This window comes from Hypanus sabinus, chromosome X1, assembly GCF_030144855.1.
Source record: "Hypanus sabinus isolate sHypSab1 chromosome X1, sHypSab1.hap1, whole genome shotgun sequence".
NCBI lineage: Eukaryota > Metazoa > Chordata > Chondrichthyes > Myliobatiformes > Dasyatidae > Hypanus > Hypanus sabinus.
This window is the reverse complement of record NC_082738.1, coordinates 12330229-12474407: the sequence shown is the minus strand read 5'-3', so window position 1 is coordinate 12474407 and position 144179 is coordinate 12330229. Positions and strand designations below refer to the sequence as shown.

At 43.1% G+C, this 144179-nt stretch overlaps 2 protein-coding genes across 6 annotated transcripts in view; one reads left to right on the top strand and one right to left on the bottom strand.

Annotated features, from left to right (window-relative positions):
• The window catches only part of LOC132384586 (KAT8 regulatory NSL complex subunit 1-like), a 171933-nt gene extending 123527 nt beyond the window's left edge, over positions 1-48406 (top strand). For 4 of the 5 annotated variants that reach the window (XM_059955800.1, XM_059955801.1, XM_059955802.1 and 1 more), the window contains 8 exons: positions 6278-6460; positions 23945-24094; positions 34207-34355; positions 34980-35101; positions 37114-37180; positions 37275-37393; positions 41956-42178; positions 44215-48406. In XM_059955800.1, coding sequence (XP_059811783.1) covers positions 6278-6460; positions 23945-24094; positions 34207-34355; positions 34980-35101; positions 37114-37180; positions 37275-37393; positions 41956-42178; positions 44215-44436 — 1235 coding nt within the window. In that variant the 3' untranslated portion in view covers positions 44437-48406. The remainder of the gene's footprint in view (positions 1-6277; positions 6461-23944; positions 24095-34206; positions 34356-34979; positions 35102-37113; positions 37181-37274; positions 37394-41955; positions 42179-44214) is intronic. The other variant, XM_059955803.1, reaches the window with a different exon arrangement.
• A 40845-nt stretch (positions 48407-89251) lies between these two features.
• On the bottom strand, positions 89252-127969 carry LOC132384993 (microtubule-associated protein tau-like). Its single transcript, XM_059956718.1, has 11 exons — positions 127903-127969; positions 125454-125520; positions 118465-118523; positions 106279-106346; positions 105919-106101; positions 104938-105064; positions 101587-101861; positions 95195-95287; positions 94605-94686; positions 92810-92922; positions 89252-89464 (listed from the first exon to the last, which is right to left on the bottom strand). Exons 1-11 carry the CDS (start codon positions 127967-127969, stop codon positions 89252-89254), a joined length of 1347 nt encoding a protein of 448 aa, XP_059812701.1.
• Positions 127970-144179: the final 16210 nt, after the last annotated feature.

The window sequence follows — 144179 nt, the reverse complement described above, 5'->3', positions numbered from 1 at the left end:
ATTAAACCTATGCTCTCTAGAGCTTGATTCTTCAATCCTGGGCAAAAGACTAAATCTCTCTATACTCCTTATGATTTTGTACAGATCTATAATATCAGCACTCATTCTCCTACATTCCAGTGAAATAAGGTCCAACTTGCTCGACCACCCTCCACAACAGTCCTTCCAAGTCCTGGCAACGTCCTCATAAATTTCCTCTGCACTCTCTCCAACTTTATGGTATCTTTCTTACAGCAGGGAGACCAATACCTAATGCACTATTCCAAATGCAGCCTCCACAATGTACAACTGCAACGTAACATACCAGTTACTATACTCAGTCCCTTGACTACTAAAGACTGGAATGCCAAAAGCTACGTTCATCACCCTATCTACCTGCTGCATCACTTTCAGAAAACCATGTGCTTGTATACCTAGGTTCTTCTGTTCAGAATATTCCCCAGGACACTGAAGTTCATTGTGAAAGTCCGACCCTCATTTGTTCCTCTTCGGCACACTTACCCACTTGATCAAAATCCCTTTGTATATCCTGATAAACATCTTCACTCTCAACAGCACCACTTATTTTAGTGTCGTCTGCAAACTTATTAACCATGCCTTGTGCATTCAAATCATAGATATAGATGACAAATACCAATGGGTTTAGCACTGACTCTAGGAACACCCCTAGTCTGGGGCCTCCAGCAACATTCTGCCATCACACTCTTCTTCCTACTGTCACACCAGTTGCTTATCCAAATAGCTAGTTCTCTCTGGACTCCATGCAATCTAACTTTCCATGGCTGCTTACTATGCGGAACATTACATCAAAACCACATTTACTGCACTGCCCTCACCGACCTTGGTTACTACAAAAACACTCAATCCAATTGTGAGAAATGATTTCCCATACACAAAGCCATACTGTCTATTCCTAATCAACTCCTGTCTTTCCAAATTTTATATATCTTATCCTTCAGAATTCCCTCAAGTAACTTACCTGCCACAGATGTTAGGTTTAATAATCCATTTAGTTAATAGTTCCCAGGGATCTATATATAGCAGTCCAAACTTTTCAGTTTTAAGACATCAAATCTATCCTTAGCTGCAATGCAGATTACCCCCACAACATCCCCATCAACTATCTCAAGTTCTGAAATCTTTGTCCTTTTTCATGTTAAAAACATTCATTTAAGCACTTTGCCCATCTCCTGCAGCTCCACACATATAGTAGATGTTCACCTTGGTCTGGAGTGGCCCTAGTTTCTCTCTCTTACTACTCTTTCTCCTTAATATATTCGTAAATATCTTTGGATTCTCCTTAATCTTCTCTGACAAAGCCTCTTTTTTGTCCTTATTTCCTCTTTTTGATTAGGGAAAACATCACACAGTACTTGGAGAGGATATTCCTGGTGGATTGTCCAGTGAGACTCTATGGATGGAGCTGAGAAATAAAGTGGATGATCACCTTGTTTGGATTGTGTTATAGTCCCCGAATAGTTTGTGAAAGCTAGAGCAAAAATATAGGTAGATGGCAGATATCTGTAAGAATAATGGCATTGTCATAGCAGGTGATTTTAACTTCTCAAATATTTTGGCACTGCCAAAGCACAAAGAGCTTGGATGAGGTTGAATTTGTTAAGTGTGTCCAGGGTAGTTTTCTCAGATAGTATCTACATGGCCTGACTAGATGGGGCAACCATGTGACTATTACTGTGGTCCAGGGATCCGTACTGGCTCCACTGTTATCCATATCAGCAATGTGGATGAGAATGTACACTAGATGGCATGGTTACTAAATAGTGGACAGTGAAGAAGGATGTTTAAGTTTACTACAGGATCTAGATCATTGTGAGGAAGTGAGCAAAGGAATGACAGATGGAATTTTAACTCAGACAAGTGTGAAATAGTGCTTTTTGGGAATTTAAGCTAGTGCAGGAATTACAGAGTGAGTGGAAAGGCCCTGGAGAGTTCTGTAAAAGAGATACCTGGGGCCCAGGTATATTGTGTCCAGAAAGTGGTGACACAAGTAGAGAGTTAGTCCTGACGAAGGGTCTCGGCCCGAAACATCGACTGTACTTCCTATAGATGCTGTTTGGCCTGCTGCGTTCCACCGGCATTGTGTGTGTGTGTACACAAGCAGAGACTATAGTTAAGTTGTTTGGTATGCTCTCCTTAATTGTACAAAAGTTGAGTACATTAAGTACAAAAACTGGGACATAATGTTAAAACTGAAGATGTTGGTGAGGCTGCACTTAAAGACCCTAAAAAGCAGACTCCTCTGTTGTAAAGTGAGATAATGTCAGGCAGTTTGCCCACATGTACCTGTCTTTCTCTCTTACTCTCTCACTCTCACTCGCCTCACTGGATTTGCTTGTAGTTCATTCATAGGTTATTCTGGAATTTTCAAGTTTGGAAGGTTTCAATCAGTGCATTCAATGTCTCTTGTATTGCATCGTCCTCTTTCCATTATAGTGAACACACCTTGTAGAGTTTCTTAAATATCCAACATATATGCCCCATCACAGCATTTTGATTGTTTGATTCATGTTTTCAGTTTTTACATTTCCCATATTTTCCTGTTATGCATTTATTTTTGATTTTGAGTTGCAGCTGCTCTGACTCTTGTCTATATTTCCTGTGGTTTTTTCCTTCTATCTTCTCCTTTAACATTTTCATTGCATGCTGTTTTTTAAATACTCCATTTTCCGTTTTCCCTAGTGACATTAAGCTTTTAGTCTTGTCCTTCATCATTTCAGTTACCCATGGACGAAGGTTTAATTTCTCAATCGAATGCATACTTGAAAACATTGAACTATTTCTCAAAGTTTGTTATTGTTAATCTATAGGCAAGCCTTTTAATTTCCCCAATCAGTCTAAGCAGTTCACCCTTTGCAATGACGTTATGGCTTCAAGATTATATTTTCAAATTTTATTGCTGTTCTAAACTGTATGCCATATGACATTTCTTCTTGGAGCTGCTCCTTTAATATTACTAATTAATCTTATCTTGTTATACAAATATAGCTCAGTCCCTTGTTGATTTCATGATGGCATGCTTCAGGAAGCTGTCCTCTATGCATTCTTTGAATTCATCCTCCAGACTAATACCAGTTTGATTTGGCTATTTTATGAGGATATCCTCCCTGATAATCTGTATGTAACAGTTTTTCTGTTGTTGGTAGCCATAACTACCATTTTATTTGCAATTTGTTTTATCAAGCCAGGGAGTTTGTCTGGGATTAGAGGGTGATTTAAAACTTACACAGCAGAGCCTTCCATAAACAACACAGTTGTAACATTCAGCTCTGAGGTAAGGCTGGCCAGGAACAAATCTGCCATTCTGAGCCTAGTATCACATTCAATATATGCAGCAAGATCATGCACTGTTGTTGCAAGTGGAAGCAGTACAGATTTTTAATGAATTTGGGGCCACATAGGCAATCTGGGCAAAGTCTTCACAGTTTGGATCCAAACTGAGGGCATAATAATCTTAAAATCCAAAAATCTGTGAGTCGTCCACATAAACCGATGTAATTTAACTTGCTTACTGAGCTTTCTTTTCCAGTTCTGCCCTGAATGAGCGAGATTTCAAATTTCTGATGCAAATACTTGTTAGATTACACTGGGAATATTGTGATCAGTTCTGTCACTTCCTTAGAGGAAGGGTGTGGAAGCTTTAGAGAGGTTGCAGGATGCTGCCTGGATTAGAGAGCAAGTCTTATGAGTATAGGTTGAGCAAACTCAGATTTTTCTCTTTGGAGTGAAGGAGGATGAGAGGTGACTTGATAGATGTGTACAAGATGATTAAGAAGCATAGATCAGGTGGATAGCCAGACTTTTTCCCAGGGCATAAATGGTTAATACAAGGGAGCATTTTAAGGCGATTGGAGGAAAGTTTAGTGAGAACGTCAGAGCTAAGTTACTTTCCACAGAGTGGGAGGTGCGTTGAATGCTGTGATGGGGCATATATGTTGGATATTTAAGAAACTCTTGCATAGGCACATGGATGATAGAGAAATGGAGGAAGTGGAGTGAAAGGATTAGATGGAGCTGAGAGTAGGTTATAAAGTCAGCAGAGCATCATGGACGTATTCTCGTGTTCTATTAAACATCCCGCATTACATGTGAGTGTTTATTGAATGCCATCGAATAGTTAACTAATTGGCAATTTCATCATATTCCGTCTTTCTGCTTTTTGTTTTACATTTTTTTTTCCTTTGGAAGGCAACTTTTGGAAGTTGCTTTTAACACCAAACTCTTTCTGAGCAAATTTTATCTTTTAAAACATGAAATTTGCTGTGAACTAAAATCAGTTCAAAACTGGATCAATTATCAATGCAACTGCTGCAAATTTGCTTCTGCGCAATGGTGCTATCTGATATATTCACTTAAGAGGCTGTGACATGAGGTTTGTTTCTTAGTAAAAGTCATTACTGAGTCACGGCCAGAATATTGAGTGGAATAGAGAGGCTTTGATATCATACAAGGGTATGCACACAGAAATTCATTAATTTGTTAATGAAGCAGTGTGTTGTATGTCCAGAGTAAGGTGGATAAAAAAATGAATGTCTCTTTTTTTCCCTGGAAGTGAACCTAAAATCACAATTGGAAATGCCACTGTTCAAGTTTAATGAAAGGCACATTTCTAATCAAAATTGATTTTTGTTCATCAAATTCTCCCGTTTTTTTCCTCTCTCCCTCCCTCCCTCCCTCACTCCCTTGTTGAAAACATAAATGAAACATTCATTCTTTTTAATGAAACCCCATAATATCCAGTCCAGATGAAGTATCTTTTCTCCATATCCCTCCAGAGATGCTGCCTAACCTGCTGAGTTCCTCCACTATGTGTGTTGATCACAGCCAGTATATCGACAATAATTTGATTATATCCCACACAGGCAGCATAGCAGCAACAGTATGATTGTATCCTGCACTGCCAGCATATCTGCAGTATTTTCATTATATCCCGCACACCTAGCATATCAACAATAATTTGAATTTTTCCCACAGCCAGCAGCATATCTGCAATAATTTGATTGTATCCTGCACAGCCAGCATATCTGCAGTAGTTTGAATGTATCTTGCACTGCCAGCATATCTGCAATAATTTGATTATATCCCGCACAGCCAGCATATCTGCAATAATTTGATTATATCCTGCACAGCCAGCATATCTGCAATAATTTGATTATATCCCGCACAGCCAGCATATCTGCAATAATTTGATTATATTCTGCACAGCCAGCATATCTGCAATAATTTGATTATATCCCGCACAGCCAGCATATTTGCAATAATTTGATTATATCCCGCACAGCCAGCATATCTGCAATAATTTGAATGTTTCCTGCACAGCCAGCATATCTGCAGTAGTCTGTGTATCCTGCACAGCCAGCATATCTGCAGTAGTCTGTGTATCCTGCACAGCCAGCATATCTGCAGTATTTTGAATGTGTCCTGCACAGCCAGCATACCTGCAAGTAGTCTGTGTATCCTGCACAGCCAGCATATCTACAGTATTTTGAATGTATCCTGCACAGCCAGCATACCTGCAGTAGTCTGTGTATCCTGCACAGCCAACAACTCTGCATTAGTTTGAATGTATTCTTCAGAGCCAGCATATCTGCAATAGTTTTCAAGACTGCAAAACAGATTCATACCACCAGGTGGCTGCAGCACACTGTACAGATTCTGTCCTCCACTTGGAGTAGAATGACATGCAGTAATCGCTCATGTGGATTTCAACTTGAGCGGTTGTGAAAAATTTTCCTGATTTTTGCTGTTAAGTTCATCGGACTACTGTAAAGTTAAAATTACTTCTGCACACAGTGTTTCACACTTTTGATCAAATGTTACTCATTTAAAATATTTGAGCATCTCTAATTGTTTCCACTAATGTGTGTGAACTGGGTTCTCCATCATAGCTTTATCTGTTTTAGGGCAAGGCTAGAGGTAATACGCAATTTAAGTTGGCATATTGCACTTCTGGCATGCTGGTTTTCCTCAATTTCAACATGGTGAATATGTTTTCATGCTGCATTTTCTCAGACCGTGCTACAAATGGAAAGTAAATGCTTATGGGGGGCGGGGGGAAGCATTAATACCTTAGAGGAAATAATGCATTTCCACAAGTGTATCTTCCAGGTGAAATTTTTGCCCCGACTTGTACAGAGGTAAGCTATTATTACATAATACTCCCATCTGCTGGAAAGACATACCATTTCACAGCTAAGAAGCACTGTGCATACTAAGCATTAGAAGTATGTGAATGTATTTTGTTTTGCTCTCTCCTCAGATATCCCACTGAATCTGTACTTGCAACCTGTTCTGAAAGGTTATCCACAGAATAAATCGTTGGATAAGAGCAAAGCTTCCAAAAAAGTGATGCTAAAACACAAAGGTTCATCAGTGTCTTGTCTGCCGGATCCAACCCAGAAAACACAGCAAAAACTGACCAACTCCATTCTCGCATCAGCTAGTAAGTATCATTATTGGTGCTGTTTCCTAGGGGCATATTTTGTGGTTTGCAGAAATTAAGCAGATACAATGTTAACTGACCTAGCACTTCTCATTCAAATGTTGATATCTAGGCTTTGCACATGTTAACAATTAACTTAAAAAGCATTTTCTAACGGTTGTACATCCATGTTGGGCGAACACCTAACAGCTCCTATGACCAGAATTTGATACGAAGGGACAGAAATATAATGGAAATTTCGAAGAATAATGTACCAAATGAAGATAGTTCACATTTTAGTGAGTTGTGCTCTGTGGCTTCAATTATTGCAGGAGTGGGAAAGGAAATAGGCAGCCAGTGCAGAGTAACCCTGTGCCCTCAAATATACTACCTTGGATACTATTGAAGGAGCAATCTACCAGTGGAAAGCTGCAGTGGGTCTGTGTCTGTGGTCAGAAGAGAAGAGAGGAGAAAAGGAGTGCAGTAGTGACAAGGGATTCAGATAAACACCATTGTGCTGTAGGTTTTCTATGTTTCTATGATATGTTGCCTCCCAGGTGCCAATGTCAAGGATCGGGTCCACAGCATTCTAAAGGAGGTGGGTGAACACCCAGAAGTTGTGATACATATTGCTACCAACGACATAGGTAGGAAAAGTGAGGAGGTCCTGAAGAAAGAATACGGGTAGAAAGGTGAAGAGTAAGACCTCAAGGGCAGTAATCTCTGGATTGCTGCCCTTGCCGTGCACCAGTGAGGGTCAGAATAGGATGATACGGCAGATGAATGTGTGGCTGAGGAACTGGTGCAGGGGGCAAGTTTCAGATTTCAGGGTCATTGAGATCTCTTCTGAGGAAGGTACGACCTGTACAAAAAGGGTGGGTTATACCTGAACTCAAGGGGAACCAAATTCCTTGCAGAAAGGTTTGCGGAGTGATAGGGCAGAGAATGGGGCAGTTGGTATCCAAGTAGATACAGTGGGTAGTGAGACTCTCAGGAAGGATAAGTAGATGATAGGGCAAAGTTGCAATCAGTGGGATGAGTTGAAGTGTGTCTTAAACTAAATAGTAACTTCAACAATTTGGAAGAGTGAGAATAAAGTAGAAGGGAAGGAGAGTGCAAAAGAGATTTTGAAATTCTCCAGAATTTAGAAAGGACAAAGTTTGGAAAAGGATAGAAATTCAACTTCCAATAACATGGGTGCAAGTTTGAACAAATCCTTAGAAAGGGATGATATAGGGTTGGAAGATGTAGAATCCTCGTAGGTAGAGTTAAGAAACTGTAAGGATAGAAAGACCCTGACGGAAGTTATATGCAGGCCTCCAAATAGTAGCCATGATGTGGGGTACAAATTACAATGGAAGATTGAAAAAGCATGTAGAAAGGGCAATATTGCAATAGTCAAAGTGTTTTTGATATGCAGGTAGGTTGAGAAAATCAGGTTGGTGCTGGATTCCGAGAGGAGAAATTTTTAGAATCTCCACGAGATGGCTTTTTAGAGCAGCTTGTGGTTGAGCCTACTAGGGAAAAGGCAATTCTGGATTGGGTGTTGTGTAATGAACCAGATTTGGTTAGGGAGCTTAAAGTAAAGGAACCTTGTGGAGCCAATGATTGTAATATGATAGAATTTCCCCTGCATTTGGGAGAAGCAAAAATCAGATGTATCAGTATTACATTGGAGTAAAGGAAATTACAAAGGCATGAGAGAGGAGGTGGCCAAAATTGATTGGAAAGGGACTCAAGCAGAGATGATAGCAGAACAGCAATGGCAGGAATTCTGGGAACAAGTCAGAAGATGCAGGATAAATACATCCCGAAGAAGAAAAAGTATTCTAAAGGGAGGATGAGGAAATCTTGGCTGATGAGGGAAGTCAAAGACAGCATGAAAGTAAAAGAGCATAATAGAGCAAAAATTAGTGGGAAGTTAGATAATTGGGAAGCTTTTAAATACCAACAGTAGGAAACTAAAAAAGCCATAAGGAGAAAAAAGATGGAATATGAAGGTAAGCTAGCCAAAAATATCAAGGAGGATAACAAAAGTTTTATCAGATAAACAGTAAAAACGGACAAGAGTGTATAGGAAAATGTTGCTGGAGAAGTAGTAATGGGGGACAAAGAAATGGCAGACAGATGTTATTTTTGCGTCAGTCTTCACAATGGAAGACACTAGCAGTATCCCAGAAATTCAGGTGTGTCAGGGACAGAAGTGACTATAGTGGCTATTATAAGGAGAGGTACTTGGGAAGCTGAAAGGCCCAAAAGTAGATGAATCATCTGAACCAGATGGACTACACCCCAAGGTTCTGAAAGAGGTAACTGAAAAGATTGTGGAGGTGCCATGGTAGCATAGCAATTAGTACAATGCTATTACAGCTCAGGGCATCAGATTTTGGAGTTCAACTCCAACATCATCTGCAAGAAGTCTGTACATTCTCCTGTGGAATACGTAGATTTTCCCCAGGTCCTTCAGTTTCCTCCCACAGTCCAAAGATGTACCAGTTAGTAGGTTAATTGGTTATTGTAAATTGTCCCGTGATCAGGCTGGGGTTAACTCAGGAATTGCTGGACAATGTGGCTCAAAGGGTCAAGATTGCCAATTCCGTGCTGATCTCTAAATAAACCAATTAACAAACAAATAAAAAATTGTAGCAATCTTTCAAGAATTACTTTTTTTCCGGAATGATTCCAGAGGACTGAAAAATTTAAAGTCACTCTACTCTTTAAGACAGGAGGGAGGCAAAAGGCAGGAAACTATAGGCCAGTTAGCCTGACTTCAGTGGTTGGGAAGATGTTGGAGTCCATTATTAAGGATGAGGTTTTGGGTTACTTAGTGCCACATAATAAAAAGGCTGAAGTCAGCATGGTTTCCTTAAGGGTAAATCTTGCCTGATAAATCTGTTGGAATTCTTTGAGGAAGTAACAGGCAGGATAGACAAAGGAAAGTCAGTGTGAGTATTTTTTACTTAGATTTTCAGAAGTTCTTTGACAAGGTACCACACATGAGGCTGCTTAACAGGATGAGCCCATTGTATTACAAGAAAGATACTTCTGTGGTGACCCACTTTCTGTGCAGGCGAACCGGCTCACAAGTAGCCAGCGCGCGGGGGGAGACTTTGGTAACGCACCTCTGATGTCATTTCCGCCCGGAGAGGGCGGGTGCTAGGGATTTAAATGCCAGCACCATGAAGTTTGAATAAACTAGTCTCGAAACAACTTACCAACTGCGTGTCATTATTTCAGCGCTGTGTGTAGCACATCGCTACATTGGTGACCCCGACGGTCCAAATGGGATTTGGACTAAAGATGACTGACTCTTCATCTGTTCACGTAGTTTCGCTAAAACTGCCGACTTTCTGGACGCTGCGACCACGCTTGTGGTTTAGCCAAGCAGAAGCCCAGTTCCAGATTCAGCAGATATCATCTGATTCCACGCGTTACTACCACGTGGTGAGCGCCCTTGACCAGGTTGCGGATTTCATACAGTCGCCCCTGGAAGAAGGCAAATATGAAGCATTCAAGGCGCTGCTCATTGGGACCTTTGGCCTCTCATGGCGTGAGCGGGGTGCCTGCCTGCTTCACCTGGACGGTTTGGGAGACAGACTGCCGTCATCATTGATGAACGAGATGCTGACACTGGCTGACGGACACAAGCCCTGCCTCATGTTCGAGCAAGCGTTCCTAGAGCGACTGCCCGTGGACATACATCTGCTGCTGGCCGACGCAGATTTCAGTGACCCCCCCCCCAGAAGGTGGCGGCCCGGGCAGACATGCTGTGGAAAGCCAAGAGGGAGAGCATGGCGTCCATCCGTCAGATTACCAGGCCACGCACCCAACAGCAGACCAGACCAGACCAGGCCCGGCAGGGGGGCACACACAACACAGAGGCAGGAGTGAGGAGGCCAATGAACAGTGGTGTTTCTACCACCAATGGTGGGGTGCAAAGGCCCGCCGTTGACACCTGCCCTGCAAGGGCCAGGGCCAGCTGCCGCTAATGACTATGGCGGCAGGCCACCAGGACAGCCTCTTGTATGTCTGGGACAAAGTCGGGACGCCACTTCTTGGTCGACACTGGAGCGGAGATCGGCGTCTTGACCCCGACGGGGTACGACACCCACAACAGGAAGTCAGGACCCACCCTGAGGGCCGCAAACAGCAGCACGATACGGACCTAAGGCACACCCGCACAGTGCAGCTGCAGTTCGGCACCAGCCGGTTCACATGGGACTTCACACTGGCCGCTGTGGCCCAACCACTCCTGGGGGCGGACTTCTTGTGAGCTCACAGCCTGTTGGTCAACTCGCAAGGGAAAAGACTTGGTACATGCCGAGACTTTCCAGACATTCTCCCTGGGTGAAGCCAAGTTGCCGGCCCCACACCTGGACTCCATCACCCTGTCAGACAACGAATTCACCAGAATCCTGGCGGACTTTCCATTGATTCTGGCACCGCAGTTCACAGCAGCCATGCCCAGACACTGGGTACAGCACCACCCCTCCACGCCCGCGCACGAAGCCTCCCCCCAGAAAAGCTCCACCTGGCGAGGGAGGAGTTCAAGAGGATGGAGGAATTGGGGATCGTACGGAGGTCCAACAGCCCATGGGCCTCCCCCCTGCACATGGTGCCCAAAGCAGCCGGAGGTTGGAGACCATGCGGCGACTACCGCAGACTGAACGAGGCTACCACTCCAGACCGCTACCCCGTGCCGCACATACAGGACTTTGCAGCAAACCTGCACGTGGCAAGAATCTTTTCCAATGTAGACCTCATCCAGGGATACCATCAAATCCCGGTGCACCCTGAAGATATCCCCAAAACAGCACTCATCACTCCGTTTGGCTTGTTCGAGTTCCTCCAAATGCCGTTCGGCCTGAAGAATGCCGCACAGACGTTCCAGCGGCTAATGGATGCGGTGGGACGCAACCTGGACTTTGCGTTCATCTATTTGGATGACATCCTTATAGCTAGCAGTTGTTGTCAGGAGCATCTGTCCCACCTCCGCCAGCTCTACTCCCGCCTGAGTGATTTCGGCCTCACGATCAACCCGGCCAAATGCCAGTTCGGTCTCAATACCATTGATTTCCTGGGCCACAGGATTACCAAAGACGGGGCAACACCTCTGCCCGCCAAGGTAGACGCGATCCGCCACTTTGCCCGGCCCAACACGGTCAAAGGCCTGCAGGAGTTCGTTGGTATGGTGAACTTCTACCACCGTTTCCTCCCCTCAGCAGCCCGTATCATGCACCCTTCATACACCCTGATGTCGGGTAAAGGCAAGGACATTACTTGGGACAAGGAGGCCGCGGCCGCTTTCGTTAAAGCCAAGGAAGCCTTGGCAAATGCCGCGATTCTGGTGCACCGCCCTCACGGTGGACGCATCTGACACAGCAGTCAGTGGGGTGCTGGAGCAGCTCATCGAGGGGCGCTGGCAACCCCTGGTGTTCTTCAGCAAGCACCTATGACCACCCAAACTCAAGTACAGTGCTTTTGGCCGGGAGCTGTTGGCACTGTATCTGGCAATCCGGCATTTCAGGTACTTCTTGGAAGGCAGGCCGTTCGCCGCGTTCACGGACCACAAACCGTTGACCTTTGCGTTCATGAAGGTGTCCGATCCCTGGTCGGCTCACCAGCAGCAACATCTGTCCTACATCTCTGAGTACACGGCGGACATCCAGCATGTCACGGGAAAAGACAACGTCATGGCGGATGCACTCTGTAGACCAGCTGTCCAGGCCCTGTCCCTGGGGGTGGACTATGCAGCACTGGCGGAGGCGCAGCAGGCAGACTACGAGATGCCCAGCTACAGGACCGCAGTCTCGGTTTTGCAGCTGCAGGACTTTCTCATAGGCCCAGGTGATAGGACCCTCCTGTGCGACGTGGCTACCAGCCAACCTTGCCCCATCGTCCCGGCAGCCTGGAGGCGGCGAGTTTTTGACTCCATACACGGTTTGGCGCACCCATCTATCAGGACAACCGTCTGGCTGGTCTCCAGCAAGTTTGCGTGGCACGGACTTCGCAAGCAAGTCAGTGAATGGGCCAGAACGTGTGCACAGTGCCAAACAGCCAAGGTGCAGCGGCACACTAAAGCCCCGCCGCAGCAGTTTGAACCCACCCACCGGAGGTTCGACCACATTCATGTGGATATCGTGGGCCCCCTCCCAGTGTCCCGAGGAGCGCAGTACCTCCTAACTATGGTAGACCAGTTCACAAGGTGGCCAGAGGTGGTCCCGCTCACCGACACATCTGCCAATTCCTGCGCCCAAGCACTGATCGCAACCTGGGTAGCACACTTCAGGGTACCGGCCCACATAACCTCAGACAGAGGCGCCCAGTTCACCTCCAGCCTGTGGTGAACTGCCTACCACCCACAGTCGAACGGACTGGTGGAACGCTTCCACCGTCACGTGAAGTCGGCTCTCATGGTCCGCCTGAGAGGACCTAACTGGGTGGACGAGCTTCCCTGGGTCCTGCTTGGAATTTGTACAGCGCCCAAAGAGGATCTGCACGCCTCGTTGGCGGAGTTGGTGTACGGCGCGCCCCTGGGAGAGTTCATACCAGTCCCAAGGGGGCAAGAGGAAGAACCCGCAGCAGTCCTGGACAGGCTACGTGAAAGGCTCGGCAACCTGGCCCCCGTACCAACTTCACAGCACGGACGGACCCCGACCCATGTACCCAAAGACCTGCAGAACTGTAAGTTTGTGTTTGTAAAAAGGGGCGAACACCGGACACCGCTACAGCGGCTGTACAAGGGGCCATTCTAGGTGATCAACAACAACGGGTCCACGTACGTTCTGGACATTGGAGGGAGAGAGTAGGTTTTCACGGTAGACCAACTCAAACCAGCCCATGTGGACTTGGCGCAGCCGGTCGAGGTTCAGGCACCGTGGCACAGAGGCAGATCTCCCAAGCAGGCTGATCCAGACTGTGGACATTGGGGGGTGTATCGCCGGTTCTAGGGGGGTGGTTATGTGGCGACCCACTTTCTGTGCAGGGGAACCGGCTCACAAATAGCTAGCGCGCGGGGGGAGACTTTGGTAATGCACCTCTGATGTCATTTCCTCCCGGAGAGGGCGGGCGCCAGGGATTTAAATGCCAGCACCGCGAAGTTTGAATAAACTAGTCTCGAAACAACTTACCGACTGCATGTTGTTATTTCAGCGCTGTGTGTAGCACATCGCTACACTTTCACGGATAGGTTGACTGGAAGGAGACAGAGTGGCAATAAAGAGAACCTTTTCTGATTGGCTGCCAGTGACTAGTGGTGTTCCACTAGGGTTGGTGTAGAACAGAGGAGACAGGTCGAGGAGGTTCTCAAGAATGATCCCAGGAATGAAAGGGTTAATGTTTGAGGAGTAGTTGATGGCTCTGGGCCAGTACTCAATGGAGTTTAGCAGAATGAGGAGAGGATCTCACTGAAACCGATCGAACATTGAGAGGTCTAGGTCAGAGTGGGCATGGAGAGGATGTTTCCTATAGTGGGGGAGTCTCGGAGCAGAGGGCACAGCGTCAGAATAGAGGGGCATCCATTTAGAACAGATGAGGAATTTCTTTAGCCAAAGGGTAGTGAGTCTATGGAACTCATTGCCACAGACAGCTATGGAGTTCAAGTCAGTGGGTGTATTTAAAGTAGAGGTTGATAGGTTCTTGATTAGTAAGAGCATCAAATGTGAATTGAATTGACTTGACTTTATTACTTACATCTTTCATATACAAGATGAGTTAAAATCTTTACATTATGACTGTCTAAATGTGCATTGTGCAATTTATAGTCATTTATAATAAAAATGGTATTAAGAGGGTTTCTTCTTACAGAAACATCTGCATGGTGCTAAGCTAGGGCATATCATCAGTGATGGTGCCTGGGGTCGTCAGGTATTTCAGGTCTGTCAATATCATACTCCCTCGCCCAGGCAACCTGACCAGGGTTGATCAGACCCCGGCCTGTGCCCTGGCAGCAACCCACGGGTCTGCCCTCTTTATCCAGAGCCATCTTGACGCTTTCTCTGCTGCATCTGTGGTAGGTAGAAATGGGTCTCCATCTTCTCTCTCCCGTGATCCCAAGTGCCCTGTGTACTTTTGTAGAGTGACTGGCCTGAAAAGCCACGACACCCGACCTCCACAGGCCAGAACTTTGCTCTCCAGCCTCTTCTTTGGCAGTTGTTCTTCAGATTCTCATACTTGAGGAAACTGCAGCTATTTTCCCAGGTCTGCTTTTAGCTTCTAGTCCTGCACAGTGAGGAGAAACCTGGTTGCTTTCTGGTGTTCTGTTGGTCTTTGCCCCTCTTTGACAAAGCAGATGGTATTCTTGACCGGACTTGTTTTCTGGCAGATGTTAAGGGTGCTGGAGATTGTCTCAGCAATTGTCCGGAGGACCTGGTCATGCCACCACCAATAACGGCCATCGGCAAGAGCTCTGGGGAAGCAGCTCAGAATATGCTCTAGCGTACCGGTCTTCTCACAGAGGGGGCAAGCTGGTCGTTCTGCAAGGCAGTGCAGGTTGGATGGGCTAGGAAGGACATCATAAACAGCCTGGATAAAGAACTCAATACAGTGTGGATCCACCTTCCAGAGATCGTTCCACATGATTTTTCGCTCGATCACCAGCTCCCATTTGGTCCAGGCTCCTTGCTGTTTCATTGCCACTGCTCTGCTGGTCCTCCTCCTCCTCCACAGCTGCCTTTACTTCATTCTGGACCAGTTCTTATCGCTCTTTCCCTTGTATTTTGTCAAAATGAGGGACTTCAAGGCTTCCAAGTCCAGCTCTTCCCTTGGCGACTGCCCCCACCAGCACTTTGTGGCACAGTCACGCCTCAGCTTCTTCCACTGCAGCCTCTGCTCTCCACTTTCTTCCAGTTCTCACTGCCACTCTTGCTCCGGCAACCTTTGGATCTGAAGATTCCCGGTACTGCAGCAGCTCTCTTGCTAACAAAACCTTGAACTCCTCCTCGATGGATTTCAGGGGGAGCCTCAGTTTGCAGTTACTCCCATAGAGAGCAATGCTGCTGATGTTCCTTGGTAACCTGGCCATCTTCGCAGGAACCGGCTGACTATCCTCTCTAATTCAGCAACAGTGGAAATTGGAAACTCATAGAGAAGCAGTGGCCAGCGGATTCTTGGTAGTATACCGTGCTGGTAAATCCATGCCTTAAACTGCCCTGGAAGGCCAGTCCTGTCAACCTCTTGCAACCATTGTTCAGACTCCCCACGGGTGTTTCTTATTGCTGCCTTATCTCTGAGTGTTGCATCAAACATCTTCCCAAGACTTTTAACAGGGTTCTCTGTGGTGGTAGGATTTGGAATGTCCTCAATAGAGAAACAAAATTTCTCCTGTACTCTCCCCTTCTTCAACACTACAGATCTTGATTTTGCAAGCTTATAGGACATCCTTGCCCACCTCATCAACCTTTCCAGCCCCTTAAGAATCCACTTAGCACCAGGCACTGACTCCGTAGTGATAGTCAGATCATCCATGAAGGTTCGTATTGGTGGTTGGCGGATCCCAGATCTTGATTTCGGGCCTTGACACTGCAGATTTTACCAGCGTGTTCATTGCCAGGGCGAAAAGTATGAGTGAGATGGTGCAGCCTGTGATGATACCAATCTCCAGCCTGCTATTGGTCCTGTTGACTCTCAGGTAGAACTCGTTGTAGTAGTCCATAAGGAGGCCTTTGATTCCTTCAGGAACATGGTGCCTCTTCAGAGCATCTTCAACAACCTTGTGGAGGATTGATTCATAGGCATTGGCCAAATCCAACCACTAAACCACTAAGTCACGCTTATTCTCTCTGGCCTCTCTCAGGAGCTGTGTGATGACTCCATTGTGCTCCAAGCAGCCTGGTACCCTTGGAACGCCACCCTTCTGGATGGAGGTGTCGATGTAGTTGTTCCTCAGGAAGTACTCTGTTAGGTGCTTTGCCACTATGCTGAAGATTTTCCCTTCAGCACTCAGCAAGGATATTATCCTAAATTGGCTGATGTTCTCAGAGTTCTTTTCTTTTGGAATCCCACTCTGTTTGCTTACTTCCATTGCTTGGGCACCTTGCCTCTCTTCCAGACCACCTTGAGTATTCTCCACAGCCGCCGGAGAAGCCGGGGCAGCATTTGTAGATATTGTAGGTGGTGCCACTCAAACCAGGCGCTGAGACAGCTCTGGCTTTCCTGACTACTTGCTGAACCTTCTTGAAGAGAGGCTGTCAAAGGTCGAAAGCCTCTGTTGGTTCTGCGGGAGAGATGAGGGCCTCACAGTCTTCCAGTTCAATTTCATTTTTTTTAATTAGTTTTTTTATGCATTTTCTACATCACTACAGATAGGAAAAAAAACCCAAATCAAAATGAAGAACATTAATACAGTGCAAAAATAAACATACAATAATAATATAATACAAAAAAGATCATTGAGAAAGCACCCAAATTGAAGACATGTAAAATTAGTATCCTCCCCAAGCCCCGCAACAAAAAAAACTCCAGACCAACCACAACACAATATAGAGAATGTAAATCAGGACATTCAAACCCCCAAAACTGTAAATACACTTAAAAACAGAAGATAATAATGCCTACTACCAAAAAAAAAGCTGAAAGCAAGGGACCGAAAAAAAAACCTTAGTTAAGAGGAAGGTTATGAAAGTACTCAATAAAAGGTCCCCAGACCTTATGGAACTTTATATCCGAATTAAGAACTGAATAATGAATTTTTTCAAGGTCTAAGCAGGACATAATATCATTAAGCCATTGAGCATGTGTGGGTGGGGCAACATCTCTCCATCTAAGGAGGATTAAACGTCTAGCCAGGAGAGAAGCAAAAGATAATATTCGACACTTAATCGAACTCAAACGTAAATCTGTCTCGCCCAAAAAACCAAACAAAGCAATTAAAGGGTTAGGTTCTAAGTGGTGATTCAGAATATAAGATAAAGTTATGAAGACATCTTTCCAAAATTTCTCCAAGCTAGGACAGAACCAGTACATATGAATAAGAGAGACCTCGCCCCTTTTGCATTTATCACAAAGAGGACTAATATTAGGGTAAAATCGAGATAATTTAGATTTAGACATATTGGGCTCTACGAACAATCTTAAACTGTAAAAGGCAATGGCGAGCACAAAGAGAGGTTGAATTAACCAATTTGAGAATCGAGTCCCAAGTCTCATCAGATAAAGAGATATCTAAATCATGCTCCCAAGCCATTCTAATTTTATCCACAGGGGCATGCCGTAAGAATGCTAATTTATCACAAATAAGTGATATTAAACCTTTATCCAGTGGATTAATAGAAAGAAATAAATCCATAACATTTTTCTCAGGCATTTCAGGGAAGTTAGGAATTAAAGGATTAATAAAGTGTCTAATTTGGAGATATCTAAAAAAATGAGCATTAGGCAGATTGAACTTAGCAGAGAGCTGTTGAAAAGATGCGAAGCGATTATCAATAAAAAGATCTTCAAAGTGTCTAATGCCCTTCCTATACTAATCATGGAATGTTGAATCATACATAGTAAGTAAAAAAAGGTGATTATGTAAGATAGGACTAGAAAAGGAAAAACCATAGAAACCATAAAATTTCCTAAACTGAGCCCATATTCGCAAAGTGTGTCTAACAAGAGGATTAACAATTAACCTGGACAAACTACTAGGGAGTACAGAGCCAAGAAGTGCAGAAATAGATAAATCTTTCGTGGAACTCAACTCCATTGCCACCCAATTAGGGCACTTGGGTTGGCCATGGAAAAAAGACCAAAAGGTAGCACAACGTATATTGGCTGCCCAATAATATAAACGAAAGTTAGGTAAGGCCATGCCACCCTCTTTTTTAGATTTTTGGAGATAAACTCTATTAATTCTAGAATGCTTATTCTTCCACAGATATGACAAAATAATAGAGTCTAAGAAATCAAAAAAAAGATTTAGGAATAAAAATTGGAATTGATTGAAATAAATATAAAAATTTAGGGAGAACATACATTTTAGCAACATTAATACGACCTACCAAAGACATAGGTAGAGGTGACCATTGTGACAGACTCTGTTTTGTAGTATATAAAAGATCGGCAAAATTTTCACAAAAAAGATCTTTAAACTTCCTTGTGACTGTAATCCCAAGATAAGTAAATTGATTATGAACTACTTTAAAAGGGAGGTCACGAAATGTTAATTCTTGTGCTTCTTTATTAATTGGGAAAAGTTCACTCTTATGTAAATTAAGTTTATAGCCAGAAAACTGGCTAAACTGATCAAGAAGTGAGAACATTGGAGGTAAGGATGTAGACGGATTTGAAAGAAAAAGTAATAAGTCATCAGCATAAAGAGAAACTTAATGCTCAACACCCCCCCCTCCAAATCCCGGTCAATTCAGGACAGCTTCGAAATGCTATCACCAAAGGTTCTATAGCCAAATCAAAGAGAAAGGGACTTTAAGGGCATCCCTGACGGGTGCCACGTTTGAGGTTAAATAACTGGGATTTCTGAAAATTAGTCAAAACAGAGGCAGTAGGACACAGATACAGCAATTTGATCCAAGAGATAAAACTTTGACCGAAGTCAAATTTTTCTAAAACTGCAAAAAGGTAATTCCACTCTATACAATCAAATGCTTTCTTCGCATCAAGGGAAATAACACATTCAGGAATCCCAGTTGAAGGTGAATATAAAATGTTAAATAAACGCCGAATATTAAAAAAAGGAAGACGGTTTTTAATAAAACCAGTTTGATCATCAGAAATAATAGAGGGAAATAACAGTTTCTAATCTATAAGCCAAAACTTTGGCCAAGATTTTAACATCAACATTAAGCAAAGAAATCGGCCTATACGAGGAACACTCTTGTTGGGTCTTTACCCTTTTTTAATAAAAGAATAATAGATGCCTCATTAAAAGAGGGTGGCAATTTACCATAATTAAACGAGTCAGATAGTACTGAGAGTAACTGAGGAAAAAGAAGTGAAGAGAATGATTTATAAAATTTTACGGGGAACCCATCAGGTCCAGGAGATTTCCCTAAAGACAATGCAGAAATTGCAAAAGATATTTCTTCTGATGATATAGGCGCATTAAGTTTGGCTTTAAAATCAGATGAAAGTGAAGGAATATTCAGATTTAAAAATGATCAACAGAAATATTCTCATTCAGAGATTCAGAGGAATTAAGTCAAGAGTAAAAATTTTTAAATACGTCATTGATTTCTAAGTGATCCGATGTAAAGTCTCCATTCTCCTTCCGGATCTCTGTAATATGTTGTTTAGCTTTGGAACGCCTCAGCTGATTGACTAGAAATTTACCAGATTTGTCACCATGAATATAAAAGCGACTCTTACTTTCAAGAAGTTGGCGTTCAACAGGTTGAGTAGACAGAAGATTAAATTTAGTTTGAAGTTCTACATGCTTCTTGTATAATTCAGGATTCTTAGTTTGAGCATACAGTTGATCTAATTCTTTAATCTGATTAATGAGGTCTAATCGATCTGTACAGGACTTCCTATTAAGATTTGCTGTATAGGAGATTGCTTGACCCCTCAAATATGCTTTCATGGCATCCCAGACAATCTGGGATGACATTTCAGATGATGTATTGGTGTTAAAATAAAAGGTTATCTGATCCTTAATAAATTTTAGAAAATCATCATCGGATAATAAAGTCGAGTCAAAACGCCAGTGTTTATTCCTCTGAGGGAGACCAGGAAAGTTTAAAGACAGAGCATGGTCAGAAATCAGTATACTCTGATAATCACAAGAATAGACAAATGCAATAAGTTGATTATCAAGTAAAAAGTAGTCAATTCTAGTAAAGGTATGGTGAACATATGAAAAAAAAGAATAATCTCTCAGTAGGATGAAGGAAATGCCATATATCTGAGATACCATAATTAGAAAGAAAAGAGTGAATAGCTAAGGCAGATTTAGTAGGTAATCTAGTAACAGAGGACGATCGATCCAAATTAGGATCTAACCAACAATTAAAATCGCCACCCAGTATAAGAGAGTATGAGTTTAAATCTGGTAGTGAAGAGAAAAAACGTTCAAAAAAATTAACATAATCAAAATTGGGAGCATACAGGTTTGCTAGTACAACTTTAGTATTATATAATTTACCAGAAACAATAATAAAACGGCCTTTTGTATCAGATATCTTATTATGGAGTTCAAAAGGAATATTTGAATTAATAAGGATGGAGACCCCCCCCCCCCCCAGCTTTGGCGGCAAAGGATGAATGAAAATGCTGACCCGCCCACTTTGACAAAAGCTGAAAATTATCAAAACTACAAATATGAGTTTCTTGAAGGAAAGCAATGTCAGCTTTGAGTTGTTTAATATGCGAGAAGACCTTCCTTCTTTTAACAGGATGATTCAAACCCTTTACATTCCAGCTCACAAATTTAAGTGTATTAACCATTATCAATTGTTAGTGCATAGAAGGTAGCAGGCATATAAAAAATCAAGCAGTACAGTAACAGTCTGGGAGCAAAAAACAAAGACATGTCCTGAATAACAAAGGAAAACAAAAGAAACAGTGAGTAGTGTTGGAACTGGATAATCCACCCCACCCTCGCAACCCAAAACTAGACGGCTACCTAAAAAAGCAGCTAGCTCTACAAAAAAAATTAACCCAAAAATGACTTCCAGTTCCGTATCGTTAACAAAAGTTCCGTATAAATAATATAGCAAATAATAACTAATTTATGCACTAGAAAACAGAATTACAAATAGGAACAACTTCAACAGAAGTATAAAACTTAATACAAAAAAAATCAGAAAAGAAACCTAAAACTAACCTAATTTAAAGAGAGTATTTATCAACCGTTTACAGGAAAAAAAAGCAAAACTTAAACTGTAAATCAACCAACAGGGAGGCCTTCAATAAAAACTCCAAACCTCCAAAACAAGTTAAAATCAATTGTAGTTCTCTATAGATAGAGTTATACAGAAATAAAGTAGATTACACAAGTAAAATTTAAAAGTCCGCAGGGAAACATTAAACTTAAATCATCTATTTAGAGAAAACGCACCAAGTCCAGTGAGAGATTGACTACAGCCCTTAGAGTTTCAATAGTTAATATCTGAATTATTCAAGTAAAGTCTGAGTTTGGAAAAAATAGCTTTACTTCGAGAAGTACTTATCAACCATTTTAGAAGGTCAGACCGGTTCCAAAGAAGATGAGATGGCTGGAAGACTTCCAACAAATGCCTCAGCCTCCTTCACTGATTTAAACCACTTATAATCTTTACGTAGCAAACGTAATTCGAAGATCGGCTGGATTTCGGAGAGAGGGTCTGAATCCGCAATCAAAAAGCACTTTCATTACACCTTTAAACTCAGCACGCATCTTCAGAACCTGGGGGGGCATAATCCTCCACAAAACGAATGACCGTATTTTGAAAAGCAAAAGTACCTCTGCGGCGTGTCTCCATAATCAAACGGTTTTTCACCTGGTATCGATAAAAGCATAAAATAACTGGCCGTGGACAGGAACCCAAAATTGCACGAGGAACATAAATCCTGTGAGCCCTTTCAAGCTCAGGTGGAGTCGGAAGAAATTCTTTCCCGAAAATCTCACAGAGAAAAGATGAAAAAATTCAACGGAAGAGCCCTTTTCGGTGGCCTCTGGCAAACCAAGAATTCGTAGATTGCAACGTCTGCTCCGATTTTCAAGATCCACCGTTTTGGAAGAAAGTTTACTGTTCTTCTCCACTAGGTTGGAGCAGAAATTTTCAAGATGTTGAACACGGCGTTTTAAATCTTCAGAAGTTAAGTCAATGCGAGATAAATGTTCAGCATGTTCATCCACTCAAGCATTAATCTGATCCAATTTAGCCAGCTGGTTGAAAGAAGTTCTAAGTTCAGTTTTAAAATCCGTTAAAATATCTTGTCGATGTTGTTCCAAAACAACGAGAATCTCAGCCGACAGAGCCGTGGAAGTTTCCTTTTTCCCGGTTTTAGTACTTTTGATGGCCATTATAAGATAAATGTGTTCGCAGGCAGGTAAAAGAGAACTAATAAAATAACTAAGGTTTAAGAAGGGAGATATACAGTGCAAAGATAGGAAGTATAACGGAGCAAAAGTTCGGAGCGACTAAACAATCGCCATCTTACCGGAAGTCCCAATTTCTCTGGGTTACTGAAGGTGCTTCGAAGATGCTGGTCCATCTGTTCCTTTGTGCAGGACAGCTTTCCACTTCTCTTCTGACCCAGCAGCTGTTTGGTGAACTGAGATGGGTTACTGATAAATGCAGATATTTTCTGTACTCTTTCTCTCCTGCGCCTCCGATGTTGTTCCACTCTCAGAGTTATGAGCCTTTTCCTCAGCATCACATGCAGTTCTTCCAGCGGTGCCCTTTCCTCATGGTTTACCTATTTATGTTGTTGCTTGAGCGCCTTGAGTTCTTTCCAGATGTTGTGGATTTTGGTGGCTCTGGTGTTTTTAACGTATGGCTGTTTGGCCTGCTCTTCCTCGGTACCAAGTCTTTCTGCTGCCACAGTTATGATCACTGTTGTCATTATCTGCAATCTCCTCTCCACACCACCTTTGGCCACTGTTGATAGGTTCTTGATTAGTAAGAGCATCAAATATGAATTGAATTGACTTGACTTTATTACTTACATCCTTCATATACATGAGGAGTAAAAATCTTTACATTATGACTCTTGTCTAAATGTGCATTGTGCAATTTATAGTCATTTATAATAAAAATGGTGTTAAGAGGGCTAAATAATCAGCCATGATGGATGGAAAGGTGGAGCAGACTAGATGGCCTAATTCTGCTCCTATGTCTTATGGTCTTATGAAATATAGAGTATTCTGTAACTTTAGAGGAATTGTATATATCTTTAGCCAAATGAAACAAACTTCCACCTCCTTGGGGCAAAAAGCAGAAGGTTATGGAATTGTGTAAATTGCTGGCGTGGGGTAGATGACTTGAATGTCCTTGAATGGGGAAGATATGTGATTTAAGTGACTTTGACCATACAATAATTGTTGGTGCCAAATGGGGTGATTTGAGTATCTCAAACTGCTGATCTCCTGGGATTTTTAAACACGCACCAGTCCCTAGTGAGTGCTAATTCTGTGGGCGAAAATAGAGGTCAGAGGAGAATGGCCAGATTGATTCAAGCTGACAGGAAGGTAACTCAAATAACCACGCATTACAACAGTGGTGTGCAGAATAGCATCTCTGAATGCACAACACATTGCATTAACTATTTAGACAAAAATAAGGAATATTTTCCATGCAATATACACTCGGTGGCCACTTTATTAGGTGCACGAGGTACCAATAAAGTCACAATTGAGTGTATACTGCATGGAAAATAATCCTTATTTTTGACTAAATAGTTATAATTTGGAATATTGTTGCTGTGTAGTGCAATTAAATTGAAGATTAATGCATCTGACTGAGTTTGTTGTTGTTTTGAACAACTTCCTGTTCCTGTTATAAAACCTTGAGAAAAGTCAGGTGAAAGAAGTAATTATCAGACTATGCGAGAGTATATCTAATGAAAAATGGCGCTTCATTGCAGAGTATGTCCACAATAGGAATCGTGCAGAGAAGCCACTTAAGCAACATTGTGATGATTTTCTGTCAGACTCCAAGTTCGAGAACGCTAATATACAGGAGAAATTCTTAAACAAAAGGAGACAGCGTGAACCTTCATCAGAAGCAATGGAAGGTGCGTCCTGTGTCTGAACCAATGATGAAAAGCTTAATGATTAGAAGAAAAAGTACTAACAGTTAACTTTTGTGCTTAATCGTTAAGCAATGATTTCCATTCCCTACATGGTTTTGCAGAAGTGGAGTTGTTGGGATCAGCACAAGGAAATTGTTATATGGTTCCCTATTCCAGCATTATAGTGAATAGTGACATTAAATCCTTCATTGTAGCAGGGGCTCTGGTACTTCCAGCAGAAATCTGCTATTACTACAGAAGTTTGGATGCTTGTCAATTCTGTTGATATTAGCATGCCTATACATGTTATAAGTAAAGGGAACTTGTGGGTACATTTATGATCATCTTGGAACTTCAGTTTCACTGCATTATACCTTTCCAAACCAAACCTATAAGTACAACAATTATATATTGAGGGGTTTAAAGTAATATGTTTGGCAGATGAGCTTTGAAAATGTCCACAAAGGAATGGGAGAGGCAATTAGTACTAGAACAAAAGTACCAGGTTTTAGGACCAGACTGAGTTCAGGACCAAGACGGATTTATAGTATTACAGAGATAACTCCTACATACTAAAGATCAGACTTCGGTCTGTGGAGCCATGAGGCAGAACTCTTAACCACTGTGCTGCCTAGATTGTAGATTCATGGAGTTGTACAGCACAGAAATGGACTTAATGGCCCTCTTTCTACCCATTTATGCTAATCCCATTTGCCCACATTAGGACTGCATCTTTCCATGCCTTGCCTAATTACATGCCTCTTGAATTAGTATTTCTATCTGGATTTCATCACCTTCTCCATACCAAACAGTCTGTGTAAACAAAAAAAATTACTCTTCAGAGTCCCTTTAAAAAATTTTTTCTCTCACCTTAAATATATGCCCCCTTGTTCTTGATAGGCCAAAATAGGATAAAAAGATTTTAACTATCTGAGCCTCAGATCTCATTTATTTCTATCATCCCTCAGCTGACACCTCTCCAGGGAAAATAAGCCCAGTGTATCCAATTCTTCTAGTCTAGGCACATCCTAGTGAATTTCCTCTGCAGTCTTTCCAGAGCAATTGCATCCTGCACACAGTACTCCAAACAGTGTCTAGTAATATATCACCCAGGTTCTTGTATTCTCTACCCCAATCTCTGAAGATAAGCAAACCATGTGGGTGCCATAGTAGCACAGTGGATAGCGCAACATTATTACGACTCAGCATTCAAAATTCAATTCCAGTGCTGGAGCTTATACATTCTCCTCATGCCTCCCAGGGCCATGGTTTCTACATGTGCTCTGGACTCTTCCCTCAGTTTAAAGACGTGCTGGTTAGTAGGTTAATTAGTCACTGTAAATTGTCCCGTGATTAGGCTAGTGTTATGTTGGTGGGTTGCTGGGTAGTGTGGCTCGTTGGGCCAGAAAGGCTTGTTTTGTGCTGTACCTCAAATTTAAAAAAATTAGATAGATGATAGATAGACAGACACACCTTCAGCACCCTATCAATCTGTGTTGTCGCATTCAAGAAACTGGATTTGTACCCCTGGGTCTGTGTTCATCAACAATTCCTATTGCCCTACCATTTACTGTAAACGTCCTACTTCCTTACGCTCCCCAATACCACAAATTTTGTTACTCACAAATTTGCAAATGATGCCTATGTTCATTACAAGTTGTTAATATATTAAAAGAAACAGGAAGGTCACAACACTAAACTCCATGCTACACCACTAGTTACAGACTTCCAATCAGAAATACATGGAATTTTGTTTTAGGGCAAGAGATATCCAGGTTCAAGATGAGACAAGAAATGTAAAGTAGATCTAAGAGCTAAATTTATCAGAGAATGATGGGTATCTGGAACAAGCTGCCAGAGGAGGTGTCGGGGGAGGCAGATGCAATTACAGCATTTAAAAAGTTTGGAAATCCTTGGATAGGAAAGGTGAAGAGAGATATAGGCTTACTGCAGACAAATGGAATAGACAACATGGTTGGCATGGATGAGGTGGGCTGTAAAGGCCTGTCTCTGAGCTGCAGGATTTTGTCCTTCCACCACTACTCTCTATTTCTTATCACCAAACCAATTATGGATCCATTTAGCCAACTCACTTTTGGATCCCATATGACTTATCTTGCCATGTGAAACTGTGTCAAGTGCCTTGCTGAAGTCCATGAAAAGAACAACTACTGCCCCACCTACATCAAGCTCATTTGTTAGCATCTCAGAAGAACTCAGTCAAATTTGTGAGATATGGTTTCCCCTGTACAAAGCTGTGCTGATTCTCTCAACTTTCCAAATATACATAATTACTGTCCTGTGGAATTTTGTTCAGTAGCTTTTTCTGTACATTAACTGTTCTGTTGTCCTTAAATAAAAGAACTACGCTAGCTTTTCTTCAATCTTCTGGTACCTCACCATGGCCAACAAACTTACAAAAACCTCTGATTGACCTCTTTGGCCCTGGGGATTTATAATGCATTCCAAGATACCCAACACCTCCACCTTCATAATGCTGACATGTTCCAGACTATCAATGCATCTCTCCCTAATTCACTAACCTTCGTACATTTTTCCTTGGTGAGTACAAGCAATAGGTATTCATTTAGAAAGTTGTGCACATCTCCGGCCTCCATACAGATTAATATTTTGGTACCTAGCTACCCTCTTTCTCCTAATATACTTATAAAATAACTTGGAGTTCTCTTTAATCTTATCTGCCAATGATATTTCATGGCCTCCTTTCATCCTCCACACTTACTCAGATACTCTGCTGCACTCTTTGTATTCCTTTTTTTTTTGTAATTTATTTTTTATTGAAGTTCATCATCAACAAATATTTCCAAAAGATGTATTTCAGATATTGTACATATATATCATATAGTTATATATGCCGCAAATCTCCACATAATATTTATATAAGGTATACACTTATAGAAAAGAGAGGAAAGAACAAGTGAAAGGAGAAAAATATGTACAAGTAGGGAGTGATCATTTTTTTTTACAATATATTCATTGATTTGTGAGAATAAAGTTAGGCCTATGAGGTGTTAGATAGTTAAACCATTTTTCCCAGTGTGAATCAAATTGTTCAACTTATGATTAACAGATGCTGTTATCTTCTCCATTTTGTAAATGTCCATCGTAATTTCCATCCATGCATTTAAGGTTGGGCTCTCCTGTGATAACCATTTCCTAGTAAGAGTCCTTTTACCAGCCACCAACAGTATATTCATTAATATTTACCTCTTCAACCATTCTTGAGGTATATACCCAAAATATATGGTCTTACTTTCTAAGGGTATTTCACATTTAAAGATGTCTTGTAGGGCACTGTGTATCCCACTCCAATAGTTTTTGATAACGGGGCATTCCCAGAAAATATGATAATGGTTTGCATTTTGATTTCCACAATCTCTCCAGCAAACAGGGAGGTTACTATCATAATGGGATTTCTGAGCGGGTGTAATAAAATATCTTACCATGTTTTTCCATCCGAACTCCCTCCATTTCTGTATACTGGTACACTTCCATTGATACATCCATGTCCATCCATGTCTATATCTGTCCATTCTTCCTCAGATATAATTATCCCTCCTTCCTTCTCCCATTTTGTTTTAATGTATGAAGTTGAATGTGTCTTAAGTTTTGACAAACCCTTATACACACTTGAAATGATTCTACTACCGTTATCTGAATTTATGCTTTTCTAAATAGCTCTATCAAACATGTACTTGCCTTGGTTACATTTTTAACTGTCCTATTAACATATTGTCGCATCTGTAAATACTGATAAAAGTCTTGTTTTTCTAATAAGTGTTTCTCTTTAAGTATTTCAAAACTGAACAGTGTTCCTTCTTGTAAAATCCAAGTCATATGCACACTATTTAGGAATTGCAATATCTCCCTCTAGTTTATATTCTTTTATAATAGTTTTCCATATTTTAAGAGTCCATTTCACCCATGGGTTATCAATAGTATTTATGTACCTTTGTAGGTTGTTATCAGCCAAAATTGCCTGTTTGGGAAAGGGAAGTACCCGCTCCTCAATGTTTTTCCATTGAGCGTCATATGATGGGTTGCACCAACATATCACAGCTCTCAACTGTGCTGCAAAATAATAATCTCTAAGAGAAGGTAGGCCCCATCCCCCCTTTTCCTTGGCTAATTGCAAAGTTTTGAGGCAAACTCTAGGCCTTTTACCTTGCCAAATACATCTTGATAACATTTTGTTCCATTCACTGAATTGATTTTGATTAATCTCTATTGGTAGGGTCTGAAAGAGATATAATAGTCTGGGCAGTATATTCATTTTAATAGATTCAATCCTTGAACTGAGACTGAAAAAAGGAATTAGGTTCCACCTTGTTATATCTTCCTTAATTTTTTTATGTATAGGCTGATAATTGCATTCTGATAACTTTGCCAAATCTTTTGGCATAATGATGCCCAAATATTTGAAAGACTGTTTGCCATATCTACTTCCAATTTCTCTTGGTGGGCTATAGTTATATGAAAGTTATTGGGTTTTATCTATGCTGATCTTGTATCCTGATAATTGACCATATTGTTCAAAGGATTGCATCAATTTAGGTGAAGAGTATGTGGGTTGCCCTAAATAGATCAAAATGTCATCCACTTAACAAGCCAATTTATGCTCTGTTCCTTTAATAGTAATTCCCCTGATATCTTCATTTTGTCTGATGTATTGAGCTATTAGGTCCAGATATATAGAACTTAGAACAATACAACATAGTGCAGGCCCTTCGGCCCACAATGTTGTGCCGACCCTTAAACCCTGCCTCCCATATAACCCTCCACCTTAAATTCCGCCATATACCTGTCTAGTAGTCTCTTAAATTTCACTAGTGTATCTGCCTCCACCACTGACTCAGGCTGTGCATTCCACACACCAGCCACTCTGTGAGTAAAAAAATCCTTCCTCTGATATCCCCCTTGAACTTTCCACCCCTTACCTTAAAGCCATGTCCTCTTGTATTGAGCAGTGGTGCCCTGGGGAAGAGGTACTGCTGTCCACTCTATCTATTCCCCTTAATATCTTGTACACCTCTATCATGTCTCCTCTCATCCTCTTCCTCTCCAGAGAGTAAAGCCCTAGCTCCCTTAATCTCTGATCATAATGCATACTCTCTAAACCAGGCAGCATCCTGATAAATCTCTGTACCCTTTCCAATGCTTCCACATCCTTCCTATAGTGAGGCAACTAGAGTTTTATAGAGCTGCATCATTACCCCGCGACTCCTAAACTCTATCCCTCGACTTATGAAAGCTAACACTTCATAAACTTTCTTAACTACCCTATCTGCCTGTGAGGCAACTTTCAGGGATCTGTGGACATGTACCCCCAGATCCCTCTGCTCCTCCACACTACTTAAATTCTTTGTACCACTCTGCCATATACCCATCTGATCCTGGTGACTTGCTTAATTTAAGCCTACTAATTGCAGCTTTTTGTTCAACTTCAGTTATGTCAGCAGTCATCGTTCTATTTTGTTCTTCGCTTAAAGTGGGTAACTAGAGAATTCAGGAAGATGTCAATTTTGGGTTATGTTCCCCCCTGGAACTTTGGAATATAGAGTTTTGTAAAACACTTAAAAAACTTCTTGAATTTCACACCAGCTTATTTTTTTTTTATCATTTTTGTTCTTGGATTCCTAATTCTATGAATTGTATTTTCTGCTATTTTTTTTTTCAGTTTCCACGCCGGTGCTTTCATAGACTTATATCCACTTTCATAATATCTCTGTTTCAGAAACATAAAATTTTTCCTCATTTCTTGCATAGTCAAATTATTAATTTCATTCCTAATTTTTAAAATTTCCTCTAATGTATCCTGTGCCAAATTCATTTTTTTTTCTAGTTCCTTCAGCCTATGTTGTAATTCCTTTAATGTGTTATTCCTTTTTTTTCTTTTAAAGTAGGGATCATTGAGTAGACTTGAATTTAGTTTCCAAATGGTATTCTTTGGTTCTAGATCAAAATCAACAGATAACTATATAGGTGCATAGTCACTTACATCTATTGTCCCAATTCCACAAGTGTTTATTTTGTCTTTGTCTTTTCCAAATGTTATGAAATAGTCTATTCTTGTATATACAGAATGGGGGGGGGGGGCAGAATAATGAGTGTAATCCCTTCTGTTGGGGAAAAGGTCCCTCCATATATCAATTAGACCAACATCCTCAAAAAGTATATTAACCTTCTTATGTAAAGATTTTGTTTCCTAGGTTTTTCTATTGAGTTTAACGTTGGTTGTAATTATAAATTTAAGTCTCCCCCACATATCAGGAAACTTTCTGTTTCCATTACCATAATATTAGTAATTTTCTGAAAGAAACTAATATCACTTCCTGGGGTGCATATACAGTAGAGTAACTGAATTTCCATCTGCATTCCTCCTTACCAGAAAATATCTGCCCTCCTTATCTCCCATTTTGAATATTTCTTCAAAATTTAGCTTGCTTGAGATAAGAATAGCAACTCCTCTCCTATGTCCTGATTTATATGAGGAGAAAAACAAATTAGTGATGCCCATTCTCTTTAGTTTTCTTTGTATTCCATAGGACATGAGCTTACCTAATACCTGTCGAATGATTTTTGCTTTTCCTGATGGAACTTTAAATAACCTTTTGTTATCTAAGATTTCCCTCCACCATCAGATTTCTGACAGTCCATGTACACTACCTCACTACAGTGCCAACCCCACAATTATTTTCACATTTTACTGTCTCATTTTCTAAATTTAAAATATATTGAAGTAGGATTTTTGAGCTAATCTACAAAACATTGTGCATCATATCAAATCAAAAAACTCGCAACACCTGTCATCAACTTACTAAAAATTAAAAACCAAAATTGTAAGGCTAAAAAAAGTGTACATCTCCTTAACAATTTGTATGCTTACTTTCCTCAGGTGCAATATACAGCATTACCTTACCAACTCACCCAATTTGTTGATGTACTGTAGAAAATTGTAATATTACCAGTTCAATGAATTCATACGAATAAATAACCCTCTCTCTGCATGGTCCAGCAATATGGTAGATTTTCAACAGACCAAACCAAAATGAAGACAAAAAAGCATTCAAGACAAGTCAGGGAAATTATAATGGAGAAGCACTAATCTGGGAAAGGGTACAAGACTATCTGAAAGGCACTGAACAGTACAGTCTGATGTGAAAAAGTGAAAAAAATTATGAAACTACAGCTACGCTCCCTAGGTCAGGTCACGCCTCTAAACTTAATCACTGGAGAAGAATGGCACTTGTAAGAGAGGCTACTGTGATGCCAACAGTCACTGAGTGAACTGCAGAAATCAGTGGTTTCAACTAGAGATGAAGCAGGCCTTGCACAAAAAGGGTATTTATGGAAGAGTGGCAAGGAAGAAGCCCTAGCTAAAAACAAAAGTACATCCTTGCCTGTAAAGACTTGTAAACATCGCTTAGAATATACTGTAAAGATGTGGAAAAAGGTCTTGTGGTCGGACAAGACTAAAGTGGAATTTTTAGCCTCAACACTAAATGGTACATGTGGCATAAACCTAATGCTTCACATCAGCCAGGTAACAGCATCCTTACTATAATGTATGGTGGAGGTAGCACCATGCTATGGGGATGCTTTTCAGCAGTAGGGACTGGAAATCTGGTCAGGATTTTTGATGGGAAGATGAATGCTGCCAAATACAGAGAGATCATGGATTTAAAAACTCAGAACAAGCACGGAATGGGGTTAAATGAAGAAAATTGATGTTGTGGAATGGCCCAGTCAGAGTCCCGGCTTTAACCTGATCGAACATCTCTGGCAAGACCTCAAGGTTACTGTCCACCATCGCTCCCCAACTAACTGGCACAGCTTTAGCAATTTTACAAGGAGGTGTTGGAAAGTCTTGCTGCATCACATTGTCCAAAGCTAATAGAGATTTATCCAAAATGACTACTGGCTGTAATAGCTGCAAGAGGTGGTTCAACTAAATATTAAGCAAAGGAGGATGAATGCTTTTGAACTGCTGACATTTCAGTTTTTGAATTTTTAGTTTTTCATGCTAAACAATTTTCCTCTTTTTTTGAGGTTCTACTGTGAAAAAAGGAGCATGTGATTTACAAATAAAAATTCTGTTAAAGTTACCAAAATCCTTGGTTGTAATACTCATTTTGCTGCCACAAAACAACAAATTTCATGACATCAGTCAGTGATAATAAACCTGATTCTGCTAGAGTTGTGCAGCATTGAAACACATCCTTCAGCCCGCTTCATCTATTTTAACATCATGCCTATCGAAACTAATCCAACTTGGCCTGCTACAGCTCTGGCAGCTCATTTGCAGATCCCAACTACTCTGTGTGGGGGGAAAATTTTTTGATTAGGTTCCCTTTGAACCTCCACTGCTTCACCTTATGCCCTCTAGTTATAGACAACTTTACAATGGAGATCGACTCCAGCTATCTCCCCTACTGATGCCTCTCATAATTTTATATACTTGCATCAAGTCACCTCTCAGCAAACTGACCTGGTTTACCCAGTCTCTCCTTATAACTCAAGACCTCCAATCCAGGCAACATTCTTGTGACATTTTTTTGTACTGCCTCTAACTTTAGCACATGCTTCCCATACTGTGACGATCATAACTGCATACCTACAGGTGCAACCTGTCTGAAGTTGTGTATGACTACAATATGACACAATACATTGGCCTGTGAATGTAATGATTCCACCAGCATTCTGCACAAGTCCACTACCAGTGTTGCCATTTTCAGGGAATTATGCACTTGCACCCATCATTCAACAACACTTCCCAGGACCTTGCCATTCAGTGTGTGTCCTGCACTAGTTTAACTTCTTAAAGTGCATCCCTTTGCATTTGTTAAGAGTTAAATTGCAACTGCAATTTATTTTCCCTCTTTCCCAGTTGAACTAGACAATCCACTTTACTGTGTACTATATACCAGTTAATCATCCCAACTATGTTCTCATCCAGATTGTTAATATAGATGACAAATAACACTGGGCCCAGCACAAATCTCTTCAGACACCACTGGTCACAGACCCCCAATCTGAAAAACAGTACTTCACTACCACTCTCTAACTCCATGTGATCTAACCTTTTGGGCTAACCTTGTAGGATCTTGTTAAAGGCCTTGCCATCATCATCTTCTTTGTCACTTTTTCAAAAAAAAAGAAACTAAAACTAATTTGGGAGAAATGGTTTTCCACACAAAGCCACATTGACTATTCCTAGTAAGTCCCTGCCTTTTCAAATGCAAATATATCCTGTCTCACAAAATCCCCTCAGTAACTTTCCCACCATTGATCTAATGCTCACTGGTCTATAGTCTTTGGCTTATTCCTACTTTATAAATAAAGGCACAACATCAGCTATCTGCCAGCCTTCTGAAGCCTCACCTGTAGGTAACAAAGTAAGAGCCCCTGAAATCTGGTATTGGTTTTATTATTGCCACATATACTGAAATACAATGGAAAAACTTAATTTTGTATCCCATCCGTGCAGATCATTCTCCTCTGTTGCTTCTTGAAGATCTTAGGATACACTCAGCCAGGTTTTGACTTATCCACCTTTTTGTGTTTCAGTACTTAAATACCATCTCCTTCATAATGCTGATATGTTCCAGGATAATTACTGTGATGATTACTGATGATCGCTGTTTCCCCCCCCCCCCTTGAATTTACTACTGTCCTTGTCCTTCTCTGCAATAAATACATTCATTTAGGATTTTGCCTATTTCTTGTGCCTCCACACTGATTGCCATGCTGATGATGAATGGGATCTTCTCTCTTGAGTTGTTCTTCTCCTAATATACTTAAAGATTCCTTTAGGAATTTCTAATTTCAGACTTGACCTTGAGACTCAACCTTGCCTCTTTCCATAACTGGAGCTCAAGGCTTTGGTGAAGGTGCAGAAGAGATTTACTGAAATGATTTCAAGAGTGAGAGACCTCAGTGCCTCATTATTACTGTATTTCATTGAATCATTAATTCTAGTTTCTCATTCTATAGTTAATGCCTGACCGACCACCTGAGTATGTCCTTCAATTAATTATCTTAACTTTTGTGTCATCACTGAAAATTTACTTTTGTATAACTACCTTTTCTTGCAGCTCGGCAGGCCCTGTCCGACATGAGGAGCACATGTAGTTCTACGGTTAGCTGTCACACCTCATCTCACAACCAGCTACTGCGGCCATTGTCTTCATCGGAGAGCTCTGCACCAAGTTTAAACAATACACACAATGTAGCCTCCACCTTGGTAAGAAGGAGCTTTTGTTGAGAATAAACTGAAAATGGCAATGCCTAGTATCTGTTTAGTGAAATTTTGAGCTCAAGGTATTGTGCGTCAGAATTGAGAGGAACATTTCCCAAGAAGTGGTGAAACATCCGGAGATTTGGAACAATGCTGGCAAAGTGGATCCAGCATTACCTTAGTGATAGGTGGAAGGTGATGGTGGACAGGTGTTTCTCTGGAATCTGGGATCAGTGATGTGACCTTTGTGATGGAATTAGTCATTTGGATGTGAATATAGGGGGGTATGATTAGTAATTTGCAGGTAGATGACATGAAAATTGCTGTTACAGAGAATAAGAAGGTTGTCTAAGGATCCAGCACGACATAAGTCAGGTAGAGTCTGGCAGAAACAGGGTAAATTAAATTTAATCCAGACAAGTGTCTTATCTGCTTTGATGCCATTTTTTTACAGTACTGTGAATGTATAGCTACCCAAAATATTCACTGACTTATAAATGACAAGGACTTAAGGACGTCTGTAAAAGTACAACCTGTTCATTACCTGGGGATGACCTCTACCCAGACTGGAATTTGTTTTTCTGCTTTATATGGCACCTGTGGCACAATGTTTTAATTTTCTTTTAACAGCAAGCAATCAGAAAACGAAGGGGAGAAAATTCCTTTGACATTAACAACATTGTCATTCCAATGTCCGTTGCTGCAACAACTCGTGTAGAGAAGCTTCAGTATAAAGAGATCCTAACACCAAGGTATGTGTTCAGCATTTGTTTAACATGCTCACACTGTGATTTGGATTAGATTGAGGAGATATGCAATCTGCAAAATACTCTAGGATGTGTATTGTGCGTGAGTAACTACACAGCATGGTGAATTGTGTTAACAAGGATAAGGCACTAATGATCTACGGGGCAAGAGCACCAAATCTCACAGCCAAGAAACAAGACCTTCAGCTCATCACCGAGATGTCCCAGTTACCATGTGGTCTGTATCTCTGTGTCTTGGTGATTCAAGTTCACCCATCATCTTCTGAAGCAGTGTGTTACAAACTGTAACTGTCTTTGGGATGAGGGGGAGAACAGCTTTTCCTCAGACACCCCTTCCCCTGACACACTTACTCCTTACTTTAAATGTGCAGTGCCTATAAAAAGTATTCACCCTCCTTGGAAGTTTTCATGTTTTATTGTTTTACAACATTGAATCACAATGGATTTAACTTGGCTTTTTTTACATGATAAACAGAAAAAGACTCTTTTGTGTCAAAGTGAAAACAGATCTCTATAAAGTGATCTAATTACAAATATAAAGCACAAAATTGATTGCATAAGTATTCACCTCTTTCAAGTCAGTATTTAGTAGATGCCCCTTTGGCAGCAATAACAGCCTTGAGTCTGTGTGGATAGGTTTCAATCAGCTTTCCACATCTGGACACTGCAATTTTTGCCCATTCTTCTTTACAAAACTGCTCAAGATCTGCCAGATTGCAAGGGTGAACAGCCCTTTTCATATTCAGCCACAAATTCTCAATTGGATTGAGGTCTGGACTCTGACACAGCCACTCCAGGATATTAACTTTTTTTGTTGTTGAGCCATTCCTGTGTAGCTTTGGCTTTATGCTTGGGATCATTGCCTTGTTGGAAAACAAATCTTCCCCCAAGTCAGTGTTTTCTTGCAGGCTGTATTAGGTTTTCCTCCAGGATTTCCCTGTATTTTACTGCATACATTTTACCCTCTACCTTCACAAGCCTTCCAGAGCCTGCTACAGTGAAGCATTCCCACAGCATGATGCAGCCACTGCCATGCATCACAGTAAGGATGGTGTACTTTTGAAGATGTGTGGTGTTTGGCTTACGCCAAGCGTAGCGTTCAGTCTGATGGCCAAAAAGCTCAATTTTTGGTTTCATCAGACCATAGAACCTTCTTCCAGCTGACTTTGGAGTGTCCCACATGCCTACTGGCAAACCTTAGCAAAGATTTCATGTGAGTTTTTTTCCGACAGTGGCTTTCTCTTTGCCACTCTCCCATAAAGCTGCACTGGTGAAGCACCCAGGCAACAGTTGTTGAATGCACAGTCTCTCCTATCTTAGCCACTGAAGCTTGTAACTCCTCCAGTTGTCATAGGTCTTTTGATGGCCTCCCTCATGGCTCCCCTTCTTGCATGGTTACTCAGTTTTTGAGAACAGCCTGCTCTAGGCAGATTTATAGCTGTGCCATATTCTTTCCATTTCTTGATGATTGACTTAACCGTATTCCAAGCGATACTCAGTGACTTGGAAGTTTTCTTGTCTCCATTTCCTGACATGCTTTTCAATAACCTTTTCACAGAGTGGCTTGGAGTGTTCTTTTTGTCTTCACGGTGTAATTTTTGCCAGGCTACTGACTCACCAGCAGTTGGACTTCCCAGATACAGGTGTATTTTTACTACAATCAATTGAAATACCTTGACAGCACACAGTCATCTCCACTTAACTAATTATGTGACATCTAAAACCAGTTGACTGCACCAGTGATGATTTGGTGTGTCATATTAAAGGGGGTGAATACTTATGCAATCAATTATTTTGTGTTTTGTATTTATAGTTAATTTAGATCACTTTGTAGAGATCTGTTTTCACTTTGACACAGAAGAGTCTTTTTCTGTTGATCAGTGTCAAAAAAGCCAAATTAAATCCACTGTGATTCAATGTTGTAAAACAATAAAAGCGGGAAGTGGATGCAAAAGTACCTGAATTTTTTCCATTAAAATCATCTTTTTGTCTTCTAGCTGGCGTGTGGTGGATTTAAAAGCTGATTTAACTAATAACAGATCTGGTGAAGAGGAGCGTGAAGAGGTAATGAAACATAGCTAACCTACAGAAAAATCTTGTAAAGTTTATATGGTTGAATATCAATTTTAATAATATATAAATATCGGTCTTGTTTTAGATGGAGGATCTTTCGGATGCAGCATTTAGTTCTCGGCACACAAAATACGAGGAGTTCGAACGCTCTCGGTGGACAACGTGGTTGGCTTCCCCTGTCCATGCCCAGAGACGTGGAAGCAGGTATTGATAGTGGCAGCTTCATGGTGTGCTTGTTATTATGGCATGGAGGGAATACTTTTGCTCAAGATTTTGTACTCAATCCAATATTCAGAAGCTAACAGCTTTTGGCTTGTTGCTATAACTTGCACCAGGATGGCTATCTATAGACAAGCAAACTACCAGTAGAAGTGGTAGAGGCAGGTTTAGTATTGTCATTTAAAGTAAAATTGGATAGGTATATGGACAGGAAAGGAATGGAGGGTTATGGGCTGAGTGCAGGCCTGTGGGACTAGGTGAGTGTAAGTGTCGATACGGACTAGAAAGGCCGAGATGGCCTGTTTCCGTGCTGTAATTGTTATATGGTTATATTGATAGGACATGTTGCCTTTCATTCCCCAAATAATTTTAATGCAGCTGCTTGATCCCTTCTCAACTTCTGACTGAAATTGGTAAGGTGCTTTGACAGAGATTGTAGATGTAGGGCATCCTCACTGTTGTGCTTGGAAAACAACTTGGATTGGATATGGTTATTACAAGTTATGAAAGCTGTATAAGATTTGTGTACCAAGTAATGCTTGTAAGAACATGAGTAGACATAATACACAGCATAAATGGGGGATATCTGGCAATATATTTGGTTAAGAGTAGTGGCCTCTCACCTATTATATGATCTTTTAATGTATCCAGTTCTTTAGTCCCTCAATGCATCGGTGACTGCTCTAGTTACTTATGTTTATAAGTACCGCATTTTACCACTCTTGGGGAAGGGAGATTCTCTTGTTATGTTATGTTAGTGACAGCTGTGCATTTACAATCTATAGTCCAAGTTGTGCCCTGTGGTATCAGTTTTGCTGTTCATTCTGTTACACACTTTAATGGAATTAAAGGCAACCATCAGATCAGTACCATACCTTGTTTGTAGTTCCATCTTTCCAGATAGGTATATTTTTGTTTGAGTAAATATGTGTATCTCCTTATTATCTAAATGGAAAAACAATGCAAATGAGTGAAGTGTAGAGTAAAAAAAAATGCAGGCAAGTATAACAAGTAGTTTAGAGTAAATGGCATAATGGATCTTTTGGAATTGAAAAATAAGGAATTCTGAGGGCAAAAAGGGACGATTTCCTTGGCAGATAAGGTAAAGGAAAATTATAAGAGTTAGTATGAGCATATTAAGAGCAAAAGCTCCACTTACCTTTTTGTTTTGAGCATTTTGATCCTGAAGCACGGTCTTAAGTGAATAACTTGTATTTACTGTGGAGAAAGTCATGGAAGCTAGGGAGTTCAGGGAAGAGAACAGTGATGTCCTGAAACATATCAACATTACAGAAGAGGGAGTGTTGATGAGTATAACAGTGTATAAATTCCTGGGATCTGCACAGTTTGTTGCCTTTTGCACACTGGTTGAATGCCCAAGTTGCTGTGGTCTTTCACTGATTCTGTTATGGTTATTATTCTATTGTGGATTTATTGCATAAGGTGACAAGAAAATGAATCTATATGGTGACATATAAGTACTTTGATAATAGAGTCAGATAATAAGAGTACAGTGCAGAAACAGGTCCTTTGGCCCATTTAATCTGTGCTGAACCATTTAAACTGCCTACTCCCATCAACATGCAGCAGGACCATAGTCCTCCATACCCCTACCATCCATGTACCTATCCAAACTTTTCTTAAATGTTTAAGTCAAGGTTGCATGCACCACTTGCGCTGACAGCTCATTCCACGCTCTCATGACCCTCTGAGTGAAGAAGTTTCCCATGTTCCCTTTAAACTTTTTACTTTTCATCCTTAACCCATAACCTCTAGTTATAGTGCCACCCAACCTCAGTGGAAAAATTTACCTTGAACTTTAAAGTTTATCCTAGGATGTTTTGAGCAAGGAAAGAAACTGCTGGGCCTCTGGCATAGGTAGGGTGCCACGGTAATGTAGCAGTTAGCAGATTGCTATTACAGTTTAGGGCGGTGGAGTTCAGACTTCAATCCCAGTGTCCTTGCGGTCTTCATGCATCCTCCCCATGGAATGCATGTGTTTTCTCTGGGTCCTTCAGTTTCTTCCCACAGTCCAAAGACATAGTATGTTAATTGGTCACTTTACTATCCTCTGTAGGGTCTTGCAGTCCACTATATTAATAATTCAGATGAGAATATAGTTCTTCAAGGTTACAACAGGATCCAGATCAACTAGAGAAATAGGCAGAGGACTGGCAGATGGAATTTAACTTAGCCACATGCAAAGTAATGTACTTTGGGAAATTAATGCAGGGCAGGATAAGCACTATGAAGGGCGAGGCCCTGGGAGTGTTGCAAAACAGAGACCTAGGGGTATAAATAATGTAGTTTGCTAAAAATAGTTAGATGGTGGACAATATGGTGAAGGTGTATTGCACGCTTGCCTTCATTGGATGGTGTATTGATTACAGGAGATGGGATGTCATGTAACAGTTGTACAAGACAGTAGTGAGACTGTACAAAAGCAATTGCAGTCACCATAGGGTAGGAAGGGTGTGATTAAGCTAGAGAGATTGCAGAATATGTGCACAATATTGTTGCCAGGACTGGGGATTTTAGTTATGAGAGACTCAATAGGCTGGTACTGTTTTCCTTGGTGCAAACAAGGCTCAAGGATGACCATATAGAGCAAACACGAGGAAATCTGCAGATGCTGGAAATTCAAACAACACACACAAAATGCTGGTAGAACACAGCAGGCTAGGCAGCATCTATAGGGAGAAGCGATGTCGACGTTTCGGGCCGAGACTCTTCGTCATATACCCGAGACCATATAGAAGTGTTTATAAAATTATGAGGGGCATAGATGAGGATCTAGGTGTGTTTGAATCACTGCTAATTGAGCTTTTTGACTATCCTACTGATTGGTTAATGGCTTTCAATAATAGGTAAGGATTGAAGTGGGGATTTTTGTCACCCAGAGAGTAGTTGGAATCTGGAAGACATTGCCAAAGGTGATTGTGGAATGGGTACTCACAACATTTTAATTTTCTGTGGAGTAAAACTTGAAAATCTCCTGTTTGATGAGATAGAAACAAAGCACTGGTTTCCCCTTATTTGGAGTAGGGTGTTCAGCCCCAAAATATGGGGTCAGCTGTATTTATTTGGATGTAAAGAACTTTCTTCACCAGGAGCATAGTGAATCTTTGGAATTCTTCACCCAGTGGAGGCCTAGTTGCTGACTGTATTGAAGACAAAGATTGATAGATTCTAGATGCAAAGGGAATCACAAGATATGGCGTTAGTACTGGAATGCGATTGAGGTGAAAGCTCAGCCATGGCCTCATTAAATTGTGGCTGAATGGTCTATTCTTCTGTAAGCATAATAAGAGCTGTGGGGACTCTGTTGAAAAACCTGACTCCTTATAAAGGAGCAGATGCCACAGTTTGGTAACCAGCAGGAGCAATGTGATGTGAGGAATAGCAATGCCAACCATGCAGCTCTGCTCTCTTTGGCATTGTGCTACTCCAGCATTGTCAAGGAGGCTGCCACTGAATGCCCAGGTGAGATATAAACCCTTTGCTTGCTCCCATATGTCCAGCAATGCCCGCTTCTTTTGGAGTCATGTCTGTTTGCCTGTTCTTTTTTGGTATTTCTTGAAAGTCAGCAAGCTAACTGAATACTTCAGTTCTTGGTTTGCTTTTCTCTGATGTTCTGATCCCTGTTGCCTCAGTGTGTTCAATATGAGATTGTTGACTGATTCAGGCATATTGTTTACACATGTGTGGCCGGTTCGCTAGTTAAAGGAAGTATTGCTCCAGAGTGGTCCTCAATGTAAATAAATGTATTGAACTTGAGCTAGACTGCAGTCCCAGACACTTATTTTGTTTTACTTCTCTGATTGTGTTTGTACCTCTTGCTACTTTCCCGGATATCTGGATTTTGTCAAACAACTCTCGGATCTCTTAATCTGTGCTTGCAATCCATTGCATTGCTTTTTCATGTGTCCAACTCCACACAAATTCTCTTGTCACCCACCTACATAGGTGGCATTTCACCTTCCAACTAGCATAGGAAGAAACCGAACCACCCATAGGAAACCCACATGGTGACAGGGAGAACCTACAGACTCCACAGGGACAGTGCCACAAGTTGGGATTGAATTTTGATTGCTTGAACTGAGGCATGGCACTAACTGCTGCAACACAAACACTGTGCCGCCCAAGAAACTTGGATCCCATTTCATTTCCTTAGTTATAACTATCATGTCTGCTCACCCTTGTGCATTGCCCCCTGATTTTAATGCTGGGGCACTATCCTTGTCTACATTACTGCTACTTTATCTGTAAATTTTTTCCCTTTCCTACATTCTTGTAACATGGAATGTTAAGTCCTGTACAGGTCTCTGAGATGGTTACTGTGGCATACCTTGCATAAAATATTGCATATCTAATTATGCCACATGCTTTCAATTGGTTCTGTACTTTGTATACTTTACGTTGAATTTATTTTGTTTCCTGGTTTCTGAACTCGGGTTTAGATTCTTTTATGGAATTTGTTCCCATTTCTTGAATGACTTGGAAGGTTTTATTCTGTCCAGAAACTGAGTTATTTTTTTGATCTGCAGGTCTTACAAATCAACCGATGAACATCCAACCCCTCGGCCTGCTTCTCCTGATGTCAGTTATCACAGTTTTGCAGATTTAACCCTTTCACGTTCACCTTCCAGTCCTTCTGCACTACCTGTCAATCCAGAAACAAATTATTTTCCAGTTCCTCAAGAAAATGTTGCACGGATTTCAAATGAGGATACACGCTGTTCCACCCCGGATGTTGGCCATGAAGAACAGGTGAGATAGACCAGTCAAATCAAGTAAAATGGTTTGCTTAAGAATCTAATTGATCTTGTGTCTACAAACAAGTTGTTAAAGCAACAGTGGGGACATCACATTTGTGTGGTAAATTCCTATGGTCTCAATAATTGCCAGATTTGGCTAAAGCAAGAATTGAGAACATCAAGTTGAAGTCATCCTGTGTTCCTTGGAGAGTAGAGTGAATAATTCTTAAACAGAAATGCCTTGTGCTGCCTCTAATTACACTATGAGACCTGAGATAGCGGTGGCATTGTCCATCATTAATGCAATGTGCTTACTGATTTGCTGGGTTTGAGTTAAAGAAAATCTAAGTATTTTGTGCCCAAACTATCACAATGCAGTTTATTTTTGTTTTATTGATTCCATGCTCTAGTTCCACTCAAACATGTGGGCTTCATCTCAGTAACAATTTCTAACATAACCATCCAAGACAAGATGTTCAGCATACTAGACCTGTGCCATGAACTGTGTCAGGCTGCTATTGGGGGTGGGGTGGGGTGGTTAGAGTGCTTTCAGAGATTTCTATAGTTTTGCTGGCTGAAGGTGAATGATTGAGGCTGGTAGATGTTGTTCCTTTATTTCAGCAAGTCAGAAGGAATATGCCAGTTAATTATAAATCAGTGCATCTATTGTCAGTGGTAGGAACTGCTGAAACTCTTCTAAGGTTCAGGATAGATCTACACTTGAAAGGTAACATAGATTAAATGTATTTGATTTATGGGCTTCAGTAAGATGGTTGGCAAGGCTAAAAAAATATGCTAGCCATATTGATATTATGGATCCAAAATTGCTGTGATTGTAGGAGGCAGAAGATGATGGTAGAGAGACATCCTGTTTACAAATCCTGCCCAGTGGTGTGCCACAGGGATCAATACTAAACGCTTGATGTTTGCGATATGCACTAACCATTTGGATGTAAATGCAGGAGCTATGATTTGCAAGCTCCATTGACCTGAAAATCGGAAGTGTTGTTAATGCAGACAGTAGTCATGGACAACATTTCTCAGTTGGTAAAGAGGGCAGTACGATGGCAGAGTGAACTTAATCCTGTTCAGTGTGAGGGGATGCATTCTCTTAAACTAGTCTGAAGGAAGCAATAATAACAGTAAAAGGTTCGGTGTGGGGGCTGAGAGGTATAGGGATATTTAAGGGAGGGGAGCAAAGCCATGGAGGTGCACAAGTCTATACAATATAGGATTGGGTCATTTGGCCCATTGAGTGTGCTCTGCTGTTCAATCATGGCTGTTTTTAACACCATTTTCCTGCCTTCTCGGTATAACCCTTAACCCCTTTATCTCTGCCTCAAATATCCTGGTCCTCCACAGCCCTCCAAATTCCACAGGTTCACTGCCCAAGGGACCGTCCCTTAATTCTGAAGCTGTGCTTTCAGATTCTAGACTCTTCCTAATGAAAACATCTTCTCCACTTCCACCTTTCAGTATCCAGGTCTCAATGACATTCCTTCCTTTTCCCACACCCCCATAAAACGTTTTGAACTCCATTGAGAACAGACCCAGGGATATACATTAAGCCTTTCATTCCTGGGTTAATTCTTGTGAACATTCGCTGGACCCTCTCCAGAGCCAGCGTGTTTCCCTAGGTACATGCTCACAATAATAAGTTAAATTGCTCACAATTTTCTAAATGTGATTTGACCACAGTGCCTTGTAAATCCTCAGCAGTACATCCTTTTGTTGATACTCTAGTCCCATTCTTTACTACTGACTCGGCCTGCAAGTTAACCTGGATTCCTTTGCCACTCCAATTTCTGAATTCTCTCCCTACTTAGAAGCAAAGTGCATAACCCCAAAATTCCCTGTGCTGTATTCCATCTGCCACTTCTTTGCCCATTGTCCCAACCTCTCCAAATCTTTCTGCAGACCACCTGCCATTGTTGCACTGCCTGTAGTGTCTCAGTAAATATGAGCTCTTACGTTAAACAATTCAGAATTTGTGTAATAGTTCAGTGTATTTTACTTAATAGGTAATAATTATTTCTGTCTCTCTTGTAGACTGTTCAGCCCTGGGAGAAGCGAACATTCCCTCTGGCAGGTGACCCAGGAACAGAACGCGAGATTCGACCTGCAACTGGCCACAGGCAAACCAGAAACAGTCGGCGATCATCTGGAGGCAGTAACAGAGGAAGCAGGGAGTTGGAGAGTGGTGGACTAGCTACAGTTCCGCACGATGACAAGCAGAAACATTCTATATCTCTACGGCTCTCACACAGATAAAAAGAAATAGTGGCAGATACACTTTTCTTGACGTTTGATATTCAAACATCACCCAAACAAAATTCACAGTTTTAGTGAATTTAGAGTCCAATTTAGACAACTTTCTTCTGTTAAATTTTCTGTCATCAACCTAAGCTATTCCAACAGAGGTCAGTTTGAGTTAAATTCTAGAATAAAAGCTGGATTGATTGATACTTTGGCTGTTGGGCCATAAACCAAAACAATTTTTTTTAAAACAGTCCATGTAGTTGCAGATTATTGATCCCTGAAATCAATAATGGAATATACATTCAGCAATGTTCAAAAGCAGTCCAATTTCATAACCACTTTTGGTACTGTTTTGCTGTCTTATTGGAGGCCAAACTAATGGTTCCTATTTTGAGCTTTAAAGTGGACATCAACTTGGTGCACCTGGGCTAAGTGAGTTGACCAGTAGGCAATGATTCAGCTGACTATGTTCAAAAAGAGAGTTGATTGCTGTACAGTTATTTTAGAGCATTATGTACATCTGCACTCTGGCTGCACCTTTGTGTTCCTGAATCTTGTTTTTAAACTTCTACTGAGTTGCCAGCCTGAGGCCAGATGTCTGAGGGGTTGTCAGTTGGAAAGAGAACGTTGGGACATTGGAACAAATTCTAGTGAATAATTGTATTGAGTCAGAAGAGGGGCAAAGCAGCAAAAAATGTACTGATAATGTTTATATCATCTCAGTAAAGTGAGTTTCCTTGTTAGACAATTCAGAACCTTGAGACTGCTTCATGTCCCTTAATTTCAAAATAGGTGACGGTCCCTTTCAGGAGCCATGAAAACAGTGATAGAGGTGGGTATTGTGTTTCCAGGTGATCGCCATAGTGTATAAAGAGGAAGCAAAATCACACATCAGAAGCACATTGCAATATGTTAATTTGCAGTGCTAGTGCAAAGTTGTCCTGGTGATGGATTTTGTTGAAATGAAGGTTTAATGTTCTCACTGTATGGCTGCATTATTCATGAATCCTTGGGCAACTATTTCAGCACTTAGCAGGACCTGGAGTTACAGAATGAGGTTACAGTACAAGAACACAAGCTTAAAGCGGTTCCAGTTAAAGAGAATTGTTGATTGAATGTCCATGTAAAACGATAGCCGATTTGAGATGGAATTTGATTGTTGGAAAAGCCAAGACACTTACCCAGAATGAGGCTGCAATGTAAAATTGAGGAAGTTAGGCCTGGCAGCATCTGGAAAAAACAGGTTACTTACATATATTTCTATCACCTCCGACCAAACCCATTTCTGTGCCCCACTTCTTTCACATCTTTATTATGGAGTATCTTATTTTGACATTCAGCATCTGCATGGAGAACATTAACACTTGGTGTGTTGAATCTCTGGTCACAGACACATTTAAGCTGACTGATGTAATCAGTGGCCAGGATGACGTTGAGGTGTGCAGGATTTCACACTCAGAACCCTTTTAGAATCACAACACCTTCTTTTGTTAGGGATGGCTTAGCTCTTACCCAAGTGCTGTTTTACTTGAACCTTTTCCATTTTCTGACAACAGTTATTCAGAAGGCTGCCTGTATTGTAAATTAAAAATTGAAAGGCGAAACAGCTGTTTTCGTACAAAATGTCCATCATAGATGCATCAGCTTCCACCAAAAATAGGGCAGTGCTGTGATGATGCTAGTCCTGTGGGAGGTTTCTTCCATCTGCTGCATCTTCAATGCTGCAGGCACAAGGTTCTGTTAATGGATTAGCTTCTCTTCATGCCCATCCACAAACGTGCCTAAAGTCTGTGCTAGAGTTTGAAATTAGCAGGAAAACCCTACTTTTAACTTACCTGTGGTACAGGTGCAAATCATTTGGTAGAGTTAGAGGTAGCATTGAGAGTGTGGGTGTCCTCTTGATTTGGAGACTGGGTTGGTGTACCCTGATCCCATAATGATTTGGGGAGGGAGCGGCTGAGTATGATGAAACGGGATCAACAATCTGAAGGTAGTTTTGTCCAGCAGGTAGCCCCTATTGGTCTTTGTTGTGGAATGGTGATAGAGTGGAGGGATGGAAAGAACTTTATAAAGTGATGCTGCTGATGGAGAGTATAGCATTAATGGGCTGTTTCTGTCTTGACCATCTGAATCAGGCAGTGTCCTGGTGAACTGCCTTTACTCATCACTGACATTGAGATGTGTCTGACCAATTTTAAAATTGCATTTAGTCAAAACCCTTTCTGGTGAAGCTGGAAAAGATGAATGCAAGGTGGAGCATTTTTGTTGGGTTATTGAGGTTTCTAAAACTGTAAGAGGCAACATCAGAGAAACCTGATAAGATCTGTGGTTTGCCAAAGAAAAGACTTAATAGAAATGGGTCTTATCAGGGCTGAGCAAAGAGATTCATAAAACCTAGTTACTGTACAGTTTTCTGGAGACGGCTGACATTCTGGTTTTTAATCAAGTGGGTCTGTGGTGTGTAATACATGGGTATGTTTTTTAATGTACAAGTGATCAATTAACCTGGATTCTTTAGTTCTTTGGGGTGGGGGGATGGGGGTTGGTATGTAGGTTTCAATAGTGACTCTAAATCAGTATTAACCTATATTTAGGTTCTATCAATGTCCCTCCTTTTTCAGCACTTAGCATTCTGTGAATGCAGAACATAGGAAACAGCTTGGTGAGAAGCATAGTAGATTCACTCATTCACTCCAGACCAAATTTATCTTTACAACTGGCCAGATCATCTCCTGTTGAGGAACAGCACAAAAGTACAAATGCATTGTTTTAGTGTATTTGTTTTCAAGCTACAGCCTTGGAACTTGAAACTGAAATTTGTAATTGAATCATCATCATTAACAAATTCAGACCATTTTGCATTATGGCATGGATGAAATCTATGTCCCACCTATTAGTTACAGCAAATCAGCCCAAGGAGTGTGGGGACCATTTTGGTTTACATCAGGACAGTTCAGGTCTGACTGAACCAGTGGCCTATGTCTGCCACACTGGCTGATTTTCTCCATGTTTGTTGTTTGACTTCAGTGACTTGATTGAACAGATAGTCTACATTTTCTTAACCGTTTGCATTCTCTAGCATTCAACTACTTAAATTTGTTTGGCGAGATCCACTGGCCACTTTCCCACTGTTGAACTAGTGTTGCCTTTCAATTATACTCTGAAGGTGCACAGTCTGGGTTTCCTCAGAATCTGCTTTCAGTTGTTGAAAGAGCAGTGGATAGGTCAATAACTTTAGCAATTTTTTTACATCTGTTCCTGAAATATTGAGAGCAACTGTTAATGGAGTTGAATTAAGTTAGTTATCAAATGATCAGGAAATGCATGTCTGTGAGGGTCCACGAATCTTCATTCCCATCAGAAGTTCTCAAGCCTCCACAGTCATTGACACTTGCTGATGGATTGACCTTCTCAGTAGGTCGGCCTATTGTGTAGCCTACTTGTCCACCTGCTCTGGCCCAAGATGTTACAGAATTTGTTGGAGAAGCCATGTGTTGTATTCCCATTTCAAAAATACATGAAATTTTGTGTGTGTGCTACAGATATGACGGGGCCAGTTCCAATCTTGTCAGTTCCTGTGATCCATTTATTCTGAAAATTGTTCAGTTATACTTGTTTCCATGTGGTGTTGAAAGCTTTGTTAGCCTTGTGCCTGTCTTTATATATTTCCACCTTGGGCATTGAAAAGTGTAAAGACAAAATCAGTTTCCTTTTGATCTTTTTATATTAATTAAACGAAAGTTTAGCTGACTGCTTTGATTGTAGTGTTCTTACCCTTGTAAAAAAAAATTCTATTTTGTACATTTTCTTTTTGAAGCTGTGTATGGAGATATGGGCTGTCATTGTCCTCATTGTATAGAATGTTTTTCTTCATTCAGGAAAGCAGTACTTTATGATTTAACCAACCCAAAAGTTAAGCACAATTTGTGCTTATAAAAAAATAAAGTTTTAAAAATAGATCAAAGACTTCCCAGATTTGCTGTTGTGTTCATTACTTGTTGATTGATGCTCTGACTTCTGCAACTACTCGGGTGTTTCAGTGAACACAATATAATTCTTTGGCTGTCCATCGATTTCGATGTTGACTGAGACCTGGGTAAAGTTGTATGGAAGACCTGCGGTTGCCCATGCTGCAAGTCTCCCCTCTCCACGCCACTGATTTTGTCCAAGGGAAGGGCATTAGGACCTATACAGCAGAGCGATGTGTGGTTAAGTACCTTGCTCAAGGACACAACACACTGCCTTAGCTGAGGCTCGAACTAGTGACCTTCAGATCACTAGACCGGGGGTCGGCAACCTGCGGCTCCCGAGCCATTTGTGGCTCTTTCACCTCTGTGCTGCGGCTCCCTGTGGCTTTGGGAAATAATTGGTCAGTATTTAATTAAAATGTATTTTATGTTAGTTTGTTAGCTTTTGAAATGTAATTCTAAATTTGAAGATTATGGTGATCTTGTACAATCTAAGTGTGGCGACACATTTCCTGCCACATCCGAAACGGCTCACAATTAGCCAGCATTCTGGCTAAGGGAGATAGCCTACGGGGGTTTGTGAGTACGCGTCTTTTGCAGCATCTGCGTCCATGGGGGCTGGGTTGAGGGAGGCTTAAAAGCAAGGCTGTTTAGTTCGAATAAAGCTATCTTTGACTGCAGTTTACTGACACCGCTACAACGTGTTTTTATCGCTGGCTGTCCAGACGGAAGGTGCTGAAACGCTTTGTCGCGTGTCTGGAGGAAGTGAAAACTTTCCTGGGCAGCAAAGGGCTCACCTTTCCTGAGCTGGAACAGCCAGAGTGGCTGGAAAAGCTACACTTCATGGTAGACATGACAGCGCACCTGAACACGCTGAACACAGCTCTTCAACGGGGTAAGGACGCACAGCCCTGCACATATTGGAGGATGTTTTGGCATTCGACAGTGCTTGCCAGAGATTTACAGAAAGGCACTTTGTCTCACTTCCCCAATTTGAGAGAGTTCAAACAAGGTCACGACATGATAATTTCGGAGTATTTACATTCTGCAATCATCGCAATGCAAACATCGTTTGGGAAACGCTTCTGTGAGTTCAGAGAGGAAAAAAACACATTATCCTTCCCGGTCACTCCCTTAAGCATCGATCCTTCCCTACTGAATACGACTGCATTGGCAGGTGTGATTCAACCTGATCTTGAGATGGAACTGGCCGACATAGCCGACAAAGACATATGGGTGTCCAAGTTTAGACGCTTGACAGCAGACCTTGAAGATGTTGCCCGTCAGAAGGCCGTTCTTGCTCAGAATCACAAATGGAGTGATATTGAAAACCTTCCAAAACCGGACAAACTTGTGTTCGAAACATGGAATGCTATGCCCGACATTTATGTAAACATGAAAAAGTATGCGCTTGGAGTCCTGTCGATCTTTGGATCCACATATGTATGTGAGCAGGTGTTCTCCAACATGAACTTTATTAAAAACAAACATCGCGCACGCCTCACAGATGACAGCTTGCGATCCTGTGTAAAGATGAAGGTGACGTCATACAGCCCTGATGTGCAGACGCTGTGCGCTGAGGTCCAGGAGCAGAAATCCCATTAACCAAGTATGATAAATATTTTAATTGCCTATTATTTTATGTATATTCATATTTTTTCATTGTTCAGTGAAATAGTCCTTTTATTTTTCAGGCTGACAGCTGGCTGATGTTATTTTTGGTTTGCTGCTGGCGGAAAATTTAAGTTCGGCGTTTTTCATAAATACAAGAAGGACTCAAATAGACATTGAGTATTTTACTTAAAAGTAACTTTCAACCCAACGTCTTTTTTTCGGAGTTCAAAATGTTTTTGTTGCATGCAGAAATGTAATTTCGTTTTCTCTGCAGGAGTTCATCAATTTCATAAATGCAACACATTATAGTTTGTTTATACATAGCATAAAGGCAAAAAAAACGTTGTATGCAGTGTTATTTCATTTTTAAATGTCAAACGGGTTTTGCGGCTCCCAGTGTTTTCTTTTCTGTGGGAAACGGGTCCAAGTGGCTCTTTCAGTGGTAAAGGTTGCTGACCCCTGCACTAGACCAACGCCTTGGCCACGGACCACATCACAATATAATTATTTGTAATCCAAAAAACACTATAATTAACATACCCAAAATGCTGGAGGAACTCAGCAGGCCAGGCGACATCAATGGGAATGGACAAACAGTTGATGTTTCAGACCAAGACCCTTCTTCCAGATTGGAAACGAAGGACACCAGAATAAAAAGTTGAGGGACGGAAAGGAGGATAATGTGGTAGTGTCAGGGGAAAACCTAGTTTGAAGCAGGGTCCAGAGTAGTCCCTATGAACTGTGCTGCTATTAAGAGAGGGAGGCATCCAGCACCATGAGAGAGAGACAGAAACTGCTCGGCAGATTGATGTGATGGTTTCTCTGCCAGCTTGTTTACCTTTTTTCCCCCGAGGTCACTTGCCTGCTTGTTGAAGTTCCTGCAGAGAGAACAGGTTGATGGACAGTTGATGTCCAACATGGGGAGATAAAAGCCAGGTCCACTGTTACACAGACACACCACGAGACATACGCAGTTTAGGACACTGAATGAGTTTTGTTACACCCACAAGAAGGTGGGGTTTTGGAGGATTGATTTGGGGAAATCGATCAGTGGCTCACAGTGTGAAAAGGTGCGACCGGTGGGGAATTATTTGTGTGTCCAGCCTCGCCTGGGTGATAATCCACCACTGAAGAACGGTCGTACGTATCATGGCCATAGTTGGTGACCACAGCAGGACTTTGCAAGATCAACAGCATCACCTCTCACCCCTTTCTCTCTCCAATGTTACTCAACTAACTACCTTGAACTGAATTGAACTCTCTTCATATCATAAGAGTGTATCCAGTCTTACCCCTAGTTTTGAAAGCCTAGTTTTGCTCCTATTTCTACACACAAATGTATATATATATCATTGCTAACCTGTTCAAAATATCTGCATTGCTTAGTTACTAATAAACACTATTAGTTTATAGCCATACCAAACTCGAGTGTTTTCCATTTCTGCTGGTTCTTTAACCCGGTCACAGGGTATGTGACAGTAGTTAATGGGTTACTTCTATGCCACTCAGCCACTCCCACTTGGGAGGAGTTCACATACTGTACAATGAAGGTTATCAATAAAGTTCAGTTGAATATCCTTCATGCTGGCGTCCTAGTGTGCTCTGCACTATCCCTCAATGAATATAATATGGTGTCAGAACTGGTTGACTGTCGAATTGATGCTTCAGACCAAGTGAGATCCCCAGCAAGAAAGAATTTACAGTAAGACAGTTCTTGTTTGCATCTATCAATGAAAAATATCTCCGGACTCTTCTATCAATACTAGATCTTGGAGACTTAATGCTACTTTGCTTCAAGATCCAGAATTTATTACCTTCATAAAACAACAAATTGACTTATTTTTTTCAACAAACTATAATGAAGAGATTGATAAAGGAATACTTTGGGACTCTTTCAAGGCTTTTATTCGTGGACAAATTATTTCATATTCCGCTGGTAAAAGAAAACAAAGATATTCAGATATAGCTTTATTGGTGGATAAAATTAAAGAAATTGATAAGATTTATTCCGTTACTCCTACCAAAGAACTTTATAAGAAGAGAGTTGAGCTTCAAATGGAACATAGTTTATTATTATCTTCTTCAATTGAGAATCAATTAATTAAGACTAGGGCTCAATTTTATATTCATAGTGATCGAACTGGTAAATTGTTAGCTAATCAATTAAAAGCTATTTCGACTAAGCGACAAATTATTAAAATTCGTAAACAAGATGGTAATTTAACTACTGATTATAAAGAAATCAATAACACTTTTCAAGATTTTTATAAATCTTTATATCAATCAGAATTTGACGGTGACCGGTTTACGATGGATAATTTTTTTAATAACTTGAATATTCCTAAACTGATAGATGAAGATTGTAGCTTGCTTGATGCTCCTATTTCTATGGATGAAATAAGAGAGGCTATCTCATCAATGAATTCAGGGAAAGCTCCTGGTCCTGATGGTTTTATTGTAGAATTTTTTAAAACTTTTTCTTTATTGCTTTCTCCTTGGCTATGTGAAATCTTTAATGATGTGTTTGTTAAGAAGAGACTACCTCAATCGTTTTATGAAGCTACTATTTCTCTAATTCTTAAAAAAGATAAAGATCCTACTTTATGTGCATCTTATCGCCCTATATCATTATTAAATGTAGACTCTAAGATTCTTACAAAAATTTTAGCCATTAGATTAGAAAAGGTATTACCACAGATTATTTCAGAAGATCAAACTGGTTTTATTAGGAATCGGTATTCCTTTTTTAATATTAGAAAATTGATTAACATAATTTATACTTCATCACCTACAACCCCAGAATGTGTTATCTCATTAGATGCTGAAAAAGCCTTTGATAGAGTTGAATGGACATATTTATTTAATGCATTGAGAAACTTTAATTTTAGTCCTAATTTTATATCATGGATTAAATTAATATATTATAAACCTGTTGCTTCTGTTCTTACAAATAATTATAGATCCTCTTTTTTTCAATTATCTCGTGGTACGAGACAAGGTTGTCCTTTAAGTCCTTTATTATTTAATATTGCATTAGAACCTTTAGCTATTGCTATTCGTGAGTCTCCTAATATTTTTGGTATTATCCGTAATGAGAAGTTATACAAATTATCGCTTTATGCTGATGATTTGTTGTTATATATTTCTAATCCTAGTAGGTCTATTCCTGCTATTTTATCCTTGTTGGCTCAATTTGGTAGCTTTTCTGGTTATAAGCTAAACTTAGATAAGAGTGAGTTATTCCCTTTAAACGCGCAAACCTTATTGAGTGACAGGATGCCATTTAAAGTTGTTACTGATAACTTTATCTATTTAGGTATAAAAATCACCAAGAAATATAAAGATTTATTTGGACTGAATTTTTTACCTATGCTTCATCAAATTCAACAACTTACTACAAGATGGTCTCCTTTATTTTTATCATTAGTTGGTCGGATTAATGCTATTAAAATGATGATTTTACCGAAATTTTTATATTTATTCCAAGCTTTACCAATTTTTATTCCTAAATCTTTTTTTGATAATATTGATTCAAAAATTTCCTCATTTGTGTGGCAAAATAAAAATCCTAGGTTAAGCAAAAGGCAATTACAAAAGTCTAAAAAAGATGGTGGTCTAGCTTTACCTAACTTTAGATTTTATTATTGGGCGAATAATATTCGTAACCTAATGTACTGGAAACTAGATTTGGATTCACCTGTGTGCCCACAGTGGGTAAATTTGGAATGTAGTGAGGTAAAGGGATATTCTATATTTTCCGTTCTTGGTTCTTTTCTTCCTATTGATTTAGCCAAATTCAATAAACAGATATCTAACCCTGTTGTTAAACATACACTACGAATTTGGTTTCAATTTCGTAAATTCTTTAATCTGAAAAACTTTGTTCTGGACAGCCCTATTTTATGTAATTTTTTTTTCAAACCTTCACTGACAGATCAAGCTTTCAGTATATGGAAAAGGAAAGGTATAAAATGTTTTCGTGATCTTTTTTTTGAAGGTACTTTGATGTCTTTTGATCAACTTTCCAACAAATTTGAATTACCTAAATCTAATTTTTTTAGATACTTACAAATTAGAAATTTCTTACATAAAATTCTTCCATCTTTTCCTAATTCAACTCCATCGGATTTTTCAGATTTGATTTTTACTTTTAATCCTTGTCAAAAGGGATTAGTAGCTTTTATTTATAACATGATTATGAAGATACAGCCAGAAATATCGGATAGAATTAGACAAGAATGGGAAAAAGAACTTCGATGTAATATATCAACAGATAAATGGGAAAAAATTTTACAAATGGTTAATTCCTCTTCTATTTGTGCTAAACATGCTTTAATACAATTTAAAATTGTACATAGAGCTTATATGTCTAAAGATAAGCTTGCCCGATTTTACTCGCATATCAACCCTCAATGTGACAGATGTCATTCAGAAGTGGCTTCATTGACCCACATGTTTTGGACATGTCCCACTTTACATAACTATTGGAAGGACATTTTTGATGTCATTTCCTCAGTATGGAATATCGATTTACAACCCCATTTTATTACTGCAATTTTCGGTATACCAAATGAAGTTGGCAATCAGCTTTCCCCTTCAATCAGACGAATGATTGCCTTTGTAACATTAATTGCCAGAAGGTCTATATTACAAAACTGGAAAGAAGTAAATCCTCCTACTACATTTCAGTGGTTCTCCCAAACTATTTCTTATCTGAGTTTGGAAAAAATTAGAAGCACTATCTTTGATTCTTCAATTAAATTTGAAGAAACCTGGGGACCATTTATTCGACACTTTCATATGAATTAATTTGGCCTATTTCAGATCCTTTTCTCTACTTATCTTTGTTCAGGTATGGAGTTCCGGAGTTCTTTTCTTGACACCTTCATATATTTATAAAGTGCTATTACTGCCCATGTTAGTTTAGTTTAGTATTTTTTTTCAATATATATTGTTTCTCATATATAATTTCAATTTTTTTTTCTTTTTTGATGATTATTTTTGTTTTTTTTTCATATATATCTATATAGACTTGATTGATTTATGTACCTTTTGTTGATTGATGTTTAATAGGATATTATTATCCTATTACTAATGTAATCTCAAGTTTATTGAATTTGTAATCTATTCATTATTATGTGTTGTTTTTTTAATATGAAATTTAATAAAAAGATTGAAAAAGAAAGAAAGAAAGAAAAATATCCAGAGACTTATAAACTTTGACTGTCTATGGTAGTTTCCAACTGCATGCACACCATGAGGTGTGAGCAGAGGAAGTGCCAGGGTTGCTAAGCAACTTCTTAAGGCTACATTCGAAAGTGGATACGTTGTCGTAATCTGGGAAGTGCAGAGAGATGGACACATCAGAGAAGTCAATTCACAGGGAGAGAACAAGCTTGTAGTCCAAATAAATAAAATAGTTAATAATTGACAAACAAACAGGAAAATGGCACAAATACCTGCAGTACCTACATGCACTTACCTAATAAAGCCCCCACCCCGAGTCGAGAAAATCCGCAGATGCTGGAAATCCGAGCAACACACAAAATTCTGGAGGAACTCAGCAGGCCAGGCAGCATCTATGGGGAAAAGTACAGTCGACGTTTCGGACCGAAATCCTTCAGCAGGACTGGACAAACAAGGACAGCTGAACTTGAGAGAATGACATCATAACTAGAGTGAATGGACCCACTGGCTGGTGTGCAGGCATTGTTCCTCTTCCCAAGCTTTTTATCTCCAGTCCTGTGGAAGGGTTTCGGCCCGAAACGTCAACTGTACTTTTTTCCACAGATTTTGCCTGGCCTGCTGAGTTCCTCCTGCATTTTGTGTGACCCACCCAGAGATATTTGATTTCTCTAAATCGGAGGACTTTGGGAGATAGCTCAGATGCTTTGATATTTAGGATTGCAAGCAATCTCAGTCAGGGTTCAGGAGAGCATCAAGTAAGCACACTGCATGGGTGACAAAACAGATGACATCATGGGTGGATTGGGACTGACAGGTGCTCAGAAAAAGTACGAGACCGTGACGGACAAATCAAAAGAATATTTCACAGGAAAGCAAAATGTGATATATGAGAGGGTGAAGCTAGAAGCTGTACAAACAAGGTGCAGTCAGAAAGGCTACAGAAAGATGACAGTAGAGCTCAGCTCAAACTAAACAGAGCAGGTCCAACTGCAGGAGACGTGGCAAGAATCCATTCCATGTCAAAGAGCTCTTTCCAATAAAAGAAGTGAAATGCCACTAATGCAAGAGTTGGCCTTATAAAAGCCAGTGTCACTCAAAGACATTTCTTCAGAAGGACAAAGAAGACCATGATTCAGATGGAGAGAGAGCTTTCCTTGGGGCTCTAGATTCAAATAGACAAGGCTGGTGTGCTACCGTTCAGTTGCAAAAATGAGACAATGACATTCAAAATGGACACTGGGTCGCATGTCACAGCTATTCCCAAATGTCTTCACAGAATTGGCAAGGAAAACAGGGATTACGCTAAACCCAACAAAGAACATGCTTATAGAGCCAAGGAAACTCAAGCTCAGTGTGAAAGGACTGTTTACTACTTCCATCCCATAAAAGGAAGGAACAGTTAAAAGAGGATGTCTATGTTGTCCAGAATTTCTTCTCACCACTGCTAGGACAGCATGCAATTGAGAAGCTGAACCTCACTGCAAACAAAATGCTGGTGGAACGCAGCAGGCCAGGCAGCATCTATAGGGAGAAGCACTGTCGACGTTTCAGGCCAAGACCCTTCATAAGGACTCCTGACGAAAGGTTTCGGCCTGAATCGTCGACAGTGCTTCTTCCCTATAGATGCTGCCTGGCCTGCTGTGTTCCACCAGCATTTTGTGTGTGTTGCTTGAATTTTCAGCATCTGCAGATTTCCTTGTGTTAGCTTTTTAAAAACCTCATTGCAAAGTTGGATTTGCTAAGCATTGTGCAGTGGCAGAAGTAGTACCTGGAGTTGATCACAGGCTTGGGGGTGTTGAAAAAAGAGTGAATTGCTCTGGCTGCTGTGCTACTGAGACCAAGGCTTGGGCCAACTCCAGCTGCTCCACGCAATGGATCTAAGGACTCAATCTGGTTCAGATGCTGCTGCTTGTCTCTATTGGTTGCTTGATTGTTTTTTTTTCTTTCTCTGTGCAGTGGTTTTGGTCTTTAAAAATTGGAATATTTGCAACTGCCTGTTAAGCAAACAAAGCTACTATGAGACCTCTTCTCTCAGAGGAATGTTTGTACCTGGGACACACCACAGGAGAAGTCATTCTCATCACTTAAAGCAGAGCTTACCTCTCCAACAACATTGACATGCTTTGATACGAACAAAGCAACCAAGATCTCAGCAGACACCTCTTCCTTTGGAGTGTTAATGCAAAACATGGAAACTGGTGGCATATGCATCAAGAGCACTGAATCAAACTGAACAGCGGCACACCCAAATCAAAAAGGAGACACTGAATGCTCCAGCCACTGCTCAATAAGCACTAAATACCCATTTGAAACAGACCACAAGCCACTTGTCAGCCTCCTCAGCTGAAGACACTTGGATGACTTGCCTCCACATCTGCAAAGATTCAGAATGAGGCTTATGCAATACTGTTATGACATTGAACATGTCCCTGGCAAATCTTCCACAACACCAGACGATCTGTCAAAGATGCCATGCAAAAGTGAGTGAACGGAAGCTGACTCCACCCTCATGGAAGATACCAATACTGAATTAGCTCAGGTACAGGAAAGCTTTCCGGTATCACAGAGTAAACTGGACGAAATTCACGTTGTTGAAAAAGGACCTCATCTGCAGCAAGATAATCTAGTACCCTGAGCATGGATGGCCACCTGTTCCAAATAGAGCTCACAAACTCAGATCTCACTGGCTTGAAAGAGACACACTCACCATTCTTGATTGTTTGCTGCTAAAGGGCTCCAGGCTCATCATTCCTGCTTCTATGACCAAAATCATCAGTCAAATCCACCAAGGACATCAAGGCATTGAAAAGTGTCACGTAAGAGCAGGGCAATCCGTGTGGTGAGCAAACACGAGGAAATCTGCAGATGCTGGAAATTCAAACAACAACACACACAAAATGCTGGTGGAACACAGCAGGCCAGGCAGCATCTATAGGGAGAAGCACTGTCGACGTTTCGGGCCGAGACCCTTCATCAGGACTAACTGAAAGGAAAGATAGTAAGAGATTTGAAAGTAGGAGGGGGAGGGGGAAAAGTGAAATGATAGGAGAAGACCGGAGAGGGTGGGATGAAGCTAAGAGCTGGAAAGGTGGTGGCTTGCTTTGAGCACAGAGCTGGGAGATTATGTGAAGCATGCAGAAAACTACTCAAAAATCTGTCCCACAGAATTCGCGGACCTCCCATGGCAAATTAAAAGCACGGACATTTTCAAGCTGAAAAGAGACAAATATCTTCCTGTGGATTACTGCTCATTGAATGTTGAGGTGTCCAAGCTGTCCTCTACATCCTCAGCAGCAGTTATACAGCACCTGAAAGCTGTATTCGCTCTCCTTGAAATACCAGAGACACTTGTGTCAGACAGTGGTCCACAATTCAGCTGCTCAGCATTCAAACCTGCCTGTTCCTCCTTCCCTTTTCCAACCTCACGTACCGGACTCAGACAAAGTGAGAAATTTTGAGACGACACAGTGAGAAAAAACGAAGAGCATGCATGATCTCAGACACAGAGTAAAATCTCTGTCGCCACTCAGGAGTGGTGAAGCTGTTTGGGTTTCAGACCAATTCAGCAAAGGAACAAATGTCCGGCAGCATGCACGACAATTGTTTGTGGTCAGAGCTTCACACGGCGAAATCAGGCGGAGCAGCTGTGCGCTCATGCGCCTTCAAAATCCACAAAAGGTCAAGGAAGAAGTGGAGTGGCCTGATCCTTATGCCGAGGACCATTTACCTTGGACTCCCCTGTTCAAGAATCTCCATCCATTTCAACACTTGCAGAAACCTACACCAGATCAGGTCATTTATCTGTCCCACCACAGAAATATACTCCATAGCCTAGTAGCTGAGGGAAATGACTGAAGATCAAAATAGTTCTCTCATTTTACCGGACTGTTCAGGTAGTCTACCCTGACCTCCATTAGATTTAGTGATTTAAAAAAAGAGTTCTAGTGTTGAAAACATTTCACAAAATGAGACTGTTTGGACACAAAAGGAATTGGTGGAAAAGAATGAGATACCATTAAAACAAAAAAAGAGAGACAGTTATAATGCTGGCAATTCTTTTCTATGTTTATGTAAGGAACACAAGTTACGTGTTATGGGTAAGGTGGACTGAATTGCTCTATTTCAGTGACAATGATTTAATTGCAGTTCTATGGACAAGTACAAACCTAGTTTTTCTTTTTTTTAAACAAGACGGGGAGATGTGGTGGTAGTTACTGTTGTCGCTCAGTCACTCAGTTACCACTCCCACATGGGAGGAATTCACATACTGTACAAGCAGAGTTATCAATATTGAACACAATGGATAGGTGACAGGGGAGGCCAGGTGGGTGGGAAAGGTAAAGGACTGGAAAAGAAGGAATCTGATAGGAGAGGAGAGTGGGCGATGGGAGAAAGGGAAGAAGGAGGGGCACCAGGGGAGAGGTGATAGGCAGAAGAGGAGATGAGGCCAGAGTGGGGAATGGGGGAGGGAAAAAATTACCAGAAGGAGAAATCGCTGTTCATGCCATCTGTTGGGAAACTACCTAGATGGAATATGAAGTGTTGCCCCTCCACCTTGAGAGTGGCCTCACTGTGGCAAAAGAGGTGGCCATGGACCGACATGTTGGAAAAGGAATCAGAATTTAAATAGTTGGCTACCAGAAAATTCCACTTCTGGCAGATGGAGCGAAGGTGCTTGACAAAGCGGTCCCACAACTTACAAGGAGACTGCAGGTGCTGGAATCTGGAGACAAACAAACTGCAGGAGCAATTTGGCACATCAAGCAGCATCTGTTTCAGGTCTGGAGCAGATGGCCAAGGTTATTGCCTGGATTGGGGAGCATGCCTTATGAGAATAGGTTGAGTGAACTCGACCTTTTCTCCTTGGAGCTACGGAGGATGAGAGGTGACCTGATAGAGGTGTATAAGATGATGAGAGGCATTGATTGTGTGGATAGCCAGATGCTTTTTCCCAGGGCTGAAATGGTTACCACAAGAGGACATAGGTTTAAGGTGCTTGAAAGTAGGTACAAGGCAGATGTCAGGGGTAAGTTTTTCACACAGAGAGTGGTGGGTCCGTGGAATGCACAGCCAGCGACAGTGGTAGAGGCAGATACAATAGGGTCTTTTAAGAGACTCTTAGATAGGTACATGGAGCTTAGAAAAATAGAGGGCTATGCGGTAGGGAAATTCTAGGCAGTTTCTGGAGTAGGTTACATGGTCAGCACAACATTGTGGGCTGAAGGGCCTGTAATGTGCTGTAGATTTCTGTTTCTATGTATATAGAAGTGCAAGGGAAGGTGACACAGAAGCTGCCAGTTGTGATAGGCGGGGTTGGCACTGATGGGCAGATGGAGCCAAGCAAAGGAGGGTAGAATTGCAAGCAATAAGTAGAAACATGGGGGAGGTGGTGGTGGTAGACTTGCAAGAATTCAAGATCCCAAGAAAAAGGGTCATCTTACCATATGTCACACCTTCTCTCCCCGCTTTCCACAGAAATCAGTCTCTATGACCCCTAGTACACTCATTCCTACTTACCCACTCCTCCCTCACCTCCATCCAGGGACCTAAACAACCCTTGCAGGAGAGGCAGAGATTCACCTACACCTCCAGCCTAATCTACTGCATTCAATGTTCCTGATCTGGTCTCTACATCGAGATCACATGTTGACCAGGTCACCACTTTACTGAGCTACTGCACTCTGTCTGCAGTGGTTGGCAGGATCTCCAAGTTGCTGGCTATTTCAGCTCCCATTCACGCACTGACCCCTCTGCCCTCAGCCTCTTTTACAGTCAGGATCAGGTTCAAAGTTCAAAGTAAACTTATTATCAAAGTACATATATGTAACCATATACAACCCTGAGATTCGTTTTCTTGTTACTGAAGAAGTCCACAATAAAATAATAGCCATTATTGAATCAATGTAAGACCGCACCAACTTGGATGTTCAACCAGTGTGCAATTTCAAACTCTGCAAATACAAAAAGAAATGATAATAATAAATAAATAAATAAGCAATAAGTATCGAGAACATGAGAAGAAGAGTCCTTGGAAATGAGTCCATAGGCGGTTGTGGGATCACTTCAATGATGGGGCAAGTGAAGTTATCCCCTTTGTTTCAAGAACCTGATGACTGAGGGGTAATAACTGTTCCAGAACCTAGTGGTGCAAGTCCTGAGGCTCCTGTACCTTCATAGAGTCATAGGAAAGTACAGAACAGAAACAAGCCCATCAGCCCATTGAGTCTGTGCCAAACCATTTAAACTGCCTTACTCCCATCAACCTGCACTGGGATCATAACACTCCATACCCCTACCATCAAAGTACATTTATTATCAAAGTATGCAACTCTCAGATGCATCCAAACCACAGACCCAGAACTTGGATGCCATCCTCTGACAGCATTGAGGGAGCAAGAGACCGTTGGAACATAGGGACCTCCCTTGGGAGCAAGAGGAATAGAGAGACCATCACACGCAGACTCCTTCCTCCGGCAGCAGCAAGAGAGAGGCTGGTAGATGCACTGAAACTTCTTCACTCAGGAGGTTGTGAGAATGTGGAGCGAGCTGCCAGCACAAGTTGTGCATGTGAGCTAAATTTCAATGTTTAAGAGAAGTTTGAATAGGTACATGGATGGCATGGATGACGTTACCCAAGGTGACATTCTCCAGATGATCCACAAAACTGTTTATTTTCACATTTTCTTTTTCTTTCAAATATGGTTCTGGCACTTTTGGAGCCTGTGATCTCCAGCCTAATGGTGTGTTTTTGGGCCTATTGAGTGATCTGGCATTTTGCTGTCTCCAAGCTTTTTGGCCTTGAAACCTCTCTTCTTGCCTTCGCATTCCCCTTAAAGTTTTCACCTTTCATCCTTAACATATGACTTCAGTTCTAGTCTCACCCAACCTCAGTGGAAAAACCCTGCCTGCATTTACCCTATCTATACCCCTCATAATTTTGTATACCTCTATCAAATATCCTTTCAATCTTCTACTTTCCAAGGAATAAAGTCCCAACCTACACAATCTCTCCTTATAAGTCAGGCCCTCAGTCCTGGCAATATGCTTGTAAATTTTCTCTGCACTCTTTTAACCTTATTTCTGTGGGTAAGTGACCAAAACTGCACACAATACTCCAAATTAGGCTTCACCAACATCTCCTACAACTTCAATATAACATTCCAACTCCTGTACTCAATACTTTGATTTATGAAGGCCGATGTGCCAAAAGCTTTCTTAATGACCCTATCTACCTGTGACACCACTTCCAATGAGTTATGGACCTGTATTCCCAGGTCCCTTTGTTCTACCATCAGTGACCTATCGTTCACTGTGTAAGACCTACCCTGGCTGGTCCTATCGAAGTGCAACACCTCACACTTGTCTGCATTAAATTCCATCCGCCATTTTTCCAGCCGATCCGGATCCTGCTGCAAGCCATGATTGCCTTCCTCATTTCCCACAAAACTCCCAATCTTGGTATTATCTGCAAATTTGCTGATTTTACCACATTATCATCCATATTGTTGATATGGATGACAAACAATGATGGATTCAGCACTGATCCCTGCAGCACACCACTAGTCACAGGCTTCCAATCAGAGAGGCAACCATCTACTACTGCTCTCTGGCTTCTCCCACAAAGCCAATGGCAGCAGCTAGGATGGATGCTGATTTCCTAGGACAATACTCCATGTAGATGATCTCAATGGTGGGGAGGGATTTACCAGTGATGGGCTGGTCTGTATCCCCTACTTCTGTAGGATTTTCTGATCAAGGGCATTGGTGTTTCCATATCAGGCTGTAATGCGACAAGTCAATATACTCTCCACTACAAGCAAACTAGAAAAAACAGCACCTCATTCCTGGTTGGTCAACTTAACAGCGCAAATACTGAATTCTGCAGTTGCAAGGTAACCTGCATCCCTTCACACCACCGGCTTCAAGAATAGTTATTTCCTTTCAACCATCAGGCTCTTGGATCAGAGAGAATAACTTCACTCACCCCAGGAGTAAACAGATTCCACAACCTATGGACTTATTTCAAGGACTTTATGTTGTGTTCTCGATATCTATTGCTATTTATATATAATTATTATTATTTTGTTTTTTCTCTTTTTGTATTTGCAGTTTGTTGTCTTTTGCACATTGGGTGGTTGTCTGTTATGTGTGAATTTTCATTAATTGTACTGTATTGTGTTTCTTTTTATTTGCTATGAATGCCTGCAAAAAATGAATCTCAGGGCAGTATACAGTATGGTGTTATGTACATACTTGAATAATAAATTTACTTTTAACTTTGAATTTCTGTTCCTCTCTCCTAATCCACTCCAGTTCATTCCCCACCCTCACCTGGTTCTGTCTGTCTATCTAGTCATTCCTTGTTTATTGACATACCTTTCACTGTAGTTGTCCAGTCTACCAAAGTCAAGCTGTGCCTTGGTTTGCTTTGCTTAGATTTAAACCCAGAGTTTTACTCGTGGAAGAAAGTGGCTAATAGGTGATATTTAAACGTGAAGACATCCCCTTCCACATTAGACACAAATTTAAGAGAGTAGTCACATTCCCCAATTTGTTTCAGTGTTCTGAGAAAATTATACACCAGTACAGCACCTTCTCTGCTTGCATCAAATCAGATCAGCGAGGATTGTGCTGAGCAGATGCAAATTTCACCACACATCTGACACATTGTATGCCCACAACTCACTAACCCTAACGTCTTTGGAATGTGGGAGGAACGTACATACTCCTACAGGCAGCAGTGGGAATTGAACCCACTGGCAGTGTAATAGTGTTACACTAATTGCCTGGCTGTGTCTCCTCTGCACTGGAGAAACCATCCTTTCTTAGATAAGAAACCCAAAACTGCTCACACTACTTCAGGTGAGGTCTGACCAGTGCCTTATAAAGTCTGAGCATTATATCCTCGCTTTTATATCCTAATTCTCACAAAATCAATGTTAACATTGAATTTGCCTTCCTCACCACAGACACAAACTGCAAATTAACCTTTAGGGAATCCTGCACAAGGACTCCCAAGTCCCTCTGCACCTCAAATTTTTAAAATTTCTCCCCGTTTAGAAATTAGTCTATGCTTTTATTCCTTCTACCATGACCATACACTCCTGACACTGTGTTCCACCTGCCACCTCTTTGCCCACTCTCCCAGCCTATCCAAGTCCCCCTGCAGACTCCCTGCTTCCTCAATACTACCTACCTATCTTCTTATCATTTGCAAACTTGGCCACAAAGCCATCAATTCTGTCATCCAAATCGATGACATGAAACATAAAAAGAGGTGGTCCCATCACTGACTCCCATGGCACACCACGAGTCACCAGCAGCCAATCGGAAAAGGCTCCCTTTATTCCCATCCTTTGCCTCCTGCCAATCAGCCAATGCTCTATCCGTGCTAGTATCTTTCATGTAATACCATGGGCTCTTAACTTGCTAAGTAGCCTCGTATATAGCAACTTATCAGAATCCTTCCGAAAATCCAAGTACACAGCATCCACCAATTCTCCTTTGTCTATCCTGTTTGTTATTTCCTCAAAGAATTTCAACAGATTTGTCAGGCAAGATTTCCCCTTAAGGAAACAATGCTGACTTTGGTCTATTTTATCATGTGCCTTCAAGTACCCCGAAATCTCATTCTTAATAATTGACTTCAACCTCTTCCCAACAACTGAAGTAAGGCTAACTGGTCTAAAATTTCCTTTCTTTGGTTCCCCCCCCCCCTTAAGTAATGACATTTGCAATTTTCCAAACCTCAGGAACCATTCCAGAATCTAGTGATTATTGAAAGATCATTACTAATGCCTCCACAATCTCTTCAGCCACATCTTTCAGAACCCTGGGGTGTAGTCCTTTCAGCTTCCCAAGAACCTTCTCCTTAGTAATAGCAACTACACTGATTTCTGCCCCCTTAACACTTTTGAATTTCTGGCATACTGCTGGTGTCTTCCATGGTGAAGACTGATGCAAAATACTTATTACGTTTGTCCACCAGTTCTTTGTTCCCCATTGCCACAAGACACGGGAGCAGAAATTAGGCCATTTGGCTCATTGAGTCTACTCTGCCATTCAATCATGGCTGATCCTTTTTCCCTCCTCAGTCCCACTTCCTGGCTTTCTCCCCATAACCTCTTATGTAATGTCCAATCAAAAACCTATCAATTTCTGCCTTAGCAAGGCACTTGATAAGGTACCCCATGCAAGGCTTATTGAGAAAATAAGGAAGCATGGGATCCAAGGGGACATTCGTTATGGATCCAGAACTGGCTTGCTCACAGAAGACAAAGAGTGGTTGTAGATGGGTCAGATACTGCATGGAGGCCAGTGACTAGTGGTGTACCTCAGAGATCTGTTCTGGGACCCCTACTCTTCGTGATTTTTATAAATGACCTGGATGAGGAAGTGGAGGGATGGGTTAGTAAATTTGCTGGTGACACAAAGGTTGGGGATGTTGTGAATACTGTGGAGGGCTGTCAGAGGTTACAGCGGGACATAGATAGGATGCAAAACTAGGCTGAGAAGTAGCAGATAGAGTTCAATCCAGGTAAGTGTGAAGTGGTTCATTTTGGTAGGTCAAATATGATGGCAGAATATCGTATTAATGGTAAGACTCTTGGCAGTGTGGAGGATCAGAGGGATCTTGGGACCTGAGTCCATAGGACGCTCAAAGCTGCTGCACAGGTTGACTGTGTAGTTAAGAAGGTATTCATCAACCATGGGATTGAGTTTAGGAACCAAAAGGTAACGTTGCAGCTATATAGGACCCTGGTCAGACCCCACTTGGAGTACTGTGCTCATTTCTGGTCACCTCAGTACAGGAAGGATGTGGAAACTATAGAAAGGGTGCAGAGGAGATTTACAAGGATGTTGCCTGGATTGGGGAGCATGCCTTATGAGAATGGGGTGAGTGAACTCGGCCTTTTTTCCTTGGAGTGACGGAGGATGAGAGGTGACCTGATAGAGGTGTATAAGGTGATGAGAAGTATTGATCGTGTGGATAGTCAGAGGCTTTTTCCCGGGGCTGAAATGGTTAACACGAGAGGGCACGGTTTTAAGGTGCTTGGATGTAGGTACAGAGGAGATGTCAGGGGTAAGTTTTTTTACGCAGAGAGTGGTGAATGCGTGGAATGGGCTGCCTGCTGGTGATGGTGGTGGAGGCGGATACTATAGGGTCTTTTAAGAAACTCCTGGATAGGTACATGGAGCTTAGAAAAATAGAGGGCTATGTGTAACCCTGGGTAATTTCTAAAGTAAGTACATGTTCAGCACAGCTTTGTGGGCCAAAGACCCTGTATTGTGCTGTAGGTTTTCTATGTTTCTATGTTAAATGCACCCAGTGACCTGACCCCCCCCCCACAGCTGCCTGTGATGACAAATTCCACAAATTTACCACCATCTGGCTAAAGAAGTTTCTTTGCATCTGTTTTAAAATGGACAACCCTCTATCCTGAGGCTGTGCCCTCTTGTCCTAGACTTCCCTAACATGGGAAACATCCTTTCTACATCTAATCTGTCTAGGCCTTTCACCATTCGAAAGGCTTCAATGAGATTCCCCCTCATCCTTCTGAATTCCAGCAAATACAGACACAGAGCCAGCAAATGTTCCCTCATGTGGTAACCCTTTCATTTCTGGAATCATCCTTGTGAAACCCTTCTGTACCCTCTCCAATGCCAGCACATCTTTTCGTAGATGAAGAGCTCAAATCTGTTAACAATACTCAAGGTAAGGCTTGTAAAACCTCAGCATCACATCTCTTCTCTTGAATTCTCGACCTCTTGAAATGAATACTAACATTGTATTTGCCTTCCTCACCACTGACTCAACCTGCAAGTTAATCTTTAGGGAGTTCTGCACAAAACTGCCAAGTCACTTTGCATTTCAGATTTTTGGATTTTCTCCCCGTCAAAACCAAAGTCATGACCATGCATTTTCCAACATTGTATTTCATTTGGCACTTTCTTGCCCATTCTTCTAAACTATCTAAGTCCATGTGCAGCCTACCTGTTTCCTCAATGCTACCTACCCCTCCATCAACTTTCATATCATCTGCAAAGCCATCTATTCCATCATCTAAGTCATTGATATAAAAAGCAGTGGTCCCAACACTGACCCCTGTGGAACACCACTAGTCACTGGCAGCCAACCAGAAAAGGATCTTTTTATTTCCACTTGCTGCCTCCTAGCAATCAGCCAATTCTCTAATATGTTTGCAACTTTCCTGTAATACCACAGGCTCTTAACTTGGTAAGCAGCCTCATGTGTGGCACATTGCTACTGCCTTCCACAGTGAAGACTGATCAAAATACTCGTTTAGTTCATCTGGCATCTCCTTGTCCCCCATTATTGTTTCTCTGGCCTTTCCACTGTCATTTTCCAGGGCTGCAATATCCACTGTCACCTCTTTTAATCTTTATATATCTGAAAAAAATGTTGCTATTCTTTTTTACATTATTGGCTAGCTAACCATCATATTTCATCTTTTTTCTCCTTATTTTTTTTAATAAAAGTTTTCTTCTGTTGGTTATTAAAAGTTTCCCAATCCTCAAGCTTTCCACTGTTTTTTGCTCTATTACGTGTCCTCTCTTTTGCTTTTTTGCTGTCTTCGGCTTCCCTTGTCAGCCACGGTTGCCCCATCCTCCATTTAGAATACTTCATCTTTGTGATGTATCTTTCCACCACCTTCTGAACTTGCCCCAAAAATTTCAGCCATTGCTGTACTGCTGTCATCCTTGCTCCTGCTCCCTTCCAATCAACTTTGGCCAACCTCTCTCTCATGCCTCTGTAATTCCCTTCACTCCACTGTAATACTGATACATCTGACTTTAGCTTCTCCTTCTCAAATTGCAGAGTGATTTCAATCATATTAGGATCACTTGTTCCCAAGGGTTCCTTACCTTCAGATCTGGTTCATTACACAACACCCAATTCAGAATTGCCTTTTCCCTGGTGGGCTCAACCACAAGCTGCACTAATGATAAATCTTGTAGGCATTCTGCAAATTCTCTCTCTTGGGATCCAGCACCAGCCTGATTTTCCCAATATTCCTGGGGTATTGAAATGCCCCATTACTGTTGCAACATTGCTCTTTTAACACCTTTTCTATCTCCCATTGCAATTTGTAGCCTGGCTACTGTTCGGAGGCCTGTCTTTAACTCCCATCAGGGTCTCCTTACCCTTGTACTTTACTAACTATTCCCACAAGGATTCCACACCTTCTGATCCTATGTCACTTCTAAGGATCAGATTTAATTTTTTTTTATCCAACAGAGCCATGCCACACCCTTTGCCTGCTAGGCCTGTCCTCTTGGTACAATGTGTATCCTTGGATTTTAAGCTCCCAATTATGATCTCCTTTCAACCACAACTCAGTGATGTCTGCAATGTCATACCTGCCAATCTCTACCTGCACTAAAAGATCTATCCTATTCTGTATACTGTGTGCATTAAAATATAACACCTTCAGTCCTGTATTCATCACCCTTTTCAATTTTGCCCCCATGTTACACTTCAACTCATCTCACCAACTTCAATTTTACACGATTATCTACCTGTCCTTCCTCAGTGTCACTGCACACAGCATCTACTTGTATACCAACAGCCCCTTCACTCCATTTTCCATTACCCTGCCAGCTATCCCCAACAAATCTACCAAACCTACCTATAGGTTACAACTGGTTACAAGAAGTAAGAGCAGGAGTGAGTCTTTCAATTAAAGAAATTTGTAGGCTTCAGCAATAAGACTATGTGTGGGGCCTCAGGACCCAGACCATCTGATTCAGAAACAGTTCTTATCCCTCAGCCATCAAGGTCTTAAACCAGAGGGGATAACTTCATTCACCCCAATGCAGAACTGATTCTACAATACTTACTTTCAAGGACTCTACAACTCAGGTCCTCAATATTTAGTACTTATTTATGTTAGTTTTTTTTGTATTTGCTCAATTTGTAGTATTTTGCACATTGGTTGTTTGCAGTTTTTCATTGATTCTATTGTATTTCTTTGTACTTACTGTGAATGCTCACAGGAAAATTACTCCAGTCCAAGTAATATCCTGGTAAACCTCTTCGGTGTCCTTTCCAGTCTCCACCTCCTTCCTATAATGGGGTGGCCAGAAATGCATACAATACTTCAAGTGCAGTCTGACTAAAGTTTGATATAGCTGCAGCATGACTCTTCTACTCAATACCACTCCAAAAGAAGGCAAGCATTCCATATGCATTCTGTACATTATTGATTTGCATAGCTGCTTTCAGTGAACTATGGACTTGGACCCCAAGATTCCTCTGATTTCTATGATATTAAGAGGACTACCATACTTTTCCCTTTCATTTGACCTTCAAAATTGCTATTACCTCACACTTGTCTGAATTAAACTCCATCTGCCACTTCTCTGCCCATATCTATATCCCACTGTATTCTTTGACAGTCCTTTACACTATCCACAACTTCACCGATCTTGGTGTCATCTGCAAACTTGCTAATCCACCCATCCACATTGATATACAGTATGTACAAACAGTCAAGGTCCAGCGCTGATCCTTGCAGAACTCCCAGACTTTCAGGGAGACAGTCACCCCTAAAAATCAGGAGACAGGTAACTGAGTGACTGTCAGGAGCAGGAAGGGGAATAGACAGGAAGAGCAGAGCACCCCTGTGGCCGTTCCCATCAACAATAAGTATACCGTTTTGGATACTGTTGTTGGGGATGACCTACCAGGGACAAGTTGCAGTGGTTGCGTCTCTGGCACCGAGACTGGACCCTCAGCTCAGAAGGGAAGGAGGGAAAAGAGGAGAGCAGTACTGATAGGGGATTCGATAGTTAGGGGGACAGATAGGAGGTTCTGTGAGAGAGATCGAGAATCCCAGATGGTGTGTTGCCTCCCTGGTGCCAGGGTCTGCGATATCTCGGATCGAGTTCTCAGTATTCTCAGGAGGGTGAGCAGCCGGATATCGTGGTCCACGTGGGGACCAATGACATAGATAGGAGTAGGGATGAGGTCTTGAAGAAGGAATATAGGGAGTTAGGAAAGAAGTTAAAAAGCAGGACCTTAAGGGTGGTAATCTTGGGACCTGCTGCCTGTGCCATGAGACAGAGAGGGTAGGAACAGGAAGGAATGGCAGATGAATGCATGACTGAAGAGTTGGTGCAGGGGCTGGGGTTCAGATTTCTGGATCATTGGGATCTCTTCTGGGGAAAGTCTGACCTGTACAAAAAGGACGGGTTGCACCTGAACTGGAAAGGGACCAATATCCTGGTGGGCAGGTTTGCTAGAGCTGTCGGGGAGGATTTAAACTAGTTTGGCGGGGGGGGGGGAATCAGAATGTGAGTGCAGAGATTAGGGTAGAAGGACAAGGGCATAATGCTATGTGTTCTGAGTTGGTGAGGAAGGACAGGCAGGGGACAAAACAGAAATGTAACCAGTTAGAGGGGTTGAAATGTGTCTATTTTAACGCTGGGAGTATTAGGAATAAAGGGCATGAACTTAGAGCATGGATCGGTACGTCGAACTATGATGTTGTGGCTGTTACTGAAACCTGGCTGGAGGAAGGGCAGGATTGGCTGATGCAGGTACCGGGGTTTAGGTGTTTTAAGAGGAATAGGATGGGAATAGAAAAGGGTGGTGAGGGGAGTAGCATTACTGGTCAGGGATAGTATCACGGCTGTAGAAAGGGAGGACACTGCAGAGGAAGTGTCCATGGAGTCAGTGTGGGTGGAAGTCAGATATAGGAAGGGATCAATCACTGTGCTGGGAGTCGTCTATAGGTCCCCAAATAGCCCTCGGGACACCAAGGAGCAGATAAGCAGGCAGATTTTAGAATGGTGCAGGAAATATGGGGTTGTAGTTATGGGTGATTTCAACTTCCCTCAAATTGACTGGCACCTCCTGACTTCAAGGGGGATAGATGGGGCTGAATTTGTCAAGTACGTTCAAGGTCTTTACACAGTACGTGGACTGGCCGACGTGAGGAGAGGCCATACTGGATCTAGTTCTGGGTAATAAACCTGGTCAGGTGGCAGACCTCTTGGTGGGGGAGCATTTTGGTGAGAGAAACCACAACTCCCTTAGCTTCAGCATAGCTATGGAAAAGGATAAAAACAGACAAAATGGAAAAGTGCATAACTGGGAAAGAGCTAACTATGAAGGGATGAGGCAGGAACTAGCCAGAGTAAATTGGAAACAGATGTTCATGGGTGAAAGCACAGAAGTAATGTGGAGGAAGTTTAGGGACCACTTGTGCTCGGTTCAGGATAGGTTTGTCCCACTGAGCCAAGGAAAAAAGGGTAGGAAAAGGGAACCGTGGCTGACAAAACATGAGGGGCAACCCGTCAAGAGGAAGAAAGAAGCATATGTTAGATATAAGAAGCAGGAAGCAGGAGGGGCTCATGAGAAATATAGGGTAACCAGGAAGGAGCTTAAGAAAGGATTTTGGAGAGCTCGAAGGGGACATGAGAAGGACTTTGCATGTAGGATTAAGGAGAACCCCAAGGCGTTCTATGCGTATGTGAAGAATAGGAGGATGATGAGAACGAAGGTGGGACCACTAAAGGATAAAGAGGGCAACATGTGCCTGGAGGCGGAGAAGTGACTACTTTGCTTCAGTATTCACAAGTGAAAATGACCTTGATCAGGGTGAGTCGAAATAGAACAGGCCTGTGTGCTGGACAATGTGGAGATTAAGGAAGAAGAAGTGTTGGATCTTCTTAAAAACATCAAGATTGATAAGTCGCCAGGGCCGGATGTGATATACCCCAGGTTGCTGTGGGAAGTGAGAGAAGAGATCGCTGGAGCAGTAGCTATGATCTTTGAATCCTCTTTGGCTGCAGGGGTAGTGCCAGAAGATTGGAGAATGGCAAATGTAGTTCCCTTGTTTAAAAAAGGTAATAGGGAGAATCCTGGGAACTATAGACTGGTGAGTCTTACATCAGTGGTCTGCAAACTATTTGAAAGGATTCTTAAGGATAGGATCTACGAACATTTGGAGAAATACAGTCTACTCAAGGATAGTCAACATGGCTTTGTGAAGGGAAGGTCATGCCTTATGAGCCTAATTGAGTTTTTTGAAGAGGTAACAAAAGAAATTGATGAGGGAAGGGCAGTAGATGTGGTGTAAATGGATTTTAGCAAGGCATTTGACAAGGTCCCCCATGAGAGACTCATCCAGAAAGTCATGAGGCATGGGATAAGTGGAACCTTGGCTGTTTGGATTAAAAAATTGGCTTACAGGAAGAAAGCAGAGGGTAGTAGTGGAAGGACAGTATTCTGCCTGGATGTCGGTGACTAGTGGAGTGCCGCAGGGATCTGTCCTGGGACCCCTGCTATTTGTGATTTTTATAAATGACCTGGTTGAAGAGGCAGAAGGATGGGTGAGTAAGTTTGCGGATGACACGAAGATTGGAGGAGTTGTGGATGGAGCTGTAGGTGGTTGAAGGTTACAAGAGGATGTAGACAGGATACAGAGTTGGGCAGAAAAGTGGCAGATGGAGTTCAATCCGGATAAGTGTGAGGTGATGCATTTTGGAAGGACAAACCAGAGGGTTGAGTACAAGGTTAATGGTTGGTTACTTAAGAGTGTGGATGAACAGAGGGACCTCAGGGTTCAAATCCATACATCCCTCAAGGCTGCTGCACAGGCTGATAGGATAGTTAAGAAGGCCTATGGGATGCGAGGCTTCATTAATAGGGGGATTGAATTCAAGAGTAGAGCAGTCATGTTGCAACTCTACAAACCTCTAGTGAGACCACACTTAGAGTATCATGTTCAGTTCTGGTCACCTCATTATAGGATGGATGTGGAAGCTATAGAGAGGGTGCAGAGGAGATTTACCAGGATGTTGACTGGATTGGAAAACAAGTCTTATGAGGCAAGGTTAGCAGAGCAGGGACTTTTCTCTTTGGAGCGTAGAAGGATGAGAGGGGACTTGATAGAGGTTTACAAGATTATGAGAGGCATAGATAGGGTGGGTAGCCAGTACCTGTTTCCCAGGGCACAAATAGCAAACACCAGAGGACATATGTACAAAATTAAGGGAGGGAAGTTTAGGGGAGACATCAGGGGTAAGTTTTTTTTTTACACAGAGGGTTATCGGTGCCTGGGTATGACTTGCCAGGGATGGTGGTGGAGGCTAAAGCATTAGGGGCATTTAAGAGCCTCTTGGACAGGCACATGGATGAAAGTAAAATAGAGGGTTACAGGGTAGTGTGGGTTTAGTACTTTTTTTTAAGGAATATATGGGTCGGCACATCATCGAAGGCTGAAGGGCCTGTACTGTGCTGTAGTATTCTAGTGTTCTAACACCACTGGTTACGTACCTCCAGCTAGAACACTCTTCCATCCCTACTTTTTCTTCAAAGGGCATCAAAAATTGCAGTTCACCCTGGATCTCATGCATCTTGATCTTTTGAATCATGAAGGATCTTATCCGATGCCTTACTAAAATCCATATAGATATAACTCTCGCTTCGGCTAGTGGCTTAATATAGGGGGTGAAAACCCCTGGCTCGGCCAAACTTAAGAAATCTCATTTGGGTGGATGCTGTATGATGTGTCCCATTACAAATCAGTATCCCAAAATAACAAATAGTACACAATATGTGATGAAACAATTAAGCTTTATAATTCTTACTTTGACTATATGGTTAGTAAAGAAACAAAAAGAAAAAAAAGGGCCCAATCTTATTAAACAGACATATGCGCAAAGTTGGAGCTCACTGATAAGTCGATCGTTCACCATCGACCTCCTCTGATCGTCGCTGCCCTTCGGACCCTCGCTCTGAGTCCACCCCGTCTGGCGGTCTGCCAAATCCCTCCATTCGCATCTTCTCTTCTCATCTCTCTCTGGCAAAAGCCCCTGAAACTCTCCTTCCAGACTCACAGGACAGAGCAACAAAATCCTGATTGGCTAACATGCATACCACAGTCCTGTTATCTCCAGCCATAACCCAAACATTGTTGCTACAGAGAAACCGTTACCTCAGCAGTGAACATTACAGAGAAGCCATTAGATTAGCCTTAGCAGTGAAAAATTACAGAGAAGCTATTACACACAAAATGCTGGTGGAACGCAGCAGGTCAGGCAGCATCTATAGGGAGAAGCACTGTTGACGTTTTGGGCCGAGACCCTTTGTCAGGACTGAAGCTATTACATTAGCTGTGAATCCTTACAGTGCATTACATAGATAACATCTACAACCTTATCCTCATCAGCCTCTCTGTTACCTCCTCAAAAAACTTAAGATGGTAAGGCATGACCCGCCCTACACAAAGCTATGCTGTCATTAAACAGGCTGCACCTCCCAAACGTGCATAAATCCTATCCCTCAGTATCTTTGGCAATAACTTCCCTCCCATTGACGTGAAGCTCACTAGCCTACAATTACCTGGATTATCCCTGTTTTCCTTATTGAATAAAAGAAGCACATTTTCTACTCTCCAAGTCCTCTGAGGAACCTGATGTCATATTATGGGGGACAATCAGTAGTGTAGATAGTGAGAAATATTTCCACATAAAGGAGACAGCTAAAACCAAAGGGTATATTGTAGGCTTAAGATGAGGGTTGAGAGCTGAGGATTATTTTCAATCAGAAGGTGGTTACAAACTAGAATGCACTGCCTGAGAAGGTGGTGCAGGCAGGTATGCTTACAACAACCCAAACTGATTTAGACAATCACTTGAATCACTAAGGCACATAGGGTTACTAAATGGATTATTATCTTGATGGTTGTTATGGACATGAAGGTCCTTTCTCTGTGCTATATGCCTGACTTCATCACTAATGGTACTTAAATATCTTCTGCTAATTGCTGTTCCTTTGCTCAATTCAACTAATTCCAATTTACGACATAATCTGCCAAAGTGAGTTTATCAGTAACTGATGCAGAAACGACGCCAGCACCTCAGCCTGTCTTTACTAAATGTTGAATCCCATGGAATATCTGTTCTCTGTGTTGATCAGCCTGCCTCCACATTCCAATGATGGCAATAACATTGATGTGTTTGACTATTTGTGTGTTAATTCACTTACCTTGTAAAAATGTGAGCAGATACAGTGCCTTTCAGTTGAAATTTTCATTTATCAATACTTTGATCTCATTTGTCTCTGAATTTATTTTCACATTCTGATTATTTTAATGATTAGTTTACTGTTTCCCCTGTGTCTCTCCTTCCTGACTTCCCAGAAAGATTCCCAACCTTGCCAATAGCTTAACCACAACCACCCACCTACCTTCTGCAGGGATGTGGTCTCAGCCTTGCAGAGACGGGGCTGGTTTGTACAGGTTTCAACTACTTCAGAACAGTTCAAAGCTTCAGAATCCAACTGTCACGTCCAATGAGAGCAATAAAATTGATGTTAATGATAAGTCTTGCACCCATGGTCCTCGGGAGGAGAGAAACAGTCACACAGAGGGAAGGGGGGGGGGGAACAAGGAGAGAGAAAAAAATAGGTGGACATGAAAAGATAGAGAGAAGGGGAGAGAAAGATGGGGAGAAAGAAGCAGATAGAGGGGACTGGTGGGAGAGATAGAGGTGGGGAGGGAGGGAATGCAAAAGAGAAATGGGGTAGGAGAGAGCGATTGGAAGAGAAAAAATGAGAGAGATGGACCAGAGAGGGAGATGAAACATGCAGAGAGGAGGATGAAAATGAGACAGTTAATGATGAAAATGGAGATATGCAAAGAGAAATAGATGGGAAGAGAGGGGGATGAGGAGGGAGAGAGGGGGATATATGGAAGGAATTCCAGGCTTTAAAAGGTGGAGCTCTGCCAGAGGCAGAATGTTGAGTCTGAGGCTAGAATTAGAGGGGTATGTGGAACTCGGGGAGGGGGGGGGGTTCATAGAGCTTAGGAAAACAGAAGGAGTTAAAATCGGAGGTGGTAAAAACCTGGTCAAGAATTTCTGTCATCTGGGTTGACAAAGTGTGAAGCAAGTGAGGGAATGAACTTCTGTTTTACCTCTGAGATCATCTATTTGACCTCTTTAGCATCTGCTGCTGAATTCCTCCTTGGTGCATTTCCTACCCTTTAATTCAAATAGCCCCAGCAACATCCCCCCCTCAATTTTAAACTTACAAAAAGCTCTGATGAGTGAATACTTAGACGTGATGTTTCACATAAGGGGTGGTGGGGGGGATCTGTGAGTGGTGGGGATGGACAGAAAATCAAGAGGTTTGGAACACAGACTTTATTTCCAAACTGTTACAGCCACAATTATCAATCTAAACCAATGAATCATAGTTACAGCGTTGAGCAGTCACAGACAAGAAGCAAAGCCACTGAACATTAGCAAAGATGCTGCAATTGGGATTAAATTACCACCTCATCACATCTTAAAGAGAAAGCGTTAAGAAACAACGTACACTACCACAACATCACTTTCACGTTGGCACTTGTCCCAGAGAAAGCTGCATGGGAATAAGCAGGAAGGTCCTTTACGGGATCAGTTTTCCAAGTTCTCAGCCCTTTTCAAGAAATTTGGAACCTGACAATTGTAACACAAAATCCCCTTGGATGCCCTGATCCTGTCTTTGATCGGTGTGTCACTGCCTCAGAGGTTGGTTGGCCTGAATAACACTTGCCCTCAACATGCACAATGAGACTCACTGGGTTAGTTTCTCTGTCACCTGCCATATCTAGACAGGATTTGTTGGTTGGGAACAGCTAGCTCAGTCATTCCCTCAACTTCACCCAGTCTCACCCACTGCCAACTGAGCCAGTCTGCAGTACATCCTAATCATAAGGCAAAAAGCCAACTTCAGCTCCCAAGTTAATACAGAGTTATCGACTGCTGAGAAATTATCAGACAGACCAGACATTTTGGATTTGATGACAAAGGTTGTATGATGAGATCAATCTGACACTGGCGGATGGAGTTTCTGACTTTGGAAAATGCCACCACTGGCTGATTACATCAGCTGTTACTCAGTGAAATCACTGCTGTACCTGCCTGCACTGATCCCATATCCTGACATTATTCATCCCTCAGTCACCAAGCCTTCAGGAGGCACAGAATTCCTAAGATTCACCGAGTGAAGAAATTTCTTCCCATCTCAGCCCTAAATGGCCAACCTCCTTCTGGTTCTGCCCACCTTAATGAGAACAAACATTGTTGAGCTTGGGAAGTTTGTATATTTCACCTCTCATTCTTCCAGTGTGCCTATTGCCTCCTCACAGGAGGATACCCACATCCCAGGAAAGAATCCATAGAATATTTGCTGCACTTTCTTACAGGTTATCTCTCAGCAGAGACCAGAGGCACAGTGTCTGACACACACCTGATGAATCAATCTCTCCAACGCAGGGACAAAATCACTGAGGGTTTCATATTAACTATGGGTGGAACTGATCAGTTAGTTGCAGCCTATCTCGGGGCGATGGCAGGCCCAGAGGGTGCAGCAGCTCTCAGAAATGAGGGGCATATAGGTGTAGATAGTGGGGAGCATCTCCCCATGGTGGAAGTGTCAAGAAGTAGAGGAACTTGAGGAAGAACTTTCTTAACACTGAGATATTTGGAATCTGGAATGCTTGAAGTGGTGGAGGGAGAGACTCTCACAACATTTAAGTCTCTAGGTCACCAAGGAAGAGAAGGGTGGCAAATTGGATTAGAATAAATGGGTTAATTAGAATAAATGATTCTGTGATTGAGAGGCTTCTCATATGAAGAGCGTGTGATGGCTCTGGGCCTTCATTCACTGGAATTGAAAAGAATGAGGGGGGATCTCATTGAAACCTATCGAATGGCAAAAGGCCTCAATAGAATAGATACAGAGAAGTTTCCTGTAGTGGGGGAGTTTAGTACCAGAGAGGACAAACTCAGAATAGAATGGAGATGAGGAGGAATTTCTTTAGAGTGTGAAATTTGTTGCAAAGGCAGCTGTGGAGGCCAAGGCATTGGGTATATTTAAGGCAGAGGTTGATAGGTTCTTGATTAGTCAGGGCATGAAGGAATATGAGGAGATGGCAGAAAATTGGGGATGAGGGGAAAATGGATCAGCCATGACGGAATGGCGGAGCAGATTTAATGGGTCAAATGGCCTAATTCTGCTCCTATGTTTTATGGATACTCATGGTCAGCATGGAGATGGTGGGCTGAAGGGCCTTCTTTGTGCTCTTTACATTTACAAATGTTACTGAATTGACAGGTGTTTGGAAGTGAGGTGGAAAGCCCTTGACTGCAGGAAGGTAGAGATGGGTTGATTGGCTTGTTGGGCAAAGCAGCAAGATCAATGCACAACATCACTGGACAGGACAATGAACAGCCAGTCAGCAGCGGGTAGTGAGATGCAGAGATAGTGAGATCAATGGACTGGGAGATCAACGAACAGTGAAATCAGATAGATTGAGGTCAATACACTTTGTGCAGTGAATGGGCACTAAGGGCAAGAGGGAGAGACATCAGTGGGCAGAAGGTTAGATCAGTGAACAATGGTATCAACATATGAGCAATGGACAATGAGATCAATGGAGTTTGAGGCCATGGACAGTGGATGGAGATCAGAGGATATGGACATCAACAGACAGGAATCAGTAGGAGGGAACAGAGGGGGCAGTGATGGACATTAGTGTAGATTGAGAGTGAGTGAGAAGCACTTAGGTGGCCAGAATAATTCAAAGGCAATGAGACCAAGGTACAACAGAATAACTGGGTGATGAGCAACAGAAATAAATTGGACAGTGATGGTGAATTTAATTGTCTGGGAAAATGGGGTACAAGGTAGTGCTGCTACCTCAGCTCCAGTGACCTGACTTCCATCCTGATCTTTGGGGCTGACTCTGGGTCATTTGCACATGTTCCCTCTGGCTGTGTGGGTTTCTTCTGGGTTTCTCGGTTCCTCCCACATCCCAAAGATGTGTTGATATTTTAAATGGCCAATGTCGTTGCAAAGCCACAGGGAAATATGGAATGGGACTGATGGGATTACTGGGAGCTGGTCTGGACACTGGGCTGAATGGTATTGGTTTATCATTGTAAGTAAATAAGTTAGTTCAGTGATATCAAAACATAAAGATCTAAAGTCACTGTGGTTAAGACACCTGAGATCGAACCATCAGTGAACATGATGGATCAAGTACATAACACAAAGAAGTCTCTGTAGGATAATGTTGAGAAAGTATGACCAAAGGACATTGAGATCTGTGGGCTTTTACATCAACGAACAGTGAGACCAAATGACACTGGGACCAATAAGTGGCAGGTTCAAAGAGCTGGCTAATGGGCGCCACTTTCAAAGGATGCATGGATGGCGAGATCACTGGATAAATATACCAGCACACCATGAGATCAAAGAACATGAGCACTCCAAATTCAGACTATTAAATGTTCACTGTGTAATAGACAGTCACTTTCCAGGGACAAAGAGACTTATTGCTAATCTCAGCTTTCTGGCACAGCAGCATGACCTTTCCAGGGTCAAAAAGTTGCTTTCAACAAAGTTAAACTTCTAACCAATATTCCTTGCTCAGCCTCTTGTTGTAAACATTTGAACAATGAAGTATCAAGAGAAATAATGGAGGCCTAATTAAACATTGCATTCTCCTGGCCTGATGAATGGAATTGACACAGGGGATTTCAATTAGAGGTAAGACAGTACAAATGCTAGAAAGCAGTTAGAATTGTTAGGAATGTTGTTCAGGTGTTTCTGTTTGTGCTCCAAAGTTTCAGGAGACAATTATGAAAAGACAATCAGACTATTATTGACGTCTGAGATAGTTGCTATCATTTTAGCCTTGGAATGGGTGGAAGAAGTACACCCTGATTACGTACCTCTGTGCTCTGATTCGTTCTCGGTCTTCACATCTATTTAAACAGATACTTCAGATTGTAGGCCAGACATCCTTCTATGAACATCTGTTAAGACAGCAGTGTCCAGGCTTGTGTGTACATTTTCTATGGGACCCAGCCCAGGTTGGGGTTGAAGGAAACGACAAGGCAGACATTCTTTCCAAGCAGTCACTGAAAATCAGGGATATACATTCATAAGGGTGCCTTTGCATAAGGGAGAGGTGAAATCCGTAACTAAGAAAGTCCATCCCATCACTGTGGCAACATATTTGGGATAAGGAAAAGAAAGGACAGGATTTATACAACATTCAGAGGATGGTGGGAACTCGACTGGGAGATGGGTATAAAAGGAGAGAATAAGTTATACTTACAGTTACGTATTGGACATATTAGGCTGAATAATTCCCTGTTCAGAATTAATATGCGTGCTACGGGTATTTTTAGGGAGTGAACTTGTCAAGAAACAGTGCAGCATAGATTGTTTAAATGCAGTTCCTATGAGGTGCAAAGGAAACACTGAATTGCTAAATTGAGATCTTTGGGACAGAAACAGTTTACCATGTGAAGTTTGTTAGGGTGTCACTGTCATTGTAATGTGTATTTGACTTTCTGAAAAGCATTCAACTTTTTGATATTATTTGAGTTTTTATTCTTGAGCGGGAATTAAAGTGGGGATGCTACTTGTCTCTTTGCTCCACACTCCAGCTCAGTAGGTGGTGGTAATGCATCTTACGTTGGTCACCCAACTGCCATTAAACTTTACTAGAATTGTTAGGAATAACAACAGAGTGACAAGAGGCAGAACTAGAATTTATTCCTCATGCTTCAGATTTTGTTTATCTGCAACTTGTTGGTACGTTCTTTTAATTTTTGCATTTTGTAATCCTTTGTAGTTTATAAATCTTTTGTAATTTGAACATTTTTACAAGTTAGCAATCCTCTGAGTATTAAGTGTGTGCCAAGAATTACTTGTCTAACTTTAAATGCATATTATTAAAAAGTAAAATAAACTACTTTGTTAGGTGGAGTGTCTCCTCCTTGGGGGGTGGGGACAGTAATGGCAAATGACCAAGAAATCAATGGTTAGTGATGGAAAGAGATCCCTCGACTGATGAGCTAGAACATTTTTAGGCAATGTGGATCAATGAGTATTGAGATCATGAGGGATTTGATGGGCCAAAACCTGAGGCTGAGGGGTGACCTGCTGGAGGTGGTCAGAGCTCTGGGTTGCCAAGAGATCTGGGCATCTCCTTGACAAAGATTCAGATGCAGCAAGTGATTTGGAAAACTAACAAAGATGTCATTTATTGCCAGGGGCATTGAATCCAAGGTAGAGAGGTTCTGCTTCAGTTTTAAAGGGCAGTGATTGGACCACATCAGCAGTGCTGTGTCCAGGAGCAATTCAGAGGAGGCTCAGTGTACGGGCTGTTGTCTCACAGGGTAGACTGAACTATTCAGGCTGGTGTTTGCTAGATTCAGAGTGAGAGGGGATGACAAGGTGGATACAGAGGCCTTCTCTTGTGAGATGATCACTGTTGCACTCCTAAAAAATATTTTAACAATAAAAGGTTGCTCACCTACATTAAATTAGGCAAAATTTTCTCTGAGGACCAAGAGTCTTTGGAACTCTTTCATCAAATATTGGAGGCAGAACAATTTTACCCTCTCTTGTCATCCTGGAGTCTTTATTGCTTTGTCTGTCTAAAATTCTCAGCAGCTCCAGTAGAGAAAGAACCAGAGCTAACAGTTCAGGGAGACAACCTCTTACAAGAACTTGGAAAAGTTCCTGAAAACAGGTAAGTTTTACATTGCAGAGCAGACTGTAAGTTATAGGGTGAAAAAAGGTCTGTTATAGTGTTCCAACTGTGAAAAACCAGTGAGGCCAGCTGAAAGAATGTGAGGAACACAGAGATATAAATAGAAGAGATTAATAGGGGATGGGGTGGGCAGGGATTGAGAGAAACAGTGAGATCCACAGATAGTGAGACCAAAGACAACAGTCAGACTAATCTCTTTGTGCCTACACAATGTCTGCATCTTTCCATTTTCCTCACATTCATGTGCCTATCTAAATATTTCTTAAGAAGCCCAAATGTATCCACTTCTAATGCCACCCAAGGCTCACATTCCAGGCACCCACCATTCTGTATTGTGTGTGTGTGTGTGTGTGTGTGTGTGTGTGTGTGTGTGTGTGTGTGTGTGTGTGTGTGTGTGTATATATATATATATGTATAAAAACTTGCTCCTCACATCTCCTTTGAAATTACCCCCTCTCATCTTAAATGCATGCCATCTGACATTAGACATTTCAACCCCTGGGAAAAATAAGAGCAGCACATTGTGAGAATGATGGTAGCGTGCCCAGTGGAAACAAAGGCCAGGTAGAACTGAAATTGAAGGATAATGTACTTGATGAAGCTATATTAGATCAGTCAACAGTCAGTTATACAACACGGAAACTCATCATGGCAACCAAGGTGTCTATATGAGGTAGTCCCATTTGCCTGCATCCTTCTAAACAGTTCCTATCTAAGAACCTATCTAAATGCCCTTTAAACATTGTAATCGGAGAGCTCAATGACAAGATTAATGCCCAGGTCATCAATGGACTGCATCAGGGTTTTTTCACCCCCAACCCAAAATTGCTGCTGGATCAGCTGAGATCTCCCAACTAATTGTTTGTCATTCCAGATTCCAGCATCTGCAGTCCCTGACATCCCCCTAATTGTGCGGCAAAGCCAATAGGCAGCAAGATCAAAGGGCAACAATACCGAGAGACAAGATCAATGGACTGAGGTCAATTTGCGGCAAGAGAGGGAGACCAACAGGTAAAGGGATCAAAATAGCGAGGTGACTGGACAGTCATCACCAATGAAGCAACATAATCAAAGGATGGTGCATGGGCAGTGAGAACGATGGGCATTGATAAATGGATGATATGAATAAGGAGATGTAATCAAAGGGTGGTGTGATGAATGGGCAGGAAGCAATCAATGAGATTCGTGGTAGTGGGATCCAGGAATGGGGACCAGACCAGTGAAGCAATGCTGGTGTGAACACAGCGCAGTAATAAACTAACAATATCACTGGGCAGCAAGATCAATCAGCAAGGTGAATCAGTAATATGACCAACAGTTATAGTCAAAGGCAGTGGTACCATTGGGGATCAGGTCCAAACAGCAAATGAAATCAAGTGATAAGGTCATTGGCAGCAGGACTGTAATGAACAAGAGAGATAAGTGAAGCCATTCATGAACAACGAGATGGTTGGGCTTCACCAGGGTAGCAGCAAAGGAAGTTCAGGTCTGGGAGCAACCCAACTATAGTCTCACGGATTCTAGACCTCACAGGGAATGAAATTAAGACAAGCTGTGTGTGTATGTACGCTCTCTGACCCTCCTGCTCCTCAACTATGATTTGGCACCATCCTGCAACTGTGTCTCCATACTCATTATCACAATATCAATCCTACATTAGCAGGACATTTTGAAATAGAGTATAATTCTATCACTGTAGGACAGGAGAGTGGCAGGAAAAATATTACTGTGGCAGACTATGATAAGGAAAGTTCACTGGGGAAGAGAGGGTCATTGAATCTGGGGCGTACTCTGTGGGTCCCTGTTAAACCTCTGCTTCAGATTTTGTAGAAGCAACTTATACTTCCAGTGGAAAAGGTAGTAGGATATTTCCCACATCTTCTCCACATTTATCAGAATGGTAATGGAGCTAAGGTGGTTTAAATGGAGCATTGACAAATCTGTATTCCCATGGTATAGATGTTAAAATGGTGACTTCATTAAGGTGCTTAAGATGATTTAAGGAATTGATAAAATAATTCCCTATGTTGGGGATTCAAGAAGAGGTCTGATCTGGAGATCAGATCTGGGGCTTTTACTTCTCTCTGGAAATGTACTCTCATACTCATTACAGAACATATAAATACTAGGCAAAGTTAAACACTGAGCTAATTTGCCAGGGCTATAAATGGTGAAAGGCCAACTGCGCCATTAGAGCATGGAGGGACCACCATGAAGTGGGGCTCAGGTTCCTCCCTGGTACCAGTGATGGGAGCTGAGACCTCAGGCAGCAACCCTCTGTTTGGCTCTACACCACTTCCTAATCCAAATCAGAATAATCCCCAGGAAATCCACTTCAGCAGATCCCAGCAAGGTGGGTACACAGGGTTAGTATTCAAGTCAGCAGGTCAAGTGGAGGATTTGCTGAACTGGGAATTCAGGAGAGCACATGGGTTCCTGGTGAGACCAACCTGAACCTGTCACTGGATGAATCCAAAAACCTGCAGAGTTTTCTGGCAGGGAGCAGAGACACAGAAAGGTCACCTCCTCCTCTTTTAATTGCTTTAACATTAACTTTATTCCTTTGTCTTGGTTCTCTAACCATTGATGTCAGCAGCTAGGGAAATCAAATAGTCAGTTCCCCTTTGCTTCCCCTTCCCTTGCTCTCCTGGCACAGCTTCCCAGGGGGTTTGCGGGCTTCCTGTGTGTCGAAGTGTTTCCTGACACCACCTCTGAAGAGCCTGGCTCTCATTCCAATACTCCACACCATTGCTCTATCCCTTTCATCACCTTAAAAATATTTCAATAAGATCACCTAATCTGATTGGGCAATCAAAGTCAGGTGACCTTGCAGCTTGCAAAGCTCAAGCAAATAAAAAGAGGGAAAGCTCCAGCGGAGCGGCCTGTTGGGAAGTGGCCTGGTCGAGGGAAGTGCCTGGTGTGAAAAGTGCTAGTCTTCGGCGAGGAGACTACGCCAGGCACAATTGCAGAGGGTGAAGACATGACCGCTAAGCTGATTCAGTGTGCTACGTGCATGATATGGGAGGTCAGGGACACTGATGGTGCCCCCGGCTGCTACAGCTGTGGAAAGTGTGTCCAGATTCAGCTTCTGAAGGAGCATGTTGCAGCACTGAAGAAAGAACTGGATGACCTCAGGTTTATCCGCGAAAACGAGGGTTTTCTGGACAGGACCTACAGTGAGGTCGTTACACTGAGGATATCGGAAGAGAGAAAGGGGGCGACGATGAGGAAGGAAAGGATGCTTGAAATACAGGAGACCCCAGGGGATGTACCTCTCGTAAACAGGTTCACCTTCTTGAAAGCTGTCAGGACAGAAGATACTGCCAGTCTGAGAGGCGGACAGGTCTGCGAGCCGAAAATTGGTGCAGAAGCAGAGCCGAGGAGTCAGACATCAGGAAGAGCCGTGGTAGTAGGGGACTCCATAGTAAGAGGTACGGAAAGGGGTTTCTGCGGCAACAGGCGAGATTAAGGATGGTGTGTTGTCTCCCTGGTGCTAGGATCCAGGACATCACGGACCGATTGCAGGGAATCCTCAAGGATGAAGGTGAACAGCCGGAAGTGGTAGTGCATGTCGGCACAAATGACATCGGGAAGAAGAGGAAGGACATTCTGCAGCGGGACTTCAGAGAACTCGGAAGAAGGCTGAAAAGCAGGACTTCCAGGGTCGTTATCTCTGGTTTGCTTCCAGTTCCTCATGCTGGAGAGGGCAGGAACAGGGAGATAATGGCTGAGGAACTGGTGCAGGAAGCAAGGATTTACATTCTTGGACCACTGGGATCTGTTTTGGAGTAGGGATGAATTGTACAAAAGGGACGGGTTGCACCTTAATAGGCGGGGGACCAGCATTCTGGCAGACAGGTTTGCCATTGCAACACGGATGTGTTTAAACTAAGTAGTGGGGGGGGAGGGGATGAACTGGAAATATAAGGATGGAGTTAAAGGGAAAGTGAAAATAAGTTAAAAAGGACAACAGAATCAATGGAGAAGAAAGCTCAAGAAGAGATCATACAGTATGGCCAAATGAAATAGGAATTGATATGAAAGGAGAGGGGAGTACTGAATTAAAAGTATTATATATGAATGCACGAAGTATAAGTAGATGAGCTTGGGGCTCAGTGGAAATTAGCAAGTACAATGTTGTGGGAATAACAGAGACACGGCTTCAAACAGACAGGGCCTGGGAAATGAATATTCAAGGTATACATCTTATCGAAAGGACAGACTGACTGGCAGAGGGGGTGGGGTGGCTCTGTTGGTGAGGAATGATATTCAGTCCCTTGCAAGGGGGGCATAGAATCAGGGGATGTAGAGTCAGCATGGATAGAACTGAGAAATTCTAAGGGTAGAAAGACCCTAATGGGAGTTACCTACAGGCCCCCAAACAGCAGTCTGGATGTAGGGTGTAAGTTGAATGAAGAGTTAAAATTGGCATGTCGCAAAAGTAATGATACAGTTGTCATGGGGGATTTCAACATGCAGGTAGACTGGGAGAATCAGAATGGTACTGGGCCCCAAGAAAGGGAGTTTGTGGAGTGCCTCCAAGATGGATTCTTAGAACAGCTTGTACTGGAGCCTACCAGGGAGAAGGCAATTCTAGATTTAGTGTTGTGCAATGAACCGGATTTGATCAGGGACCTCGAAGTAAAGGAACCATTAGGAGGTAGTGACCATAATATGATATGTTTTAACCTACAATTTGAGAAGGAGAAGGGAAAATCGGATGTGTCAGTATTACAGTTGAACAAAGGGAACTATGGAGCTATGAGGGAGGAGCTGGCCAAAGTTCAATGGAACAATACCCTAGCAGGGAAGACAGTGGAACAAAAATGGCAGGTATTTCTGGGAATAATGCAGAAGATGCAGGATTGGTTCATTCCAAAGAGGAAGAAAGATCCTAAGGGGAGTAAGGGGTGGCTGTGGCTGACGAGGGAAGTAAAGGGCAGTATAAAAATAAAAGAGAAGAAGTATAACATAGCAAAGATGAGCGGGAAACCGGAGGACTGGGAAGCTTTTAAAGAGCAACAGAAGACAACAAAAAAGGCAATGCGCCAAGAAAAAATGAGGTACGAAGGTAAACTAGCCAAAAATATAAAGGAGGATAGTAAAAGCTTCTTTAGGTTTGTGAATAGCAAAAAAATAGTTAAGACCAAAATTGGGCCATTGAAGACAGAAACGGGTGAATTTATTATGGGGAACAAGGAAATGGCAGATGAGTTGAACAAGTACTTTGGATCTGTCTTCACTAGGGAAGACACAAACAATCTCCCAGATGTAATAGTGGCCAAAGGAACTAGGGTAAAGGATGAACTGAAGGAAATTTATATTAGGTAAGAAATGGTGTTGGATAGACTGTTGAGTCTGAAGGCTGATAAGTCCCCGTGACCTGATGGTCTGCATCCCAGGGTACTTAAAGAGGGGGCTCTAGAAATCGTGGACACATTGATAATCATTTTCCAATGTTCTATAGATTTAGGAACAGATCCTGCTGATTGGAGGGTGGCTAATGTTGTCCCACTTTTCAAGAAAGGAGGGAGAGAGAAAACAGGGAATTATAGACCGGTTAGCCTGATGTCAGTGGTGGGAAAGATGCTGGAGTCAATTATAAAAGATGAAATTACGACACATTTGGATAGCAGTAGAAGGATCAGTCCGAGTCAGCATGGATTTATGAAGGGAAAATCATGCTTGACTAATCTGGAGTTTTTTGAGGATGTAACTATGAAAATGGACAAGGGAGAGCCAGTGGATGTAGTGTACCTGGACTTCCAGAAAGCTTTTGATAAAGTCCCACATAGGAGATTAGTGGGCAAAATTAGGGCACATTGTATTGGGGGCAGAGTACTGACATGGATTGAAAATTGGCTGGCTGACAGGAAACAAAGAGTAGTGATTAACGGGTCCCTTTCGGAATGGCAGGCTGTGACCAGTGGGGTACCGCAAGGTTCGGTGCTGGGACCGCAGCTGTTTACAATATACATTAATGATTTAGATGAAGGGATTAAAAGTAACATTAGCAAATTTGCTGATGACACAAAGCTGGGTGGCAGTGTGATATGTCAGGAAGATGTTATAAGAATGCAGGGTGACTTGGACAGGTTGGGTGAGTGGGCAAATGTATGGCAGATGCAGTTTAATGTGGACAAATGTGAGGTTATCCACTTTGGTGGCAAGAACAGGAAGGCAGATTACTATCTAAATGGAGTCAAGTTAGGAAAAGGGGAAGTACAACGAGATCTAGGTGTTCTTGTACATCAGTCAATGAAAGCAAGCATGCAGGTACAGCAGGCAGTGAAGAAAGCTAATGGCATGCTGGCTTTTATAACAAGAGGAATTGAGTATAGCAGTAAAGAGGTCCTTCTGCAGCTGTACAGGGCCTCGGTGAGACCCCACCTGGAGTATTGTGTGCAGTTTTGGCCTCCAAATTTGAGGAAGGACATTCTTGCTATTGAGGGAGTGCAGCATAGGTTCACAAGGTTAATTCCCGGAATGGCGGGACTGTCATATGTTGAAAGATTGGAGCGACTGGGATTGTATACACTGGAATTTAGAAGGATGAGAGGGGATCTAATTGAAACATATAAGATTATTAAGGGATTGGACACACTGGAGGCAGGAAGCATGTTCCCGATGATGGGTGAGTCCAGAACCAGAGGCCACAGTTTAAGAATAAGGGGTAGGCCATTTAGAACAGAGATGCGGAAAAACTTTTTCACCCAGAGAGTGGTGGATATGTGGAATGCTCTGCCCCAGAAGGCAGTGGAGGCCAAGTCTCTGGATGCATTCAAGAGAGAGTTAGATAGAGCTCTTATAGATAGCGGGGTCAAGGGATATGGGGAGAGGGCAGGAACGGGGTACTGATTGTGTATGATCAGCCATGATCACAGTGAATGGTGGTGCTGGCTAGAAGGGCCGAATGGCCTACTCCTGCACCTACTGTCTATTGTCTATAATCTTCTACAGTGTAGGGAGTACAAGCTTTGCCTCTATGAGCTGTTCTCACAATTCAACCACTTTACCTTCAATACCATTCTGATGAGCAAACACTTCAGCCTTCCGGAGCCCTTCCAGCCCCACTGAGTGCAGAGTTAGGACAGAAGACAGGCTTGAAACCAGAGGTTTGTGCAACTTCCGGGAGCTCCTACTGCTGGGTTTCAGGCCCCTTGAGATAAAGGCCACCATTTCCCTTGGAAAAAAGTTTCAATTTTTTTTTTGTACCAGTCAGAACGTTTCAGCCATTTCTGTACTTTAACCACTAATCTCTAAATAAAGGGACATGCTACTTCTAAAGTCCCAGACTTCTCAAAAAGCCTAAAGAATGCAGATCAGGAATTAACACACAAAAGACAACAAAGCACCACTGTCTGTAACTGGTCAGATATGCAAGCAAATCCAGAGGCAGTGTATGAAAGATCAGACACAAACTCGGTTTAGACAGTTGCACACTTCAAACTTGCTTTAAACCAACAGTCACAAGCCCTGCTTGGCCAGTGAGGCAGAGACCTGGTCAGCGAGCGTGGCGAGCTGTGGAGATTCCATGTTGATGCTGCCAGTGGAGGACACGTTGCTGAGTCGACAGGGAGAGCCCTCATTGGAGGGGGTTGGGGATTTGTAGACAATTTCTGCGCCATGATCTGTACGAGCTTTAGCTGACTCACGGAAAGTCAGCTTGTGAGATTCAATCTAGGGAAAAGAAGGAAACTGCATCTGAGCAAGAGCAGAAATAAGAAAATATGTTTTCTTCAAAAAACATGGCCAATCAACATTGTTCACTAAAAAAAAAGACAGTATTGAATGGCACTCATTTGACTAAGACAGTATCACTCAGCAAAGCAAAGTTCATTACCAATGGGATATCAATTACAAAATGATGGGAATCCAATCAGTGGCAGAATGGCCCTGGCCAAAGGGCTAGTCTCTCTCCCATATCAGGCTTCTCACTCATCTGCAGCAAGTACATGAATCTGAAATCTGAGATCCATCTCCCTCCTGCAACCTGCCTGTCCCTTAACCTCCCCACATCCTGTAACTTGCCCCTCCCCTTTGACTTGACTCTTCTTGTCCCTCACTGGAGCCTCACCACCCCCCCCCCCACCAATAACCTGCAACCCTCCTCCCGTAACTCATGCCATTTCTAAATCGTGTCCATCAGTTCTGTGCCAGATGCCCAGGAGTCATCCCCACACCTACTGTCCCCTTTGTTTCCCTGAACTTCCTCTCTCTCATATACCCATCAACTCCCTTTTGTTCCCCACTACACGCAGGGGCAATTTCAAGCAGCTTATCAACTCACTGGCAGATCTTTGTAGTGTGTGAAGAAACCAGAGCACCCAGAAAAACTCATGTGTCTGTGGGGAGAAATTTAATCAGACAATACTGGAGGTCAGGAGTGAAGCTGGGTCACAGGAGATGAGGAAGCACCACTACCTCACACACCCGTGAAAGCATGTATATGTCTCTGCAGTGTTCACTCATCATACACTTCAGCCCAACAATGATTGTGGACTTCAGGAAGGGAAGCTTGGGAGAACGCACAAAAGTCCTGATTAAGGGATCAGCAGTGGAAAGGGTGAGCAGCTTCAAGTTCATGGATGTCAACATCTCAGAGGATCTATCGCAGCAATCAGAAGAAAGCACATGTCTAAGTGTCGAATATTATCATTTGCCTCTCTCCTGGCTAGACGTTTAATCCTCCTTAGATGGAGAGATGTTGCCCCGCCCACGCATGCTCAATGGCTTAATGATATTATGGCCTGCTTGGACCTTGAAAAAATTCATTATTCAATTCTTAATTCGGATATAAAGTTCCATAAGGTCTGGGGACCTTTTATTGAGTACTTTCATAACCTTCCTCCTAACTAAGGTTTTTTTTTCGGTCCCTTGCTTTCAGCTCCTTTTTCTTTTGGTATTCGGCATTAATATCTTCTGTTGCTAAGTGTATTCACAGTTTGGGGGTTTGATTGTCCTGATTTATATTCTCTATATTGTGTTGTGGGTGGTCTGGAGTTTCCTTTTTTTGTTTTGTGTTGTGGGGCTTGGGGAGGACACTAATTTTACTTGTCTTCAATTTGGGTGCTTTTTCAATTATATTTCTCTGTATCAGATTGTTATTGTATGCTTATTTTTGCACTGTATCAATGTCCTTCATTTTGATCTGGGGATTTTTTTTTATCTGTAGTTATGTAGAAAATGTATAAAAAAAACCAATAAAAAAAAAGAAGAAAGCACATCACCAACGCTCTTACAAATTTCTACAGAAATAGTGGAGAGCATTCAGACTGGTTGCATTACAGTTTTGTATGGAGAGGGCACTGCACAGGATTGCAAGAGACTGTAGAAGGTTATAGACTCACCCAGTTCCATCACGGGCAAAATGCTTCCCACCATTGAGGACATCTTCAAGAAGTACTATCTCAAGAAGGCAGCCCTCAACATTCAGGACACATCCTATATGTTACTACTGTCGGGGAGGAGGTACAAAAGCCTGAAGACCCACACTCAACATTTTAAGAATAACTCCTCCTCCTCCTCCACCATCAGATTTCTGAATGGTCAATAAACACTAACTCGCTGTTGTTGTCGGCGCTATTTATTTATTTTTTAAGTGTACTGTGCAGAGGCATAGAAATTACTATGTTACAATATAAATAAATTATGCAACCCGAAACATCGACAGTCCTTTTCCCTCCGCAGATGCTCCCTGACCTGGAGCTCCAAATTCCAGCATCTGCAGTCTCTTATGTCTTCACTCTATCTATGCCCCTCACAACTTTCAAATCTCTGCAAGGTCACCTCTCAGCCTCCTATGTTCCACTGAGAACTCAGCCTCTTCAATCTCTCTTTGTACCAACTGGCCTTCAAACCAGCAACATCCTGGCAAATCTCTTCTACATTCACCCGATTGCTACAACTTCTGTCCTGCAGTATGGTGTCCAGAACTGGATACCATACTTTGAATGTTTTGTGCTGCTTCAACATGAAGTTCTCACTCTTACACTCAACACCTAGGCCTGCAATGGCTGGAACACAAACCATCTTCTTCACTACTCTATCCACTAGTATTGCTATTTTCAGTAACTATGGATTTGTGCCCCAAAGTAGTCCTCTACATCAACACTCCTAATATCACTACCATTTCCTCCATATGCCCTGCCAGCATACGACTTCCCAAAATGTATTACCCCATACCTGTCTGAATTAAATCCTATCCCACTGCTCCACCACCTGATCTACATCCCACTCTATCCCTAGTAAACTGCCTTTGATATCTACAACTCAGTCTCAGTCTCTATATCCTGCTGCTCTCCATTTCCATATCCTGAAGCAGGATACAGCTGCTGGCACAATGCCTCACAGCTCGTGACCCAGGCACTGTCCATGCGGAGTTTGCACTTTCTCCCTGGTGACCACGCAGGTTCCTCCCACATTTCCCACTGTAAGTTGTGGGAGAATCAGGGGATATTAATGTGTAAGTGCATCAGTAGTTCCACAAATAAATAAAGAAATGCTTCGATAGGATTGCTTTGAAAGTCAGCATAGATTTGATGGACAGAATGCTCTCCGGTTTCATAAAGAAATATGAGAATCAAAGTATTCTCTACCGAACCTTCTACTCTGCACCCATCTCCTGAACCTGTTCTTGTAACCTGTACTTGTCACAGTAACCTGACTTCCCTGTAATCTGAAACTGTCTTTGTTTCGCCTGCTGGTCTACGTGCCCCAACCTCTTAATGTAGGCTTATCACTGCCTCAACTTGGACCTCCCACTCTCTCCGTCACCTTCTACCCACTTCCTTAACAGCACCTACCTGATAAATAGAAAGTTGAAGCCAGAGTAGGCCATTCAACCCATTGAGCCTGATCACAGCTCATTTTCCATACCATTGATGCCTTCTTGTCTTGAAATGTAATCTTCTCCATCGGAGGCCTTCCATGATGGAGATTTCCATGAGTTCAGGTGAGTACATGGCCAGTGTCAGCTAACATTACACCCAGTGGGGTTTAGTCTGAGTTAACAGTGCTTCTCACCTTCTTGGTGCCACCTCCTGGCGTGTGGCTGATGTTGTCCATCGATCCGATCTTGGACTGGGCTTTCTCTTTAAAGTCCACTTTCTGTGACTTGATCTCCACGTTTCCACCACCTGTTGGGGAGTAAATTCAGAGTCACTGTTATCAGTCAACCTGTGACATCTCTCCATTATCCTCATCCTCTCAAAACTATTTGCTCACCTTGTTCCTCACATGACTCAGCTCCAAGATAGGTCTGACTCTCTCTGATGCATCCATGTTGTCTCTGCCCCTCTTGGTAAGATGTACCTGCAATCCACAATCATTTTAACTTGCTCCTACTCTCTCTTTTTCTAAGCTGAGCCTGTTCTCTGTTGAAAAGCTGGGGGGGGGGTGTGGGGGGGTGATGGGAGGAGACTTACATGTCTGCTTCATCTTACAGCATATGTTGTCTCCTCCCTCAAAAGCATCTCTGCTCTCACTCCTGGCCCCTATTGTGTCTGTTCAGTTTCTCTCAGGTCGTTCTACTCTATTTCACATACTGTGCTCTCTCATTTTCTATCTCTCTGGACTCTCTCCATCTGAGAGCTCATTATCTATCTACTCTCACTCCTCCCAAAACAATGCCTACTCACTCTTCCACCTTGACCTGTCAGTGCTTGCTCACTCTGAGTAATCTGTCTCCTTTCTAATGTTTTATTTATTTATTTTAGCGATACAGCATGGTAACAGGCCTTCCAGCCCAATTACAACCCCATGGCCAATTAACTTACTAGCCCATACATCTTTGGACTGTGGGAGGAAACCAGAGCACCCAGAGGAAACCCGCACAGTCATGAGGAGAACATACAGCAGCAAAACTGAGCCCAGATCACTGGCACCGTAACAGTGTTATGCTGACTCTATGCTACTGTGTTTGTGTCTGTTCTTCCTTTCTTGGACATGAAAATTTCTTGGGCAGTCTTCCTTTCTTGGTTCTCTCTCTCTTAAGATATGACATTCAGAAAGTTATACAGCACTGAAGCCCAGCTCGTCCATGTTCAACCAAAATTTCTATCTATGCTAGTCCTATTGGCCTGTTTGGCCCACATCCCTCTAAACCAGGGGTTTGTCCATCCTCTCCTTATAACATGTCATCTAATCCAGGCAGTATCATGGTAAACGTCTTCTGTACCCTCTCCAACCCTCAACAGCCTTCCTATAGTGGTGCTTTCTTGACTAAAGAGATGGTACTTAGGGTGCAGGAGAGACCAGGTGAGGCCTTGCCATTACAAGCATACTGTACCTTTACATTTGACCCACCAAGGTGCAACACTTCACAGTTGGCTGGGTTAAACACCATCTGCCATTTCTCCACCCATATCTGTAACTGAACTATATCCTGCTGTAATTGCTAGCCACAATGCCTTGATCTTTGTATTGTCTGCAATATCCTGGCCAGGAGGTTTGCTGATGCTACCCAGGAGGGTTTCAACCAATTTGGCAGGGGAATGGGAACCAGAGCAGCTAGCCAAAAAGTGCAGGGATTAAGAGCATCTGTGGGAGGAAAAGAACTGTTGACTTTCTGGGTCAAGACCACACATCCCAAATAGATGATGTTGGCTGCATTGGTGGACAGAACAGAAAACTTTGTTGAATAGTGATGAGACTGGTTGGAGTTGATGGTCAAAGGTACTGAAGGTACACACATCACTGAGAGCCAACATGCAGCTGGAACAATAAGGAGGAATATCCATATGTCTCTATCTCTCTCCCCTTCCCCTAAACCCCCAGATATGGGACTGTGATCAGTCTGTTGTCACTCTCAGATATTTACCTGGCTTGTGATGGATATTATCCTTTGATCCACATTTTGACGACACATGACTCAGATCGAGTTTCTTGTTCGTGATTTGTATCTGAAGTGGAAAAGTCAGCAGTTAGAAGTGCACATGGGCTGATGTCTGGGACACACTGGTGAAGAGTACCTGATGTCCAGGACTGAAGGAGCCTGACCCTGTGATGATGCGGGAGTTCAAATGTAAGGGAGATCTTACAGTGGGACAGAAGTCACAGAAAAACTCAGAAATGGGAAGTGGCTAAGAGGGAACCCTGTGTCTTATTTTTAGTGAAACTCACTATGAGACAAAGGGAATCTCATAATACTGGGGAAGTGGGTATCTCACTCACCTCAAAGGGAATGGAACTCGCAGATATGAGGGAATAGCTCAAATACGAAACTCACAAAACAAGGCAAAATGAATCCCCAAAACAGGAATTTCACACATTGGGCTCTCGTGGAATGGGTCAGAGAGTGTCTTGCTTTCTGGGACAAGGCTGAAATGTACCAGTTTGGGCCAAAGAGTGAACCTGATATTGTGGGACAAAGATGGAATTTCACACACTGACTCCTGTACTTTTACATACATTTCCACCTCCAGGAACATGTTTGATCTTGTCTTTGGAACCACACTTTGACTGCACAGCGCTGTAATCTTCCTTCTTGTGTACGATTTGTACCTGCACAAATATGGTCAGAAAAAGAATAATGTAATCATTACCAGGGTACTCGAACAGGGCTGGAAGGAGGTGGCAGAGCCCATGGTCTGAGCTGGACAGCAGAGTGCAGAATCAATGCTGGATCCATCTCTACGTATGTCGAATCCAGGATCCCACATTACACAGAACTTTCCAAGGTTAATAGAGAATCCACAGTCAGGGCCAACAATTCTTGACAGGATGCAGACACCATTCAGGGCAGTCAGTAGCCAATGGGGGCACTGTTCCCTCGAAGCCGCACGGATGTGTAGCTACGCAGTAACTGAAATGCTCCCGTACACACAGCCTTTGTTGCCGCGCAGCTGGAATTTCCTTTTACGTAATGTTTTATTAAGGTGCCATACCGTTTTCAGGCCATGTAAAAATTTCATGCTCAGAGCATGTTGGTCCACGCAGCTGTAAAAAAAAAATTAGAGGGAACATTGCATGGGAGAGTCCTCAGCTGAGTATAACACTGAGTTGAGAGAACTGTAGCCTCACAGTTCCAGGGACCCAAGTTCACTTCAGAAAGGGGAGGGAAGACAAACATGCATCAGTTTATATTGGGGGTTCAGAGGTGGAGAGAGTCAGCAGATTCAGTTTTTCTGAGTGTGACATGCTGTATCAGATGACCTGTCCTGGGCCTATCACATAAGGAAAGCACACCACAGTGTCTTTACTTTCTTAGAAGGCTGAGGAAGTTTCGCTTGTCATTGAACACTAACAATGCCACCTTGGGCACCATGGTACTGTAGTGGTTAACATGACGCTATTACAGCTGGGGCGTTCTGGAGTTCAGAGTTCAATTCCAGTGTCATTCTGTGAAGGGTCTCTGTACGTCCTCCCTGTGGACTGCGTGGGATTTTTCCAGGTGCTCTGGTTTTTTCCCCCACTGTCCAAAGGTATACCAGGTAGGTTCATTGGTCATTGTAAATTGTCCCATTGATTAGGTTAGGGTTAAATTAAGTTTGTGGGGTTGCTGGGGCTGCATGGCTGAAAGGGCCAGAAGGGCCTACTCCATGCTGTATCGACAAATAAAGATAAAACTTTTGCAGATGTACTGCTGAAAGTATCCTTTCTGGTTAGCTTATGGTCAAGTTGACAATTCAAATTCACAGGAATGAAAGAAGTACAGAGAATAATGGACTGCCTGATGCATCATAGGCACATTCATCCCAATCACTGGTATTATCTATTGGAGGCAAAGCCTCAAGAAAGCAACATCTGTCAAAGATCCCCACCATCTGGGCAATGCCATCTTCTCATGGCTATCACTGGGCAGGCAATACAGAAACCTGAAGTCCTACAAGACCAGGTTCAAGAATAGTTACTTCCCTTTGACCATTTGGTTCTTAGACCAACTAGCAAAGCCCTAATCACTAGAAGTGATTAGCAATTCTGATCACTGATCACTTTGTACTAAAATAGACGTTTCTGGTATTGTATTTGTTCTTGTAAACAAATGTGTTCTTTGCACCCGTTTTGGGCGCCATAGTTCCCAAAAGAGCCATTGCATTGCGTAGAGCTTGAGAGAATTTAAAAGTGAACGGGGCAGTCGGCACATTTTGCGCGTCACAGTTCTCAATGAAACACTGGATTGCGCAAGTGGAAAGGGTTTAAAAGAAGCAGGCGAGGGCAGTCAGCACATTTTGCGCGCCTCGGTTTCTGAGGAAACACTGGATTGCGCAGAGGGAGAAAGAGTTCAAAAGAAGCATGCGATGGCAGTCGGCACATTTTGCGCATCAGTTCCGAAGCGACATTGGATTGCACAGAGGGAGAGAGTCTTTATAAGCAAGCGTGCGAGGGCAGTCGGCAGATCTTGCATGCCACAATTCCCAAGTAGGCATTGGATTGGCGGGGGGGGGGGGGTAGGGGAGAGAGAGATTAAAAGGAAGGCGTCAGCACATTTTGCGCACCCTCATGTCGAGGAGACATTGGATTGCGGAGAGAGAGCGAGAGAGAGTTTAAAAGTAGCGAGCGGTGGCAGTCAGCACATTTTGCGCGGTTCCCGTGGAAACACTGGTTTGCGTAGAGGGAGAGAGAATTTGAAAGCAAGCGTGCGAGGTCCGTTGGCACGTTTTGCGCACCACCGTTCCCGACATTGCATTGCGTAGGGGGAGAGAGAGTTTAAAAGTAGTCGGCACATTTTGCACACCACCGTTTCCGAGAAGACACTGCATTGCGTAGAGGGAGAGAGAGCTTAAAAGTCAGCGAGTGCAGTCGGCACATTTTGCGCACCACGGTTCCCGAGGAGACACTGCATTGCGTAGAGGGAGAGAGTTTAAAAGAAGCCAACGAGTGCAGTCGGCATATTTTGCGCACCACCGTTCCCTATGAGATATTTTGAGGGAGAAAGAGTTTAAAAAGCAAGCGTGAGAGGGCAGACGGCACATTTTGCGCGTCACGTCTCTCGAGGTGACATTGGATTGCGCAGGAGAGAGTTGGAAAGAAACGAAGGCGTTAGCCAGATTATTTTGCGTACCACAGTTCCCAGTTCCCGATGAGACATTGTATTGTGTAGAAGAAGAGAGTTTAAAAGTAGTTGGGGGGGGGGGGGGAAGAGACAGTCAGCACATTTTGCACATCACAATTCATGAGGAGGCACTGGATTGCGTAGAAGGAGAGAATTTAAAAGCGAGCGAGCGAGTGCAGCCGGCACAATTTGCGCGCTACAGTTCCCGAGGAGACACTGGATTGAGTAGAGGAAGGAAAAAGTTTAAAATAAGTGAGAGGAACATTCACCACATTTTTGCGCACCAGTTTCTGAGGAGACATTGGATTGTGTAGAGCGAGAAAGAGTTTAAAAGAATTGGGGGGGGGGGGAGGTGGAAGAGAGAGAAGTGGCAGTCAGCACATTTTTGCGCACCAGTTCCAAGGAAACATTGGATTGCATAGAGGGAGATAGTTTGAAAGTAGCAAGCAGGGGCAGTCAGCACATTTTGCGCGTTACAGTTCCTGAGGAGACATTCAGTTGCAGAGAGGGAGAAAGCGTTTAAAAGAATTGGGGAGGGGGGAGAGAGAAGGGGCAGTCTGCATATTTTGCGCGCCATAGTTCCTGAGGAGACATTGGATTGCGCATAATTAAGACACTTGGCAAGGTCCAATGATAAGAAATTAGTTTTAATTGGAGTAAGCATTGTGTGACTAGGCCAGTGTTAGAGTGGGGAGTCAAGGCTTTGGCTCATTGAGACTTTGGCGAGGGGAGGGTTTGTTTGTTATTTATTCTTTCTGTCTTATTGCACATTTAGCGCAGCAGAGATGCCAGGCAGGATAGTGGAATATTCCTCTTGTGGGATGTGGAAAGGCAGGGGGACCTCCAGTGTCCCTGACAACTACACTTACAAGTAGTGTACCCATCTGCATATTCTAACAGACAGTGTTAAGGAGTTGAAGCTGGAACTGGATGAACACCAGTCAATACAGGGATTAGTTACACACAAGGTGCAGGACACAGGTAATGAGTGACCATCAAGAAGGAGAAAGGGGTTAAACAGCCAGTGCAGAGTACCCCTGTGACCATTCCTCTCAACAACAGGTATATCACTTTGGATACTGTTTTAGGGGAATTGACCTAGCAGAGGAAAGCCACAGCAACCAGGTTTTAGGCACTAAGTCTGGCTCTGTGGCTCAGAAGGGAAGTGGGGAGACCAGGCAAACTGTAGTGATAGGGGATCCAATGGCTATGGGAATAGAAAGGAAGTTCTGTGGGCGAGAATGAGATACATGGATGGTATGTTGCCTCCTGGGTGCCAAGTCAGGGATATCTCAGAATGCATCCACAGAAATCATGTGGAAGTGTCATGGTCCATGTAGGTACCAATGACACAGGTAGGAGGGGTGACAAGGTCCTGCAAAGTAAGTTCAGAGAGCTAGGTTCTAAGTTAAAGGACAGGACCTTCAGGGTTGTGGTCTCAGGAGTGCTATCCGTGCCACGTGCTAGTGAGGTCAGAAATAGGAAGATCATACAATTTAACGCACGAGGAGATGGCGCAGGAGGGAGGCCTTTAGATTTTTGGATCATTGGGCTCTCTTCCAGGGAAGGTGGTTCCTGTACAGACGGGACGGTTCAGACCAGAACAGGAGGGGACACGAATATCCTAGAGGGCGAGTTTGCTAGTGCTGTATAGAAGGGAGTTTAAAACTAGAGTTGCAGGGGGATGAGAACCAGAGCACATGAACAGATAGTGGAAAGGCTGTGGGGAAAGATGTTATTAAGGCTACATGCAAAATCAGGAATCGAAAGGTTGAGCATGGTGGGACTAATGTTCTGAGCTGCGTATATTTCAATGCAAAGAGTATTGTAGGAAAGGCGGGTGAGCTTAGGGCATGGATCAACATGTGGAATTATGACATTGTAGCCATTAGTGAGACTTGGTTGCAGGAGAGACAGGACTGGCAGCTCAATGTTCTGGGGTTCTGTTACTTTAGATGTGACAGAGCAGGAGGGATTAAAGGGGGAGGGGTGGCATTACCAGTCAGGGAAGATGTCACGGCAGTGCTCAGTCTGGACATACTGGAGAACTCGTGTAGTGAGGCATTATGGGTAGAACTGAGGAATTAAAAAAGGTATGACCATGTTAATGGGACTATATTACAGACCACCCAACAGTCCACAAGATTTAGAGGATCAAATTTGTAAAGAGATTGCAGACTGTTGCAAGAAACTTAAGGTTGTTACAGTAGGTGATTTTAACTTTCCACCTATTGACTGGGACTCCCATACTGTAAAAAGGCTGGATGAGAAAGAGTTTGTCAAATGTGTTCAGGAAAGTTGCCTTAATTAGTACTTAGAAGTTCCAACTGGAGAGCTTGTGATATTAGATCTCTTGTTAGGGAATGAGACAAGGCAGGTGACAAACGTTTGTATAGGGGAACGCTTTATATCTAGTGATCACAATGCCACTAGTTTCAAATATCAAAAAGATAGGTCTGGTCCACGGGTTGAGATTCTAAGTTTGAGAAAAGCCAATTGTGATGGTATCAGAAAGGATCTGGCAAGTGTGGATTCGGACTGGTTGTTTTCTGGCAAAGGTGTACTTAATAAATGGGAAGCCTTCAAAGTGAAACTTTGAGAGTACAAAGCCTGTATGTTCCTGTCAGAATAAAAGGTAAGGATAACATGTGTAGGGATGAGAGATATTGAGTTCTGGTTAAGAAAAAGGAGGTGCAACGCAGGTAGGAAAAAGAGGTACTTGAGGAGTATAAGAAATGTAAGAGAACACTGAAGGAGGATATCAGGAGGGCTTAAAGAAAGTATGAGGGTGCCCTAGCAGACAAGGTGAAGGAGAATCCTAAGGGCTTCTACGAATATGTTAAGAACAAAAGGATAGTAAGGGACAAAATTGGTCCCCTGGAAGTCCAGAATGGTAATTCATGCATGGAGTCAGAAGAGATAGGGGAGATTTTAAATGGATTTTTTGCATCAGTATTTACTCAGGAGATGGACGCACAGAGTTTATAGACATGAGGCAAAGCAGCAGCAAGGTCACTGACCCTATACAGATTACAGAGGAGGAGGTGTTTGCTATCCTGAGGCAAATCAGGGTGGACAAATCTCCAGGGGTGGACAAGGTGTTCCCTCTGACCCTACAGGAGGCTGGTGAAAAAATTGCAGGGACCCTAGCAGAGGTATTTAAAATGGGTGAGGTTTTGGAGAACTGGAGGATTGGAGGACAGCCAATGTTGTTCTTCTGTTTAAGAAAGGCTCTAAGAATAATCCAGGAAATTATAGGCCAGTGAGCCTGACATCAGTAGTGGGGAAGTTATTGGAAGGTATTCTAAGGGACCAAATGTGAGTATTTGGATAGACAGGGACTGATTAAGGATAGTCAGTATGGCTTCGTGCATGGTAGGTCATGTCTAACCAATCTTATAGAGCTTTCCCCTACAACAGCCCACTGGTCACACATTCAACAATCCTATCTTCTGATTTCTTATGCTGTTGTCACGTGGCACTGTGAGTAATCCTGAGATTATGACCTTAGAGGTCCTACTTTGTAATTTCTACTTTATATTATGGATTTGTTTGCTGGAACTCTCCACCTCTCTTAAAAATCTGGACAGCAGTAAAGGTCACGATTCTGCAGAGGAGTCTGGCTTTCCATTCAGAATACATTTAACATAACCTCTCTGCTTTCCAGTCCTGTTCCACTTCAGACAAACCATTAGGGGCATTGTTAAATCTGTCTTTAGGTTTGGTAAGATGCTGTTCTCTTTTTGTTTGCACAGAAGGTCAGAGAGCCTGGTTTAGTCCATAATAAAAGTGAGCCCTGGCCAGTTACCTTGCCCCCACCAGGGGTGTGTTTAATATTATCTGTAGATCCAATCTTTGACTTGATGTTTTTCAGGTCAGGCATTGGTGCAGAAACAGTAGCCAGACGTGCCTTGGAAGCAGCTGGGGACTTTGGGGGAGTACGTACAACAGCCACCTTCTTTACTTCCTTAGCTGAGCCAGAGGATGGCTGTGAGGGAGTACGTGAGCGGCTGCTTGGGGTCCCGGGAGCTCCTGGGCTGCTGCATCCACTCCCACCACCACCCGGCTTGGCTGGAGAGTCCCCTGAGAATCAAGAACAAACATCCGAGAGGAATTAGTCTGGAAGAAAAAGGAAGCAAGGGCAAAATCAGATTGGGCACTTGTAGAATATAAAGATAGCACAAAAGGTTTCAAAGATGTGACAAAGGAGCTTCATGAGGGTAAGACAGTGGACATTATCTACATGGACTTTAGTAATACATTTGATGAGATCCCTCATGACCAAAAGATAAAGATGCATGGGTTCCAGGATGAATGGCAAGTTTGGATTTAGAACTGGCATGCCCACAAAAGACAGAGAGTCGGGGTGGAAGGTTCTTATTCTAGTTGGAGATCCGTGACCAGTGGTGTTCCACAAGGAATGGACCTCTGTTGTTTGTGACATCTATCAATGGTTTGGACGAAAATATAAACGGGTGGGTTAGCAAATTAATGGATGACACCAAGGTTGGTGGATTGTAGACAGTGTAAAGGACAATCAGAAAATACAGCGGAATGTAGGTAAGTTACAGATATGGGCAAGGAAGTGGCATATGGAGTTTAATTCAGCCAAATGTGAGGTGTTGCAGAGCTCAAATGGAAACATTGTTGTGGAGGAAGTGTACATTTAATGGTAGACCCCTTAATAGTGTTGAGTTACAGAATGATCTTGGGGTCCAAGTCCATTGTTTATGGAAAGTGGTTATGCAAATGGATAAGGCATTAAAGAAGGTGTATGGCATACCTGTCTTCATTGGTCAAAGTGTTGAGCATAAAAGAAGGAAGTTATGCTGTTGCCATATGCAAGTTTAGTCAGACCACACTTGAGAGTACTGTGTGCAATTTTGCTCACATCACAGGAAGAATGTGGAGACTGTAGAGAGGGTACATAAGAGGTTTACCAGGATGTTACCTGGATTGATTAAATGCTGAGAGCGGTAGGTGCCTGGAACAGGTTACCAGTTGTAGTTATAGAATCAGACAGTGCAATGGAGTTGAAGAGGCTTTTAGACAGACACATGAATATGAAGTGAATGGAAGGATATGAATGATGTGCAGGATGATATTTAGTATAGATTGGCATTGAGACCAGTACAATATTGTGGGCTGAATTGCCTCCCTGTGCAGTACCGTTTTATGTTCTATGTCCTAGGAACAACAGGACAACGGTCTTGCCCAACACTGCCCCCTCACTGAATGCACCAAGTACTTCAGCCAGCTCTGAACTTCATCCTCACTTAGTTCAAAACCAACCACCAAACATGATGGAAAATAATCAAAAGCTAATCAGCTCAGTGATTCACTCAGAGCTGCACATTTCATCTAACCCATATTCAATGACCAATCCCGGTGCCAAATGTCAGCGCGTGACCCACTGATGACCCATTACACTCCATACACAGTGTGATCCACTCTCCTGGCTGATGTAGGTGTTATGAGCAGAATATACAAAAGCAAGTTTATTTCATGATCATAAAGAAGGGCAGTAGTAGTCCTCAGACCTATACACCTAAAGCAAAACAATAGTGAGGTCATGTACTGTATCCAGATTACAGAGGAGGAGGTACTTCTTGTCTTAAGGCAAATTAGGGTGGATAAATTCCCAGAGCCTGACAAGGTATTCCATCAGATCTTGCGGGAGGTTAGTGCAGAAATTGCAGTACTTAGACAGACGGACTGATTAGGGATAGTCAACATGGCATTGTGTGAGGTAGATCATGTCTAAAAAATCTTATAGGGTTTTGAGGAGGTTATCAGGAAAGTTGATGAAGGCAAGGCAGTGGATGTTATTTACCTGGACTTAAGCAAGACCTTTGACAAGGTCATGCATGGGAGGTTGGTGAAGAAAGTTCAATTGCTCGACATTCAAGATGAGGTAGTAAATTGGATTAAACATTGGCTTCACGGGAGAAGCCAGAGAGTGGTCGTAGATGGTTGTGACTAGTGGAGTGCCACAGGGATTGGTACCGGGTCCATTGTTGTTTGTTATCTATATTAACGATCTGGATGATAATGTGGTAAACTGGATCAGCAACGTTGTGGATGACACTAAGATTGGGGGTGTAGTGGACAGTGAGGAAGGCTATCATGGCTTGCAGTGGGATCTGGACCAGCAGAAAAATGGCTGATGGAATTTAATGCAGGCAGGTGTGAGGTGTTGCACACTGGGAGGACAAATCAGGACAGGGCATAGAGTAAACAATAGGGCACTGACAATGTGATTTAGGAATACAGGTCCATGATTCTTTGAAAGCAGCATCACATGTAGATGGGGTGGTAAAGAAAGCTTTTGGCACACTGGCCATCATAAATCAAAGTGCTAAGTACAGGAGATGGGATGTTATATTGAAGATGTTTAAGACATTGGTGAGGCCTAATTTGGAGTATTGTGTGCAGTTTGGTCTCCTACCTACAGGAATGATGTAAACAAGGTTGAAAGAGTGCAGAGAAACTTTACAAGGATGTTGCCGGGACTGGAAGACATCATTTATAGGGAAAAGTAAGATAGATTAGGACTTTATTCCTAAAACATGGAGAATGAAAGGAGATTTGATAGAGGTATACAAAATTATGAGGGGTAAAAATAGGATAAATGCAAGCAGGCTTTTTCCACTGAAGTTGGTGGGACTACAGCTAAAAGTCATGGGTTAAGAGTGAAAGGTGAAATGTTTAAAGGGAACATGAGGGGAAACTTCTTCATTCAGAGGGTGGTGAGTGTGTGGAATGAGCTGCCAATGGAAATGGTGGGTGTGGGTTCAATTTCAACTTTTAAGAGGAGGGTGGATAAGCAGATGGATAGGAGAGGTATGAAGGGCTATGCTCCAGTTATAGGTTGATTGGATTAGGCACAGACTAGATGGCTGAAGGGCCTGTTTCTGTACTGAAGTGCCCTATGACTTCAAAGCTTGACAGCAGGGACCACAAGGCTCAGGGACACTTACCAAACTCTTGAAGGGACCTCTCATATGCTAAAGGACAATCTCTTGATCTCATGATCATCTCCTTTGTCTACCTGAACTGTAGTTTCACCGTAACTACAAGAGTGCGGAATACATTCTATGTCAATGTACTCGTGTGCCACAATCTGTCTGGATGACAGTACACAGAACAATAAGAATACCTGCTGCCCGTCGGCGATCTGGTGACTGACCAGATTCCTTCTGAGCGGCTGGAGGTCTGGCTGTGGTCTTTGATCCTCGTGCTGCTGGCAGTCGACTCCTGCTGGCCTCTGGCATGGAGTCATGAGGCTGAGAGACAGGCAAATTCATGTCAGATAAAACACATTACAATTCTGGCACATGGCTTTAGTTCTCCATGCTAAACAGTGCAGGACAGTGCAGCAGGAAGTGAGAAGCAACAACTCTACAAGTGGTTCAGTAGGTAGAAGGAGCCGGTCATTGATGGGGGGGGGGACAGTAATAGTGAGGAGTTACATCAAGTAAAGAGGACAAGGCTGAGGAATGAGTGACAGCGAGGGGCAAGAGTGATGGTGGTGGAGGAAGAACAGTGATGTGTGAAACAATGTGTTGGAAAGCAATGATTGATTTGTGGGTGCATGACAGAACTCTGAGGGGAGTTACAGAGTTCAAGAGGAACACACGGACAACTGAAAAGTAGGAATGAAGGCAAGGGGAGGAGTAATTTGAGAAAGGGGTGGGAAGAGCATGGTGGGTGGACGGACAGGCATGGTGATGTGAAATATTGACGAGAAGAGAGATTATGAGAATTTCAGGGAGAAGCAGTAAACATCGGAAGGGATTTGGTGCTTTGATGCTTTTAGTGAGAGTGAAATCTGATGGGTAAGAGTAATCCAGTGACTGGAAGAGGGACAGGCTGGGATGGGTGTGCTAAGCCATGTCGTCTCCATTGTTAACTAATAAGTCAGACATGCTGGAAGACTGCAATGTTTGTTATTCCAAATAATGCTGCAGCAACTTGCAATGACCGATGATATAAAAATGGAGAACTACATCTGCTGGGTGCATCAATGGACACAAACAGGGTGCAAGACAGTTAAGCCGAGCAGCTGGTATTTGCTTGGCTAGCAGAAGGCTGCTATTGTGTGACCTGTGTCAGGACAAAGCCTTGATATGGTCCTTACCTTTGCTGAAGGTACTTTAGCTCCTGTGCCACTGTGGTTTATCGAGGAGAGATGTCTTTTTGGGCTGGTGATGGGGCCAAGAGCTTTTCTGGTACTGACACTGGGAGCTTTAATGGCCCTCTTAGAGCGGGCAGCAGCCTGAGGCCTAGCTGTTGAGGATTTTGCAGATGTAGATGTGAAGACCTTTGCATGTAAATAAAATTCAAAATGGCAACACAAAATACGAACTTCATGAACCGGATGAAATGATGGTTTAAAAAAAATACAATATTACAAAATAGGAAGAGAAACGTTTGGATGGTGATGGTGCTGCTGGCATGGGTTGAGGGATCAGCCCCTGAGCCAATATCTGACTCTCACCTGCATCTTGCCCTTGGTGGAAGCTGCCTGAGGTTTGGCTCCTTCCTCACCTGTGACAGGCACTGGAGCTAAAAACAGGAAAAAACACAATGGGTTCTCACCGATTTCAAATGGGAACAGGTGACCCCCCACTTAAATGGAGATTGGTGGCAGTACAGGTAGAAGGAGGCAGCATACATGATACCTGCCTCCATTGTTGAGGCACAGACTATATGAGCAGGAAGGTTATGGTACACTATTGGCTAGGCTACAGTGGTAGTGTGGAGAATAGGGCGGGTGCAGAGGAGGTTTAACATGTTGCTTAGAATGAAGCATTTTATAGTAACGAGGAGAGACTGCGATTGCTGGGTTTGTTTCCCTTGAAGTGGAGGAGGTTGAGGGACCTGATAAAGGTGTACAAAGTTGCAAGAAGCATAGGAAGAGTAGAGAGCAGTAGTGTTGTTTCTCCAAAGCAGCTCAGGGGCATTGATTTAGAGTGGATCTAAGGAAGAACTTTTTCACCCAGAGGGTGGTGAAGTCTAGAACACATGGGCTGAGCAGGAACAGATCTACTCCCGTCTTTCTCCCACTCACCCCCTCTGTAGCCTCCTGGACTGTTACAGCACAGCCCAATGCAAGCTGGCAGAGCATGATGGAGTCTTCTTAATATCAAATTCTCTATCCTGGAATAATGTGCTCCTTCTCCCTGTCTGTATCAGAAGCACCACATGCCTTCCTCTCCGTGTAGAGTCTGGCCTGATTAACACTGCCCATGAGTCAAAAATCACATCAGCAACACATCACACCACCACAGTACATGGCCCCATTTGCCACATCTTCACTATCAGACAAACCCTCTTGGTTTCACCCACAAGTTGTTGTAAACAATCCAAAACTTCTCACTTTTCCAGGTCTGATGAAAGGTCCCATATTTAAAGTGAGAACTGCTTTCTCTTTCCACAGATTCTACCAATCTGTTTAGATTTTCCAGCATTTACAGTTTCCATACAATGTTAAATCAATTTTTCTTCAAATTTTATTTATTTAGCAATACAGCACAGAGTAGGCAACTTCCAGCCCCAACAATGACAACCCCGATTTAACCCTAACCTAATTGTGGGACAATTTACAATGACCAATTAACCTACTTGTCATTGTACCATGGGAGGAAACGGGATCACTCAAGAAAAACCCACGCATTCCATGGGGAAGACGTACAGACATACAGAGAGGACACTGAGATTAAACACCAATGCCCCAAGCAGTAATAGCATCATGCTAACCGTTATACTACCATGGCTCAGTGAATAGGGTAATACAATATATTCAAATTTGCTTGCCAAGTAAGTCCCACCACCTTACCAGTAATGACTCACTACACAGACCAAGCAGCTGAATGTGCTGGTAAATGTCTCCATTTCAACCCAACTGATCACAGAAATCTTTTGTTCCACAAACTACAACACCCCTTCCCCACTACTGAAAGCTAATTTGCATCACTCTTTCCCAGTTCTGACAAATGGTCATAGTCTGAAACGTTGACTGTTTTGCTTTGCACGGATGCTGCCTGATCTACTGAGTTTCTGTTTTGGTACCAGAAGTTGTAGTCTGTCCAAAGATTGGGAGCAGTTTAGAACTCCGAGGGTCAAGAAACTGATGCAGACAAAGTGAAATAGAAGAGTAGATAATATAAACAATTTTAAGAGCTTTGATAGTTATGTCAAAATGTAAAGGTTAGCAAGTATGGGCCCTTACAGAGAAACAGGAGAATGGACATGGAGACCGTTACAGGAATTTGGAGCCGTGGCCAATCAGAGTTCCATAGTGTGGGAAGACGTAGCTCACTCAGGTTTGCTGATTAGCTGCACAAGGCATTGACTTGTGGCAATTTGGTGTTTTGAACAGCAGTCAATCAGCAATTGAGATTGGTTGGTATAGGAGCCAAGCAGCTGTTTACTGTCTGCATTGTATTCTGCGTTGTGCATTTATTATGGTAACTAATCACATGAGCGGGGGGGGGGGGAGCAAAAGGACTAAGTTACATATTCAGGCTTTGTTCTGTGCAGTATGCAGCTGGGGGCTGACAGATGTCACATCTTCTCTTGACCGCTAAATTACGCTTAACTTACATTTGAATATGTTTAAGTTTCATTGCTTCAAGATTGCATGTTTGCTAATTGCTAATAAAGGATGGAATATACATCTTCAACCTTGCAACAATCATTATTGGAGCTGAAGGCATGTTATACAAGGATAATAAAACCATGGGGGTTGCCAGCAGTGGCAATTTGGTTTGGTTAGAATTGGCTGCTACATTCTGTCTGCAAAAATTTTCAACAGTTACACCAAACGAACATCAGCATTCGGATGTGTCTCCAAAATTAGAAGCATCGCAGCCTGGAGCAGCTTATGGCAAGTAATCATGCTGAGTGTTTGGGTTTGGAACACAGTTTTGAATGGTCAGCACTGCCTGTTCATTTGGGGACTGTAAGCTGAATAGTGGTGTTTGCCTGAGAGTTTGACGCTTGATTCTGTTGAAATGCTTAAGTGAATGCTGTTGTTTTGTCTGGTTTGTGCACTGTGAATGCAATGTGAGTCAAGCTAAAAGCAGTGACCCTGGAAGTCAAGAGAGAAATTAAACTTACTAGAAAAGCTTTGGCAGCTAGAATTGACAACTTTCGAAAGGACTACAATAAAATTCTTGAAAGGATTAAAGATTTAATAGCATTAATTAGAAGTTTTTTTTCCACAAGAAAAGCAGCAAGATGTTTCATGAGTGCAGTCTCCTTTGGATGATTTAAATATTCTTCAGATGTTGCTAAGCAACATAACCTGTGACTTTAATGCCCATCTCTAAGCACGATAAACAGGTTGAAAACTTGGTAAACAATGATACACTTATTAATACAGTCACAGGCTCAACAATGGCTGAAACAAACATGCAATGTTGGTCACGTGGTGGGAGGAAATGGAAGTAGTCATTGATGCACCATCAATAACTCTCAGAGACGTGAGTCGAGATAGGCTTTTATTAGCTGGAAGAAAGCACAGTCAGCAGCAAGAGCCCACCACACAACATCCTGGAGACTGAGGGGGGAGCAGTGCCTCCAATCGCCTTTATACAGGGGTCTGTGGGAGGAGCCACAGGAGCAGTCAGCGGTGGGGGGGGGGCGTGTCCAGACAGGTATATATAGTTCACCACATTCACCCCCCCCTTTGTTTTAAAAGAGAGTCCCCATGGGGCAAAGTTTCTTACAAGTATATTTACAGGTTAAGTCTATCAGGTGGTCGAATCTGTCGCTGCGATCTATGTAGCACTGGCTGTGATTGCACAGGTGCCGGTGGTGATTGCACCGGAGACAGTGGTTGTGCTGGTTCCGGCCTAACTGGAGGTGTCAGCCCACTAGGCGTCAGTGATCCCTCATGCGTCTGCGAAGCGCCCAGTATGGGAGTTTCATGAGGAGTCTGCGTAGGGCTTGGTGTGCACGGTGTCAGGTGGGTATACACCTCGGTGGGTACAGGGTTCATAGTCACCATGGAGTGTTCGGTGTAGTGGTCTGCTGCTCCTGCGGGTGCCAGGTCGCGGACGGAGACCGTGTCCTCCCGCCCATCAGGTAAGACCACGTAGGCATACTGGGGGTTCGCATGTAGTAGGTGAACCCTCTCGACCAGCGGGGAGTATTTATTACTCCTCACGTTTCCGGAGCAGCACTGGCCCTGGGGACGCCAGCCAAGCCGGTAGGGTGGTCCCAGTGGCAGACTTCCTGGGAAAAGAAAAGAGGCACTCATGGGGGGTGGCATTGGTGGACGTACATAACAGAGAGCGGATGGAGTGGAGTGCCTCGGGGAGGACATCCTGCCATCGAGAGACCGACAACCCCTTTGACTTAAGGGCTAAAAGTGTGGCCTTCCACGCTGTGGCATTCTTCCTCTCCACCTGTCCATTTCCCCGGGGATTATAGCTCATGGTCCTACTAGTAGCAATGCCCCTAGCCAGCAGGTACTGGCGCAGCTCGTCACTCATAAAGGAGGACCCTCTATCACTGTGGATATAGCAGGGATACCCGAACAGAGTGAAGAGCTGGTGCAGGGCTTTTATGATGGACGTGGCAGTGGTGTCGGGGCAGGGAATGGCAAAGGGGAACTGTGAGTACTCGTCGATAACATTGAGAAAATAGACATTGCGGTCGGTGGACGGAAGGGGGCCCTTAAAGTCAACACTCAGTCGCTCAAAGGGATGGGTGGCCTTGATAAGTTGCGCCTTTTGAGGACGGTAGAAGTGCAGTTTGCACTCAGCGCAGACTTGGCAGTCCCTGGTCATCGTCCTGATGTCCTCAAGGGAGTAAGGCAGGTTCCGGGCTTTCATGAAATGGTAAAATCAGGTGACCCCCGGGTGGCAAAGATCTGCATGGAGGGCGTATAGCTGGTCGAACTGGGCACTGGCACACGCTCCCTGGGATAGGGCATCAGGGGGCTCATTGTGCCTTCCAGGCCGGTACAGGATATCATAGTTGTGGGTGGAGAGTTCTATTCTCCACCGCAAAATTTTATCATTTTTGATTTTGCCCCGCTGTTGGTTGCTGAACATGAACGCAACCGAGTGCTGGTCGGTCAGCAAGGTGAACTTTCTGCCGGTGAGATAGTGCCTCCAGTGCCTAACAGCCTCCACTATGGCCTGGGCTTCTTTCTCCACCGCGGAGTGCTGAATTTCAGAGCCTTGGAGGGTGCGAGAAAAGAATGCTACTGGCCTGCCTGCCTGATTGAGGGTAGCAGCCAGCGCAAAGTCAGAGGCGTCACTCTCTACTCGGAAGGGAATGGTCTCGTCCACCGCATGCATCGTTGCTATGGCAATGTCCCCTTTAATGCGGCTGAAGGCCGCGCGGACCTTGGCTGAGAGGGGAAATGTGGTAGACTTGACCAGGGGGTGGGCCTTGTCTGCGTAATGAGGGACCCATTGAGTGTAGTAGGAAAAGAAGCCCAGGCACCGTCCGAGGGCTCTGAGGGTGGTGGGAAGAGGGAGTTCTAACAGGGGGCACATACGGTCGGAATCAGGGCCAAAGACCCCGTTCTCCACAACATACCCAAGGATAACGAGTCGGGTGGTTCTGATCACACACTTGTCCCTGTTATAAGTAAGGTTCAGAGCTTTGGCCACTTGGAAAAATCGTTGGAGGTTGGTGTTGTGATCTGGCCAGTCGTGACCGCAGATGGTTATGTTATCCAGATAGGGAAATGTGGCCTTCAGTTGGCACTGGTCCACCATCTGGTCCATTTCCCTTTGGAAGACAGAGACACCATTCGTGACACCGAAAGGGACGCGCAGGAAGTGATAGAGCCTGCTGCCCGCCTCAAAGGCGGTGTAGGGGCGATCCTCTGGGTGGATGGGGAGCTGGTGATAAGCGGATTTCAGATCTATTGTCGAGTACACCTTGTACTGAGCTATCTGGTTGACCATATCTGCGATGCGGGGTAAGGGGTACGCGTCAAGCTGCGTGAACCTATTGATGGTCTGGCTGTAGTCCACGACCATCCTATTTTTCTGCCCAGTCCGAACAACAACCACCTGGGCCCTCCAAGGACTTGTGCTTGGCTCAATGATCCCCTCCCTTAGCAGCCACTGCACCTCTGACTGAATGAAGGCCCTGTCCCCTGCGCTGTACCTCCTGTTTTTAGTTGCCACAGGTTTACAGTCGGGGTTCAGGTTGGCAAACAGCGGTGGGGGAGGGATCTTGAGGGTGGAGAGGCTGCAAGTGGTGTCAGTAGCGCAGCTGTCGGCATGGTGCTGGGTGGGATGTGTGGGTCGGTGTGTGTGTCTGGTCATTAGCAGGGCATATGACGAAGTCCCACAAAACTGAGGATTCCTGACAGTGAGTGGTGGGAGGGGCCCGTCATATGCCATAGTCACACTTTTTAGGTGGCTCTGGAAGTCCAGCCCCAATAGCACAGGCGCACACAGTTGAGGCATGACCAGTAGCGCAAAGTCCCGATATTCTGTGCCCTGCACCACCAATGTCGCTACACAACCCCCCCCCCCCCCGGATGTCTGTGGAATGCGACCCAGAAGCCAAGGTGACCCTCTGGCTTACCGGCTGTGTCACGAGTCCGCAGCGTTGCACCGTGTCTGGGTCAATAAAACTCTCAGTGCTGCCTGTATCAAACAGGCAGCTAGTCCTGTGCCCCTCCACCAGGATGTCCATCATTGACCTTGCAAGCTGGTGTGGGGTGCTTTGGTCGAGGGTCCATGGAGGCCAGAGTTGAATCGCCGTCTTGGTGCCCGGTAAGCACCCGTGGGTTGGAGGTGGGGCGAGGTGGTGCCGACAAAGATGGCTACCCCTATGCCTCGCACGAGGCGGGCAGGCAAGATGGCGGTGACCAAGATGGCGACCCCCACGCCTCGCACACGGCGCTGCTCAACCCTGCTCGTGGTTTAGACTTACAGACCTTGGTGAAATGGCCCTTCTTCCTGCAGCTGGAGCAGGTCGCTTCTCGGGCAGGGCAGCATTTTCGGGGGTGCTTTTCGAGACCGCAGAAGTAACACTGCGCGGACTTGCGACTGGCAGCAGCTGTGGTCGATTCGCTGGCAGGTGACGTGGTCTGCGGCGTCCATGGGACCGGTGGGAGATCGCGCGGCTGGACAACATCAGTGTTGTGCCAAGCAGCCTCCAGCATGTCAGCCAGCTCGATTGCCGAGCGTAAGGTAAGATCGGCGTTTTCCAGCAGCTGCTGGCGCATGTACACTGACCTGATCCCCGTAACGAAGGCGTCTCGTACCAGGAGCTCCGCATGCTGTTCTGTCGTCAGTCCCCTGCAGTCGCAGGCCCGCACGAGGGTCTGTAGGGCTTGGAGAAACTCGCGTCGCTAAGCGATGTCTTGCGTAGACGGTGTTCACCGGCCGCAGGTACTGTCTTTCAAGGGCGTCCAGTGCCCCTCGGTAGGTCAGCAAGTTCCTGATAAGGGAGAATACCTTCGGACTGATTCTGGAAAGGAGGATTTTGTGCATAATAGCAGGCTCAGTCACAGGAATCTCTTCCAAGTATGATTGGAAGCATGCAAGCCAGAGTTCAAAGGCAAGAGCTGCTTCTGGGGCTTGAGGGTCCAAGTCCAATTTTTCCGGATGTAAAATACTCCCCATGTTTTAAAACTTCCAGTGAATAAAATTGATGCACCATCAATAACTCTCGGAGATGTGAGGCGAGATATAGGCTTTTATTAGCTGGAAGAAAGCACCGTCAGCAGCAAGAGCCCATCACACAACATCCTGGAGACTGAGGGAGGAGCAGTGCCTCCAATCGCCTTTATACAGGGGTCTGTGGGAGGAGCCACAGGAGCAGTCAGCGGGGGGGGGGGGGGGGAACGTGTCCAGACAGATAAATGTAGTTCACCACAGTCATAATGCCACAGAGTATGCTGTGACTACATATATAATTGATAATTTTCAGGATGACATACATTCTGAAGACAGTGCATCTAATGTGTGTGCAGCAGGTTCTGTTGCTTGCAGAGCATCTCCTGTGCCTGATAAATCATCAGTACGCATTATAACGGAAGCTGATTTTGCTGAGTTATGCTCAAGACAACAAATAGAGGGATAAACACACACTGGAAGAAAAGATGGAACAGCTTCAGAGAAACCAGAACGAAAAGACGGAATAGTTTCGGAGAAACCAGAAGCTGCTTAAGTTGTAGGAAGAAATTGCACGCAAGATGGCCAGAGTTAAAGTGGTAAGGTCTTCAAGTGCTATGGACGCTAAACGTGCTTTAGCAGGACAGATCTATGGTGAGAGTTCCTTTGTTGACATGGAACAAAGAAATTCCAGCATACTTAATGTCCATGTGGATATATTTAAGGAGCAAATGTCATTGAGCAAGAGTTTGAACCCTAAGGGGTAGTTCAGTCTGTTCACTCTCAGCCTGCACCAAGGGTCACTCGAACCTGTGCCATATCCAATAGCACAAGGTGCTTCTGAGAACACTGATTTACGGTAGGATGACACCCGTGTTTCAGATAGTAAAGGTCTAAATGCTTCACTGGTGGCCATAAGGACACAAAAGGAAATACAACAAGCATAGTGATGCAACAGCAATGTATTGTATCTCTGTCTAAAAGAAATTCAAATCTCTGATGGTGATCCATTGCAGCTTCATTCATTTATGTGGGCTTTCAAGATTAGCATTGAAGGCAAGACAAATAATTATGGAGACAGTCTCTATTTTCTTGAACAGCTCACTAGAGGTTACCCCACAGAGCTTGTCAAAAGTTGCCAGTGGGCCGACCTGGAGTAAGGAGACTGAAAGGCCCAGGCTTTACTACAGAACGTTTCGGTCATAAGCACAAATTTGCTGTGGCCTACATGGAAAAGGCTTTTTATTGGCTGCATTTCAAATCAGAAGATGTGAAGGCCTTCAAGACTAGTCTTTTTCTTAGAGGCTGTTGCAAAGCCATGGAAGATGTACAGGACACATGTGAGCTAGACGTGCCTGCTAACATGAGGATTGTTGTAAAGAAATTGCCCTATATGCTTAGGGATAAATGGAGAACAGTGGTCTGTGAACTGGAAGAAAGGCACAACCATAAAATTACTTTCATTGACATTGTTTATTTTATTGAAAGGTGAGTAAAGATTAATACACACCCAGTATTTGGAAATATACAGCATGCTACATCACCTGCTATAAGCAAAGGCATGAACAAAACTAAGTCACAACTTCATTCTAGTTTAAAGGAAGCAGTTTTGCCACAACTGTGGCCACTTTGAGAGTAAAGCCAGAACTGAACCTGGAACTAATGAAAGGGTTTGCCTGTTCTGTGAGGTTGACCATATGTACATTAGATTTGTGCTCTCAGTAAGATTGCTTTCCTAAAGGAAAATGGGGTCTGCTTTGGTAGTTTGTGTACAGGACACACCAGCAAGGATTGCAGGGAGCGCCTTTCATGCAAGCATTCCAGCACACTTCATATTCACTCTGACGAATGGGGTGCAGAATTGAAACAAGCCGTGAAAGAATCCAACAGAGCAGAGAGCAATGCCCTGGAATCCAATGGCCTTACAGGGGCTGATGATTATGATTATAAACTTCCCATTGTTCCAGTACAAGTGAATCTAAGAAAGGTAACAAGACATTGGTTACTTCTGCTTTCCTAGATCAAGGAAGTACAACAGTGCTCTGTACAGTGAGCCTCATGAACAAGCTCAACCTGACAGGAAAAAGGAAACACATTCTCTTACGCACCATGGGTCAGGAGAAAGTCGTGAGTAGCTACACTGTCTCAGGATTGGAAATGGCTGGCTTAGAAAGTGAAAACCATAAGACAGAGCAGAATTAGGCCATCGGACCCATCAAGTCTGCTTCACCATTTAATCATGGCTGATAACATTAAAAAAAAATCAGCAACACACTTATCTGCCAAATAATCCTGTTTCTACCCTCACTGGCACATGGCACTGGCAGTAATCCAGAAATTACTACTCTAGAGGTCCTGCTTCTCAGCTTTCTGTCTAGCTCTCTAAAATCTCTCTTCAGGATGTCTTTGCTTTTCCTTCCTATCTCATTGGTACCAATATATACCAAGTCATCTGGCTGCTCTCCCTCCCCCTCCAAAATTCTGTGGACAGGTAAACTACTGTGAACTGCCTAACATCTATAGGCAGGAAAGGATGCCTGTCCACAAAGGGAACATTCCTTGTCAGAGGGGTTTTCAGGAATGATCTCACCGTAAGCATATTCATTTGCCAGAAATTGAGCTGCTGATAGGAGTGAATGTCTCTAAGGCATTGGAGCTATTGCAAGTGATTTGCAATGTTAATGATAGACCCCATGCAATCAGAACAATACTGGGTTGGACTGTAATGTACCATTGATTGGAGACCATGGTTTTTGAAAAGACCACCCTTGGCCAGAGCTGACAATTAGCGGGATTTCAGTTTTGAACTTGGATGAGGTTTAGTCGCAGCCACTCAAGACAGATTTTCCTGAATGCAGTCAAGAGGAACAACCTGGTTTGTCAGAGATCACAGTCCAGGATAGACTGCTTACCAAAATAGGACATCTGTGTAAATGTTGATATTTCATGTCTATTGTGTCTTGGTATCACGTCATTGTAATTATTCTAGTATAATAACTAGGGGGCTGGAATGTAGCAGCCATGTATCTGTTCTTGATCTACATTGTATTCTGTGTTGTGCATTTATTATGGTAACAAGTAACATGAGTGAGGGGGTGGTAAAAGCAAAGGGAATAAGTTACATCTTCATGCTTTGTTCTGTGCAATATGCAGCTGGGGGCCAACAGATGTCATCTTTCTTTGACCGCTTGATTACATTTGGGTATGCTTAAGTTTCATTGCTTCAAGACTGTATGTCTGCTGATTGCAAATAAAGGATCGAATACACATCTTTGACTTTGCAACAATCATTATTGGAGTTGAGGGTGCATTATACAAGTATAACAAATTGGTGGGGGTCGCCAGCAGCAACAACTTGGTTTGGTTAGAATTGGCTGCTATAATTGGCAAGAACAAATTAAAATAAGGCAGGGGTAAGCAGAGTGGCCATTGTTGGAGTGGGTAGTGTTAGAGTGAGGATTTTGAGGCTTCAACCCTTCAAGGCTTCAGTGAGGAAAAGCTTTACTGAGAGAAAGCGAAAAGCTGTAGGTAGATTCCACCTGGTCCTCAGTTTATTTATTGATTTTCCTTCTTTATATTTGCTCATTTAAAACAGTAGAGATGCCAGGCTGGATAGTGGAATGCTCCTCTTGCAGGATGAGGCAGGAAGACTTCCAGTGTTTCTGACGACTACAACTGCAAGAGATGCATCCGGCTGCAGCTTCTAACAATCCACATTTGGATGAATATTCCAATCAGGCTAAGTACTAAGTCAGTCCAAACTGTTTTCCTGGAAGTTCTCCTGAAGCAGACTTCCACAGACTTGTTGGTATATTGATTCACTGACCAGATACGGATCTCTAACATTAATCTCTCATGAATGTAAAATGGTACAACACAGCACAGGTCTGTTGGTCCAAAATGTTGTGCTGAACTTCTAACCTACTCTATGATTAATCCCTTCCCTTCTGCACAGTTCATAACCCTTCAATTTTCTTTCATCCATGTGCCTATCTAAGAGTCTCATAAATGTCCTTTACCATCACCCCCAGCAGTGTGCACTCACCGCTCTGCAAAAAGCCTACATCTGACAACCCCCCCCCCCAAACAAACATTCGTCCACTGACTTTAAACAGATGTGCTCTGGTATTGGTTATTGTCGTGCTGAGAAAAAGAATCAAGTCTGGAGGTAGATATAGGGCAGATTTTTTTGCCTCAGATAGGCTTTTTACAGCAACTAAGTGACAGTCATTCCCAAGACTACCTTCAATTATTAGCTCTCTTTACTGAATACATGCACCATGGTATCAAAGCTGTTAGCGCAATGCTAGTACAGCTTGGGGCGTCGGAGCTCTGAGTTCAATCCCAGTGTCCTCTGTAAAGGGTTTGAACGTCCTCCCTGTAGAATGCATGGGTTTAGCCCTGGATGCTTCGGTTTCCTCCAAAGACGTATGGGTTAGGTCAACTAGTCACTGTAAATTGTCCCGTGATTAGTTTGGGGTTAAATCACAGTTGTCTGGGGCAGTATAGCTCGAAGGGGCAGAAGGGCCTGTTCCACACTGTTTCACTAAATAATAAATAAATCATTTCTTGAACTTAATCCTCAAATCCCGGGATTTGAACTTGTACCTCTGTTCTCAGCATCACAGACTTAATCACTATTCCGCTATAGGCCCTGGTGAGAGCTGCTGACTCGAGCTGGAGTCAGAGGGTAGGTGCTTCTCAATTGCTCCTCCACAGCCTTGTTCCCCTCTTATAGTAACTTCTAAACTAATGAACACAGATATTCAGAGGTCATAGATTGCCTCCTTGGGTTATCCATTGCAGAGTCCAAGAGTGGAACTGTCATCTGGAGATCTCAGGCTGTTGCAGAAGAATGAGCGATGAAGCCCTGAGATATAGTTGCAATATTTGACATTAATGTAGGGATAGAGATTCAACCCACTCAGTCTCTTTCCAATTCTGTACGCTCCCTGCAGCACCTACCACAAACTTTAATTGCTCCTGTATTTTGTGCACTGCTCGCTGAGCCTGCAGGTGTGAGTTGCGTGCTCACTGACAGCAGCAGCCTGCACAGTGGAAGTGCAGGCCAAGGGCAGCCTTACCTGCAGTAGCTTGATCAGACGGCAGCTCCACAGAACCTGTGGCCAGGGGAGCCAAATCCATCCACGTTCAAACACGGGAAGGAACACATGTGGAAATAAAGAGCAGAAAGAAACACCAGTAAGAAAATAAAGAACAAAGCACTCGACTGGTATTTATTACACAACACTAATAACAGCCGCATCATCAAGCTGCAGATGGTCTTTCTGGTGAAGGTAATCGACAGCCTTGTTGGGAAGTGAGTTCCAGGATTTAGTCCCTGCAACAGTGCAGGACTGGCAATAATTTTATCTGTCAAGATAGTAAATGACTTGAAGGAAAATATTCAGGTGATAGCGTTCCCCTGTGACTGCAGCCCTTGTCCTTGGTGGTAGAGATTGCAGATTGAGAACAGCTAATGGAGAGGCCAGGGCAAGAAAAATACATTTTGTAGGTGGTTCACACTGTATTGGTACTGGAGGGAATGAGTGATTAGGAGTGGCCAACTGCTTGCAAATAACACAGGCTGCTTGCTCATGGACAACACTGAGCCTCCTGAGAATTACACATCAGAATTCCCGATTTGTGGCTTATAGCTGGTGGAAAGGGAGACGGGGAGTGCAGAATCCCTAGCCTCTGACCTGCTCTGGAAGCACCTGTATTCACATGATTGTTCTGGGTGAGTTTCAGGTAGTAAAGCTGCTGTCTCACAGCTTCAGTGACCCAAGTTCAGTCTTGACCTCAGGGGCCATCTGAAGACTTTACACGCTGTCTGTGATCAAGTGAGTTTCTCCAGGGGCTCTGGTTTCCTCCTAGATGGCCAAGATGTTCTGGTTGCTGGGTTAACTGGTTGTTCTGAACTACTGATAAAGCAGGTGAGAGGTGGGAGGAAGTGGGATGTTGATGGAATGGATTACAATGTGAGCCAGCATCAACTTCATGGGTTAAACAGCTTCCTCCACATCCTAGAAAATATGAGATATGAAGATGAGAATATTACAGGATCTATTGTACTGGTTTATTGTCCATGACCATGATTGTTCTTGGCAAATTTTTCTACAAAAGTGGCTTGCCATTGCCTTCTTCTGTACAGTGGTCAGGAGGAAGAGTATAAGAAACTGATACAGGACTTTGTGATATGGTGCAACTCAAACTACCTGCGTCTCAATATCACCAAGACCAAGGAGATGGTGGTGGACTTTAGGAGACCTCGGCCTCATATGGAGCCAGTGATCATTAATGGAGAATGTGTGGAGCAGGTTAAGACATACAAGTATCTGGGAGTGCAGTTAGACGAGAAGCTAGACTGGACTGCCAACACAGACGCCCTGTGCAGGAAAGCACAGAGTCGACTGTACTTCCTCAGAAGGCTGGCGTCATTCAATGTTTGTAGTGAGATGCTGAAGATGTTTTATCGGTCAGTTGTGGAGAGCGCCCTCTTCTTTGTGGTGGTGTGCTGGGGAGGCAGCATTAAGAAGAGGGACGCCTCACGTCTTAATAAGCTGGTAAGGAAGACGGGCTCTGTCGTGGGCACAGAACTGGAGAGTATGACATCGGTGGCAGAGCGGAGGGCGCTGAGTAGGCTACGGTCAATCATGGAAAACCCTGAACATCCTCTGCACAGCACCATCCAGAGACAGAGAAGCAGCTTCAGCGGCAGGTTGCTGTCAATGCAATGCTCCTCAGACAGGATGAAGAGATCATTACTCCCCAACGCCATTCGGCTCTACAATTCAACCACCAGGGGCAAGACATGTTAAAGTGCCGGGGTTAGGACTGAGCTTAAGTTACCACTCAATGCACTTTAGTAACTATTTAAGAACTTTTTAAAAGCTATTTATTAAAGCTTTTTGGGAGGGTGATTTTAGATGCATATCATATTTATATTGAGTTAAATACTTATATAATTAGTTTTGCTACAATAAGTGTATGGGACACTGGAAAAATGTTGAATTTCCCCTTGGGGATGAATAAAGTATCTATCTATCTATCTATCTATCTATCAGTGTCTTTACAAGATGGGTGACCCCAGCCATTATCAATACTCTTCAGAGATTGTCTGCCTGGCTCAGTGGTTGCATAACCAGGACTTGTGATATGCAACAGATGCTCATATGACCATCCACCACCTGCCCCCATGGCTTCATGTGACTGACTGAGGTCTAAGCAGGCGCTAAACTTTGCCCAAGGGTGGCCTGCCGGCTAGCAGAGGGAAGAAGCGTCTTACACCTCCTTTGGTAGAGCCATATCACCACCCGCCATACCATTCATACAGATCAAACCATTACATAGTGCACTGAGCAAGAACAAGGTAAGACAATAACAATGCAGAATAAAGTGTAAAAGCTACAGAGAAATTTCAGTGCAGGTAGATCAACTGGGAAGGTGGACAAAGGAAGGCAGATGAAATTTAATCCAGACAAGTATGAAATGATGCATTTTGGATAGAGCCTGAGATACAAGTGTATAGCTCAGTGAATGCTGTGACACAGGTAGACAGGTTGATGAAGGCAGGACTTGGCATACTTGCTTTCATCTGTGCATGTCATCTATATGTCATGTCCCTGAAAGCGGCCAAAGTGCTCCACCTGCCCATTCACCTCCTCCCTCACCTCCATTCAGGGCCCCAAACAGTCCTTCCAGGTGAGGCAACACTTCACCTGCAAACCTGCTGGGGTTGTCTATTGTGTCCAGTGCTCCCAATGCAGCCTCCTCTACATTAGTGAGACCTGTTGTAAATTGGAAGACTGCTTCGTCAAGCACCTCTGCTCTGTCCGCTAAAAGTGGAACTTCCCGGTGGCCAAACATTTTAATTCTGGTTCCCACTCCTGTTCCGACATGTCGGTCCATGGCCTCCTCTTGTGCCGAGATGAGGCCACCCTCAGGTAGAGGAGCAACACCTTATATTCTGTCTGGGTTGCCTCGATAGCATGAACATCGATTTCTCCTTCTGGTAAAAAAACTTTCCTCCCCCTTCTCTCTTTTTCACTCTGGCCTCTTACCCTTTCTCACCTGTCTATTGCTTCCCCCTGGCTCCCCTCTTGCTTCCCTTCTCCTATGGTCCACTCTCCTCTCCTATCAGATTCCTTCCTCTCCAGCCCTTTGCCTTTCCTACCCACCTGGCTTCACATATCACCCTCTAGTCAGTCTTCCCCTCCCTCCACCCAACCTTTTTATTCTGTCGTCTTCCCCCTTCCTCTCCAGTCCTGATGAAGAGTCTTGGCCCAAAATGTTGACTCTTTATTCATTTCCATAGATGCTGCCTGACTTTCTGAGTCCCTCCAGCATTTTGTTGCTCTGGATCTACAGCATCTGCAGGATCTTGTGTTTATGATTAGCTATACAAGATGGTGAGACTGCTCCCGGAACACTGTGTGCCGTTCTGGTTGTCATTCTATAGGTAGGATGTGATTAAGATAGAGAAACTTCAGAAAAGATTCACAAGGATATCTGGAGAGCTTGAGTTACACGGAGAGACTGAATAGGCTTGGACTGTTCTTTATGGAGCAAAGGAGCCTGAGGGGTGACCTTATAGAGGTTTATAAAATAATGTGTGGCAGAGATAGGGGAGGTGGTCACAGTCTTTCCATTGGGTAGGCAGGTCTAAAATAAGGAGGCAGAGAGGGGAAAGATTTAAAAGGAAGCTGAGGGGCAAGTTTTTTCATAAAGAGGGTGGCGTGTATATGGAAAAAGCTGCTGATATTTAAAAGGTATTTAAAATTGGTATATGGATAGAAAAGGTTTAGAGGGATATGACTCGGAAGGCACATTGGTCAGCATGAATAAGTTGGGCTGAAAAGCCCGTTTTCATGTTGTATGACCTTATGAAATATTTTGGCAGGGAACTGAGATGCAGGCACACAGCAGGTGAAGAGATAGAGTCAAATAAAACAGGAGATAAAGCATAAACCAAATATGTCCAGTAGACAGAGCAGATGGGGACATGGTAAGGTACAAGGGAGAGACTAGACTGGTAGGCTAAATTGTGTTTATTTTAATGCATCAGGCAAGACTGAAGAGCTTAGAGCATTGATCAATGTGTGGGTAGACTACTGCTGCAATCACAGAACGATAGGTCTGGCAGCTCAGCATTCCTGGATTCAGAGCTCTAGAGGTGCAGGTCAAAGAGGACGGGACTCTCCAATATTGATTAGGGAGAGCAACATGGCAGTACCCAAGGAGGACATCCAGGAAGGCTCTTCAAATAAGGCCATTTGGGTAAAAAGTGTGGTCACTCTGTTGGGGTGAAACTGCTGGCCCGCAATAGTTGGCAGGAGATAGAGGAACAGAGGTGTAGTCAAAAGTCAGAAAGAGTAATAGGTTTCCAGCAATGGTAGATTTTAACTTCTAATAGATAGAAAAAAGGAGAGCTTTTTTGCCACTATGTAGGGAAGGCGCTGACCTGGACCTAATCGTGGGAAGTGAAGCCAGACAAGTGGCTGAAGTGTCAGTGGGGGATCTTCCTGGTGAAAGTGATCATAAATTTGTAAGTTTTGTGATGGTTCTGAAATGTGGACGCTAAGATCTTACACTGGTGGGAAGTCCAATTTTAATAACATAAAACAGTATCTGATAAAAGCAGAAAGGGGGCAGCAGCCTGTGGGTAGAAGAGCATCCAATTAGTGGGAGTGTTAAAAATGAGTTAATGAGAGTTCAGGGCCACAGAATGGCACAGCTAGTGGAGCTGCTGCCTCACAGCGCCCAGAGAACTGGGTTCAATCCTGACATCAGATGCTGTGTGTGTGAAATTTCTGCATGGGTTTCTTCCCACAACCCATCCTCATCACTCTCTGTTCTCCTCTCTCCTGTCAGGCAGTAAACTGAATAATAGTTTAGTTCCCCTCTGCTGGAACCCTAAAACTAAATAATGAAGAGCAACCGACCCAAGAACAGCTTCTATCCTGCTACCAGACTCTGGAACAGAAAACTCATAAGCTAAAAGATGAATTCTTGATCTCTTAATAAAGCTTATTGTGATCATTACACTTTATTTGTCTGCACTCTCTGTCAACCAGAACACTATATTGTGTATTATCTGACCCTGTTGTCCTTCTGGAATAAAGATCCTCCAATCAGCTACCACCTCACCTGTGGCAGTGAAGATTTAAAAACCCGCGCCAGAGTCTCAACAAATCTCTTCCCTACCTCCTCGCAATTTCCAATTTTCACTGGCTGAGGAGTCATGAACCAACTGCTGTGATTTTTAAAGGTGCAGGCCAGTGAGCACTGATAAGAAATGTCTTCACTGAGAGTGGCGAATCTTTAGCATTCTCCATCCTGCGGAGATATGGAGCCTCAGTCGCTGCACTCATTCAAAATAGAGATTGGTAGGATGTGGATAGAGTGCAGGAAAAGGGAACTGTCAGCAAGCAGCAAGCATGATTAATGAGGGAGCAAATGCTGAGTGGCCTGATCCTGTCCCAAATCTTTTTTTTATAAAAAGAGAACACACTGAACGGTGGGTGTCATGGGAGTATGTACTGCAAGATAAAGAGGGGAAAATAGAGGGTGCACCATAATAGTGAGGTTTAGAGGGAGCACACTTAACCGTGGAACAAAGAAAGTACACAGAGGAGTCAGGTGTTGAAGGAATATTGATCTTTTGCTGTGGGGCAGTGTAGGACACTGGACCATGGGCTATATTTGCACAGCTGAACCTTGAGGACAGAAAGTGTAGGGTAAAGAGGGAACTCACTGAGGCTAGAATATATTGAACAATGGAAAACAGATAGAAGGAAGTGAACTGGAGTGTAGAAGTGACACAAGGAACATGGGAACAAAGGACTGTACTAAACAGGAGTAGTTTAGGGAACAAAACCTCAAAAGCTGCAATGCTGAAAATCTGAAATAAAATAGAAAATGTTGAAAATGCAGAGTGGGACAGCATAACATCTGTGGAGGGACAGAAACAGTTATGTTTCATGTTGAAGACTCTTCAATTAGAAGTAGTAAAGAGAAAACAAGGTGGTTTTATGTTACAGAGAGTGTGGAGGAGGCAAAGGGAGTATTGTTGGGAAGTTGAGGCGAGGGTCACTGCGGGGATAAGCTACAAAGTACCCCAGTTAGCGGATTAACAAAAAAAATACAGATGAAGGCAATGTAAAGCTGCAATAAAATGCCCAGCAGACTGAGGGGGAAAGGAGCTAATATCACTGATGGAAAAATCAGAGAAGAAATGACCAGTTCCGATGCATTCAGAAAAAAACATGTTAACTAAAATTAGAAAATTCAGGAGTCTAGAAGACTGCAAAGACAGAAGATGGGGCATTTTGCCTCAAGTTTCTGTCAGGCTTTGTTGTGAGGAGCCAGAGGGTTCAGAGTGGGAGTGGAATGCAGAATTAAAGTGGAAGCAACAGGAAGCCCAGGGTTGCTTCTGCGGACTGACTGACCATTCTGCAGAGTGGTCACTCAGTCTGGTTTCTCCGGTGTTGAGGAGACCACATTGTGCACACCAAATGCAGTACAGTGCATTGGAAAAAGTGAATCAGTACACTGAAGATTATGGTTTGGATGGAACATCCTAAACCGTGGGTTTACAGAGAGCCGTCTATTCACTGGGTAACAGAGTATGCACAGAAACATGTTGTGCTGAGGTAATAAACTGTGGCCTACAAATAGAACTCAGTGAATAGTGGGGGATGGTGGAAAATCCCCATGGTTACTGGGTGCACACTGTGAATAGCGAGGCACTCTATAGGTAAAGCAGACCAATTTTGGATAGACCCACTAAGTGACTGTGTTGCACTGAAAGGAATCTGTGGAACAGTGTTATTTTATGTGAACATGCTTGTCAAAGAGTACAAGATATTTATCACGTTAAATAAATGGATGGAATATTGTTCTAAACATTTGCCTTTATATGGGGGCTAGTCAGCTCTGCATTCACTGTTATGGATGAAATTGTGCTCATTAAGTGAGAAGCCGTTCCAGACCAGCTTGAGCTCTGCAGTTTGCACACCACACAAGCTGAGGAAAATGATGATACTGATATGAAACTGTCCAGCACTTACCCTCAGACGATGGTGATGTCTTCGGTTCAGATGCATCTGAAACAGGTTCATCTGAGACAGGAGAGGAATCTGGAAGAAGATAAGTGTAGAAATATGCTGTAAGTTTTGTTCAAACTGCAGCAACAACCCGTCTTGAATTTGAAAACTAGGGCACATCCCAGGTAGTGTCCCTAAGAACACAAACACAGTTTTCCACAAACAGTGGCAGTAATCTAGATATGGACAACTGACTCTAAACTCTGTAGGACTTTAAACCACGGTAATGATTTGATTAGAATATCAGAGCAACGAAAAGTTGTTTACAATTTTAATTAAGTGTGAAGTGATGCTTTTTAAGATATTAGATAAGGGAAGGACAAACACGATGAATGACGGGTCCCACATGAGTATTAAGGAAGAAAGAGAGCCTGGTGTATAATTCCAAAGTCAGCACAGGCGGATAGAGTATCAAAAGCAGCATACGGGACACTTGCCTTCGTCCGCAGGGCCATGGAGTATGAGAGTAGCGAAGTGTTGGTACAACTTTATAAAAATGTGCATAGGAAACAGCTGGAGTATTGTGTGCAGTCCTGATCATTACATTACAGGAAGAACACGGTTGCACTGGAGAGGCTGCAGAGGAGATTCAGTGTGGCCTGGGATAGAGTGTTTCAGTAATGAGGAGAACCTGGATAGTTTGGTTTTAGTTTTCTTGCAGTAGAGAAGGCTGGTGAAGGGTGTATCTGGCAGAGGTTATAAAATTATGAGGGACATCACTTTGGGAAAGTGAGAAGTTTTTCTCTATAGAAGAGCTATCTGTAACTAGAAAACATAGGTTAAGGGTAAGGAGTAGGAGGTTGAGCAGTGATCTGAGGAAGAATCTCAGAGATCAGTCATTGAAATCTGGATCTGAGAAAATGATGGAAGCAGGTCATTTCACAATGTTGGTATCAGCAATTGAATTACCAGGGTATAGTGATGAAGAAGGTGAATGGATTGTTTGCCTTCATTAGTCAAGTTACTGAGTTCAAGAGCTAGGAGGTAATATTGCAGCTTTATAAAATTCTAGTTAGGACACGTGCACAGTATCGTGTTCATTTCTGGTCACCTCATTAGAAGAAGGATGTGGAGGGTTGCAGATGACACCAAGATTGGTGATGTAGTGAACAGCAAGGAAGTTTATCAAAGCTTACAGTGGGATCTGGACCAAATGGAAAAATGAACTGAAAAATAGCCGAAGGAATTTAACGCAGACAAGTGTGAGGTGTTGCATACTGGGAGGACAAACCTGGATAGGGCATAGAATAAATAGTAGGGCATTGACTACGGGATCTAGGAATACAGATCCATAATTCATTGAAAGTGGAGTCACAGGTAGATAGGGTCGTAAAGAAAGCTTTTGGCATAATGGCCTTCATAAATCAAAGTATTGAGTGCAGGAGATGGGATGTTATGTTGAAGTTGTCTAAGACATTGGTGAGGCCTAATTTGGAGTATTGTGTGTGGTTTTGATCACCTATCTACAGGAAAGATGTAAATAAGATTGAAAGAGTACAGAGAAAATTTACAAGGATGTTGCCGGCACTTGAGGATCTGAGTTATAAGAGCAGGTTGAATAGGTTAGAACTTTATTCCCTAGAGCATAGGAGAACGAGGGGAGATTTGATAGAGGTATACAAAATTATGAGAGGTAAACACAATCAGGCTTTTCCACTGAGATCGGGTGAGACTACAACTGGAGGTTAAGAGTGAAAGTGAGATATTTAACGGGAACCCAAGCAGGCAATTTTTCATAGTGCAAGTAGTGCAAGTTTGGAATGAGCTGCCAGTGGAATTGATCGATGCAGGTTTGATTGGAATATTTAAGTGGATGCATGTTCGTTTGCAATGTTTAACAGAAGTTTGGATACGTACATGGATGGGAGGGGCATGGAGAGCCATGTAGGAGGAACCGGTGAAAAGTACTAAGATTTCCAGGAAGCACTTGATATGAAGTAACATCAAAAGTTATTGCAGAAAGTAAAACTCAGTTGGAGTTAATATTTTAGAGTGAATGAAAGATTGGCTGGTAAACAGGAAGCAGTAGGAATAAAGTGGCCTTTTGCTGGTTGGCAAGAAGCAACCAGTAACAGGGATCAACGCTGGGCCTCAATCTTTCATAATATGTTAATGACTTGGATGAAAATACAGAAGGTATTGTCACTGAACTTGCTGACAGCATAAAGATAGGAAAATGAGTTGTAAAGAGGATATAAGTAAGCAACAGAGAGAAATAGTGAGTGGGCAGAGATTTGGCAAACAGTGTGGAAAATGTCCATTTTGGCAGAAAAATAAAGCAGATTACTTATGGAATCCTACAGCAGGAGAAGAGGCTGTTGGGCCCACCAAGTATATGTTAACCATCAAGAACCCTCTTACAATATCCCATTTTACCCATCTCATAGCCCTACCAACTCCACCAGTTTCTATTACTTGTGAGCACCTCTGCACTATCCGCCACAAGCAGGACTTCACAGTGGCCAAACACTTTAATTTTCATTCCGCCATATTGCTCTATGGCTTCTTCTTTATGCCATGATGAGGCCACCCTCAGCATGGAGGAGCAACACCTTACATTCCATCTGGTACCCTCCAACCTAATGTTGTGGATATTGATTTCTCCTTCCAGTGAACAAATTCCCCTCCACCCTTCCTCTATTCCCACTCTGACCTTTAACTTCTTCTCACCTGACCCTATTACTTCCCTCTGGGTCCCCTCCTCCCTCTCTTTCTCTCCAGCCCTTTACCAGTCCCACCCACCTGGCTTCACCTATCACCATGTAGCTATCCTCCTTCCCACTCCCACCTTTTTATTCTGGCATTTTCCCCTTCCTTCTCAATCCTTTAAAGGGCCTCAGCCTGAAATGCCGACTATTTACTCTCTTCCATGGATGCTGCCTGACCTGCTGAGATCCTGCAGTGTTTTGTGTGTGTTGCTTTCTATGGCTTACCTATGCGCTTGGCTCAATTTACAGCAGCCAATTAGACTAACAACCCACCTATCTTTGTGATGTCGGAGAAAACTCATAGAAATCACAGGGAGACCATGAAACTCCACAGATCGCACTGGAGGTCAGGACTGTTCAGAGCTGGGAGGAATCTGCCTGTCAATGTCCAAAATTCGCAAAGGGCTGGTTTGCAGGTATGTGCAACATGTAATCATGAAAGCTAAAAGAATGTTTTTTTAAAATTGCTTGGGGAATTGCACACAGGAGACTAAACTTCAGTTATGTAGCATGTTGGCATGATAATTTCTAGAACATTGGGGATAGCACTAGCTTCCTATTTAAACACCTGAAGCAGTTCTTGGATGGTTTGCTGAAGTAATGGACCTTGAATAGGCAGGTAGCCTTGAGGAAAGCTTGGACAGGCTGGGCCACAAGTGTTTATAAATGTGAGAGGGGCTTGCCTGAAACTCCCTTCTGAATGCTACAACCAAATCTGCCTCAGCTCCTTCCCCAGCAATGCAATCCAGGCCCAAGTACTTGTTGGGTGAAGCCTTCACATCTTCCCTAAAGTCTAGCGCTTAGAGCTAGAAAAATTATCCAGTTGTAGCCAAATCAGTGATACACTATGCTCACCACAATTCCTTCCCTTTGTATTTTCTTCCTTTGCTTCTGAAACTTGGGATCCCACATGGCTTTCTTTATCTGTTCTGCTGTTTTCAAGGAAACCATGCATTTTACCCTGGGTTCTTGTGCATACTCTCTAAAGTCCTTTAGTTAATACCACCTTTTCACATTTCTGCCAGAATGCAACACGGCATTCCTGAGTATTACATTTCATCTGCCATTTTTCCATCCTTTCCACTAGTCAGTCTCTCTCTCTCTCTCTCTCCTCCAACACCCCATCTCCATCGTCCATTACTTTCTTCTTCTACAGTTTACAACCTCCCACTACTGACTGGCTTCTGCACTTGGTCAGTTTTCTATTTTCACTGCTGGAGACTCTTTTCATCCATGGCGTTCAATTGAGATGAATCACAATCAAGCTCGTTATCACTCTGACATATAGTAGGTCATGAAATTTGTTGTTTGCAGCAGCAGTACTGTGCAATACATAAAAAATTTACAAGTATATAAAAATAAACAGTGAAAAAATAGCAAAAATAGTGAGGTAGAGTTCATGAACAGTTCAGAAATCTGATGGTAGAGAGGAAGAAGCTGTCTCTAAGCCATTGAGTGTGTGTCTTCTTCCCTGATGGTAGTAATGAGAAGAGGGCAGGTCCTGGGTGGTGAAGGCCCCCAAAAATGGACACCACTGTCTTGAGGCAGCACCTTTTGAAGATGTCCTCAATAGTGAGGAAGTTAATACCCATGATGGAGTTGGCTGAATTTACAACCCTCTGCAGCTCTTTCAAATCCAGTACATTGGAGCCTCCATACCAGATGGTGATGCAATCACTCAGAATGCTCTCCAAGGTACATCTGTAGATTACGTTAATAATGCCAATTATGTGGTGCTAATCCCTGACCCAAATCCACATACATCACATCAACTGCATTTCCCTCATCAACCCTTTATTATTTTATCAGAACATTTGACACAATAGGCTTTCAACAAATCTATAATGGCCTTCTTCATCAATTGGCACTTGGACGGGTGGCTGTTATTCTAGAACTGTCCCCATCACCCAGGTTAATTTCAGTGGTCTGTCATTACTGTGTTTATTCCTTTTTTTTGAACATTTGGGAGATTGGACATTGGTTTATTCATGTTGTATCATGTGGGTAGACAATCATGGTCTTTCCATGATCATGATTGTCCTTGGCAAATTTCTCTATAGAAGTGGTTTGCCATTGCTTTCTTATGGGGAGTGTCTTTACAAGATGAGTGACCCCAGCCATTATCAATACTCTTCAGAGATTGTCAGTGATCACATAACCAGGACTTGCGATATGCACCAGCTGCTCATACAATTACCCATCACCTGCTCCCATGGCTTCACGTGACCCTGATTGGGGGCTAAGCAGGTGCTACACCTTGCCCAAGGGGGATCTGCAGGCTAGCGGAGGGAAGGAGCGCCTCACACCGCCTTTGGTAGAGGCATATCTCCACCTTGCCACCAGGACATTAGCCATTTCTTCTAAATACCTCTGAAGGCTTGGTCAGTATACAAACCTCCTTACAGTAGCTTTCACAAGCACATCTTATCTGCAAGCAACTCCTTCAAGATCTGTCTTCTGATACCATCTGAGATAAGTACTCAATGACTCCATCTCCAATCACTTTATCCTGTTGACATTTCAAACTTCCAGTTATGGAATGGCTGGGAATTTGCATTTGCAATCTTTTTCAGGCTGGTCCATCCTCACAGAGCACATCTGTAAACTTACTTCAAGTGCATGTCTCGTGGAGCTGCCCAAGCATCCTCTGTGTTTATGACTGGAGGTCTAGTCCATTAGTTGGACTGAAAATCATGTCCTCCCTTCATATGGCAAGCTAGCTTGTGCTTGACTTGTGTTAGACTGACATTCATTAATGTTAAGGCCATGATAGACGAACTGACATTCATGTGCCCTGGAACCAAACAGCTGGAATTGCACACGGAGGACCTGGGGACAATACAAGCATTGTGTGGCCCATAATTAAGACAGTCTTTGAAAAAGGAACTGATGAATTTCTTCACCTCGAAGACATTGCTTGCACATCTTGCTCAGTTTGCCTGTGGTTTCATTAGCTTATGTTGAGAATGTGAGCTGCAAAGTTTGTGGACTCTTGTACTCATTATCCATTCAACAGCTGTGTCCACTCCATAGTCATTAAGATTAGCTTTATTTGTCAAACAGACATTAAAACATACAGTAGAGTGTATCAAATCAAATCAGTGGGGATTGTATTGGGCAGCCTGTAAGTGGGGCTACGCTTCTAACGTCAACATGGCATTGCCCACAATTCACTAATTCACGAACCGGTACGTCTTTGGAATGTGGGAGGAAACTGAAGCACCCAGAGAAAACCCACGTACAAGTTCCTTACAGAGAGCAGCGGGAATCAAACCTTGATTTTACAGCTGGTGTTGTAAAGCATTACGCTAACTGCCACATTGTTGTGTTACCCTTGGCCTTGCCATTGAACGTCAGCATCCACACCGTCTCAGTGAACCAAGAGAGACTTGCGATTCATACTTTCAGCAGTGTCTGTTCACGTCCACCTCTCATCTCCTTTAGAAGGTTGTTGTAGCCATGTCACCACCATGGCTGAATCTGGCAAACATCTGAAATAACAAAGATATCTTCTCTGCTGCACTCTTTGTGTTTATCCTTTATGGAAAATTGGCTTTGACTTTAATTGGCCATCATTCACTAGCATTTAGTGTCAGGCTAAGGTGCACAACCTCTGGCTGGACAAATGCCACTTGGGTTGCCCAAGTTCTACACTGTGCTGTTAGAGGTACTTCAGAATGTCCCTCAAACATTAATTATCCTCCACACTATTCTGGTGGTGATTCTACTGTGTGTTGTGGAGGCAATTATCTGTTCTTATCTACTGTACACTGCAAGACCTTTGCTGAGGACTTGATTCCATGAGTCAATTTAAGTTGGTGCATTGTCAAAGGGAGGTCATTCCAATTCTCCTTGACAACATGTAGCTGACTATACAACACAGACAATGCAAACCCAGTTTCAAGAGAAACTTTGCTCGAACCAATCCCAGTCTAGGCTTTGTCAAATGTAAACACGTCATCATTCACTTGAAGTCTCTGAATCAGAGTTTCTTTGTAATCGCTGCTAGTATGAGCGTGACTGCTTTAGTAACTGCCCACTTGCTGTGAATTCATACTACAGAATTCCTCTTGTCTAGTTTAACAAGCTCTCTTGCCTGGCTATTTAATGCATTGGTCACTTGCAGTACGCTGCTTTAATTCTGTAACATCCTTGTGTCCAGTGATCTCTCTGTAGGCATTATACTTGTTCATGTGTGTCCAAACTTAACTTCTGAGTACTTGCAAGGACAGCAAGGGCTTCCTTCCAAATAAATTTAGCACACTAATACAAAGCTTTTCCACTGCATGTTAGTCTGTCAGCCTTGGCATCTATAACCTTTGGCAACTGAAGCCGTTGGCCAGTGCAACGCACAGTGCTCCATATTTGCCCCAATTTGATAGACCTGGAGCAACTTGGATCCACTCCAATTTGCCTACTGACACAACAAGTCCACAGAAATCAGAAATCAAAATTTGTCAAAGCTTTGGTCTGGAGTGTTGCCATCTCATTGGCTCTTCACTCAAGCCTGGAGCATCTGGACAACAAAGATGCATACATCAGGATGTTCTTTATTAACTACAGCTTGGCATTCAATACTATCATCCCCTCAAAGTTAATCAATAAGCTTCAAGACCTTGGCCTCAATGTCTCCTTGTGCAACTGGATTCTCGATTTCCTCACATGCAGACTCCAGTCAGTTCAGATTGGCAACAACATCTCCTCCAATCTCCATCAGTATAGGTGCACCACCAGGCTGTGTGCTTACCCCCTGCTCTACTTGCTTTACACTGATGACTGTGTGGCTAAGTACAGCTCCGATGCCATATTCAAGTTTGCTGATGACACCAGGTGGTGATGAATAAGCATATCGGAGGGAGATTGAACATCTGGCTGAGTGCTGTCATAACAACAACCTCTCACTCCATGTCAGCAAAACCAGGGAGACGATTATTGACTTCAGGAGAGGGAAACCAGAGGTCCGTGAGCTAGGCCGCTTCAGAGATGGACAGGGTCAGCAACTTTAAATTCTTCGGTGTTATCATTTCAGGAGGACCTGTCCTGGGCCCAACACGCAAGTGCCATTACATAGAAGGCACAGCAGCACCTCTACTTCTTAGAAGTTTGCAAAGATTCGGCATGACATCTAAAACTTTGACAAACTTCTGTAGATATGTGGTGGAGAGTATACTGACTGGCTGCATCACAGTCCGGTTTGGAAACACCAAACACAGTCTGGTTTGAATGGAAAATCCTACATAGAGTAGTGGATACAGCCCAGTCCATTATGGGTAAAGCCGTCCCCACCATTGAGCACATCTACACAAAGAGTTGTTGTAGGAATGCAGCATCCATCATCAGGGACCCCCACCACCCAGGTCATGCTCTCCTTTTGCTGCTGCCATCAGGAAGAAGGTACAGGAACCTTAAGACTCATACCACCAGGATCAGAAATAGTTATTACCCCTCAAACATCAGGCTCTTGAACCAGAGGGATAATTTCACTCAGCTTCACCAGCTCCATCACTGAAATGTTCCCACATCCTATGGAATCACTTTCAAAGACTTCTCATCTCATGTTCTTGATATTTATTGCTTATTTATTTATTATTATTTCTTTCTTTTTGTATTTGCACAGGTTGTAGTCTTTTGCAAACTGGTTGAATGCCCAAGTTGGGCAGTCTTTTACTGATTCTATTGTGATCATTATTCTATTATGAATTTATTGAGTATGCCTGCAAGAAAATTAATCTCAGGGTTGTATATGGTGACATATATGTACTTTGATTATAAATTTATTTTGAACTTTGAAGATTCTTCTACACTTAAAAGTTGAGTGTCCTGCTTTTAACAATGTACCGACCCTTACACTTGACCTCCCAAAAGGTAACATTTTAATTCCAATTCCCAATCCAACATGTAGGTCCACACCTTCTTGTTATGCCAAGATGATGCCACCCTCAGGGTGGAGGAACAATACTTATATTCCATCTGTGTAGCCTTTAATGTGATAGCATGAATATCAATTTATCCTTCTGGTGAAAAAAAATTCCTCACCCCCCACCTCTTCTTCTGTTTCCCACCCTGACCTTTTACTTCTTTTCAACTGCCTATTACCACCTCTGGGTCCCCTCTTCCTTCCCTTTCTCCAATGATCCACTCTCCACTCCTATGAAATTCCTTCTTCTCCAGCCCTTGACCTTTCCCACCCATCTGGCTTCGCCCATCACCTTCCAGCAACCCTCCTTCCCCTCCCCCCACCATCTTTTAATTCTGGCATCTTCCCCCTTCCTTCTCAGTCCTGAAGAAGGGTCTCGCCTGAAGTGTCAACTGTTTGTTCATTTCCACAGATGCAGCCTGACCTGCTGAGTTTCTCCAGCATTTTGCTTGTGGTACTTCACACTTGCCTGTATTAAACACCATCTGCCATTTCTCCACCCATATGTATAAATGATCTATATACTGCTGTATCCTTTGATAACCTTCTTTACTGCCCACTACTCCATCAATCTTTATGTTGTCTGTAAACTTGCTGGGCCACCCAGCTACCATACAGTTTCATCCAGGTCATTTACATACATCACAAACAACAGAGGTCATAGTATGGATCCCTGCCGAAACTATTGGTCACAGAATAAACAGAGTAAGTCCCATCAAGCACTATCCTCTGTCTTCCATGAGCAAACCAATTTTACATGCAAATAACCAAGTCACCATAGACCTCATGCATCCTAATCTTCCTGATCAACCTATCACGGGGACTTTGTCAAATGCCTTAATGAAATCCACATAGACAGCATCTACTGTCCTACACTCATCAGTCACTTCCTTCACCTCCTTAAACAATTCTTCAACAAAGAAAGGACAATGGCCACTCTCCAGTCCTCTGGGATCTCACCTGTTGCTAATGAGGGCAGCCAGCAATTTTGAACATGGAACAGTACAGCACAGTACAGGACTTTTGGCCCTCAATGGTGTGCAAACTTGTTAATCCACTTTAAGATCAATTTAACGCTTCCCTTCAATATGGACCTCCAGTTTTTCTTTCATCAATTGCCTATCTAAGAGTCTCTGAAATATCCCCAACGTATCTGTCTTTACTATCACCCCTGGCAGTTAGTTCTACACACTTGCCACTCTTAAATAAAAACTACCTGACAACCCACCTATACTTTTCTCCAATCACCTCTCATTTTCCTTCACTCCAGAGAGAAAAGCCCCAACTCGTTTCACCTTTCCTCATAAGACATGCTCTCTAATCTAGGCAGCAACCTGGTGAATCTCCTCTGGACCCTCTCTAAGGCTTCCACATCCTTCCTATAATGAGGTGACTGGAAATGAACACAGTACTCCATGTGTGGTCTAACCACACTTGTGCGCCAATGGCAGTTTAGTAATTAGCGTGACGCTATTATAACTTGGGCGATATAGTTTGAAGTTCAATTCTAGTATCATCTGTAAGAAGTATGCATGTCCTCCCCGCGAAATGCGTGGATTTTCGTTAGGTGCTTCAGTTTTCTCCCACCATCTAAAGACATCCTGGTTAATAGGTTAATTGATCATTGTACATTGTCCTGTGATTAGACTAGGGTTAAATCGGGGGTTGCTGGGTGGCTCAGCTCCTAGGGCCTGAAGGGCCTGTTCCACACTCTCTCTCTAAACAAATAAATAAACAAAATACATAAGCAGAGTTTTATGAAGATCCAACATTACCTCATGGCTCTTGAAATCAGTCTCCAACTAATGAAGGCCGACACACCATCTACCTTAACCATCCTATCAAATTATGTAGCAACTGTGAGGGATGTATGTACATGAACCCCAAAATCCCCATTCCTCCACACTGCTAAGAATCCTGCCATTAACCAGTACTGTCTTCAAAGTGCATCACTTCACACTTTTCCAGATTGAACTCCATCTGCAACTTCTCAATCCAGCTCTGCATCCCATCAATGTCCCCTTGTAACCTACAATGCCACCAACTTTTGTGCTATCTACATACTTACTAACCCCCTCCCTTTCCATTTCCTCAAACAAATAATTTATGAAAAAAACAGAGCAGGGGTCCCTGAACAGATCCCTGCTGAGCACCAGTGGTCTCCAACCTCCAGACAGAATACAGCCCTTCTACAACCACTCTCTGCTTTCTGTAGGCAAGCCATTTCTGAATCTACACAGCCAAGCTTCCCTGGACCCCATGCCTCCTGACTTTCTGAATCAGCCTACCATGGGGAACCTTGTTGTACACCACATCTTCAATTTGTTTTGTCAGTACCTCAAAGAATTCAATCAAGTTTGCGAGGTATGACCAGCCCCTCACAAAGTCTTGCTGACTATCCCTATTCAGTCTATGCTTCTCCAAATGCTCATAAATACTGTCTCTAAGAATCCTCTCCAGTAGTTTGTCCACCACTGATGCAAGACTCATTGGTCTATAGTTCCTAGGATTATTCCTTTATCTTTCTTGAGCAAAGGAAAAACATCTGGTATCATATCTGTGGCCAGTGAGGATGTAAAGATCAAAGTCACAACAATCTCTTCCCTCACTTCCTGCAGTAACCTGGGGTATATCTCATCCGGTCCTAATGTTTCTCTGAAGTTCCAACACATCCACTTTCTTAATACTGATACGTTCCAACATATTAGGCTGCTCTATGCTGTCCTCACATTTGACAAAATCTCTCTCTCACTCTCCCTGCATGCTCTCAGAATAGTCACCCATATGAACCTTGTTTTGCACCAGCTGGGACACTCAGTGGCACTGCTTTGTGCTCTCAGCCTTGGTTGTTCCAAGGTCCTGTCAGAGAGTCAGATGATGCCCACTCAATGCTCCAGAGCTGTTGCTAAAATCTTTTCAAGTGACAAATTTTCACACACATTGATAATGGAGACCACTCTTGTCACCAACTGTAATGTATTTCTGGATAGACTGTAAACTAGACTGGGAATACTGGCAAATTCTAATGGCAAGAATCTTCTAGAGGACAGCAGAGGTTCAGATCAAACGTGTGTGCTTCTCTGTAGACAAATAGCAGCATATGAACTTCCATCATGATGTTACAGTCTCGTGACTCATCTTCCTCGGCAAGCACAAAGACACCACATACAGGGATCAGGGGTCAGGGGCAACCAAGCTGTATTGTTTTTTTCAGATCACTAACAGCAGTCGAAGGGCCAAATGGCTTCATCCTGTGCTGTGGTTGATCAGTGACTCTGTGATAGGGTGGGTCTATCCAGCTGGATCAAACTGATGTAATGAAAGGCTCCTGAACTGGACTGCACCGATGGGTGTGTGCAGATTGCCAGCGAGTAGGTACTGGTGTACAAGGACAGTGCTAATGATCTTACATTGATGGCTACACGTTCTACCTATTGGTATATATGTTTCTGATGGTTGTGCAACCTGCTGATTGGGGAATAAAGTACTGACCAATGTAAGGCTTTATAAAACATCTCCTCCTTGCTGACAGTCAACACAGTTGCACCTCAAGATGTGTGCTATGTCCTCTGCTCTACACTCACGACTGTGTGTCTAGGCACAGCTCAAACACCATCTATAAATTTGCCAATGATACAACTGTTATTGGTAAAGTTTCAGATGGTGATAAGGTGGTGTACAGGAGTGAGATAGATCAGCTAGTCAAGTGGTGTTGCAACAACCTTGCACTCAACATCAGTAAGACCAAGGAATTGATTGTTGACTTTAGGAAGGGGTAATCAGGAAATGCAGAGTTCTCACTGAAGGCTCAATAGTGGAAAGGGTGAGCAGTTTCAAGATCTATCCTGGGCCAACATACTGATGCAATCATGAAAACGATACAATGGCAGCTATACTTCATTAGGAGTTTGAGGAGATTTGGCACATCACTAAAGACTCTAGTGAATTTCTACCAAAAGCACTGAGCCATGATGTGAGGAAATGCTATTCCAATGGGAGCACACACTGACAACAATTAAATATACTGAGGATCATTGTGCTCTTAATAGAGGCACCTCCTGTTGGCAAAGAGAATTTGATGCACAGCGTTGAGTCTGAAAGTGGAGAACAGCTACCCATGGCACTACAGCAGAAGATTCACCAAAAGGATTGTCTCAAATAAACACTTTACTATTTACGGAACACAGTGGTCGGCTGCAGGGCTTCCTACAGCAGAGAGCAACAACACTTCAGATGTCCTCCCTTTGTGTAACAACGACTTGCTTCCACTCTGGTTCTAGACTGATGAGGCCGGTGTGGGAGTTGCAGACTCCACAGGTGGGACAGGAGGTGCCTGCCCTGTGAAGTGGTGCATTCCTTCCTCTGTTTATGCAGGGTTTTACGTGCTGCAAGTGCAAGGTCTGAGAATTTCACTACCATCCTGAATGCGCCTTCTCTACTCTGAGCAGGCATGGAGTTAGCAGGGATTTTACACATGTTTAAGGACACTTTTCCTCCCTCTTGCTGGTAGCTTCGTAGCATGACTGAGCTTGGAATAGAGTGTCTATTTTAGGAGTCTGGTGTCACACAAATGATGTCACCTGCTCAAAAGAGGCAACTAAGTGTAACTAGGGCCTTGGGAGTTGGCTTGGGAGCGAACACCAATGCTTTGCTGATCCTTCATGTTGGAAAATGCATGGTCTTGCACTTTGGTAGTAGAAATAAACTTTCTAAATGGGGAGAAAATCCAGGAATCTGAGATGAAGAAGGACTTGGGAGTCCTTGTGCAGAACAGCCTAAAGGTTAACTTGCAGGTTGAGTCAGTGTTGAGGAAGGCAACTGCCATGTTAGCATTCATTTCAAGTGGTCCAGAATACAAGAGCAGGGATGTGATGCTGAGGCTTTATAAGGCACTAGTGAGACCTCACCTTGAGTATTGTGAACAGTTTTGGGCCCCTCATCTTAGAAAAGATGTGCTGGCATTGGAGAGGGCCCAGAGGAGGTTCACAAGGATGATTCCAGGAATGAAAGGGTTATCATATGAGGAACATTTGATGGCTCTGGGTCTGTACTCGTTGGAATTCAGAAGGATGAGGGGGATCTCATTGAAACCTTTCAAATGTTGAAGGGCCTAGATAGAGTAGATGTGGAAAGGATGTTTCCCATGGTGGGAGGGTCCAGGACAAGAGGGCACAACCTCAGGATAGAGGGGCACCCTTTCAAAACAGAGATGTGGAGAAATCTTTTTAGCCAAAGGGATTCCACATTCCCTTTGTTTCCACATTCAGCTGTGGAGGCCAGGTCATTGGGTGTACTTAAGGCAGAGATTGATAGGTTCTTGATTGGGCATGGTATCAAAGGTTACAGGGAGAAAGCCGGGAACTGGGGTTGAGGAGATAGGAAAAAAGAATCAGCCACGATTGAATGGCGGATCAGACTTGATGGGTCAAATGGCCCAATTCTGCTCCTATGTCTCATGGACCCTCCCATTACAGTCCAGCTACCGGCCTGTTGCCTGTTCACTTAACATGACACTATTCTTCTGCTGACTCTGTCCTCACATCTTGCTTTCCGCCACTTTTGAAACCTCCTTCAGTAATGTGGATTGCATATCCTTGAGGTCTCTATACTGATCGGAAGCAACTCACAGTTACAGCAGCCAACCTACAAATGACCCTCTATCCAGGCTTTTAGTTACCCCATCCTCCATGCATGCTAACAGAACTCATATGCTGACCATAGTTCCTCTACCCCCACTAATACACCCCAGAGACAGGAGCTTTTACCCGGTGCAGAAGCCTTTTATATGGCACCTTCTAGGCATCCAAGAACATCTGATCTGCTGGTTCCCCTTTACCACGCTGATTGTAACGTCCCTCTCATGAACCCACATTGATACTGCTTAGTTTTATTACACCCAGCTACAGCTTTCCAAATAAACGACTCCATCACTCTCACGTGGACAGAGGTCAGTCTGACTGCCACTTCCTGCTTTCTGCTTCTCTACTTTCCTGAAACGGGTGTTATATTTACCACTGTCCAACCCACAAGGACCTTTCCAGAATCCAACAGTTTTTGTAAGATCACAAAAAATGTATCCACCACCTCTGCAGCCATTTATTCTAAGACCTCAGGAGTTTGCTGAATAATTTTCTTCCAGTGATGTTGACTGTTTTGGAATGTCTTTCCCCCTTTTTCCTCCTGGGTTTTCTATTTCTAGAAAGCCTTTATCATCTTCTACCATGGAAATGGATTTTTAAAAAAGTTTGTACAAAGTCTCTGTCATTTTCCTTTATTTCCCATTAACTTCCACACACTTCATTTAAGAGACCAATGTTTACTTTAGCATCCCTCTTTCATCTCTGTTCTAACATAAATAAACAGAAAATTCTGGAAACACTCAGCATCTGTGGAAAGAGAAAAAGGGTTAACATTTCAGACCCAAGATCCTATGTGAGAACTGGAAAAAGAGAAAGCTCCTTCCCAGTTCCAATGAAGCATCATGGATCCAATCCGTTAACTCTATTTCTTTTCACACAGATGCCGTCTGACCTGCAGCATTTCAGATTTTATTTCCGGATCTACTTTTTAAAAAATTCTATCCTTGACTTCCTTAGTCACAAATGGATCATTCCTCTCTTGGAGTCATTACTTCTCGATGGAATTTATCTCTATTGAGAATTAGGAAAAATCTCCAAGATATCTTTTACTACTCATCTACCATCTTAACTGTTAATCTATTTTCACATTCTAGCCAACTTTATCTTCCTGCTTTTAATTTTAAAACACTAATTTCAGACCCAAGATTCTGCAATCTATGTCATGATCATTCATTCCCCAAGGATGCTTACCGTGAAATCATAAATGAATCCTGTTCCCAGATTAGTTTCACAATCTATTGTTCTCAGAAGCAGCCCTGAAAATCCCTACTAATTCATCCTCAAGATTACCATGACCAATTTGATTTGTCTGATCTATAAGGATTAAATTTGCCTACAGATATAGCACAGACTTTGGTAAAATCCCTGCTACATCTACATTTATATTCTATTCTACAATGTTGATACTGTTGCATTGATCTTCTTACAAATCCTCATCAAGATTAAAAGCCTTAAAATTTATCTTTTCACCATTTCCCCCCACTCTGATTCTATTTACAGCTACGCTCAAATGTAGCACTCCTGCAAAATGTGTGATCAATCCACGTCTGTTACATGATGACACACAAGCAATTATCCAAATAAGTATAAAACATACCAGCCCTAGCAGGGTGAAGAAACTAAAGTGTGCTGATGCTGGAAACTGGAGCAACACAGATGCTGCCTAACCCGCTGAGTTACTCCAGATTTACACGTGCTGCTCCAGTCCCATGAAAGCTGAGTCATTACTCCAACCCTCTTTCAACCCTCCTCGATGCATCAATGCTCCTCACTTCCCACAAATCTCCTTCTGGGATTGAATGAATCTACAGAAAATGGTTCAATCTTCATTGCTTCCACTCCTGTACCAAGGTCATCCCAGCATCAGTTTTTGCATATACAGACAAGTTTACGTGTACTCATTCAGCAGCTAAGCTCTAAGCTTTATTAAGCCATTCGCTGAAACATATCAGAGAACTAGCCCTTCACTTAGCAAAGAAGATGTCCTCCACAAGTCCGCTCACTCTGCGCACCACAACAAGCCCTTGGAAATCCTGGACTGCCTCCCATGTCTCAAGCACAGTATTTTTCATTAAGGTAGGCACTAATGTACAGTTCATAGTTAAACCAGGCATCTCACAGCTCTGCAGCAATACCATTAATGTTTCCAAATAATCCTCCAAATCCACTTCAGGATTAGACAACCCCATCAACAGCAACTCTATTCGCAACTCTCACAAGATGAACAGGGTGAACAAGAAAAACTATTTTAAAAAAATTCTCAAAGTCTCCTTGAAGATGTGTAACATCTCTCAAGTTAGGACAGCTTGAGAGAGAAGAACACTTCAGAAGGCACTCAGCCTTTCTCTGGCCAGAGTTTCAGGAGATGCATCTGGAAGTAGAGGGGACACAGAATATCCTGGTCACCCATCACCTCAAGCAACAGCTGCCCATTATTTCCCCCCATTCTGTAGTCTATCCCATTCCCAGTTTATCACATTTGCTGTAGGTTGCTGCAGTAAATGTTTATTAACTCGAGTCTTGATTTTTTTGAGGGATAAACATGAGACTTCATTCCTCTGCTTCACAAATTTCCAACCTTGGCACTCCACTGAAGTATCCTTGGTGAAATGCAGAAACTGTGCTCACACACACTGTACTTTAGAAAGAAACCACTAATTTTAGAACCCTCAGTTGACAGTAATTACTAGATAAACAGTTCCAATTAACTGAAAAACAGCTAATGGCAGGCAACTTGGTTACCACTGACACTGCAAGCTAGAACATCAAAGTTACAATTATAAATGCAAAGCACAAAGTAAACATCAGTATCAGCAGATCCCTTTCATTTCAATTCCCACATCACCAAATTCACAACCTCTGTTAAAATGCATTTCAGTAAAATGTATTGCAGCTTTCCAGAGGAACTTGGACCTTGCACAGATCTTGTGGACAACTTCCCTGCTCTAGGAGCCCTGAGGTGCCTTTTTCAGTGTCCTCAACACCTGTATCCTACTGCCGCTGTTCTTCACCAAGTTGTCCAGAAACTCTGACCCCTGGGAACACTCTCCCACACCCTTCCTACACTGCAGCATCCACCCATGAAGTAGCAGCATTCCTGTCAGGGGACTGCTTGCATTGCAGTAATGCTGATTCTACAGTTGGCTGCAGAGATCCCACCTGCAGGGCTAACTGCTGGCAGTTGCAAGAAATTTCAAAAGATCAATAGAGAATGCTGCAGTGAAACAGAGACTGTGTAAGGTTATCTAACATTACTGCTCTGTGAAATCTGCAACTGACAATCTTCATCCTCTGGATCTTAAACAAGCTGTTAGGCTGCTCCACAATGCAGTTTAACATCATTAAATCAACTTTTAGACCCTGGGGCTTGATGGGTGAGTATAAATCCCTGATAAGGTTAACATATTCCGTAAAAGTTTGTGGAGTCATACAGAGTCCACAATGATATTTGCCATGTAGAATTTACACCCATCCCATTAATCCCAGTTTTACCTCTTCCCACATTCTCACCAACACATTGGAGCAATTGACAGTGATCCATTAACCCACCAGTCCACATGCCTTTGGGATGCTGGTTTGGGGGGCGGGGGGGGGGGGAATCAGGAGTACCGAAAAGAAAACCTGTGCCGTTATAAGGAGAATGTGTAAACTTCACACAGGCAACACCCGAGGTCAGGACAGAACCAGGACTGTGGCGCTCTGAGACAGTGGCATCTTGGAATGGTTAATAACAAAAAAAAACCCTTTATATTACTAATGATCGACAGAAGCTAACTGATGGGGGAATGGACTCCCAACCGTGAATATTCAACCTCAATCAAGCTTTTGGATGGATGAATGCAGATCTTGGCTTAATGAATGCAGTGGTGATGGGCGGTGGTAACAAAGGAATTCACAGTACAAAACCGCCCTTACAGCCAGCTCCATGCAGAGACGCTGTTTACTCCATCCTTAGTCTATACAAACACATAATCAATGGGCAGCTTCACGGGTTTCAATCAATGACAAACAACAATCAAAGGGCGAGATGGGGAATTAACTCCTTGCACGCTGCACCTCATTTTCTGAGCTCTTCTCAAATACTTATGTTGCTCCGGTCTCTTCCCGGAGTTGGGTTGCGGGCAGCTGTCACGGTGCCTGACGAACATGTTACCGACAACCCTTTGTCTCCGTTCCGCACCGAGCATTCATGTGAGCGCTGAAGGAACCGGGGCGCTTCCCACCCTGGTGGTACGGGTGGGCTGCTGCGCTTCCTCAATGTGGTGATGGAGCGGACTGGACACCACCTCCCTCCCGAGCCATCACCAGTGGGAACCGGCAGCGAGTACGGTTTACTGTGTGGATGGACGGTGCAGGAACTCGGGGCGGGGCGGGTTCACGGTGCTGATGTGGGAGCAGGTGCGGGATCGCGTGCACGGTGCGGGAACT

Bases quoted from the DNA above. Each gene is read 5' to 3' on its own strand.
- LOC132384993 (XM_059956718.1), bottom strand. From the start codon at position 127,969: ATGAAAATTAAAGTGTTTGGCCACTGTGAAGTCCTGCTTGTGGCGGAT. The intron at 106,347-118,464 runs GTAAGGCTGCCC...TCCTGTTTTTAG, and splicing joins GTCTGATCAAGCTACTGCAG to CTCCAGTGCCTGTCACAGGT. The intron at 94,687-95,194 runs GTATGTAAAAGT...TTTCCACTTCAG, and splicing joins ATGTTCCTGGAGGTGGAAAT to ATACAAATCACGAACAAGAA.